A 135,436-nucleotide genomic window follows, 5' to 3' on the forward strand; every position below is an offset into this window, starting at 1 on the left:
ACCAGACATAAAAGGATGGTTCGGGGCAGAGCCGTCAGAGAATTATAGCCCAAAATGGCCTAAATTTGTTGTTTTAATGAAAACACAAATAAGTCAGTGTTTTGAGGCTCAAACTCACTCTCTTCCACTGCTTATACCACTAGGCCAAACGAACTTTCTATAAAATAGGACCGAATATAAACCTATATAATTTGCGGTCGCAAGCTGATGTTTCATCAACTTGTGTCTTGGGCCGGCTTTGGATAGGGGCGTATTTGATAATATGGGAGATACTTTGAGGTTAAATGAATGAAAAGGAACATGTTTAGGTAACATGCATGGATGACCTAGAAACGGTTTTTGGGTGTGACAACTGACAAGAATATGATTGTAAGTATGAACGAAAAATAGATGAGCAATCTCTAATTAAAGAGTAGAGGAAGAGTGTTTGCTCTCTCTAGGGTGAGTGGCTAATGCTAGAAGTAAAAATAAGTAACAGTTCTGATCCCTCCCTCGTTGAAAGAATGTAATATCCCTACTATATCGGATAAAAAGTGGGGGTTTGGAACGGATCCGGGTCTATGTATAGGTTTGAACCGATACAATGCGCTCGAGTGTTTTTCACTTACCACTTTTGTTTTCTTGTGTCTGTAAACAAACGTAATCATATACATAAAAGTAAGGTTTTGGTCTCTCCTTAGTGGTTGATTTTTATTTAATGCTTTCTATTTTTTTTATTAACTTTTTAATTTTTGATTATTTTAAACAATATTTAAGACCAATTAATACAATACATTTACCTCACACATTAAAATAAAATTATAACTGAAAATAAAATCTCCTCCTCTCCCACCAATATCAAATGTTGTTATATCTCATATGTGTTGTAAGAGTTTGATTATATATTTTAATTTAGAAAGTATTATATATATTTAACATGGTTTACAATTTTTATTTTATTTATATAAAAAATAAAATGTTTCTTTTATATTTCTTGCTTTTCTAATCTATTCGTATTTATTTTTTAAATTTCCATAGTTAAATTTAAATGCACATATGTTGGTTTTAACAAATACAAGTCAAGTTTATTTGAGAATTAGATATTCCTATTCATTTTATTAGCCCATTTGACATTTAATTTTAAAAATTTAATATTTATTTTTAATTAAACAACACATTTTATTATATACATTAATGCATACTTTAAATTCATTTTTTACTACTAAATTATAACTGAAATTACATAAATTGTGAATTGACTTTTTCTCCTCCATTCATTTTCATTTAAACACTCTATTAATTATAATTGTAACTTCTCTAATTTAATTATTTTAGAAATGTAACTTCCATCACTTTTTATCCTATAAATAACTATTCTCACATCCTCCTCCACCATATCCCAAATCCTAAATATTTTCTTTGTTTTTTAGAATGTTCTTGCATACCCAAATAAGAGTTTGATTATATTTTTTGTTTACTATATATTTTACATTGTTTTGAATTTTATTGTTTCTTTGTTTTATATACTTCTCATTTTCTTCTTTGTTTTCTTATATTATTTTGATTTAGAATACATATGTATTCTTATATGTATAATAAATTTTTGATGACCATAATAATATTTTGGTTATAACCATCTCATAATAAGGGAATCAAGCTAAAGAAAACATCTTAAGTCTTTACTTTAGATGTTTGATTAGTTCTTACACATTCATGTATATTTATTTTATTCTTAAAATTTGAAATGTTCTCATGAAGGAAATTTTTGTAATATAATTCTCAAATCAATTTTCTTTTACCTCTCTCTTACCTCCAACAAAATTGTAATATATATATATATATATATATATATATTAGAATACTCATCATTATATTTCGTATGTGATTCAACATATAATTATATAAAATTCATAATTTTGAAATTTAATTCAAATATGCACTTTGAAGGTTTTGCTATATAAAAAAGCAATTTGATATTTATTTTCTTTCTAGCTTTTACTACAAGGATGAAAAATTGAAACTAAGCCTAGCAATATAACTTAAATTAAGGGGAATACAAAAAAATTGTAATATAATTATCAAATCAAGTTTTCTTAACTCTCACTTACATCCAACAAAATTGTAATACATTTATTTTAGAATAATAATCATTATATTCAGTTTGTGATTCTACATATAATGATATAAAAATCACTATGTTTTTATTTAATTCAAATATAAATATTTTTCTATATAAAAAACAAATTGATTTTTTATTTTCTATCTAGCTTTTAATTACAACAATTAAAAATTATAACTAAACCTAGCAATATATCTTAATTTAAGATTCTTAAGGGGAATATAAAAAAGATTTTTTTTTATCTTATTTTAAAACTTTGAATGCACTTCATATGATTTTATAGGAAAATATGTATTTTTTACTTTCAAAATAGTTTAGCTTTTAATTATTAAATACTTTAGGTTATGTGTTAGTTTATATGAAAATCTTAAATTATATATTTAAGTCACATAGTAAAATTTCGTTTTTATTATTAATAATATTTTATTACCTCAAATGCTTAAAAATACTAATGAAAATTATTATCAAAGTTGAACAATAAAAAATAAATAACTTTAAGAGATATGTATAATGTATGTATGATTATATTTAAATAAGTTATATATTTTGATATTGTATGATTTGAATAAATAAAAGTGTCAAAAAATGTTAATAACATTTAAATTAATTTGTTAAGTTTTTTATATGATTATTAAATAAATTTAAATTAATTAATACATTCTATTATACAATAATCCGCGCATTTGCGCGGGATATTATCTAGTTTTCATACTATTTGTAGCCTAAGATGTGTCGGACTAGACGTCTGAGTTGTTTCCTCAATATAAGCTCTTGTAGTTGTAGCTTTAATCCCTAAGTAAATCAGAGATATGAGTCGTTTCACCTATTATATTTGTAGAGTTAATAATTTTCACTATTTTGACTCGGAAAGATGTTGAATAAGTTTGAACTTTTGAATATGCCGCGTAAAATCTAAAATTAAAAAAATTACAAAGAGTTATCAAAAACATTCATATAAAACATTTTCTAGATTGTTATTATTATATAACTTTTATAAAAAGACAGACCAATTTTGCTTCGTTTGCTAAACGAATAAAACAAAGCTGTACTTAAAACGAAGTGTTTGTACAAATGTCTGAATCCTTAAAGAACAACATAAAAACATAACATCAGCTACTAAACTTATTCACTACAACAATATCATTACCTTGTTCTTTTTGAATCAAGAATCTGATCCTTATTTACCCAAAGTGGCCAAACCTCCAACGAATGTCCGGCCAAGGGACATCGAAAGATTAAAAAGACACATAAACCACTAAGAGGATTATGTGAGCACTGAAGAAGTAATGAAGTTCTACAAGAGACTTACGAGGAAAAGATGAATTGTTTAAACATCGGCGCCAAATCCACCACCGCCCGGGGTAAGAATCTGTAGGATGTCACCGGCTTCCACGTGTACGGTATTCTTACCACCAAGGTAGATTCTCCGTTTGTCTCTAGTGATGAGATAGTTTGCTCCACGAACTCCGTTTTGGCCACCGTTCAATCCTCGTGGCGAGTGAACTCGTCTCTCTGAGAGGATACTAACCACCACAGGCTTTCTAAACTCTATCTCTCTCACTAATCCATCCCCTCCTTTATGCAACCCATTGCCTCCACTATTCTCTCTCAATCCAAATCTATGCAACAGAACAGGGTACCTGGTAAAACCCATGTCTTAGTAAAGTAAAAGTAGTTCTGACCATTCGGCTTTTCGCAGTCTTTTGTTTTGGATTTCGGAAAAACAAGTCTGGGCTAGAATTGAAGGCTAGAATTGAATCTTATTAAATCTATTTTTGTTTGCTTCTTATGTCCACTAGAATTGAATTGTAATTATCCTAATTGAGTTTGAAGTGGATTGTAGCTTTCTTAATAGCTTAGCATGTAGCTAGAAATCTAACAAGTTAATTGAGAGTTCAGTACCTTTGCTCGAAGATCTCGGGATCAGTCATCCGAGTGTTAGTCATATGGCATTGGACTCCGCTTGTCCCGTCCCATGTCGGTCCAGCTCCGCATCCTCCACCAATGGTCTCATAGTACCCAAATGTGTCGTCTCCAAATGTGAGATTATTCATGCATCCTTGGGAACAAGCACAAGCCTGGAAAGCCGTTAGAACAACATCTGTAACTCTCTGGGATGTTAGAACGTTGCCTCCAACAACAGCTGCTTTCTCGCTTGGAGACAGGAAAGAACCAGCGGGTATGCGAATTTCAACCGGAGCTAAGCAGCCTTGGTTTAGTGGAATGTCAACATTAACCAGACAGCGGAGGCAGTAAATAACTGCTGCAGATGTAACTGCTTCTGGGGCATTCCAGTTACCGTAGACTTCCGGGCTTGTGCCTGTAAAATCAAAGAAGGCTTCTCCTTTTTCAGCATCGATTGTGAGTTTTAAGTGAATCACGGATCCATCATCCATGTAATCCTCTTCTTCTATGGTCACGGAATTACCAACCCTTGATTTAGGCGTTTCCGATGAGACTCTATTAGCAACAGACTTCAGCATTTCTCTCACTGCTTCTTCTGCGTTAAGCTGCACGTATTTCATGTAAGCCTGAACAGTTCCAAGTCCATATTGCTCAATCAGCTCTTTAATTAGAGCAATTCCTCTTTGGTTTGCAGCTATCTGAGCTTGAAGATCCGATAGATTGTCCTGAATCCTTCTGGTTCCCGGAATCTTAATTGTTGTCTCATCAGAAGAAGGGAATTGAAGAAGTTTAACGATTCCTTCTTCCTGGAAAACACCTTTTTCAACAACTTTAAATGATTTTATAGCAGCACCTTCTTCCCAAATAGCCTTTGAGAACGGGGGCATGCTTCCTGGAGTTATGCCTCCAACTTCTGCATGGTGACCTCTACTAGCCACGAAGAACACAAGCTTCCCGTTGTCAAAAACAGGCGTGATAACGGTTATATCAGGCAAATGGCTACCACCGGCGCAAGGATGATTAGTTACTAAAACATCTCCTTCGTTCAGATTTTCACCCCAATGTTTGAGCTGCCAGCGAACTGTACTCGACATGGCACCCAGATGAACTGGAACATGTGGCGCATTAGCAACTAAGCCGCCATCAGGACTAAACAAGGCGCAAGAAAAATCCAACCTTTCCTTGATATTTGTTGATATGGAAGTACGTTGCAAGGTTCTTCCCATTTGCTCAGCTATACCCATGAATCTGTGATTGAAGATGGACAGCTGAACAACATCTGCAACATTCTCTGCAAGCTTTACACTGCTAGTTGCAGACTCTATCTCGATTTTAATGTTCCCATATTTTGTGATGATGGCTTTGCACTGAGGTTCTACAATAACTGTACTATTCCCGTTCATGATGATCGCAGGGCCAGGAATCTCATGGCCAAAACCTAAGTTCTCCAACTTGAACAACGGTGTGTCATGCCATCCACCTTCAAAGTAAACCTTGTAGTGCCTCTCAACCTTAGGAGTACCAGGGGCAGCTTCAACTGCCCGTGGTTTTAATATACTAGTCACTCCAATTCCCCTAACCCGAACATCACATATGAGGAGATCTCTGTTTTGAAGTTTAAATCCATACTCTTGCTCGAAAAGCTTGAGAAACTCTGCAGCATAATCAAATGCCGAGCCATCTCCAGTTTTTTTACCCTTTACCATGATCGCTGTATCTGTGCCGTCATATCTTATATTCAAATACGTCTCAGTGGAGATATTTTCATCCTCAAAACCCTGCTCCTGGAGCTTCTTTCTCACTTCTCCTAGTAATAGATTTTCCCTTCTATAGGCCTCTGAAAGAGTTTCAGGGCCATAAACAGCTGAATATGGCTCCTGAGCATCTTCAATAACATCTGCCAAACCCATTCCATAAGCACTCAAAATTCCGCAGTATCTGTGAACAAGAACTTCTTTCATGCCCAAAGACCTAGCAATTGCACAAGCATGTTGCGGTCCAGCACCTCCAAAGCATGCAAGTGCATGATTCTTTGTTTCATGACCCTTCATCTCTGTCAGTTGCCGTATGGGACGACACATCGTCTCATTAGCAACACTAATAAATCCCATTGCTGTTTCCTCCACTGTCATGTCCTTTGCAGATGGATCCTGGCTCTTTCTATATGAATTAATCTGTCCTGCAAGCTTTTCAAATGCTACTCGTGTTGCTGCTACATCTAAGGGTTGATCTTCGTTAGGCCCAAAGATGGATGGAAAATAATCAGGAATAACAAACCCCAAAACGAGGTTTGCATCAGTAACTGCTAAGTCCCCTCCTTTCCGGTAGCAAACTGGACCTGGGTGCGCACCCACAGAATCAGGTCCTACCCGGAAAGCACCAAACTGAAACTTTAGTTTCGACCCACCACCAGCAGCAACAGTGTTTATGTCAAGTTGTGGCGCTTGTATGATTGTCCCAGCAATCTGAGTTTCTATGACTTGCTCATAACTTCCATCATAACGGCTAACATCTGTTGATGTACCACCCATATCAAATCCAATCAGCGGTTTCTCAGTTTCAAGACCAAAAAGTGTCTGTGAGTAACCAACAACTCCTCCTGCTGGACCTGATAACACAGCTTTGTGCCCTGAAAACCTACTTTCCGGTGCCAAGCCTCCATCAGATTGCATAAATAGAACATTCACTTTCCCAAGATCATCATCAAACTTGGAAATGAAACCGGATAAATACTCTTTAATCACCGGTGTCAGGTAAGCATCCACAGTGGCTGTTAGACCCCGAGGAACAGCCCGAACCATGGGTGTCAACGCAGAAGACAAGGACACATGTCTAAAACCCAACTCTAAAGCCAACTTCTCAACAGCCATCTCATGCTTTGGAAAAGTATACGAGTGCATCAAAACAACAGCCAAACAACTTATCCCTTTATCAAGCAAACCCTTCAACAACGGTTTCAAACCTTCTTCATCAAACGGCTTCACAACTCTAAGAAGCTCACCAGAAACTCCTTTAATCAAAGACCCTGAATCATCATCATCATCACCATCAAGCGCAAGCTCAACTCTTTCATCAACCTCAATCACCTCTTCATAAAGATTCGACGGTTTCGCCACAGTAAGATCAAAGATATCAGGCCGAGCTTGATTACCAATCTGCAACAAATCTTTAAACCCTTTAGTAACACATAAAGCTATCCTTTCCCCTTTCCTCTCCAACAACGCATTAGTTGCCACAGTTGTACCCATCCTGATCCACTGAATCTTATCAGTAGGTATCTTAGACGTTCTTGGTATCTTCTTCCCTGTGTACTCCTCAAGTATCCTCCTGATTCCTTCAACTGGAGCATCATCGTAGTTCGATGGATCCACTGATAAAAGCTTCAACACACGTCCATCAGAATGCCCTGGAATCTCAGCATACACATCAGTGAATGTACCTCCCCTGTCTATACAAAACCTCAGCTTCCCTTCAATTACAGTCCCCATCTCACACCTATCTGCATCAATCACAACTCAAACCACATATATAAAGCTTAATCAAATCAACCCAACAACTAAACTTCGCTAATCACCATGACACAACACAACAACAACGATGTTAAGAGATCAATTAAAATGAAACGAGGAGAGTCAAGCATATGTATCAAAATCAAGATAGCCATGGAAATACCTTGAAGATCGCTGAAGGGTCGAGTTGTTAGAAGAGAGCGTCAACACTGAAGTGGGAGGATGATGATGAAGATGGATCAGGTGATGATGATTGATGATGAGATTGAGATATGAAGGATCTCCCCATTAACGCCAGCTTCTTTTGGTTTTCAGGTTTGACTAACTAAACCATTTCGGTTTTTCGTTGGTTAAATGTTAACCGGATAATTTTATGTAGATTTTGTAAAATCGTTTAGTTGAGCATGTTTTTAATTACACTACTGATTTGCCGACAATAAAATAATGAGCCTAATAATAATAAAATCATACAGGTTTGGACCATTTTGTGTAAGGATCTTTTGCTTTTCCGGTTTGATTACCAATTGGTTAGAAGTTCAACTTAGAACTTAATCAAGTATGTTTTATCAAAGGTTTTAATTACGCTAACAAATCATACTTGATCTATGTTCTTTATTAATCCTTTTTTTTTTTTTTGAATTTTCACACAGATTAAGAAATGTTTTAAAATGACATTTTAAATTTTGTTTTTAATGAATGTTATACAAGTTTTTTTTTAAAGTAAGAAATAGCATGAATATGAAATGAGAATAAAGAACAAGTAATCTTTTGAAACCTTTTCTTTCAAAACATGGATCAATTAGGAACAAAGGAATACATTTGGGATTAGATAGCTTTGCATATCTTTTTAAAGATAATTATTGGTGGACCGTGGATGCATGTTAAACATGGAGTTATATATATATATATTTTTTTTGTCGGCCACATAGAGTTATATATCACTCTTCATAAACTTTTGAGAGTTTTTCACACGTGTGTTAGTGGTGTTACAGAAAAAATATATATAATAATAACAACCCAACATTGAAAACAAAAATAATGAGTGCTACCAATGTACAAAATACGTTTAATAAGGAAAAAAAGTTTACGGAGAATAATTGATGGCTCATCTTTTTTCTTTTTTTTTTTGCAACTTCGGAGTTTTGAGCCGAAACTCATAAATCTTTGTAACCAAGATACACTATGGAAAACACTGAATCGTGCGATGTATTATAAAACAACGATCTCTGCTCTCCCTCCTTTCTCTGCGAAACTTACGTGCTTCTGCATATTATTTGACACAGCAAAATTTAATTTAGTTTCCGTTTTTGTTAATCAATGTTATTAATTACGCACAACTAAATGCAATTTGTTTGTTGACCCCAAGTATAGTAATTTGACAAGAGGTCATTTTGATGAGATATACAGTACGTCTTGGAGAAATATAACCTTTACATAGATAAAGAAGCACACATTATAAGGAATATTAATATTACTACTTTAAGATGTGAATCAATCATGTGATCAAGATTTAAACCAAGTTAACGTAATTGTTTCAAAGTATGAAGTTGGATCCGATTTAGTCATTTAGAGTTTAAAGCCAACGTCTGAATTCCGTACTTGTTTGCGTTTACATGTACATATACTGTTAATCTTATACATGCTATGTTAGTGCATGTGTGTTATAAATTTAAAATGCATGGTTTCTAAATTTGATATTAAGATATATTTAACATATTGTGATAACTTCTCGTCGTTATTTACCTCTTGTGCTTTGTAATGGTTCTTTTTCTCAAAGATTCCAATTTTCCGACGTAAGCCATCGTTATCTCCGGCTTGTATCTCACCGGAGCTCTCCAAATGAACTCTTGCAATCCTGGCCGCGACTTCGGAAGCATCTTGGCAGTCTCCCATTAACTTCGTGATGTGAGACCTAGGTAGCCTTAGTGTCACCCTCGTCCGCCCAGGTCCAGGCCCATCTCCACATTCTAAACTACCGACACCGATGTCGGAAACCGTTCTCCTAGAAAGCATTAACATCTCTAGACGCTCCTTGGCGCCAACATGTATATTACCAGACATAACTCTCCGGTAGGGAAGCTTATTCCTCTTATCTACCAACAGAAGGTCCACCAGAAAATACGTTTTATTCGGCCTTAAGATCTTATTTGGCTCTAGCGGTTTGGCGCGAACTCCTAACCATTTCACGGTCTCCGGGTCTAGCAGCACATGTCCGGGATACTCCTTCGTGGCGTCACTCGCTGTTACCGGAGTTTTGAGCCGGAAAATATCACCGTCGATCTTCATAACTTTCACCTTGTTTCTTCTCACCATTATAGTGTTTCCCATTTTTTGTTTCCTTTATTGTTTTAAATGTATAGATCTCACAAAGCATGAGCTATCTTTTTATATGTTGAGGAGGTTTGGTTGAAGTTTTTGATTGGTGTGTGAAGCTTTGAAATTCTCTGGAGATTCCTATTTTTTTTTTAAATAAAGTCTTAACGTTGAAATTTAATTAACTAATTATGTGAAAAAGTCGGTCCATCTCGATACATTTGCTCATAGCTTTTTTACTTGCTAATTTAAAAAGCAAGCAATCAGTAGTCGCCAAGATGATCTTAATATTAATGACTAGGTACGTATGTTATATATTAATTTCTGTTAGGCGGTTATCCAAATTATACTCGGCCGCCATATCCACAAGAAATTTTATTCTAGCTTTCGTCCTATCCCAAATTTCCATCGTATATGCATTAATACAACTTTTTATAAAAACCTAGATTAGGACCCGTCCATCCCATGCGCGGATTTAGAGTTTTTAAAATAAAATTAAATTTAATAAAGAATATAAAATAAATATTATTAATAAATAAAAACTATCTACAAAAATAAATTGATACACGGAGTTATCCAATATGATATTTAGTATAAAAGATGAGATTCTACGATTGAGACTATTAATTATGTTTTCTTTGAATGCCCTCGCTCGTGTGAAGTTTGGGATATATCTCCGACTTTGGTCTTGTCAGATGGTTATCCAATGTGAACCTGATCAACTTATTCAATTACCATGGATTTTATGGGCAATCTGGAAGGCCATAAATAAAAAATGTTTTCAAGGTTTAGAGATCGAGGCGAATGATATAATTGCTCAGACTTTGGGCGATAAGTTAGCCTGGGAAGAGGCACTCTCTTTTACGGCGGTCATGTCAATTCCATCTCCGTATTTGGATGTCCAGGTTTCTTTACCTGGTTATCAGATTGATGGTTCTTGGAAAGTAACCAATGTGCATTAAATATTGGGCTGGTGGTGTTGCGTTGGTGAGGAGCGAACCTTGTTGTTGGGGGCTAAGTGTCTAAGACGGAGCCCCTCCCCCTACATTCAGAGTTAGAAGCATTGTTGTGGGCCATGGAGCGGATACGTGCTGCAGGGATTGCTTGTCAACATTTCGAGACTGATTGTGCTGAGTTACTCACTATTGTGCAGTGCCTAAAGATTGGTCGTCCTTCTCCAACCTGCTCGATGAGTTTAACTCACTAGAGTCCTTCCCACTATTCTATATCTCTTGGATCCTGCGTGCGTCAAATACGAAGGCAGATTGTCTTGCTCGTTCTTCGCGTTCTCTTATCTCTGAAGTTTCTTTTGTAAACCCCTTCTCTCCAGCTTGGACAACTAATCGAAGAATTTCCTATTAATTGATTGTTTGGTTGAAAAAAAAAAGTAAATAGATACACTTTTAGTTAAAGAAAATAGTTGTAGATGAGTTCAAAATTATTAAAATAAAATTAAATTTAATAAAAAATATATATTTAATTCTTTTCATAAGTAAAAATAGTGTATAAAAGTAAAGAGATAAACTTTTAGTTATAAAATATATACATTACCACTAAAAGTATATTTGTACACAAAAATATATTTTACTGTTTAAATATACTCTTTAGTCTTTACTACTACTACCAATAAATTGTCTTTATGAACACATTAAATAACCTATTATATGTTTCTTCACTTTAATATTTTTATAGTTAAAAAAACACATACGTTAATATTACATACTCCTATCTTATATATTACAACAACAATCTTTTTGAATAAATTATTTGATTGGTGAAAAAAATATGAGACGATCTTTTTTTTTTTTTACTTCAACCATCTTTTTCTTTATGTAAAGGTGAGTATTTACATTTTTTTAGAAACAGTAATTAATTGTATATTTTCAAAATCATTTTTTATTTTATATAAAAAGTAATCATTTTTCTTGTAAAATTAGAAACTTAAAATTAAAATAAATAAAATATATTATAATTTCAAATTTTATGATATATATATATAATTTCCTTATAATGATCTTTTTAAAATTTTAAAGCTGTTTAAATTTAATAATTTTCTTATAATTGCCTTTTAATATTTTTAAATCTGTTAATAGTTTTGTTTTATATTTGGAAGTTTACAAAGGTTTTTTTTTCTTTAAAATATTTTAAATAAAATTAAGTTTTCTTTTCTCTACTTTACTTTTATATAAAGCCTTTTAATTGTAGGTTTTGAATTTTTACATTTTTATTTTTTAAAATTTTAATAAATTTAGAATTAACATTTTTAATATATACAACGATAAGAACGCTTTCTGCTTAGTTGATGTAGTGTTATATAATCTCTACTGTTATCTTGAATTTGTGTATTCATTTTTTTTATGCTACTTGTCCTGTAAATTAATTGAAATAACAATAACACAGCGAGAAATTTGTTAATCGCAAAAACCTTAGTTATTATGCATAAGAAACTTTGTTAACACTTCAAAGTCAAAGATTGTGTAGTATTCATTATGAAATTGAGAAACGAAACAACATTCAAAGAAACGACTATGAAAACATGTGGTAATATCTAGGAATCTTTTTATATAGTTGCTTTGATTAGACAACCAAAAAATTGCTTTAAAGACTTATTCAAGAACAATGATGTGTCAAAAAAAAGGTTAATAAAAAACAAAGAAGAAAATTTTACCAAGAAAAACAAAGCTAGTAGAAATTACTTTTTTTTTATGTAAAATATGTCATTATCTATTTGCTTATATAGAGGGCTGTATTTACAATCCTTTTCCTTTTAGGATTAACAAAAAAATTTTAATATAATAAAATTACAATTATCTTATGCTTCGTTTTACCAAACTTGAAAATTGTGATTTCTGATCGTTAAAATTGACATGTGTCACGATATGATGAGTTACTAACTTGGATATTTAATCGTTAAAACTGACACGTGTCACGATTTGGTGAGTTTTTAACTTTGATCTCTCATCGTTAAAACTAACATGTGTCACGATCTGGTGAGTTACTAACTTTGAGAATCAAGCTTTATATAATAAGATATGCATTCATGGTTCTTACAAAAAGAAAACAAAACAATATGCATTTGTGGCTTTGATTGGTAACTAAAGATGTATTGGTTTGTCTAAAGTAGTGTCTGTGTAAGAAAAAACGTGATACATGATTGCTGATGTTTTATGTGCTTGAGAAGTTTTTAGAAGGGTTGAGAAGGCAATATTGAAGGTTGGTTTAAGGATGTATTGAAGAGGAAAATTAATATTTTCTTGGTTGATTAAATTGGAGTTTTACATGGAATAGTAAAATAGCAAAAAGAAAAAATAAAAATTCATATGACATTTGGAAATCTTTTCCTATGGTGATTAGGAAGTCTTGATGGATAATATATAAAGAGGTGTTGGAATAAAGAGGTGTTGGGCAGGTCTTAGAGAGGCAAGAGAGCTGAGGCATAACGGATAAAAATCGTAGAGAGCTTTCTCATTGTGTGCGGCTTAGTTTCGCGGTTTTTAGTGCTTGTGTGATCAAGCTTCTTTGTTCGTCTGTGTGATGTGTGCGTGAAGGTTGCTTTAGAGAATTGCAGATTTGAAGACTAGACTTGTAAGAATATGTGCATTGGGGGTTTCTCAACCTGATTCTCAACAATATAAAAAATAAAAATAATAAAAAGTTAGAGAGTAAAGAAAAACGATTCTCATATGAGAAACTATAAGAAACTTGGTGAGAGACTTCTCTCATACATGTCACCATTCTATTAGTTTTGTTTTATTTTTTATTTTTTTAAATTTAAATTAAAAATTAAATTTTATAAAATCTATTAAAATAATAAAATAATGTATCTGAGAAACTTACACTTGTTGTACGAATGCATATACTCTAACATCCCGATTTTAATAGTTGGGCCAGTTTATTCTGTTACTAAGATCAGTCCATTAAAAGGCCCAAATGGAGCAGAATGGTTAAAACGACAAAAGGAATGTCGTGTGTTGTATATGTATATCCTTCTCCATTTTGCCGTCAAAGAGAAACGCAAACCTAACCCTAAAAACACACTAGCAGCTTAATCTTGATTCTTGGAGATCTGAAGTCGTGATCTTGTTGTTGGTGATGTTATTACTAAGAAGAAAGTTATCGAGAGGCCTTGTTGTTGTCGTGAGTCTCGTGAAGAAGAAGCGTTGCTAAGAAGAACGTGAGCCTTCACCACCGTCGGTCACCACCGCTGGTTATTCCGCCACCGTGTGTCACCGGAGATATCACCCGGTGACACTGGAGCAGCCGTAGCCCATCGTCCAGGCCATTATAGGTAAGGAAACCTAGATTTGTTTTATAGCTTGGGCTGGAAGTTACTGATTGTTGTAGACCCCTAATCCTTGATTTGTTTCTTGCTTGTGATGTATGTTGCTGATTTGTTTCTTGCTTGTGATGTATGTTGCTGATTTGTTTCTTGCTTGTGATGTATGTTGTTGATTTGTTTCAAAATGCCAGAAAAGTTTGTTTTTCCAAAAATACCACAAACTCCAAAAAATATTAATTTTTGATAATGTAAATTTTTGTTTTTTAGGTTTGGGTTGACAATTTTAGATTTAGGGTATTGTTTTTAGAAGAAGAGTTTAGTGTTTAGAATTCAAGGTTTAGGTTTGAATATTAAAGTTTGAGTTTAATTTTTTTGTGGTATTTTGAAAAAGGACTCATTTTAGTGGTATTTTTGAAAAATGAAATTAAAAGTGGTATTTTTAGAAAAAAAATAATTTAGTGGTTTTTTTTTTGGTAAAAAAAATTTTAGTGGTATTTATGAGAATTGCTTGTATAATATATCAATATTTGTATTTCCTTATTATCATATCCCTCCTATAAAACGAAAAGACACTTTTCAAACAAACATCAATTTTGTTAAAAACTAGATTTTAACCCGCGGTACACCGCATGATTATATTATTTTTTAAAAATATTTAATATAACTTACACCAAAATATTATGTTGGATCAAATATATATTTTTAAAAGTTGATAAAATATATATATATATATAGATATATTTAAAAAAAAATTATAATAATATTGAGATGTTTGTAATTTATTTGCTTTATCTATCTACCTATATTATTTTCGTTTGGAATTTAATTAATTTCAATTCATTTATTTTGGAATTTAATCAATCAAAATTAGTTGTTGTGAAAATAAAAATATATAAGTGTATTTTGCTTGTATTTTTTTAACCAACCTGCAAAAATATATAAGTGTACTAATATTAACCCTAATTCCCATCACATACTTATGATTATTTTTAGTCTAGGTTTGGACCCGTGGATAAATAAAAATTTCCATAAAATGTTGTTGCTTTTTTAGTATTGTGCATATTTTAAATTGCTAAAATCTGTATTTACACAAATTTAATTTTATTATCACAAAGTTAGTAACATTGTTGATATTACTCATATAGGACTAAATTTGATTTACTCGATAATATTTATATTGTGTAACAGGATATATTTGTATTTGATACCGAGTTAACCAAAGTAGATGAGCATCTCTTTCAATTGACTTACCGACTCTCCCGCTGCTGCTACTGCTCAGAAGAGAAGGACAAAGGACAGAAGAAAGAGACAGAGGAGTACGCGAAAGTAAAGAGGGAGAAGAGAGTTATTCGTTCTCTTTTTAGTCAAAAAAACATTTTTTTTTGTCAGTAAAAAAACATTTATAATTCTGAGATTAACTCTATAAATGACACATCTAGCAGGATTTGTAAGTTATATGATATATTTATAATTCATATAAAGTTTAAATATTTATAAATCTTATAAAGTTTAAATATTTATAATTTGTAAAAATTATTATTATATTTTAACCCACGGTGTAAAACATTTCTTTTTTGGAATTCACATTTTTTGGAATTTACAGATTTTGTTGGAGTTTATTAATAATTATTAAGATTACATAATACCAATTTTTATTAAATTAGTTTAATTGTGCATGCCCTATATTGGTGTTGTTAAAATAATAGTAATATGATGATTTTATCCATGTTGAAATATGAGATTAATGATATTTTAATTTTTTTAGTAATATTGTTTCAAACTCGTATTGTATTACACTCTCTCGGGTTGTTGACTTTGTTTTCTCCAATAGATCTTATGGTTTATAAGGTAACTGTTTTTTGTATGTTCTAAGGTAAAATATGAAGGAAAAAAAAGTTAAACAGACTTGTTAAATCTGCTTGAGGAATTGTTTTTCAAATAGACTTGTGTAATTTGTTATGAGTTGTATTTACAAATTGCTTAAAGTTTTCGTCTTCTTTTTATATATTTCATCACTTAATCCCCTATATTCAAATCAGACACTAATCACGTTGATGATCCACACACAAGAATATGTATATATTGCCAAAATTAATTAGTTACATCATCACAATCCACTGAAAAAAAGGATAATGACATTTAGAAGCGAAACATATATATTGCTCTAACAAAAAAATATACTTATAAGGAACAAAAAAGTGAAATATTTAGCAGTATGAATACTTTTGCATCATCACAAATTGACAATCGATCTTATCATATAAAATGGTTTGAATCTGTTCAGATTCAGAGGTTCTCTACGACACTTCTCTGAGATTTCTTTTTCACAAAAAAAAGCTCTTATCGGAAAATAACGAAGCAGACTGAGGATCACCAGATTTGTTTCGTACTCACGTTGGTATTGGAAGGAAGAGACTGATGATTGATGTTGTTGGTGGTGCTAACTTGGGATTAAGGACCAATTATTTATAGGCAATTAATTAGGTTTATTTTTTCACCACTTAACACACAACATATTTAATTGATTACCACGTAATTAGGGATTAAATATTGCATAATATTTATTTTTAGGGAATATGCCAAGTTTATGTGATTTGATATTTTTCCTAGCCATTAATTTGTTTCTGTATTCGAATTTGTTTATATATTAAAATTAAATGTGGTGAGTAATTAAGGACATACAAAATCGAATATAGCTGATTTATAGGCTTTCCATAACTTTATATCTTGAAATCGATTATTGCATAGATATGGTAGAGATTCTTGGGATGATTTTGGGATGATTGACTCGATTTTTTGTTGCTAAATAAGTGAAAAAATAATAAATGCCAATGACATAGGATTGTAAATAATTCTCAACTTCAAGTCGTATTTACTAAAGTTGCTGTGAAAATGTTAATATAGATTACATTAGAGTGCCATAAGAAGCCAGCCAAAATAAAGAATATGTGATAGGGATAAAACTGTCTTTTAATCATTTTTCTAATCGGATAAACGTGCAGATCTTTTTTTACCCGCTTATGTTATTTTTGGATCTTCTTATTTAATCTTATTGCCTTAGTGATTGTAAAAATTTTGTTCGTAAAATTACTTTGTTTAACTTAAAAAGAAGATATGAAAGTTTTGTTTCTGATGTTTAGGAACTGGAAGAGTTAGGTCGAAAACTTTATCCCAAACGAAAAGCGGGTCTTCTACTAATGTTTTTGATGAAGTTTGGAATCAATGGCGAGATTCGGATCTGTTGATGATGAAACTCAATTAGTGATGTGAATTTCTTTATGTTAATCAAATCAATAGTTATTATCATAATCACTTAAGATATTCCCCCACATTCTCACTATATTTGATGTTTTGCTCGTTTGAGTAGGAAAAGCATGTGTTTTAAGAACTCAGTTTCGGATATGTTCATTTGGAGGTGATAGCTATACAACAGGTCAAGAGTACAATTAAAGAGAAGTGTTGACATTGTTGTTAGAATCCTTGGTCGTATAAAGGTACGTCCCTCTCTCTTTCTCTTCTTATGCAAACATAAAAAATTGTAATTTAAATTTTTAAAATTTTGGTTGCCCATGGATTTGAACTCTTTATTATATTCTCCACCGAACGTCTTATAAGTTATATATGCATTGTTATCATACAATGTAATCTCAAAATTAATCACATAAAAGATTGGAAAGTGTGCTCCTTTACAACCACTTACGAAACATACACATATAAGACGTCGTTTCATGGGCAAAATACAGAGATGAAATTGAGTTTAGATTTATTAACTTCTGACGGTCTTAATGGTAACAATGGATTTGGTTGTGCGGGACAAATCATTTGATAATACAGTACGGTTGAACTATGGTACGTGTGGGTCAAATGTATTTGCGGAACAAGTGCGGTTAATACAAAATAAGCGGTACAAAACAATGTTTGATTGGTGAAAAACTATTTGCAGTGCAGATTTCATATTATTTTATTAATAACTAGTGTATTTATATATATTAGTTTGTTTTGTCTTAATAAATGAAATATTTTTATATTTTTATATATTTAACATAAATTATAAGTGTCATATATTTTCATAGATTTTGTAAATACATTTTTTGTAGAAAATTTATTTAACATAATTATGAATAAATTAGTAAAAATAATTGTATAAATGAATTAGTAAAAAATATAAATAATTAATATAATTGTAAATTATTATCTGCGTTGTGTTGATAAAAATTATTTTGAAACTTAAATATCCAAATTATTTAAATAAAAAATTTAACTTCTTATGTAATTATTTTATCCACAACTAAATTATTATTTATAAATTATTAAATTTTTGTAGTTATTTCCTACATATGTTAATTATGTATTATTTATTTTGTTATACATAATTTATTAGAGAAAAGACAAAGGTATTTGAAGTAATGTATGTTTTTGTTTTTGCATGTATTAAAAAATATTAAAATAATACTATAGTACTTTTTACATCAAAACCGCTGGATAATAACCATAGTCAGATAGAAAAACGCTCCAAGGCATAAACCTTTGGACAAAACCGCAAATCATTATTATTATTATTTTTTTAAAATAACGCAGATGAACAACTTTTTGTGTGATTGGTAACTTTAGTGTGGTTTTGACAAAAATGTATTGCAAAACGCCTTTTGAATGATTCCATTCACAACCTGATTCTACTATTTTTGCTTTGAGTGGTTCTCTTTCTAACAACTAATTGTTGAAACATGGATGTACCTCGAAGTTTGAGGTCAATTAATAATCCAATTCTAAGGTAGATAAAATACTATTACTAAGTCAAGGTTCTCTTTTTTACTTGCTGATGGCTGTAGTTGATGCTTCAAATTCATGGGGCAACCAGTTACATGAGATCCATTGGACATGATAAATACAAAGATGCAATGAAGAAGGATGTAAAACAGCTGGTGTCAATGTAAGTTGATTCTCTGGTGTTTTTTTTTATATTATTTGAGTCTATGTACAGCAGGTTGGTGGTTGGTTTCTCTATGAGGATAGTATAAATTTATTGGTTATAGTAAAAATTTGTAATAATGATAAATTAAGATGACATGTGGTTTTGTATCATGTTCACCATCGTGAAGATGAGTTGTCAATTTGTCATCAACCGGAACTTGCGGTATTTATGTTGTTAATAGAAAAAAATATTTTTAATGGTCTTGGAAAACCATCAGCAAAATTGAAATGATGTACTACGCCAAGTGAGTTTATTTTTGGCATTTTTAAGAGTTATTGTAAGTTTAAAGCAAGAATAGGTTGTTTGGTCTTAACGCTAAGCTTAGATAGTAGCTATATTGTAGTAGGTGAAAACGTGGGTGCTGCTTCTGGACACGTTGTGTAGTAGGGTCAATATGAAGATGGAACTGATGTACAAAGTACATATAGGGTCTCTGCTATGAGAATGCTAAGCTAATAAAAGTGTTCCTGAGGTAGTGAGGTCTTTGTATGAATTTGATGTGAACACACTATTCGCAACTGGTATCGCAATGGAACCAATCCGAAGGGCAGGTACCATGTTTTTTTCTTTGCAAAAAAAAAAAGGAACAATTCTTGGGTTCACTCATCATTCATCCCCTCTTAATTAATGAAACAAATTATTATTTAAAGAAACAAAATCTTTTTATAATTTAATTTTAATTATAAACATTATATAATAGTTTTTAATTATAACATCTAAATCCAAATTACATTTTTATAAACCCAAATCGAGATATAATTTTGTTTAATTGTGTAATTTAAATTCTAACCACTCTTTTATAAAAACCCAAATTAAAATACAATATTGTTTAATTGTAAAATCTAAACCCTAACCATTCTTTTATAAACCCAAACCGACATATAATTTTCTTTAATTGTAAAATCTAAACCCTAACAACTATTATATAAACCCAAACCGACATATAAATTTCTTTGATTGTAAAATCTAAACCCTAAACCCCAATCACTCTTTTGTAAACCCAAACTGACATATAATTTCGTTTAATTATAAAATATAAACCCTAAATCTTAACTACTATTTTGTAAACCCAAACCGACATATAATTTCGTTTAATTATAAATCTAAACCCTAAACACTAACCACTCTTTTGTAAACTCAAACCAGCATATAATTTCGTTTAATTATAAAATCTAAACCCTAACCACTATTTTGTAAACCCAAACCGACATATAATTTCGTTTAATTGTAAATTCTAAACCTAATCACTATTTTATAAACCGAAACCGACATATAATTTTGTTTAATTGTAAAAACTATACTCTAATCATTCTTTTATAAACCAAAACGACATAATTTCCTTATTAAAAATTTACATAATTTGTTTCCTTAATTTGTTTTGTATTTTTTATTTTAATTTTGATTTATTTTATAAATATGATATGCCATGGCGTTTTGTTGTATTTTGATTGGTTAATTAATAGGGGGTGAATAAAATAGGGCGTGAATAAAAGGGATGAATCCAAAAATTTTTCAAAAAAGGATAGTAATAGGATTTTTCGTAATATCATATGTAACTAGGTTAGTACTCGCGTTACGCCGCGGGATTGTTTCTCATTTAAAAAAAAAAAAATTATTTTGTGTTTTTTGAAAGACTATTTTTGTATGTTGTTTGTAATCTAAAATCATTATTAATATAGTTTATGACAATGATCATTGCTAATATTGTTGTTTTCAGTTTTTTTGTTATTATTTGTTACTGCATATTTTTGTTTATTATCATCACTTTCAAAACTATTAAATATGTCTTACCGAGTTAAACATTTCATTATGTAAACATCGACTATGTAAAATTTCGATTACTATGATCACTTTGCTATCAAAATAAAATTAACGCATCCTAATATAGAATTATTTATATCTCATTTTATACCCCACCGGATCAATTCCATTTAACTTAATCTATAATTTTTAAATTGTAGTTTACATTAATTTCATTTAATCATATATATGAAAAGAAGCCAACTCTCTCCTGAAAATGGACACATCAGCAAAAGAGAGTGTGCCAGATGTTAAATATTCAATTAGATTATGTAAGAGACCGTGTTTAATGATTTCGGTTTCAGTTTTGTAACCCCCCTCTTCATCTTCCTTTCTATGGTTTAATGACAAGTTTTGTCTCTTGTGTATGTTAAAGATGAAAATCAATGTACAAGTGAATTTCAAGGGTCAACCGATTGCAAAGGTCTTTATTCTCACTTACAATCTCCTCTCAACATATCTGATATATCTCATATTCGATTTCTTTTTGAAAGTGTTGTGTCGTTCAGTCAACTGTCGCAAAATGATTTACAGCCGCTCCATACAATTTTGATGATACGAGATTTGACAAATCTTCTTTATCACTTCCAAGTTCCAACTCTCTTTTTCCCTATTTCTCTCCTTATGCCCAAATCCAACAATGGAGACGGTCGCAAAAATAGTCTTTAGATAAAAATCATTTATAAGAATGTTGGGGCTATAAGTACTTTTCTTTTGTTGCATGGAATACTAAAGGTATTGCGGACTTTTATTGTCTGTGTAAAAAGTGATACTTTCCCCAAATGTATGCAAAGCATTTGAAGAATATGCTTGTGGTCTAGGTTTTGATTGGTGGCTGGTGAGGTTTTTTTTTTGGTTAAAAGTTTCATACATTATTGTTCTAATTAAACATCTGCACTTGTCAGTCAAATTTGAGATAGTGGTAATATATTTGCATCTTAGATCACTCTAGGCTAGAGTCTCTAGCCAAGTGGTGTGAAAGAAGGTTTATCTAACACATATATAAATTGTCACTTCAAGATAAGTACAGAGAACTAATTAAATAATAAAGCACATATTCCAAATAAGTAACTCGTAAGTTATTTAACAAAATTCTTACATTTATCTAGGTACGAGTACGACAATGTCAGTGCCATGGTTACCTTGAATGGAATGGGAAGAGATCCATGGACCATGGTACAGATGTAACTCCTTACAAAAAAGCGCATGCGTCTCGTGTTTTTGTTTTCTCTTTCCCCTAAAAAATGAACCGAGAACTTAAAAACAAGAATAGCCGAGAGGGGATCTATCATCTATGCATGAAGAACAGGTAGCCTCTGATGACTTTGATGAACATGATTTCTAAATTGTTTTCATTACCCTTTAATAGTAGAATATGTCTAATCGAAATGGGAATGAGGAAGAAAGGTTGAGGGCGTAGACAATGAAGCAAAATTTGAAATCTAAATCTCTCTCTACTACAGCGTGAAAGATTAGGTACATATGCCATTCGTTTTGTCTTTAATCTAATGTTCTTTATTACGTGAAGTTTAGTTTATTTGTACGTTTTGATTAATCTGTTGGTAAGATCTTCGTATATTATTCCTTTTAAAGATACATTGAAGGTAATTAAAAAATAAAAATAAAGTTGACATCTTACCTCTACTGCTTTGTGTTGTTCAGCTCTCCTCTTCTTTTTACAATCGAAGGATTAAGAAGAAACAGATTAATAGGCTTCGTTGCATATATACAATGAATCTATAAAGTTCTGAAAATGACATGCAGTGTTAGAAAATCAGTGTTGCAAAATGATCGGTGCAGTGTTGAAGGTAAAGTTCTAAAGACTTTTAAGTTCTCTTTTCTCCATGGTTTACCTTTTTAAGATGTGGAAGACTAGAATGTCAACAATGGAGAAAGAAGAACTTAAAAACAAGCATAATCAAAATATATTCTTTGAAGAAACCACTAACGACACCTGAGCTTGACAATGTAGAAGAGCAAATTAGAGAGAGCAGAGCTATGGAATTACTAGAGAAAAAAAAATTGACTTGATTCCAACTGATAGAAAAAAACATAAGAACTGTTAAGAAATAGTCTAAAAAGGAGCTGACTTATATGTTTATAGCTGATGGGTATAAATTGTGGCTTTTTAGGCTTCTCATGACTCTTTAACCACACATGAATCAATTATGATGGCTATAACTAGTTTGTATAAAACATAGACTTTGTATCTACAATATATTTTATGAAAACTACTCTATGTTTTTTTCTCTTTTTCTAAATTAACTCTTTTTAAAAAAAAAAAAATACAGTCCTATCTTTGCTATTAAATTGATATACATATTTACTCTTTTAAAAAAATGGTATACCCCTAAGCAAGAATTGGTCACATGTCCTATGAAACAACATAAGTGAGCTATATAAACGTGATCCTAGGTTCTAGAAATTGAAAACATCTCTCAAACCACCAAACAATACTAATGACTCTTTTATCTACGGATTAACCAAACTCTAGATGACTTTTAGATTAAATCAGAGCTCGACGTGCTTGAAGTGATACTCATCGATTGTCGAGTACTATATTAGACCATCTCCTTCCAGTGATTAGATAACGCCCCTATACATACACCAGAAACAAAACAAAGCAAACTCATGAACTCAACAACTTTGACAGTAAAGAGAGATAGAGGTTATAAGGAGAAAGGAGAAAAGAACATACTTTAGCTTGTTCTTTGGGATCTTCAATTGCTAGGCAATTTCATCAATGTGTATCCCCGGTTGTTGAAAGTTACTTCTTTGCCACCAGGTTCTTCAGGTGGAAACGAAGGAAGCTTTCCGTTAATATCAAAACACAAACAAGCGTACAACTCGCAGAACGTCGAGTGCAGTATAGCATTCTCAAAAATCAGTTGTATCACTCCTTGCAATCAAAGGTAAAGAGCAAATCAATACCATGAAGAGAGAGAGAATCACAATAGCAGAGATCAGGAAATTAAAAAAAAATAACCTTTAGGATATCAGCAGAAGTGATGCCAAAATCAATCAATTGACCTTTAAGAAGCTCGTACTTCTCCGTTTAAGAAGCTCATACTTCTCCGGGGTAAGCTTGTTCAGAATACAGCAGAGAAATCATAACAATCAGAAGATATACATCACAATCAACTTCAAGCACAAAAGCTGAAAAGAAAAGACTAATATTAGTTTGTTGACAAAACCCTTTCACAGTTTTGAGGACTCGGTCTTTATCTGAAAGAGCTCCTCTTTTAGCTGACCATGGGACTTCTGCTTTCACCAGCACGGGGGCAGGACCAGACTGTTTCACAAGATCATCATCATGTTAGCAAGAAGAGGAAATTAGTAAAAACAGCATGCCAACAACAAGTAACAAGTGACACGGAAAAACTTACCCATTGAGATGTATTTTTAGGTTCATGAGAGTCGTCTCTTAACCATTTTTTACCAGAGGTTGGAACCGGAGGACGACTATGCCAGTCACGGGTATTAGGCTGGGAATAACTAATCTAAGGCTGGTTTGTTGGCTGATAAGACCAAAAACAAGAATGTGGTTTAGAGAAAACAAGATTCGTCTGAAAAAACACAAAACAAAGAAAGATCACACAAAAACTCACTTTACTCTCGGCTGCACGATTCCTCCAACTCTGATCTTCGGCAAAAAGCTCAACTGCGATTTCCTTACAGCGCCTCAGGATATCATCAGAGAGTTGAACCGACTGCTATTGAGAAAAACATAACGATGAGTGAGTTGTTTCATAAGCAATAGAAAACAAAGCCAAGTTCAACATAAGAAATATAGTTAAAATTCAATACCTGTTTGACCTGAAGCAACTGGTCTCGGCTAAACTGCACACGTTCACCAGAGAATTTTCTCTCTACGAAAAACAAAACAAAAAGGGGATTGCTTTTCGTATTAGCTATGAATACTTCAAAGGGTTAAGAGGATTGCGCCAAGGGGATCCACTATCGCCCTATCTCTTTGTATTAGCTATGAACTGTCTTTCTGTCTGTTTGGATAAAGCAGCCGAAGAAAGGAAAATACACTATCATCAACGATGTAAAGAGATAAAATTGACTCACTTGTGTTTTGCGGATGACTTACTGATATTCATTGATGGATCGGCCTCTTCACTGCAGAAAGTCCTCCAAGTCCTCAAAGATGTTGTTTCAGGACTAGCGATAAGTCTTCCTAAGACTAGCTTCTTCACATCAGGACTATCTCAGCCTGAAATTGATCACATTGTCACTACTACAGGAATTAACCATGAGTCAGCTTCCAATAAGATACCTAGGGCTACCTTTATGCACTAAGAAGCTCACCCTTCTCGATTGTGCTCCAGTGTTACAGAAGGTTAAAAGTCACTTCAATGCCTGGTCTACGAAATCTCTCTCATTTGCTGGAAGACTCCAAATGTTACACTCAGTTATTGCTGGCATATCCAATTTTTGGAGCTCAGGTTTGGTCCTGCCAAAGAAGTGCATCAAAGAGTTAAACTCTTTGTCTAGTGCATTTTTATGGAAAGGGTAGATAGAGGGTCATCATTCAGCTCATGTGGCATGGGAAACAGTCATCCGTGATAAGAAAGAAGGAGGTTTGGGAATAAGAGATTTGTTTACTTGGAATAAAGTGTGTATGGTCAAGCTCATCTGGTTGCTCTTCTTTAGATCTGGTTCGGTATGTGTGGCCTGGTATCGAAGGGTAGTGCTATCAAATGACATGAGCTCCTTCTGGACCTGTAAGCCAAGCAACAGATTCTCCTGGTTTACAAATAAGTTGCTAAAGATTAGAGATGCTGCTTACCCTTGGATTAAAGTTAAACTAGGTAATGGTAAATCTACACAATTCTGGACAGAAAACTGGAGTAAGCTGGGTAAAATGATGACTTATCTTCAAGGTGACAGGCTCTACCAGATTGGCATTCGAAGGGGTACTCGTCTAGCTGACCTTTGGAGGCGAGAGAATTGGAATCTTCCTCCTGCATGATCTGAGGCACAGGTTAATTTCCACATTGAACTCTCAACACTCACTTTAAATGAAGAAGTTGATTCTTACCAGTGGTGGATTGATGACCATCGCAAGAATCGCCATAACACAGGTAGTATCTATTCTGCGCTTAGAGAGACTTTCACTATCGTTCCCTGGAATAGTATTGTTTGGTTCTCAGGAGGAATTCCAAAACACAAATTCCTATCTTGGCTGTTTGTGTTGAATCGTTGCCCGACAAGGGATCGTCTGTTGAACTGGGGATTAACAGTCGACCCTCACTGCCTCCTATGTGCTTCCATGCCTGAGTCTCGAGATCATATGTTCTTCTAGTGCACGTTCAGCTGGTCAGTTTGGTTGGTCGTTGCTCGAAGATGTGCCTTCTCTCCTTCAAACTCTTGGTCTCAGACAATTGACTCCCTCGTACATTATAGAGGACCTCGTGTGGCCAAAAAACTGTTACTGATCGCCTGGCAGACTTTTATCTACGTGATCTGGGCTGAGCTGAACCATCAACTTCACCGAAACTCTTTCAAATCTGCTGATCTCCTTCTTCGTCAAATTGGCTCCACTATTCGAAACAGAGCCTCGAGCTTCCGTGAAAGCAACCCTGATCTCTCCTTATCTCTACTTCATCTCTGGTTCTCTGGAGCATCTACTGTGGCGACACTAGGGTAACGATAACTAATCTCAAATGCGATCTCTTTCACTTCGATTTATCTCTCGATGACGTTTCATATGCAATTATTGAAGCTGGATGAAGATGGGTAAAGGCGGTTAAATGCTCAACCGTAATTTTGGTTCATTTCTAACTATTGGTTCAATCCTAAGTACTTGGTTCGTTTCTGTTTCTTAAACTTTATGGGTTTTATTTGGGCTATGTTTGGGCTTATAGCCTTGGAAACATTTTATTTCTTTCCTAACTTTAATTGAATGCATTTTAACAAAAAAAAAACAAAAAAAAAAATTTCAACTTACACAACATAAAGTATCAATCTTTGTCCCACATTAAAATTTCAACAATCGTAAGAAAAAAAAACCCCAAAAAGATCAAATTTTTTTTCATAATTTGATTCATAATCACATAAACAAATCCATGAAATCAAAATTGAAGAGAAATAAGGAGAAAAAACATAGGATTTTGATTTGGTGAAGAAGCTGAAATCACGCCGAAGAAGAAGATTGGTATCACAACGAGCATTCAAGCTTGGTATCACGACGAAAAAGAAAATAAATCTAGCAATTGATTAAATGCAGTGTTTAACAAAGCGTTTTCCATTTGCTTTGTCCATCTAAGTAAAAAAAAAGCTTACCTGTATTAATTATTTTAATTTGATAGGCTCTTGATTTTTTCTGAGGTGTCAACACCAATTTCATTGTTGAAGGCTGATAGTGGTGTGTGTTGGTTTTGCATTGCAGACAAACGTTAGCGAAGGGACTAGAGCCATTTGTGAGTTTTCTAGAACAGGCCGGCTACCGAAGAGGAGTGAGTGAACGCCTTGCTAATAAAACTACCACAATATTTGCTTTTCTAACGGCAAATTCAGATGACTTAAATGGAGTATATTTTTTGTACTTCATTATTGTTTACTTATTAACTCTATTTAAATAGTATATTTTTGTTTGTTTTTAACATTTCTTTCAAATCTAAATTATATATCTGTTTCACAACATTGATAAATTGGTATTGAATGGTGTGAAAGATATTCGGTCTTTCTTTTATTTTTTAAAAACTTCAAAGTTAGCAAAACTCTTTGTTTGTATTCGAAAATCTCTCATATACTATTCAAGTTTTGTTAATAAACATAACCGATTTTTCATTTCAAAATATTTAGTTTTGGATTTTATATAATTCAGTTGAACTTGATATAACTTAAACAATTAAAGTTTTACGACCTAAAAGGATTTATTATTTGACTGGATATACATTTTACAAGTGTTTTTGAAGTAATTTAATTTACTGATTAAGTACATATACTTAAAGAAACAATAATTGAATTTTGAGATAAATTCCAGCCATTTATGGTATTAAGACAAGAAAATAGTAACGGGTAATTTGAGTAATAAAAAAAATATATTGAACAATTTTTTTTAGAAAGGGACATAAATTTTAGATAAAAGTACGAAATCAAAAAATATAGGTAGAAAAATTCTTTGCTAAACGCTTTGTTTCTTACCACATCACATCCAAAAATAACCAAAACAACGTGTTTTGGGTAAATCCATGTGCCATATGAATGCCACATGTCGTCTAACTCAATATCATTAGACCCTGACTTAACATCATTCGAGCAGATGTTGAAATTGACAATATTTCATATAATTCAGGTAGTAAATTTGAATTTTAATACGGTTCAGGTTGTTATTTGCAGGGTATTGAAGTCTAGGTATGAAAAAGCGTTTAACAAATAGTTGGGGTTGATTTTAGCCATTTTCCCTAAAGATTGACTATGCGACATGTAAGCAAAAATGGTCAAAATCAACCTCAACTATTTGCCGAACGCTTTTTCATACATAAACTTCAATACCCTTCAAATAACAACCTAAACTGTGTTAAAATTCAAATTTACTATCTGAACTATATCAAATTTTGTTAATTTCAACATCCATTTGAACAATGTTAAGTCGGAGTTTGACGGAACTGACTTAGACGACCTGTAACGTCAACGTCGCACTGAAACTAACTAAAACAACATCATTTTGATCATTTCGTAGCAACCACAACACACCAAAAATGACCAAAACGACGTCGTTTTAATCAATCTCATTGCAACGTGGACGCCACGAGTCGTCTGACTCAGCACCGTTAAAATCCGACTTAACACTGTTTGAACATATGTTGTAATTGACAACATTTCATATAGTTCAGGTAGCAAATTTGAATTTTTATACGGTTGAGGTTGTTATTTGCATGGTAGTAAAGTTTAGGTATGAAAAAGCGTTTGATAAATAGTTGGGGTTGATTTCAGCCGTTTACCCGCGACATGTAATTAACCACTTTGGAACGGGCATTTTGCAAATTTTAGTAATTTTGAAAACAATTATATAGCTTTTTAAAATTAATTTTTTGGATAATTTCAAATAACTAATAAAAATATTCAACAGAGAACTCTGGTATCCCGTCTAAATTTCTTATCCAATCTCTTTTAATAAGCATTGGCTCATACTGGTAACCATTAGAAAAACAAAAAGAAAAAGAATAAAAAGAACAATGCGGAATGGAATAAACAGTTTTTGAGGAATGAAAAGAAAATCTGTAGAGAAGGAACACAATAGTAAATGGTAACCAAACATTAAAAATATTTTTAAAATATATTAAATATTAAATAATTTAAATTTCAATGATGATACTAATATTATTTTTAACGTATTTATAATTAATTTTACGTTTGATTTTAAAATAAAATTTATAAATAAAATTTTATATATATCATATTAAATATTAATAATTAATATTAACATACAATAAAATTTTTAAGAGTTATTTAAATTTATTTTACTATTTATACCGTTTTCTAATAGAGCCTTAAGATTATTTTAATATAAAATTTCTATCAAAAATATTTTTCTGTCAATACATTGTGAAAATATGAAAGTTTTTATATTACAAAATTGAAATTTTATTAATAATCACATTTTTTATTTATTTTAAAATAAAAAACGAATTTTAATATTTGTTCCTTTTTTTTGTTCCATTTGTTCCTCATCAATTTTGGGGAGGAACATTTTTGTTCTATTGTTTCTTATTTTTGAAGAATATAGAGGAATGTAGGGGAAAAAATTACTTTTAAATGGTAAAAAATTGTAGAATAGAAAGCAATGTGATATTTCTGCTCATTTTTTTCCTAACTTTTAGTCACTAGTTGAAGCCATTGTCTAACGAATAATTATTTAAAAGAGAATGGACATAAGACAAAAAAATCCGGATAGATACAGGACAAGACGAGATGAGATGATATATGACAAGAGGAGAAGATTGGAACGTGAGGGGTTGGGACGTGATGGGACGTGCTTCCCATTTCAAAGTAAATACGTTTAGGTTTAAATTTTATTAATTTACATGAAAATAACGTACATGTGCTATAACACCCAATTAATATAATTTTTAGTTATTTTACAAATTTAAAATTTATTTGAAAATATTTTGTTTTGTGTGGTATATATATATTAAAACTAAAAAAACAAATAGAGATATTGACTATTTAACGAAAAAAAAACCTATCCCTATTGATATCCAGAACCAGAAGTCATCAACTTCGTTAATTAATTTATTCTCTCGCCGCCGCTTTTATTAGAACCTTATTCTCAGGTCCGGTTTACTGTGAGAAACCGAACCGAACCGTCCTCAATCTCACCGTCGAACTGGTTTCGGTCCGGTTATTAAAACAGTGGAGTTGCACACTTAAAAAAGTCTTATGGGTCAAACAAAGGCTAATCTAAAGGTCAGCTCCTGATGCCATTCTCCCTCCCGACAACAACAACCACTTCTCTTCGTCGATCTCTGAATCATCACTTCAACCTTAATCGAAATCTCCGGTTTTGCTCAAACCTTGAATCAAATTATAAATTTAATCCTGGTTGTGTTTATTTAAATTCGATATATTTATATTTGTGTTTTTTTTTTTGATTGATGATTTGGTAAAAAAAAGATCGAGAAATTGGAGAATGACGACACCTCCTGTTCTATCTCTCGCTCTTCCTTCAGATACTGGTCGTGTTCTTAGTATCCAATCCCAAACTGTTCAGGTTCTTCAATATCTGACTCTTTAAGATTACTTTATCTTATCATTAGAAACTTTGTTTAAAAATTTTAATCTTTGATTTGTTGGTTTCAACAAGAAAGAATAGAGCTTTATGCAATTGAATCTGAATTTTGGTATAAATATGTAAGCTTTTGAATATATTAGTGATAAAAAGATTCTGCTTTATCACTTTTGCTGAATTTTTTACATAAAGGTTTAGACTTTATTGAATTGAAGGATAATTATACTCGGTTCCTTAATTTACCAATTTTTGAGGATAGTCTTGTGTGGTATTGGTTCTATTCTATGAGAGTACAATGATTGTGTTGAGAATGAAACACCTGTTCCTGTACTTGAGAGTTGTACTATTTTTTTTGTTAACTTTGTGTTGGCCAATATTGTGATGCCGTTTACATTTTAGGGATATGTTGGTAACAAATCAGCTGTCTTTCCTCTTCAATTGTTGGGGTATGATGTGGATCCAATTAACTCTGTTCAATTCTCGAATCATACGGGTAAGATTCATTCACAGTAATGTAGAGTAGAGCCTAATGTTCTTGAAACAAGTGTTTATAGTGTTTTCAGGATTGGAGTATGCAATACTACTGATGTGGCTTCTGTACTAAATTATTTATTTTCCAGGGTATCCTACATTCAAAGGACAGGTTTTGAATGGTGAACAATTGTGGGATTTGATTGAAGGTCTTGAAGCAAACGATTTGTTGTTCTACACTCATGTATTAACAGGTTCTCACTTTGAACACTAAATGCCTCTCTTATTGGTTAATTGATATGTCCTTGAGGAAATTTCTATGAGAAGACTACAAAGGATGTGGCTTTCCTTTCACTTTCCCACTAAGTTTAAGTGGTTGAGACCTTGGAACTTTATATTTAGCTTTTTATGTTTTCAAAATACAGGATACATTGGATCAGTGTCGTTCCTGGATACAATCTTGAAGGTTATCAATAAGCTTCGATCTATAAACCCAAATCTTACATATGGTGAGTGCACTGCTACGCCCACAAGAACTTTTTGATTTTCTCTATTTAGTCTCTGAATTTTTCTGTGTTTTTGATACCTTGGAAGTATTGAAAAAAAGATGTAGTTAGGCATCTCTGTAGTGAAGGCATGATCTGATATGTGACAAGTTTTGGATCTCAATGGTTACATTATGCTAATTTAAGTCTATTCTTATTAGTATGTGATCCGGTGATGGGTGATGAAGGAAAGCTGTATGTGCCTGAAGAAATGGTACATGTTTATCGTGAAAAGGTAAAAGAGAATAAAAGAAATATGTGATTGTATACTTTCAGTTGGATCAGTTTATAATATACTTTTCTCAGCTTAAAATATTCATTCACTGAGTTCAAAGATTTGTTTTTCCTAATCTGGCAATCATTGCCTATATTTGTAACAATTGTTGATGTGAAACCTCCTGATGATATTATTTTGTGGTTAGGTTGTTCCCCTGGCTTCTATGTTGACTCCTAACCAGTTTGAGGCAGAGAAATTAACAGGATTAAGGTACTTGATTATTAGCGAAACTTGCATTCTATTAGTCTATGAGGTGTCATGAATGGAATTGTGTTTGAAGTGGTTTTCCTAGATCCCTAGTTAGCCCCCTTCATCAGTTCATATCTTTTGCTCCTATGAACTTCATGCTTACATGAGAGTGAGATTTAGCTCTTTGTATGAGTTGGCTGATAGTTATATTATTAGTGAAAAATATGAACGCAAAACATCGGGAATTCCCAACATTTGATACATTCTCCTGTTATGGCTCCAAACATCACAGTCCTACATAAATATTACAGGATAAATTCTGAGGAAGATGGCAGGGAAGCTTGTGCTATTCTTCATGCAGCTGGTCCTTCAAAGGTTTGTTTCATTGAGCTTAACCCTAATTAGTTTGCTTATTATCTCCACCTTTAGATGGTTTAGGTTGAGAAGCCACATTGCATAGCATGCAGCCATGTAAGATTAGCTTTACTATTTCTAGAAAAAGCTCAATGATTTTTAATGTTTGGCAGGTGGTGATCACTAGCATTATTATAGGAGGCATTCTGTTGCTTATTGGAAGCCATCAAAAAGAAAAGGTAAGTTTTTGACAGCCTGAGTATGTTAAGTGGCTTACAATTGCTTTTCTAGTTCTTCTCCGAGTAAACTGATCTTAGTTTTTTCAACGTCAGGGTCTGAAGCCTGAGCAATTCAAGATTGAGATACACAAAATCCCTGCTTATTTTACGGTACACACTTCAGAACTTCCAGGCATTTAAATATTAGCATAAATGTAGCTTAAGTTTATGCAGATGAAGTACAGAGTGGGTTGCTAGTGCTTGGCAAGTAGGACATGTTAAGGCCAAGATGAAAGTTTCCTTGATGCAGGAATTTGGAACATGCTAATAAAATACCAAACATATGGTTTTCACTTCTGTTTCTACATTGTTTTTGTTAAATGTTGAAGTTTTAAGCTCTTTCGGAAACACCACTTGCAGGGAACAGGAGATCTCATGACTGCTCTTCTACTTGGTTGGAGTAATGTAATGCTTCTTGATTTCCTTATGAAAGCAAAATATTCTCTATCTGATCGTCCATATACGCTTTGACGTTTTTTGTTTAAATAATTGTTACATGTAGAAATACCCTGACAACCTTGACAAGGCAGCTGAGCTTGCAGTTTCAACGTTGCAGGTAAGTCTTTTACCTGTGTGTGCTAATTGTATTTGGAAGCCATGGAAACTAATGATTGAATAACTCTGTAATGGTATGCAGGCGCTTCTGCGAAGAACACTTGATGATTACAAAAGGGCGGGGTATGATCCCACCTCGAGCAGTTTGGAGATTAGATTAATACAAAGCCAGGATGAGATTCGTAACCCAAATGTTGAACTGAAAGCTGAGAGATACAGCTGAAGCAGGTGAAAATGTAACATATTTATCTCAAATAAGAAAACATATATGATTATGGGGCTACAATAATTATGTTGCACGATTATTTTATGCATATAAAACCGTTCAGACTTTAGAGTAAGAGGATGTGCAAGAGCTCTTATAAAGCATTTAAACAGTGGTTAGACAGATGGTTTTTGGCTGTTTTGTTTGGATACTTATAGTTCATCATTTTGTTAGTGTTAATACGTTAACAACAAAAGATGGAGTGAAGGTATGCATTCATCTCTTGCAAATCTTTAACAGCGCCTCTTCTTTATGGGCGTGCAACTAGAGGACCTAATGAAGATCTAATCATGTTTCATATTTGTTGGTATTTGCTCATATGCATGTTTCATATCAGGTCCTCTCTCTCTTTTCTTTTGGTTTCCTTTGTCTGCTTTGCTTGGTGCATCACCACCTATAAACAGTGCTCCAGCAGCTCCATTCGTGAGTCATTCCTTAGAATTCTTCTCTTTCGGTTTGTCTGTCTATCACGGAGTAGTCTTGTTTGCATATTCTTGCAACTCTTGTTTAGCGAATCCACTCTGTTCTTGTGCTTTTCCTGGCCTTTGAATCTGAATTCGAAAACATGCGTGTCTCAACATTTCCTCTAGACATCAGAGCACATAGGTTTAGGTGCATATCATCCTTCTCTCCAAGCTTCTCCTTTGTTCCGACAAATCATTGCTTGATTGGGGCATTACTTGTCACAACTTGTGGCAGCAAAAGAACTTGTTTTCAAGATTCACAGAAAATGAATCTAGTAAAACTGGCAAATCAGATATGCGATGCCAGAGAAGCTACGTTTGTACTAATTGATACCATAGCAACCCATCTAGTAGAGTTCTTGGTGTTCTAACTCAGCCACCGAACTGAATGAAACTCGAAGGCTATAACCATGGGATTGCAATACTGGTTTTACGAAGGAAATATGATGATATGTGGTACATACTACATCGCTTTATGCTGATCATTTAGCTTTAATATTGTTACCATTAAAGTATAGTTTGTAGTCTATGTAGAAACAGAGCTGTTCTTCCACGTTCTTGACAAACACTGAACCAAACATTAAAAGACTACTAATATGCTTGAAATGAACCCAAGGAGTGAAAACACACATATCTAGTTAAGCAAACTTCAAGCACTAACTTCTCCAATCAGTAGTAAAAGCCATGAAGTGGCCTTGAGCTGAGCTGTTCATGATACATAGACTGAAGTGGCCTTGAGCTGAACTGCTCATGATTCATAGACTGAAGTGGTCTTGAGCTGAACTGTTGTTCATGAGTCATTGACTGAGGAACAAGAGATGGACCGTTCATCATCTGCCCACGGAAAGCTCTCTCATTCATCATCATATTATTCACTCTTCCTCCACTCTGCATATTCATTGCTTCTGCTGCAGGGTATGCATTAGAATATCCAAGATCCATGTCCATCATCAGATTTGGTTTCACCTCTTCATAGCTGTTGTGTCTTTGTGGTATTTCTCCGAATAGCTCTTGGAAATCTTCAGGTGAATTGCTCAGATCAAAGTAATCAGCATCGTTCATCATCACAGGTTTCATGTTCATCATCATCATCTCTTCATCACTCTGATTATGACTCTGCCTTTCATAACTTGGGACATTGTTGAGATTTCTTCCGAAGTTGTATTGTGTGTTCCCCAATCTTCTGTTCTCTTCGTTAAGACCAGCTTGATGGTAAGGGGTCAAGAACATGGGCTGAGCATGTTTCCCTATTCTGCTCAACTTCTTGACCAAAATCTCTGGATCTAAGTTACCTCTAACAATCACTACTTGCTGATCTGTGTCTATATCAACAGAGTAAACACCTGAAACCAAGAACCATGGGAAAAAAACTCATAAAAAACATTACTTGGACCAACCTATAAGATTAAAGATCCTATGCTCTGTTTTTTCGCACCTTCAACTTTTCTCAGTGTTTTCTTCACTTTCCTCTTACATCCTTGGCAGTTGATGTTAACCTGGAGAAAATATGTCTGTCACAAAACCAAAAACGATGTTACAATGTTGGAAAGTAAAAAAAGAAGAATGTTTGTGTCTAAACCAAAGAGAGAAGTGATGTTTTTACAGTACCTTCATAGGTTCATAGATGTTTCTTGGCATTCTTGATTTCTGGACTTCACTTGTGTTTTTGGGACTCTAAACAAGACAATGTGGTTGTATATAAGTAGAGAAGTAATAATGAGAGATATAGATACATAGAATATATGGAGAGAGAGACAAAGATTCTGGTGGCCATTGAAATCTCGATCTTGTCAGCTTTTTGAGCAGGTAAGTCTCAGAGGACAACACACCAGTTTCTTGTGATGAAGATGGTTTGTGTTGGTCAACTATCACTGGCTCCTCTAAGTGTTAAATTTCATGTGAGAATTGTAAAAGATAATAAGAAAAAGTAAAAATAAATATGGGGAATAACCGAATAAGTATGGAGGAGGACCACTTGTAAGAAACTGGCACTGCAAAGTTGAAAATTTCAGAGCTTTTGAGTATTTATGTTGTTTTAGGTTATAACTTCTTTATCAAGCATAGGTCTGCGTTGTGGCTACACACTCTAGTCTCTGTCGACTCTCTTCAGAGCTTCTTCAGTTTTTAAATTTATTGAGAACGACTTTATTAATTCGAACTTTCTTATTCTTTTTCTTATTACAAAGAAAATTAACTAGTTATATATTCCGTAAGATAATTTTCAAAATTTATAGTATAGATTCCTTTAAATAATTTTATCAGCGCATGAACTAATTAAGCCTGAATATATATTAAAAAAAATCAGACAGAGTTGACAATTAGGTTTTAGTTTGGATTCATTTTTCAAAACCCCAATAAATTGAAATATCTGCTGAACTTAACCATAGCAAATAGAAAAGAAAGTGCCAAAGGCTAAACCAAGCCAAAAATTTATGTCAATTTTGGTCCATATATTTCGCACTAAATAACCTGACAACCATTTTTTTTACAGCAATAATTTGACAACCAATAAACCTAAAATGTTAGTGTTTATATTTTATTAAAAAGCTATACAGTACCGTAATCATAAATAAGGGCTGTATATTTGGGTATCTCAACAATACAATATTAATTTTTTTAATTTTATTGAGTATGTATAGTTTTATTTTTGTAAACCAAACTGATAAATAGAAATATGACATGTGTGCTCATAGTTTCTAATGGGGTTCTCGCAATATGTAGTTTGAGAAACGTTGTTTCACGTTTTTCTTCCTCACTCCTACTTTCTGATATTTTTATTATTTTATTGGTTTATATACGCTGTGAACAAACTCCGGATGAAGTTTGTCTTACTCTTATGTGTGATTTAAACGAGTACTGTACTAATATCATTTAAACTTTTAAAAAAAAATCTTAGAAGATAGATTGAATGACTATAAAATGAAGTGTAACAACACAAAGACGCAACATCACTAAATTAATAACAATGACATTAAAGGATGTATGTGTGTTATGATGATACACGACCTATAGGGGCAATCTGAAGAAAGTTGCAGGAGAGATGAAATTTCTTGGGTGGTAAGGGAGATATGTGAGCTCAAAAGTTATGCTTTAGAGGTAAAACGTATCTGCCCATTTACACTATATGCTGCTTTTGAATTTTTGAATCAGTCACCTGATTATTGTATTACTCGTCCTTATTAATTACAAGGGATTTCATAAGTCTTCATTACAAAATTTTGCCCACAAAAACCTACGCAACTACACATTAGGAATATATATTCATTACAATCTATTATCCGACTATAGTTCAAGACTACAAATATTACAAATTTACACTGGTGTTTGTTCAATTTTATAATAATTAATTTCGTTACATTAACTGTCCAAATAAAAAGTGTACAACTGTTGACAGAACCATCAAAACCGTAAAATTTAGAGAACCTTTTAACACTTGCTAGTGTTGAGTCCACAAACGAATATTTGATAAGAAAACGAAGAAAAATCAAAGTCAGAAAATTGTGCCAAATTAATCTAATTACACTGCAAGCATGTTGATTCTTTTGTATGAGTTAATGGTATATTATTTTATTAAAATATTTTACATGTATTTACAATATCTTTTCATGTATTGTTTTGTTTAATTTCTAACTTCCTCTTTTATTTTTTTGTTATGCTTTTTGTTTTTAATATCGTATTTCACTTTAGATATATATCCATTATTGTGATCCTTACAATGTCACATCTCTTCTACACAAAAAAAAAACGACTGAAAATAAGGTTAGATGAACAAAATTTAAAATTTTGAAACAAATGTTTATATACACTTTAGGTGACTAAAAGTTGTTTATACAATTTAATTGTAAAGAAAAAGTGCTCATATATTATATCTCTTAAGTCTTAAGGTTCAGAAGTATATCTCTCTTATAAATTCATTCCTCACATTTTATTGCATGACGAAGAATTGGAGATGAAGATTTCGTCTAGAAATTGACCAAAAATAGAAGGGAGAAGTGTATAGAAGGTCATTTTAATATGTTTTTACATTTCTGTTGAGAACGTCTAACTGGTGTCATCAAAAAAAAAAAAAAAATTATGTCTTAAAAATAAGAGAGAAGCTCTTTAAGATGAGTGTCTTAAAAATAAGAGAGAAGCTCTTTAAGAGTCTTCACTAAGACTTCCTATAAAAAACAATATCTATAATAATAATTAACTTAAATTTTTTTTATGGAACACTCTTTTATGGATGTTAGTGAGCATATCTATCACCATCTTTGTTTTTTTAACCCTTTTGTCGTTATTACTATATATAAGCTTTGACCTGATAAAATAACTTCCCCTAAGATATATCTAGTTTATAAACTCAAAGTTATATGTATATATAAACTCAAAATTTTAGAAATATTAAATAAATATAATAAATAGTGTTATGATTCATCAAAATATTTTCTATAAGATGCTGTTAGAATTTATTTTATCATCTATTTCCTTGCAACCAATTGTTTTTATAATCAAAATTTATAATGTTATATAACAAAAAAAATATTTCTTACGTTCTTGTATAGTATGAGATTAAGGCCCCAATTGGTAACGACTGTTACTTGTGTCTGTAGAGACTTTGACTGCAAAAATTTGGTTGTAAAGAATTTGGCTGCAGAAACTTTAGCTGTAAATACTTTGACTGTTAAAATCTGATTGTTAAAAAAAAAAATTTTAAGCTATGACTATAATTTTTTATAATTATATATCATTTTATATATATATATATCATGATAAATATTAATCTGTATGTCACATAGTGACAAAATAATAATTTTATTAATAACAAAATTGTATAGAAATACAATGGTGATGTTATAAATAATAAATTTGTGAAGAGAACTGTATGTCAAAAGAAAGGAAAAAATGCTGATAATTAATCTAAAAAAAAAAAGAGATTTGTACATAAGTATATGTAAATTTATAAAGAGTTTTTAATTCTGATAGGGAAAGAAAAAAATAGTTTTTTAAATTTTGTTGGTTTTACAATGTCATTTTAAGGCTTAAAAAAAAGAAGAGAAGTAAAGAAAGAATATATTAAAGCGACTGTCAAAACTTAAAAATAAAACTAAAAAGTCATAAAAGTCTGATTGGCAAATAATTTTTTTTTAAGATTTTTAAATGTTTTTAAAGCTTGAAAAGCCTTCGGACCTAAATACTGATTTGACATTTGGACGAGATATTTTTACGTTTCATTTTCATTATAATTATTCAATAGTTATAGTAATGATACTAATATTCATGAGCTAGGCCGAAGAAGGGGCAGGTTGTGGCACCCCATAAGTGTTGATGTCACAATCGTGTATTATTGTCGATTTGGTGCCCCTCAAGACCCCCTCTATGCTCACGCTGGTAGACAATTGTACCATGATTGTTTTAGTATTGGCTAATCGAGACACGCAAGCTGGATGAAGGACAAACCAATATACTGACGGCTCAATTTCAGCGAGAAATAGAGCTCCTAGACTCGAAGTTTCTAGGGATGCAATGTAACTGCAAGTTCGGACCTTGTCTCGAGTAAAGAAAGCTAACAATTTTGCTATGAGAAAACTTCTATTAGGAGATTTGTGGCTTAACACCACTGGAGTACCTTACCAATCAGTACTTTGACTATATTACCGTCATGTGATGTTAATGAACATAAATATAATTTTTAATACCAAACCTAAACTACTATAATTTTTTCGTAATTATTTAATAGATGTTTCTCGGTTCAAAAAGTTAAGGTTGAAAAACGTAAGGGACCATTCCTATTATAACTGAAATAAAAACGTTTAAAACATCACATATAACTGATTAAATAAAGTACTAAACTCTCCTTTGATCAACACATCATCATTAGAGGGCATCAATTTTTTACAAATGTTCAGATTATAAAATCATATTTAAATAGGTTAAGTTAAAACTAAAATAATTTAAAAATCATAAAGACATAAAAATCAATAAAAATTGTATTTAACTATACTTTTAAACACATATAAGTCTAAGAAGAAAATAAAAGGGACTCTAAACCTATAATCACTTTAAACAAAATTATTTTGAGTTTACGTAACATTCTATTGTTAGAAAAGTAAACTGACAAAAATGAGCAAAACATATGTAAATTATAAGCAAAACATATGCAGAGTATAAGCAGAAAAGTAAGGTTTATTCTTAAGTGTATTTTTAGTGGCATGACATAGCTCTTCCATTTCCATGTAACCAATTTGTTAGTTTATGAAAGTATTAGTATTTTAGAAAAAAAAATTGGTAAAAATTTACAATTCTTTTTTGAAAAAATTTCATTTGGGTTTTCATCTTCCCTTATGGGTTTTTTTTTTTGTTAGTAAAATTCATTAGTTATTGTAAGTGTAGTTTTAGAAACCCAAAACTGAAATACATCTTAAGAAATTATACTAGTCATGGAACAAGAAATAGTTTTTAATTCTTTTATGTTCATTAGAATTTTGGAATAATCTTTATGTGTTATAAAGTATACACAAATATAAAAAGTAAAGTATTATATTGATAATACAAAACACGTTTACACATATAAATAACCATGTCTAAGTAAATTATAAATCAAGCTTAATGAAACGGTCTAAACTAAATTTCCAAATAATTCCCTCATATGGTGAAAATTTGATGGAATTTCTGATCGCTCAAAGTTTTTTATAGTATCTTGATTTCTCCTAAAGTAAAATCCGTTTATATGTGTGTTCATTCTCTAATGGACTGTGGTTTCTCTGATTCTTACGAGGCATCATGGATCCAGACCAATAGTATTAGTCTAAACAGAAACGAAAATACGAAACTTTTATGAGATATCATGACTTAAAGAATAGAATGCGTGTCTAGCGGCTATTGCACCCACTAGGCATTTATAGGCTCTTATTAGGATAAAGAGAGTTTTAGATAATGATTTAGACTTCTCTATTTAGGACGAAAATATGCCTAGGTATAGGTTACAAAAGAGGTTTCGTCATATTAAAGAACTTCAGGCATTGATAAACATTCTTTTGAAAAAACATAACTGCCTTAGAGAGTGCGAATCCATTGACGTTTGGATTGGCAAAGGAAAATAAAGAAGTTGCAACTGGTGCTGAAAAGTACAAATATAACCTAACCATTGCGTTTCAATATTTCTTTATCATGTATGGCAGTCCGCCTGTGAAAGATGCATGGTACAATTATTTTCAAACATAGTATAAGTGTATTCATGAAAATATTATTCGAATCTACAAAGAGAAGCATGTACATGAAAAGTCTTCTACAAGTATTTAGGTATATAGATTTATATGATTGCAGAGTTGATGAGAACAAAAACAAAAATTGAAGAGGAATTCAACAAATATGGCGTGGACACATATACATGTAAACACATAAGTACTTATATTATTTTAATCAAAGTGAAATGTCATTACAATTTTTCTACTAATTCATCAAATCTTAGAAGAATCCAAAAGAATATCCGGAAAAATGTCAAAAAAATCCCCAACTTTCAAATTGTGGCCAAAAAATCATCAACTTCTGAAATGTCATTTGAATCACCAAGTTTTTGTTGATTTTTCTTAAAAATAGCTAATTTTCATTGATTAGGCCATTTAAGGCACGACGTTAAATTTTCAGTTACACAACGATGACGGAGTTAAATTCCGTCAAAAATAATTTGAGTCCAACAAGGATCGAACTACCTACCTTTAAAACACAAAACAAGCTCTCTACCATTAAGCCACAATTACATTTCTATATATCTTTACAAACAAAAATATATTTATACGTAAACAATCGGTTATATGTAATGTATCCATAATATATATGTAATCATATCATAAATTTATATATATATATATATATTTATATATTAACGTTTTAGAATATAATAGATATAAAATATAAAGAGCAAAAACTAATATAAAATTTTTCTTTGCTATATATATATATTTTTTATTAAATAGTAAATAAAATTTATAATTCATAGTGTGCATATATTTAAATTAATATCTTATTCATCAGGATAAAGAGTGTAAATTTTAAATATGGCCTTTTGCATATATATACCAAAGAAGACGTATTGATCATACATTTTATTTGGTATTTGTAAAATATTTATTTTTTACTCTTTATATTATATATAGATTATACACTAAAATTTAATATATATATATATGTAAAGAGTAATGATATAATAACATATATTTTATAAATATATTACATACATATAACATTATTTTTGGTTTTGCTATTTTTAATTGATTGTCTACATATATATATATATATATACATCTCTGATTGGTGTAATATTAGAATGTTATTGTGGCTCAATGGTAGAGAGCTTGTTATGAGTCTTAAAGGTATGCAGTTCAATTCTTGTTGGGCTCATTTTTTTTTGTCTTATTCTTCTAATGAAAACGACGTCGTTTTGGTTTCTGACGGAGTTAACTTCTGTCATCGTTGTTTAATGCCGTGTCTTAAATGGCCTAGTCAACGAAAGTTAGCTATTTTAAAAAAAAAACCAACAAAAACTTGGTGATTTAAATGACATTTGAGAAGTTGATGATTTTTTTGGCCACAATTTGAAAGTTGTGGATTTGTTTGACATTTTTCCCGTATCAGTCCGTTTCTTATATGGTTAAATGGAGGGCCTGGATGCTCTTGTCTCGGAGGTCTTCTTTTTAAGAATGGTAAATCTATACTGCTTTTTCTTTCCCTAAGCACTATTATTATCAATGACTTGTTGTATAAAGTGGTTAAAAAAAAATAGGGAGTTTGAGGTTCGATGTTTACAATGGAAGTGTTCCTTCTTTGGTCTCTATTACTTATTCATGGAAAAAGGTAGCCGAAAGCATGTTCCTATATAGGTCTATCACAAAACCAATGATATATTCTTCTTTATTATTTTCCAGATTTTGTATCAACTTCTCAGATGGCAAACATAATATTTCTTGGATCAGCCTACTGGATCTGGCTTCTCCTACTCAAGAACTCCAATTGATAAAACTAGTGATACAAGTGAACTTAATTAAGAGGAGCCCAGAGTTTCTATTAGTTAAAATAACTTGTGTTTTTTATAATCATTTTTCTTTGTGCCGGTAATGCTCTTGGTCTAAAGTTATTGACTAATACTATACTTCCGATACCCATTCCAGCATTACGTAGTAATAACCATATTTGTTAGCTACACTCCTTCAAACCCTCCCATCTAATTTACTTTCCAAGTGATATAATCTTTACACGTACTAATTTTTTATTCGAACCAAGTATAAATGAAACGGTTTAGGTTTTTATTGGGCCCAAATCCTGAGAGGGGGAGGAGTGTTTTAGCACATTCCTAAGTCTCACACATTTGGTTATAATAAGTTGAGAATGATTTTGCTACAGAAAGAGAAACCATTTTCAAGGGTTATAGTACCACTTAAGTCAACATGGAAAGAAAAAGGGGTAACTGTTGTTTCAGATGGTTGGGGTGATCTTACTAGAAAACCTATCATTAATTTCATTAGTATTTTTAGAAATGATTCTTTGTTTGTCAGGGCTATAGAATTTTTTAGCAAAGTAAAAGATAAATTCTTTATTTATAATTTGATGAAAGAAATTATAAATGAAGTTGATCGTCAAAATTGTATGCAAATCATCGATGGCAGAGCAACAATTTGTAAGGCGACTAACGAGATTATTAAGTGCTTATTCTCACATCTATCGAACATCTTGTGTTGTTCACATTGTTTTGAACAATATATATGTAGCAATGAATAAGGAAGCAAATGAAGAGTGCAATTGGATAACAATAGTTCATGACATGCTCTCGCAATCAAAAATTTTACAGTGGTTGATATTCGTTTTGCTTCCATTATTGTGATGCTTAAAGACTGAAACTTATCAAAACCAGCCTCCAATCAATTACTTATAGAGATGACGGCGTAGGGAAAGCAAACTTTGTTAAGGAGAAGATTTTGTATGATGATCGGTGGGATAATGTGTTTTATATTATTGATTTCACAAGACCTATATATATGATATGATTAGAATATGTTACACTTATAAGCAATGCCTTAACTTGGTATAAGAGATGTGGGATTCCATGATTGAGATGATCAATTGCCTAAATTTAGCATTTGCTATGATGTTGTTTATGATATTATAGTGGCTCGTTGAGCAAAAAATAATACTCCCCTACATTCTTTGTTACCTTTGGGAATTTTTATTCTTTATCCAACAAGCCGGTAGGATACCATAAACAACGTCATAAAAGACGTTAAATTCAGACACTTAACGTTTCTATTTTTTTGTATATCACTTCACCCTTTCAATCATGGGATCATCTCATATACCAAGTGAAAGACATGGCTTATCAGTGCTATAATATCTAATCATATCCTATATAGGTCTTGTGAAATTAATATAAGATATGTTATCTCACCAATCATCATCCTAGATCTTCTCCTTAACAAAGCTTTCTTTCCCTACATCATCATCTCTATATGTATACCACTTCTAACTTATTACGAAGGATTGGAGGATGGTTTTGATAAGTTTCGTTTTGATAAGTTCCTTCTTTTAATCATCACAATAATAAAAGCAAAACGACTATCAACCATTGAAAGCAATTTAAAAGGAGAAACTTACTAAAGATTCCTAGTCTAATGTTGTGGTGCATTAAAAAAATTTTGGATTGCAAGAACATCCCCATGAACTGTTGTTTCCAACTGTCGTTCAACGTTTTCATTCACTCGTACTTTCTTTGGTCCCCTCCCAAGCAAAGAGAGAGGTGTATATTACCTTTTATTCCAAGCAAAGTGAGCTTTAACAGTAGAATACGAACTTCATCGACACTACACTAAATTTTTTTTTTTTTTTTTTTTTTTTTTTTTTTTTTTTTTTTTTTTGAAAATGTACACTAAAAAAATTACACTTGTATTTCCAAGTTTCTCATGTTATTCCTAGTTTCTCTACTTTAGTCACATAATTCCACAGTCGAACTTCATAACTTTAATTTGAAGAATTAGTAGATTCATTACTAGCGGTACTACCAAAATTATCTTTCCTTGAGAATTCATCAGATCAAACAACATAACATTAACTTAAAATTGAGCAAAAACGAAAAAGAACGATAAGTAAACAAACGATCACATGACCATCGACAACGATGAGTATCTATGGACTATGGGGTTGTTATATATTAATTTATTAATCTTAATCTACGCTACACTAAAACAATAATCAAAAGTGAAAAGAGAAAAGAGAAAAGAGAAAAAGAGCGATTAGAATTTATAGGCACGTACTTGTTCTGGTTAGTGGTGAGTCACGTCTAAGAAGAGATGAAATCGTGAACGAAAGTGGAGGCGTCAATGACACATACGTGAAGAGAAGAGGTCGGTGAAGAATAGAAGGCAATGAGTTGATTATATATAAAAACCCTAGAACATGCCCTTTAATTCCTTTTTCGTTTGAGTTTTTTAATAGAAATATATAGTCAAATTGCATATATTCTAAAACTGATCAGACACTTTTATTTATCTTCAAAACGTCTCAGAAACGTCCCCGTATCTCGTTTCCTCTGTTTCCATTTTTTGCTTTTTCTGAAACGTCTGGGAAACGTTTCTGAGACGAATCCAGGACATGAGACGGCTGCCAAAAGACGTAACCTCGTGCTTCATAGCTCTCCATTGCTCTGCAACCAATGCCTAATATATAGAGCCATAATAAATGTCTAACTTTTGACCTTTACAAACCTCACGCCTCGACTTAGTTTTAGGTTTGGTTCCATACAATACAATCTCTGGTCACTTGGTTTTAGAATGTTTTGCACTCTATCGGCTAGTAACTGAATTTCACCGTATACTTCCTAGGTATCGAGATCTTTTTGAAAAACTTAAAGTTAGTGTTTTGTTGGTCAATTCCAAATGCAAAACCAAACGAGTTACAATTAAAACTGTAATGAAGTTACAATCGTCATCAAGACCCAACAAAAATCTAGTCTAAAATTAACTAAAAACTGATCTTAGTTCATCAGGTCAAAACTTATATGTTAAATAAAACTGACCAACATGATAGAGTTTCCATAGGAATATAAAAAACAAAAAAATAAAAGGTCTCCATCTATGTCACCACCCCCAACCTTATTACTCTTGCTACCACTCCTTGATAAAAAGCTTCATCTCCAACATTTCACCACGCAATAAACTGTTAGGGATCAACATGGAATTATCTAGAGAGGTTTCAAAATTCACTTCATGAACCCTCTTCACCTCAGGTGATTTGTAAATCACAGCGTGTCCATCCACAGTGTAAGAGAGATGATACGAGAACCGTCCTATTTCTGGAACAGATGGCGCAATGCAGCTTAGAGTCACATACACACCGTATGGCTCCTTAAAACACTGCAACGCAAACATAAGACTCTTCGCGTACTCTGTCCTAATCAACATTTTTTCGCTGATGTTCATCCGAACAATAAAGGAAACGTTACAGCTGAACTTACTACTCTGGTATATTTCCATATCCATGTGGGTGATAATATAATGAAGGTATAGATCCTTGTATGAGCTAGTGTAATCGCAATCCAATGCAGGGCATGAGCATCGAGAGAAGACGCATTTCTTCTCATGATTTGATTCTTTCCCGTAAAATACATTCTTGGTGCAACCCAACTTAGCGTTCTGACATGGGATCAAGATCGATTCAAGAACCGTCTCCATTGCTCTGCAGCGGTTGTGACCAACAGGCAAAGCACATACAGGACATTTATTTCTCAGTTTGGGACAGCAAGAAGCACAAGCCAAATGTCCATTATCACACTGAAAATGCAATACCAACACATTACACGTATATAAACATTTTTTCAAGAACTATAAAAGTCAGTTTCTTTAACAAAATTTCACAAAAATACTCAAATCATCACTAAAAAGGAATTTTTTTAAAGTTATAATTCAGATATAGAGACAACACCTGGAAGATAGGAGTTGTGAAGGCTTCGCAGCAAATGGGACAATCGAGAATCTCAAGATCCATTAGCATCGTCAAGCGTTTCTTACCCTCTCTGTCCGTTCTGTCACTGGGAGATAAAGAAGAAAGCTGTCTCTTTTGCGGGAGAATGGTGTGAGATCCATTTCCTTGGCCGGAAGCTTTTGAAATCGAGGCTCCAACCATGTCAGAGAGATGCCTAAAACCCTGATTTCCTAAAGATTTTTTAGTTCATTGTTGTTAATTCATGATCACATAGCAAGCGTAATTGACAAATACAATGACACAAACTGTAAAATAGGCGATATAGATGATATGGGCTTAATTGTTCATTGTTCTTCGATTCCCATTAAAGGCCCAAGGTACAAGTACCTAGAGAAACAATAATCTAATTGTTATCTTAAAATTTGTTATAAGTAACAATTTTTTTTTGACCATTGGGCCACAACTGGCCGGTCCATTAACCAAATTTTTACATTTGTAGGAACCGGGATCAAATCCCGGATGTGATGGTGCTTTCTACAAATGGACTTACCTCCTGCCACTACACTAAGGTCACTTCACATAAGTAGTAATTTTTATCAACTAAAAATATATAATTGTCTATTAAATTTTATTTTAGTTAATTAATATTTAGTGTTAATAGTTTTTTTTAAACACATTAGTTTATTAACTTGAATCAAAGATTACACATAGTTATCAAGTAACATACAAAAATACAAGAGCTAACGATCTATTTTCCCTCGGAACTATCGAATCAAGCCAACTGGAGTCCAAACTATGACTTTGATTTATATATCCCTGAAAATAAAATTTGAAACATATTTCCCTCCAAATCAAAAGTTGGAAACCTATATAATGAAAATTTTTAAGAAGTAAACTAGATAATATTTTTTTAATGTAAAGGAGTCTTTCACCGATATAGGTGCTTTAAGATTTAAGTCATTCATCATGCATGTTATTAAAAGTTAAAACCTAAAGAAAGCCTATTTTTTATGGTCTTTCAGCTAAATGTTGAAAAATAACATTTCTTTATTACCTAAAAATAGCTAGGCTTTCTTTAGGTTTTAACTAAAAAGAGGGAAAAGTTGTTTTTCCTTTTTTGACTGAACAAAACCAAACCAAATCAGTGCATGCAAAGTTCTATAGATCCAAAGGATTCGATGGTCCCTCTGGAATATTACTCTATCTCTAGATTTGAGAATGTATGTTTCTAATAAAAAGATGCGTCAAACTTTCATTTTTTGTCTTAAGATAACTTTTTGTCGACTTGTCTGCCCCAGTTGCTTTCATAGCTTATAAGGCGGCTCTTTTTTTCTATCAACCTTATCTCTATGAATCAATGGTTTTGCTTGTAGCATAAGTGGACTTATCATTGACTTTGAGCTGAGAAAAAAGTTCCATTCCTTTTTTCTTGTGGGTTATATGAGATTTGTATCATATTGTTAGTTCTGTTTTCTACTAAACAAAAACGATGGAGGTTGCTTCATTCGACCGTGCCAGTGAGCTTAAGGCTTTCGATGAAACAAATACGGGTGTGAAAGGACTCGTAGACGCAAGAATCACACATATTCCACGCATCTTCCATCACTCATCTGCCAACCTAGCAAGCCCTAAATCCCTTCCCTTAGACTTGCTACATCTCAAGACGATCCCAACGATCAATCTCGGAGGACGGATCTTTGAAACCTTGATCGAACGCAAGAACGCGATTGAAGGGATTAAAGAAGCAGCAAAGAAGTGGGGTTTCTTCCAGGTGATCAACCATGGAGTTTCACTCGATCTTCTTGAGAAGATGAAAGATGGAGTTCGTGGGTTTCGAGAGCAATCTCCACAAGTGAGGAAAGAGCACTACTGTCGCGATTTGACAAGAAAGTTTCACTATTCAAGTAATTTTGATCTCTACACTTCTCAAGCAGCAAATTGGAGAGACACAGTTACTTGTAACATGGCTCCAGATCCGCCGAATCCACAAGACCTTCCAGAAATTTTAAGGTATATTTATATGACTCCATATCTTTAACTTAATGTGTAAGTCAGTAAGTGTAATCCCTCTATTTATGTATATATGGTGAATTGTTTTAGGGATGTCATGATAGAATATTCGGAGGAAGTGATGAATTTGGGTGAATTTCTCTTTATGCTACTATCAGAAGCTTTAGGGTTGAACCCTAATCACCTCAATGACATGGAATGCTCTAAGGGTTTGGTGATGGTTGGCCATTACTACCCACCTTGTCCATAACCTGACCTAACTTTAGGCACAAGTCAGTGAAGATATATTGGTGTTGTTACTGGTTATAAGACTCAAGAGATATGATCAAGAAGCAATGGGTAAACCTGATACAACCGAAAGTACAGACACAGATGCAGTGAACGTTGTAGTGAACAAGTCTGACACAAACATATGTTTAGACACATAAGCAGTGATCAAGCTGGAGCATGTGTAACCAACTACAGACACAGACGCAATGGTTCCTCAGATAGAGAATCAGAGAATCTACCACATCCAAGACCGCTCAATGTAAAGTCACATGGAATGAAGTGACGTGTTGAACCTTGGAGTCTTATTGAGAAGATCCAAAAAGTGAGAGCTCAACCAATCTTGTTTATGCTCATAAGAATAAGTCATCCATTCGCAGCTGAGCAAATCTCAAAGCACAACATAGCAGAAAGGAGGTAGCAGCTTCATAATACAATATAGCAGAAACATGTTTTAGCATCTGAGTTTACTTGAAGCGCAACGCAGAAGAAAACATAACAGACAACATGGAGTGACTGTCTAGTGCAACAGAGCAGACATTGTGTAGTGACTGTGTAGTGCAACAGGGCGGAAAAGCTTCAAGTTGCAGCAAACAGTGGAGCGGCTGTGTCAGAGGAAAGACATGCATATGTTAGGTGCAACAATACAAAGACATGGGTCAAGTTGACAAAAAGAGAACAAGCTTTTACCCAGAAGACAAGAGGAAGAAGCTTGTGGAACCTAAGGTTTGTGGAGAATTATAAGAGGTATAAAAGGAAGAGGTGGTAACAAGAAGCAGCTTAAGCACCCTAGACCTAAAATTGAGAGAAGCACACATGTTGTGTGTGGTGTTGTCCCACCAGTAAGATAGAGAATCTGCTGGTGTTTTTTGTAGAGGTTCACAATCGTCGGAAAAGACAAAGAGTGATGGTTCCTTTACTTCATGTAGATTAGAGTGGTAGGCACAAGTGTGTGCTAGATACCATTGGCAAATGTGACTTTTGCGTTCTAATTCTAGTGAATGATTCTGGACTTGGTCCCGGGGATGTAGGTTCTCCGAACCCCGTTAACAAATCTCTTGTGTCGTCTCTTCACTATCCTTTCGTCTCTCTGTTAAGCATCGCACATAGAAATCTGTCATACAAGTCTGTAGATCTAGCATACAAGTCAGTCAGCACGCCGACAACTCTTTTTTTACCGTCCTTCTTCCAGATCAGATCGAAGGCCTTCAGGTACTTCGTGAAGGGTACTGGTTCGATGTTCCTCATGTTCCCGGAGCTCTAATCATCAACGTCGGAGATCTCCTACAGGCAAGTTTGCTCAACCAAAAAATTGTTCCTCAATCATGCACAAGTATCCATATAATGCTAGATTTGCTTAAGTGATCGTCCTCTTGGTTCAAAGGTTTTTTAATTTTTCGGGTTTTAATGCAGCTTATAACAAACGACAACTTCATTAGTTTAGAGCATAGAGTACTGGCGAACAGAGCAAGTAGAGCTCGGGTCTCTGTAGCATGTTTCTTCACCACCGCCTTGAAACCGAATCCTACAGTATACGGACCCATTAGAGAGCTTGTGTCTGAAGAAAACCCTACCAAGTACAGAGAGACCACCATTACATACTACACTGCTTACTTCATTTCCAAAGGACTTGACGGAACCTCTGCTTTACTCCACTTTAAAATATGAAACATTGTGAGCTACTACTTTCATACATATACGAATCATGATATTTTAAGATGTTGGAACTTGGAGTGTGAACCACATGTAGAATTAATAAATTAATATTGTTTTTTCGGTTTGGTTTAAATAAAGGTGTAAAGTTTTAAACGATATGTTTCATTATAGTCTATAGAAATGATATATTAAACCATTACATTTACACTGTGTGCAAAGGATTAAAATTTCAATGGTATCTCAAGATCTTGAGAATATCATTCAGTTTGTCTAATAAAGAAGAAAGTTGTCTATTATGCGGAAGAATGGTGTGAGATCCATTTCCTTGGCCGGAAGCTTCTGGAATGGAGGCTCCAACCATGTTGGAGCGATGCATAAACCCTAATTTCCTAAGATTTTTAGTTCATTGTTCATTCATGATCACAGAGTAAGCACAATTACACAAACTGTAAATAGACGATATAGATGATATGGGCTTAAAAAATTATTCGATTCCCAATAAAGGCCGAAGGTATAAGTACCTGAATAAACAGTAATCTAATTGTTATGATGTTATCTTAAAATTTGTTATTACTAGCAATTTTTATGAACAAAAATTATATAACTGCGGAGATTTTGATATAAAAAAAATGGCAAACTTTGTTTCTTTATTTGATGAATTGAATTGAATTGAAGGTGGCAAGTCTTATTCGGGTGCATATCGGTTTCGGCAAATCTGAAGAGGTGGGCATTGCTTGTGATTCAGTTTGTGTTAGATGTGGTGCTGACGAGGAAACAGTTAATCATGCTATCTTTCGATGTCCGCCAGCTCGACATGCTTGGGCTTTAACTCAGGTGCCGGTGGACCCACTCTCCTGTCCTACGGACTCCCTATATGCTAACGTGGATCATTTCCTGGGTTTTGTCTAATTCGGGTTCTCAAGTTGTGTTTTTCCCTTGGATCATGTGGTATATATGGAAGGCGAGGAATGCTCGTGTATTTGAGAATGTTATAGACAAGCCAGAGGATGTTGTTAGGTTAGCGGTGGGGGAGGCGTTCACATGGTTACAAGCTCAGGCAGATGATGGGGATGAGGTTTTCTCCCAACTTCCCAGTGCCTCTGGTGCTTGGGAACTGGGATGCGGGGGTTACATGTCTACGGTCTTCTCAGGTTATCGGTGTTTTGTCGATGGCTCGTGGAAAGAGGGTGATGTTTTTGCGGGTGCAGGATGGGTTTGTTCCTTTTTTCAGGATGTTTCGCCGACGAGGGGTGCCGCCAATTTCCGCCGTAGTCTTTTCCCATTGCATGCTGAAGTAGAAGCTTTTGTTTGGTCTTTGCGGTGCATGATTGGTCATGACTATCGAGATGTGGCTTTTTATACAGATTGCTCAGACTTGGTGAAGATGGTGTCTTCTCCTCAAGACTGGCCGGCTTTCAAGACATACCTTGACGATATGAAGATGGATAGGAAGGAGTTTTCGTCTTTATCTTTATCTCTAATCTCAAGAAATACTAATGTCAGTGTGGATTCTTTGGCACGCCAAGCGCGTACATCTCCGCATTCTGTTTTGTTTGTAAACGATTTTCCTTCTCATTGGCTCTTAAGAGCTGATCTTTTTGTTGTAAAAAAAAAATTGAATGAATAATTTCAGATAAAAGTGTGAGATTTTGAAGAAAAAGGAAAAGACTTTGGTTTGGTTGGTCCCATAGAGAGAGAGTGAGAGACTAGTTGAAGCAAAGTGTGAAAATACATATACAGTAGAGTGATTCGAGTGTATGATTTGTGTAAAAATTAATGTAAAAAATTAAAAAATAGAGTATATGATTTGTATAAAAATCAATGTTGAGTGACTCTGAGTCTTTAAAATAAAATAAAATTAAATTGATAATGTAGTTTTTGTATGTATTTTACCAAGGATCTTAAGACCATCTCCAGTGAGAGGTATTATCAGTGGTTCTCTTCAAATTGGGCTCCAATATTTTTTTTTAAAAATCCATATTTCCGTCTGACAATATGAGAATCGAATCTTCGGGAAGCATTTTGAGCAACCCATGAGAAATGCTACGTCGTGTTTTGCGATTGGATGATGGGTAAATATAAAGCCAATTTTTTTTTATTTCCCCATTTTCTTTTTCCTTTCTTCCCTGACTCTCTCTCTCTTCTCTCTTGACCTAAACGGGGACTCGAGGGCGATTAAGATCTAAACCGGAAAATCAGTGGGTTCACCTCGAATCCTTTGATTTTTCCGGCTAAAACTGGTGGGTTTTTGGTTGAGGTAGGCGATGGCCACTGCGATCGGCTTGACACTAGTGGATTTGAGACAAGTATGCCTGTGATTGGCTTTGGATCAAACAATGAGATGTTTGATGGGGTTTCGTCTGTACCTTCGTTTGATCGTCCTCGAACAACTGATGTGAGTTTTAGTTTTCGAAATTCAAATTTTGTTACTATGATTTTGGTTTTTATTCTGATTGTGGGATTTTGCTTTGTTTGTGTTGGTTTCTTTTTTTAGTTCGATGGGTTTCAGAAGAAATCTGTAGAGATGGTGAAGCCTGCAAAGGGTACAACTACACTTGCGTTTATCTTTAAAGAAGGTGTTATGGTAGCTGCTGATTCTCGAGCTAGCATGGGAGGATACATCTGTATGTTTCTCTTTGAATATGCTTTTATGTTTATTTCAGATTTCTATATGTGTTTTAGTTGTGACTTGTGACCTCTCTAAAGATTGAATTAGATTCTTGCTGGCTTTCTTTCTCTAAAGATTGAAGTTCTAATCTTTATTATGTTAGCCAGTGATATTGTACCTAGAAGAAACTATGCATTTGTGTCATTGCTGATGTTTTGCGTGTGTGTTTTACTTTTTCCAATCCAGCGTCCCCGTCTATGAAGATTATTGAAATTAATCCTTATATGCTTGGTACAATGGCTGGTGGAGCTGCTGATTGCCAATTCTGGCATAGAAACTTGGGAATTAAGGTACCTAAAGAGTATTTTTTTGTTAGCTTTCTGAATTGATGACTGCGTCTATCAGTTGTCTTCATTGCAAGGGCATACATATGGTTTCTTTGATTTCTTGTATCTAAAAGCTTGTCCCAGTTTATGCTAATGTAGTTTGTTAACTTGTCTACCAAATCTGGAATCTATATCTCTAATAGAGAGTGTGGTTTGTTTCTTTGTCCTAGTGTCGTCTACATGAGCTGGCAAACAAAAGGAGAATCTCTGTTTCGGGAGCTTCAAAGCTTCTTGCTAACATGCTCTACTCATACCGTGGAATGAGACTTTCTGTTGGCACAATGATTGCTGGATGGGATGAAACAGTCAGTACCTCAATCTTTATATCCTAACCGTTATTTCCTTTCCGGTCTATAGTTTCACACAGCAAAGCGAAATGTTGAGATGCTTATGGTGGAAGACTTAAGGAAGACAGATTCTCTGTTGGTTCCGGTTCACCATACGCTTACAGTGTTCTCGATAGCGGGTATTTCTCTGTTTCTAACCTACTTCTCTTTTAGTCACAATCCCAAACCAAAATCTGATTTTTATTTAGTATTATTGTAACCACTCAATCTTATGATCGTTTTGTCAACAGATACAAATTCAATATGTCGATTGAAGAAGCCTCAGAGTTAGCAAGGAGATCAATCTACCATGCTACAGTTCCCTTTGGAGAACCTGTCACAGATCTTGGTCTTGTAGTTGCTCCAAGGATGTGGTTTCCCTTCAGAAACACCAATCTCTGTTGCAAACACTTGGTCAAACTTTCTGACACTTTAGCTAGCTCCAATCTGCTTAGAATGCACTATAGGTCACTTGGTCGGGACTATTGTTGAGCATTGAAAATTTGGTCTCAACGCCTTGAGTTGACATACGTGTTTATATTAATCATACCGCCAATCAAGCAATTCCAGTATGTTGACTGGTCACAAAGGCTATTGGCTTATGTTTAAATGGTGGATTGGCCAGTTATATTAGTAGAATTCATCAAGATTTTTGGACAGAGTAATTCTCCCTCCAGGAGCCGGGTTATACAACGCTCAACACAAAAGCACTAAAGCAGTATATCGGAGAGGCTGAAAAAATTAGAAGTAATGTCTACTAAATTTTCATTTAATCCTACCATATCAATTGAGAAATACAAATATGAAACTAACCTTCAAAGTGTAAAAATTTACATTCAAATACCATTAAAAATACTTAATAAAAATTAATTTAATAATTTAATAAAGATAATTAATTAAAGATTATTAATTAATTATTGTTTTGAATAAAATCTAATGGAATAAAATACTTTGACCAAATAAACATTATATCAGAATTTTCTAATAAAATCTTTTAAATAATTTTTAATGTTCAAAAAAAAATATTTTCTCTCTAATTAATTATATACGAAAATTATTATTATTTTTTAAAATATGTAACCAATTATAATTTTAAAAATTAAGATTTTATATCCAAGTAGACAATATGATTATTTTTAATAATTAGATTTGGAAGATTTTATTAAGATTTTAAATTATGATTCTACTATCATTTTTCTTTTATTTTATTTACAAATTGTTTAGAATTATCATATAATACTTATGATTAATAAATATGCAGAATTTTTCTATGAAGTGTTTTGTATTGTTTTGAATTTTTAAAATCAAAGATACATTACTTAATCTATGAAAAAAAAAATATGTGTTTTAATTTTTCACATTGGCGGATTGGTAAAAATAAATTATCCTTTAAGTTTATGTGGTTGATAAATAAATAAATTTCATTTGCTCAATATCATAATTACTACTTCAAATATTTTACAAAATAATGATGCAAATATAACAAACATGCAATATAAATCAAACAAATTAAAATACTATAATATTTTAAAATAATTAGTATTCAATAAGATATATATAGATATACCGAACAATTATAATATTAAAAATACATACTATCTCAGACAAAATATTTTTTTTTAAAATAATAACAATAACTGTATTATTATTATATTATAATTTTTAGAAAAATATTGACCGTGCTATACGACACGGGATATCTCCTAGTAGACTATTATTTGGTGTTAATAGTTTTTAACACCTTAATCTATTAACTTAAATCAAAGATTACATTATCAAGTAACATACATATACAACCAATATTTAAATATAATTAAAAATAAAAAAGTAAAATTACATGATGCATTATGTCTGACGTAAGATTTACACACTAATCATTACTATAAAAATCCATTCGAGTAAGCAATTTTTCCTATTATTATTTTATTTTCCTATTATTATTTAATAATTTAAGTTTTATTTACGATTACTTACCTAAAAATAAGAAAAAAATTATCTTGAAAACATTTGTAAATAAAAAATAGTCTTGATTTCGTATCTCATATAATCATATTTTTCTTAAAATAAACCATAAATTCAATTAATATATTCATTATAACTAATAAAATATAAATTATACAAAAATGTAAGTATTCTAAAAACATATTATTTAATTGTTATACTTATTAATTTTAAAATTTCATTGTTTCAATTTGTATAGATACTTTTATAAAATTAAGAAAAGTGAATTTAAATTAGTTTATAAATATGTACAATTAACAAGTTATATATTGGTTTGTATATGCAATGGTGAGTTAATGCATGCTTAAATATTTAACTTATCCAAAAAATGTGGTACGCTGATGTGTAATCACCTAGAGAGCTACTTTTCAGTTTTACATGTATAGGATGTTTTGGTTGGAAAAAAAAAACACATATAAGCCTTTTAATGCCTTTTCACATGTTCTTTTATACAGCTAATTTACGGTTTTTACATATAAAAGAATATAAAAACTGTTATATTTTGGTTTAGTGTATCGTAAGGTGGAAAAGTTTATATAGAAGGGAAGAGAAGAAAGGAAAAAATAGTGACTTCGCTTCGCTTTTATTTGGTCTAAGGCTCTAAGCCTAATATAATGACACTTTCCCCCATAAGATATACTTCAATTTTCTCGACACTTATCAGTTGGTAGGAAAAAAACTCGAATATGCAAAGTCAGCAGACCATAAACCATTCACTAATCATCTTCTTGTAAGATGACTTTAATAACTAAGTCGTATCGTACGTGATACGTTTAATAATGGTTGGGTGAAGATTTAACTAAAAAAAAAATCATTTTGTTCCTCATTTTTCTCTCTCTTTCATAAATCTCTCCGCAGAGGAAGGGATTTGTTTCAAAATTGGAACACGTATCGGAGGAGAACGAATTGATATTGAGACCGAGACCATCATGATGAAACCCTAACAATTCGATGGTCACCATCTCTGAATTTAGTGAATCAAATTTAGAATAATTTTCAGGTTTGTCTCCATTCATTCTTTTCTTAATTGTTGAATTGAGTTTTATACTTTGTTGGTGTTTGATATGCTCAAATTTACCTTAGAGATATTCTCTCAAATTAAGAATTGTAGTACTTAGGCATCGAATCCACAAAGACTTTAGATTCACACAATAGATTTAATAATTTTTTAATTATGCTAAACAGAAATATTGTAATTAAATTGCAAGATTAAAAAGAAAATAAAAGAGTTGTAAAATTCAGAAGGATTAAACGCTAGGCCTAGGAAAATTCTAAGGAAATCATGAAAAATCAGATAAATTAATTAAGCAAGCAGGATTTAACAATTAAGCTCCGTTCTTGAACTAAACACAATTGTAAAATAAATCAGTTCTCACTGCAAATATTATCTAAGTTTTAAAACCCAAAAATCTAAATCTCTTTGCTAAATTCAAGTTAAAAACCAGCAATAAAATCAAGTTTAGATAAGTTCATAAAATCATTAATTCAAATCTCTTTGCAAAAAGTAATTTTGCTCACCAAAGGTTTTTGTCAGGAAAATCAATTATATTCTCATATCAATTAGTAATCCTAAGATCTAAATCCAGATGACTAATCAAAGATCTAGCATTAAGAACAACCTATGGTGAAAAACAAGAAAGATAATAAATCCAAACAATTAATCAATCTAACAATCCATGAAATCCCTAATGAGAAACCCTAAACCTAACAAGCAGATCTACTCAGACATAATTGTAAGAACACAAATCATGAATAAAATAGATAGCATTAAGAGATTAAAGTAGAAAAAAGGAGTTATGAATCTTCTCTGAAGGAGTCTTGGTTCTTCTCTCCAAAAACTCTCTAAAATCTCTCAGGGTTTTTCTCTCAAAAGTTGCAGGAAAAGATAAAACTTAGGTCTAAACAATGACCATAAAAATCCTATATATACTAATTTACATGAATGGGGCCTTAATTGCAAATAAGGAAAGCTTGGGCAATTTTTGTAAATCTTCTAAAACTCGTGGGAAAAACTTTCGATTCGGCTTGTGGGAACTGCATCGATCGATGCTTGACTGCATCGGTCGATGCATACTCTTGAACTCGTCTCCCAACTTCGTAGCTCAGCCTCAATGCTTGATTATGCTTCAAATCTTCCTATTTAGCTCCATTATTTCCATCCGTGTCAATGAATACCTAATCCTATAAAGACTCAAAAACAACCTAGAAGACAATTAAGAAGACTCAAAAAGCACACTTATATCATGGTTAAAAACTATAAAAACCATGATATATCAACTCCCCCAGACTTAACATTTGCTTGCCCTCAAGCAAAACAGCAGCATCACATGTGAAAGAGGTTTGAAAACGCAGAAACTCATTTTCTTCTTAAAGTAATGCCATGATCATCCAAACCATAATCCATATATTTAGCAGATAAATCCAAATCGAACCACCATGTACTTCTCCGTTGACATTCATAGCATTCCAAATTCAAACCAAATTCCACTACTTCCACCATTAAGCCTTCATCGATGGGTCTCATCAATTTGATCAATATCAAGAACCTTCTAGACTCATTCCCATACTATACCATAACAAGCAAGATATAACTTTTACCACATGTGGTACTCTTTCTCTCTCCCAGACTTATTCTATTTTTATTTTCCTTTGAGCTTTGCTTTGTTGTTTTTTTTTACTATCTTCTTCTTTTTTTAATCAAAGTTGTAGGCGAATAACGGGGTCATCGGTAATTTACCTACCCCTCGCTTCCAAGCTTTGTGTGATCATTTGACTCAAGAGTAGAATAATGAGATCACATGTAATTTACGTACCCCTCTAAACTGATCAAAAGCATCTCATCATTATTCTTTTTTTTTTTTAAACAAATTTCTCAGGAATAATCTTTTAAACTTAAGGGAGAGGAGTACCAATTTCTTTTGAAATCTTACTTGTTATGTAAGAACAAGGAGTCAAGCTCTATGAACATCAATCTCCTTGATGAGGTAAAAAGAAAAGCGCATAAATTATCTCAGGCTTTTGTGGATTCTGTTGGAAATTTGGATGTTTTTGGTTCACTCGTCAGCCTTTGGATTTTTTATTAGTCGGATTTTGGACTCAATCTGCAACATTAATCAACCAAGGTAGTACACTAAAAAGAAAAATCATAGTTCCCAACAAAAATTTTGACTCAATAAAACTTTTTTTTTCGACTGACTCTCAAAAACAAAAACGCAATTAGTAGCTGCCTTCCCCAGACTTAAACAACACTGTCCCCAGTGTTATCAAGTAAGATATTGGCCAATAAAATAAAATAAAAATAAAAATAATTCAAAAAAAAAAGAAAAAGAAAAATCTACCAGTGGGTTGCCTCGCATTAATCGCTTGTTTTCAGTCATTAGCTTGATTGTGTCGGATTTCAGGCATCCGGTGTATCGGAACATGGCAGTGAATGCTTCCGAGAGAATGGCCTTTTCATCCAAGATAGTGTGTAGGCAGTAGGTACATGAGATCTACCAAGGATGTGAGGATCATGACTAGGGCGGGACTGAGGTATGGGTGCCTTTCTTTTATGTCCTGCAAAATCATCAATAGAAGAAACAAGCGCTCTACGATAATCTCGTGGCTTGGTTAACTGCAAAACCGTGTTTGTACCTTTGAAATTCTTATTGATGAATGGAGAAGGTTTGGGTGAAGAAGATGCATACCTTAGCCTTACCTGTGTGTTTTTGACTATGGAATGGTGAGATTTCAGCTTTACAACTGGTCTAGGACTTGCAACTAAGGAATCAACTTGAGAATCATCAGTTTTAGACAAGTCTGGACGTTCTCGTGTAGGTGTGTCGATTGATGCAACAGCTGCATCGATCGATGTTGAGCCTGCAACTCGGGTTTCTTCAACGATTCTGCAACTAACCTCATCAATTCCTGTTTCCAATACAAAAACGTCATCTACCAGCGAATTTTCATGGATCAGAACCTCATCATGGTCTCTAGTACTGATTAGATGATCTCCACTCCAATCTTCGATCTTCTCTGCAATCCTACTTTGAATCACTGCACTCACTTTCTCAGATACAACCAATTTCTCTCTCCTCTCCTTCTTCCTTTGTGGGGGCTGATTCAACAGGATTGAGCTGACATCCTTGGTTAGCAAAGCTCCTTCCTCAGGGCTCAAACCATTAGTGACCATCCTCTTCGCATACCGCTTGATCCCAGGAGAAAACTTGACTGCATCAATCAAAGGTATCTCAATCATTACCTTGTCCATCATAGCCTTGCATCTAGCTACCTCAAGCTCCTGCTTAGACCTCCTAGGCTTAGGAAAAGAAACCTTAGGCTTGTAGGCTTTTTCTGAATCAGATAGTGGAACTTGAGGAGAAATCGAAGCGGTTTGTGGGGGGTGTCGATCGACACTGGTGGTGCATCGATCGACGCTAGATGGTGGTTGCATCGATCGATGCATCTGTGAATCGGTTGATGCAACATCCACTACCGTATCATCATCTCCTTCCTTCACCAAAATCGCATTACAAGCATGTTTGGGGTTCGACTCAGTTCTTCTAGAAAGAAGTTCTTCTTGTCTTTTAACAGACCCAACAGTCTGAATAACTTGATTCTCTAGCTTCTTGACATGAGTATTTAATGCATCGAACTTCCCAGTCAGCTCAGTGTATACAGAATCAATCTTCCCATTGACGTCCACTGTCAACTGCTCTTGACCTTGAAGAATCTGCTCAAGCATGGCCTCCATCCTACTCTCAATTGTTTGTGGAGGCAGAGACTGGTAAGAGGAGTTGCCATAGGTCCTTGTAAAACCACTACTCTACTGCTGCTTCTGGTAATCCGGCTTGGGAGTGTTGCCTGAAGAGTTCCCCCTGTAAGGCCTGTTGCCTTGCTGATTGCCAAATTTTTGTGCCTGATACCCAACTCCATACACATAGTTGACATCTTCTTCTATAGTCTCCGGCTTTGGCTCAAAAAGCTCAACATCTTCAGCAAAATGGACTGATTTCTTTCCAACAAGAAGGTTATGCACTGTATCCAACTTAGCATTCACTGTAGCAAACTGATTTGAATCATGGGCTTCATGTGCTCTTTTCCGCTGTAGGTCAGCATTCTTAGTGCAGTTTCTTAATGCTAACCTTTCAATCAACTGTTCAGCTTCATCTGGATATCTTGTCTTGAAGTTCTCATCACTAGCAGCATCCAAAGCCATCTGATACCTCTAGTCAATACCACTGAAGAAGATACTAATCAACTGCACCTTTTAGAACCCATGATGCGAACAATCTCTCTGGAATGCTTTGAACCTCACCCAAGCAGCTTTGTAAGATTCAGCTGGGCCTTGTCTAAAGGTGGAAAGCTTAATCCTCAGCTCATCGAACATCGCATCATCATAGAAGTAGTTGAGGAAAGCCACCTTGATGTCATGCCAGGTCTTCAGAGATCCTGGTTTCAGTTGCCTTAGCCAATGAGATGCTTCCCCATCTAGAGAATAGGGGAAGAGCTTGTAGTAGAGATAGTCCTCAATGACTCCATTCGCCTTGATGCTTGTGACTATATTCTCAAAGTGCTCAATGTGGTCTAGAGGCTTCTCATGAGGCAAGTTCTGGAATGGTCTTTGTCCAACAAGAGCAAAGTAGGCAGGCTTCAACTCAAAATCATTCCTTGGAAATGGAGGAGGGACAATTATGGATCGGTTCTCATAGAACAAATCTGGTATGTTGAAGTCCACAAGAGTCTTGACAAGCTCTACATTGTTGTCCCATCTGCCCTGAAGGTTCTGCTGGTCGTTACCATCCAAATCCGCACCATGTGCACCTACTCTAGCATTGCGTCGATCGATGCCATCGTTGCGTCGGTCGACGCAACGTGCATTCTCATCGACCATGACGAGTTCTTCCTGAATAACCCATCCTTCAACATCAAGTTTTTGGCCTTGTTCGTTGCGCACATGACCCTCTTGATCCCTCAATACTCCATCCTCATTTGGTCTCAATATGATTAGGTTGACCATCTTTGCTGATTTGGCTGCTTTCTTGTTGTCACGCTCTAGATTTCCTAACTCTTGGTTTGTGAGATTCAAGGTAGGACCTGTTTGATTTTTCATGGTGTTGGGCTTAGGCATATACCTGAAACACAAAAGAGAAAAGAAACAAAAACTTGTGAGTAAAATAAGAAAAGAAAAATTTAGACAAAATCAAAGACTTTAATCTAATGGTGGATAAAATTGACTAATTAAAAATGTAGAGTTCGCCCTAGCAATATCCTCTCTAGCACGACCATCGAGGAAGCTCCCTCCGGCGGTGCCGAGACCGATTGGCGTCGCTGGGATCTGGTTCAGTAAGATCCGCCTCCTCCTCTGCTCTCTAAGCTTTGTTACGGTTCTTGTTCTCTTCACCGTAGTCCCCCTGAGATTTCAGATCTCAACTCCGTAGTCCCCAAGTATTTTACTTGGATGCAGATGGACGGGAGCTCTGTTTGGATACCGAAGCCATGGAAGATCTTGACATCGAATACAAAGCTCCGACGCTCTCTGTTTCCCCGTTTGTTACCTCTTGTTCCCAGGTTTGCTATCCATTCATATCTCATTATCCTGGTAGATAGTTTACATAGGTTAAACTATGGCACATCCCTGAACTGGTACCTAATCCGACCCCATTTCGATATCGTTGTATCACAATCAGACCTGTGAGTATCAATGTTTTCTGCTTGGTCAAGACGAGGTAACCTCGATAGCAGAATACTTGATCTCTCTAGTATGGTTGAGAACGCTTTGTGTCGAGACCAGTGTGTATCCGGGTTCGATCTGAATTCTACTCTTCCCCACCCTTTGCAATACTTGTTTAGTTTACTGGTTTCCTTAGTACGAAGACTACTCTTGAACCTTAAACCACCTGTGTTGCTAGAATGGCATAGGAGTCTTTTGAAAACCAGTTTAATCGGTTACCTTAGGGATGATCCCGCTTATGGAGTTTGCTTGGTGACGCTTGGCATTATGATCCCACCTCTTTGGAGTGGGGGTTGCCGATGTTTCACCAACTCCCTACCTACACTTTACCAAATTTCAATGATCCTCAAAACGAAAATCAAATACTTCTTGAAGTCCCTGCACCTAAGCTTGAAGACTAGTGGCATTATGACCCTCTCTCCAAGGAGGAAAGCTTACCACAACCTCTACAAGCCCTGTTTTATCAACCTTGGACCAACTACTACCGTTGTAGTTGCTGGTTATCAGAGCCTCAGCTCCCCTGCTCGAAACTTTGGCATCACAGCTATGCCATTCTCACCAACGCCAAGTCTTCGAAGATTCAAGACAATGGCTCTATACTCCTTTGACTTGGTCATGGAGTCTGCATCGATTTGCCTTGACCTCACAGGTTCCATGCTGCTTCTTAGCATGTGGTTCATAGCTCTCAAGCTCTTCACATCGATTGCTCCTATCTATCCTTGCACTTTTATTGATCTATGCTTTGGTTTTTATTATCCTTTGATGTACATTAAACAATCCTTGTCTTGTATGTTACTTTCTATTTAATGGAATGGTAACACCTCTTTAATCAAAATAATAAAAAAAAAAAATCTAATTGTGAATTAAAAGAGTTTCCGACAACGGCGCTAAAATTTGATATGCTCAAATTTACCCTAAAACTACTCACTCAAATTAAGAGGGGGCTATTGAACTTGAGATTTTAAAAGATTTGGTATGATTTTAATGTTTTAGAATTTTGAATGATTTGAGTGAGTTTTTAGAAGATTTGATTATTTTTTAAAGTTTTTATATTTTTTAAAAGAAAATGCAATGGGATTGTGTGAGATTGTATTATTAAACTTTGAATGATTTTAGAATATTGTATCACACAAATTAAAAAAGGAAAATTTGAGAAGGAAGGGACCTTGGTTCAGCTACCTTCGTAACACTAGAACGAGCTACAAAAACAATGCTTTAACTTTCAATACTTAGCAATAACAATAACAATGCATTCAACAAATCGTTGTTCTCAACAATTCTTTATACTCAAAAGTCAAAACAGTCGAACTCAACCATTTCTTTAAATAGGAAAATATAGTAATACATGCAAGTACTGTATATAACAAACATAGACATTGAACATATAAAATAAGTCACTTCGTCAAATCAAACAACAACTCCGGATCCGAACCAGCAGTTATTATTATAGGTTCAAATCTTTCATGGTTAATTGTTAGCAGCCTAGGCCTAGGGACCGGAAAAGACCAGCTGCTTCTTGAATCCGAGAAAACTCAATGCAGAAAGCTTGAACTTTTATGAATAGATCCTTCACTGTTACACTTACCACCCAAAAAAAAAAACATATATGTTACCCAATTGTGTAAAGCATAATGATAGACTACCAATTCCTCTGTGGATATTTCTATCTGTTGATCTTTCTTTGTGTTATTAGCAAAGCAAAATCCCAAAATTTGATAACAATCAGTCAAAAACAGAGAATGCATATCGTTGATGATGTTGTTACGAATTAAGCTTTGTAAGAAGACGCAAACAAGCCGTACAAGCCTATTCTGCATGTATTTGTCTTGCTGCTACAGATCGAAAACAATATATCACTATACCATTTACAAAACATCTCTAGTAAATGGTGGAAGTGGAACCGATAACATGGATGAATTACTCAACAATCTCTCGGGAGTTAATCAACTTGGCCAGAAACTCAACAGCTATTTGAGGATTGTGCTATACTAATTGCTGAAAAGAAGAAACTAGATCACATAACAGGCGAGATGATAAGGACAAAAAAAATAAAGCACCTGCCAGAAAATGAAATCACATACCGGCAGCTTCCGTGCAGTTATTCCACAATGAATCAATGATAGACAAGCTTTGGGTCATTTGTCAATTCTGTATGGATTTTCTGGCGAGTAAAACTTGTTTAAGTAAGAACATTAAGTAGAATCGTTGATCCTATTGCTAATCCAGCAAGCTCTCCGATCTTAATACAGACCAAGACCGAATTCACCAGTGGTGAGACTGGAGCGAAGGAGCGGGGAAGTGCGAGAAGACGTGTCTAGGTGAGAGCAGAAATCGATTTTCGGTTTCAATTTTGATTTTCCAGTAAATACAGTTTTCTTCTTCTTTTGAAATCGCTTAAAAAACTACCTCAAAGGATATGATTTTGCTAGACATATTTTTCAACTAAAAAACAAGAAATTTTTTTCTAGAATCATTCAAAGTAGCATTTTTAAAAAAAGTTGTGTATGTTGAATAACAATAGATTTCAAGTAAGTTTTGTAAATCATTGATTGAATAACAAGAGATTGTATATTATTTTAAATGACTTTACATAAATTCCAAGTTGAATAACATAAGATGTTAAAAGATTTTTTAACATCATCAATTGAATAACAAGTGATTTTTAAAAATACTCTAAAATCTTTTAAAATACAAGTTCAATACCCCCTCTAAGAGATCAATTGTAGTACTTAGGGATCGAATCCACAAAGACTCTAGATTCACACAATAGATTTAATAATCTTTTAATTATACTAAACAGAAATATTGTAATTAAATTACAAGATTAAACAGAAATATTCAGAAGGATTACACGCTAGACCTAGGAAAATTCTCAGGAAATCATGGAAAATTAGATCAATTAATTAAGCAAGCAGGATTTAACAATTAAGATCCGTTCTTGAACTCTAAACACAATTGTAAAATAAATCATTTCTCACTACAAATATTATCTAAGTTTTAAAACCCAAAAATCCAAATCTCTTTGCTAAATTCAAGTTAAAAACCAGCAATCAAATCAAGTTTAGATAAGTTCACAAAAAATCACTAATTCAAATCTCTTTGCAAAAAGTAATTTTGCTCACCAAAGGTTTGTGTTAGGAAAATCAATTATATTCTCATATCAATCAGTAATCCTAAGATCTAAATACAGATGACTAATCAAAGATCTAGCATTAAGAACAACCTATGGTGAAGAACACGAAAGATAATAAATCCAAACAATTAATCAATCTAACAATCCATGAAATCCCTAATGAGAAACCCTAAACCTAACAAGCAGATCTACTCAGATATAATTGTAAGAACACAAATCATGAATAAAATAGATAGCATTAAGAGATTAAAGAAAAAAAAAGGAGTTCTGAATCTTCTCTGAAGGAGTCTTGATTCTTCTCTCCAAAAACTCTCTAAAATCTCTCAGGATTTTTCTCTCAAAAGTTGCAGAAAAAGATAAAGCTTAGGTCTAAACAATGACCATAAAAATCCTATATATACTAATTTACACGAATGAATCCTTAATTGCAAATAAGGAAAGCTTGGGCAATTTTTGTAAATCTTCTAAAACTCGTGGGAAAAACTTCCGATTCGGCTTGTGGGAACTGCATCGGTCGATGCATACTCTTGAACTCATCTCCCAACTTCGTAGCTCAGCCTCAATGCTTGATTATGCTCCAAATCTTCCTATTTAGCTCCATTATGTTTCATTCGTGCCAATGAGTACTTAATCCTATAAAGACTCAAAAACAACCTAGAAGACAACTCAAAGATTCAAAAAACACACTTATATCATGGTTAAAAACTATAAAAACCATGATATATCAGTGTTTCTGTATGTAATTGACTCTGTTTTTGTTTTGTTTTTTTTTTTAATTAGAAATAGAGAGATTTCAAAAACTTTTTTGAGTATCTCATGAATCTGGATTTGCATTTGTTGCAGTATGTTGATTACTGAGTTGTTTGGTGTTTTGTTATTATTGATTTCAGATTTTTCAAGTATTCGAGTGTGGAAGAGCGAGAGCTTGCTTAGTTGTTGATGGAGTATCAGGTCTTTGATGAAGTCTATGTAATTGGTTGAAGTTTTTTTTTCTGCTTGTTCATTCTCTCAAACACAGAGCATGATCGATGAGGTGAACTTGCGAATGGAGGGTTTAATGAAGGCGTTTGCACAATCGGAGAAGATAATGAAGTCTCGATTCGTGTAGATGTTGACAGTGGTGAGACATAACCATGTATAACCTCCTTTCTCTGAACCAAGCCGTAGTGATAGGGTTTACAGGTTATATCCATAATGATAGTCTTGTTACCGAGGCTGAGAGAGATGCTAGTGTGTGAAGGATTTTCATCCTTATGGTGGTAGGATTTATCGTGGGGAGAGGTATCTTTGTATGAGCTTTAATAATCACTTTTATGTAATCGGTTTCTCTTGTATGAGTTTTAATAATCACTTTGATGTAATCGGTTGACTGTTTAAATTTTCATGAGTTTTATGTAATCAGTTTCTCTTGTATGAGTTTGTGTAATGACTTTTATGTAATCGGTTGACTGTTTGAATTTTCATGAGTTTTATGTAATCAGTTTCTCTTATTGAGTTTGTGTTCTCTTGATTGAGTTTGAATGAGTGTATGTTTTTGTTTGATTGAGTTTCAATGTTTCTTCTTCCTGTTTAAGATGCCTCATGACAAGTAACAGCAAAAACTATGTTGGTACTTGTATGCTAATATCAGTTGGATTCTAGATTGTTAGAGATGAGAAGAAAGGTTGGTGCTTATACGCTGATCAGCTTATCAAACAAGGCCAGTTCATCTGCGAATATGCAGGTTACAATTACATTTTCGATTACAGAATAGTTTAGTGATTTTTTAAAACTTTTAAAGTTGATTGATTTTGGATGGTTTGTCTTTGGAAGTTGAATATTCTTCTTATCAATAGAACCTCACTTATAGTTTTACCATTAGATAGAGATAATTTTATTTAACCATAGAAAAGTTCTTATTTTTTAAAACTACAAAAATCAATATAATAAAACTTCACCAGGACATGACACCTCAACTTTTGTATTGAAGCAGAAATTGACACATCAATTAAAATGAATATCTAATCAAATTAAAACAATAAATACATATCAGATTTTTTTGTCCCAGGACAACCAAAAAGAGGAACATGGTCGATTTCTTCCTCTTAAATAATGTTTTCTTATATAAAAAAAAAAGTAATTATGAAACAGGAATGTGTAGTCCGTCCAATGATTTTGGATGTTTTAATTAAATAAGTTTACTTATGTGTAAAGATTCTGAAAAGGAATAGAAATTATAGAATACACATTGACATTTCCACATAGTCCATAAGCTAATTAACTAATTGAATGATCAAATCGCATAAACAATAATGTTTTCTTTTGTTTAAGAATTTGGTTCAAAGAATAAAAATAATGTTTTCTTTTGTTTCATAATCAAAAGAAATTCCAAGCTCTACTTTGGTACGATTTGGTTACAGTAATATGTTCAAATTCAAAAAATGAAACCAAAATGAATTATTTCCAATTGTAGTCGTGATCAGTCTGTCCGGATTAGAGATTCTTCATAGTTCATATTACTTAATTACTCGAGACTAAATTTAGATTTAACATTGTAGGTTGAATTTCCGGTGGATGCTTTGGTCAAGGATGACGATTATTTCAAACGATGGACATATGAGACATACAATTTCACTATCGCCGTATTTTGGACATCGTACTTGGTAAAGTCCATAGAACCCGGCTAGATCCATCCCAAGATTACTGATATTTTTTACCTATACCTCGATGAGGCGGACGAGAGTTGGACAGCAGATCTAGGAGACTTTGACTATGTGATCATCTCCTCTGGCCATTGGCATTACCGTCCATCGGTCTACTACGAAAACCAGACAATCATCATTTGCCATTATTGTCAAATACCGAATATAACCGATTTCACAATGTTTTACAGGAATAGAAAAGCGTTTAGAACCGCATTTAAAGCGATCTTGGACTCGAAGACCTTCAAAGGTGTTATGTACTTACAGACTTTTGCACCATCATATTTTGAAGGCGGGTTATGGAACGAAGGAGGAGATTGTTTGAGGAAATAACCTTATAAGAGCAACGACCATGCTCAAGATGATACGACAAGGAAACTACCCAAGATTCAGCTGGAAGAGTTTTGGAGGGCTGAAGAAGAAGCGAAGAATAAAGGGAAGAGGTTAAGACTACTAGATATGACTCAAGCGATGTGGCTAAGACCTGATGGTCACCCAAGCTGCTACGACCATATGCGAGAGGCCAATGTCACGTTGTACAACGACTGTGTTTGATATATCATGGTTTTTAGGTGTTTTTAGCCATGATATGTCTTATTTATAGAATCTTTTTGATATTTTTAGAGTCTTTTGAGTCTTTATAGGATTTAGCATGGATGAGAGCTAAATAGGAGGATTTGGAGCACATTCAAGCATTGAGGCTAAGCTGTGAAGTTGGGAGACAAATTCAGAATGCAAGTCTCGGTGTCGATCGATGCATCATCCAGCAGAATTGAAAGTTTTCTCACAAGTTTTGAAGATTTACAAAGTTGCCCCAAAGTCTTCCATATTTGCATCATTAGTTCCTGGACGTTTTTAGGAATATAAATAGGATTTTTGGGTCATTTTTTAGACCTAAGTTATTTTTTTCTGTCACCTTTTGAGAGAGAGACCTTGAGAGCTTTTTTTGGAGAGACAAGAACTCAACCCTGTTGAGAGAAACTTTTCTAAACTCCTTTGTTCTTCTCTTTTGAATTTAATTATACCTATTTTATCCATGGTTTATGTTTCATTAATCATGTCTGAGTAGATCTCTTGTTAGGTTCAGAGTTTTTCATAGGGTTTTTATGATTTATTAGATATGTTATTTTTAGGATTCTTTATCTTTCTAGATCTTCATCTTAGGTTTTTCTTCATATTAATTCTTGATTGATCACCTAGAATTAATACCTAGGAAAATAAATTGATATGAGAATATAATTGATTTTTCTGATACAACCTTTTGATGAGCAAACTTATTTCCTACAAAGAGATTTGATTTAATAATTTTGTGAACAATCTAAACTTGTTTTTAAAACTGATTTTTAACCTAGAATTTTGTAAAGAGATTTGGATTTTCTGGTTTTAAATTTAGATAATATTTGGAGTGAAAAATGATTTATTTTACAAAAGAATTTAGAGTTATAGATCTGATCTTAATTGCTTAAATCCTAATTTATTGATTGATTTAATATTTCATAAATTCCTGAGAATTTCCCTAGGCCTAGCTTTTTAATTCCTGAATTTACAACACTTTTTAATTCTGTTTCTGTATTGTTTTTAAATTAATATTTTGATTTAGCATAATTAATAGATTAATAAGTCTATTGTGTGATCTAGAGTCCTTGTGGATATGATCCTTAAATACTACAGTGATCTCTTAATTTAAGAGAGTAGCTCTAGGGTAAATTTGAGCATATCAAATTTTGGCACCGTTGTCGGGGACTCTTTTGATTCACCATTAGATTAAAGTCTTTGATTTTGTCTAGATTTTTTATTTTTCTGTTTTACTCAAACGCTTTTGTTTCTTTTCTCTTGTGTGTTTCAGGTATATACCTAAGCCCAACACCAGGAAAAATCAAATAGGTCCTACCTTGAATCTTACAAACCAAGAGTTAGGAAGACTAGAGCGTGACAACAAGAAAGCAGCCAAATCAACAAAGATGGTCAAGCCAATCAAACTAAGACCAGATGAGGCTGGAGTTTTGAGGGATCAAGAGGGTCATGTGCGTAATGAGCAAGGCCAGAAACTTGATGCTGAAGGACGAGTTATTCAAGAAGAACTCGTCGTGGTTGAGGATGATGCACGTGGCGTCAAGCGACACAACGACGACATCTATCGACGCAACCAGGAAGGCATCGACCGACGCAACCTTGGCATCGATCGATGCAATGCCAGAGCCGATGGGGAGAATTTTCAGAGGCGACAGGATGACAATGGAGAGCTTGTCAAGACTCTTGCGGACTTCAACAGACCAGACTTGTTCTATGAGAACCGCTCCGCAATTGTCCCTCCTCCATTCCCCAGGAATGATTTAGAGCTGAAGCCTGCCTACTTCGCCCTTGTTGGCCAAAGGCCATTCCAGAACTTGCCGCATGAGAAGCCTCTAGACCATATTGAGCACTTTGAGGATATAGTCACCAGCATCAAGGCTAATGGAGTCACAGAGGACTATCTCTATTGCAAGCTCTTCTCCTACTCTCTTACTGGGGAAGCTTCTCATTGGCTAAGACAACTCAAACCGGGATCTCAGACAACCTGGCATGACATCAAGGTGGTGTTCTTGAACTACTTCTATGATGATGCGATGTCTGATGAGCTGAGGATTAAGTTCTCCACCTTTAGACAAGGACCTGGTGAATCTTACAAAGCTGCTTGGGTGAGGTTCAAAGCATACCAGAGAGACTGTCCGCATCATGGGTTCTCAGAGGTGCAGTTGATTAGTATCTTCTTCAGCGGTATTGACTGGAGGTATCAGATGGCTTTGGATGCTGATAGTGATGGGAACTTCAAGACAAGGTACCCAGATGAGGCTGAAAAGTTGATAGAGAGGCTAGCATCAAGCAACAGTACCAAGAATGCAGACTTAGAGCGGAAAAGAGCACATGAAGGCCATGGTTCAAATCAGTTTGTTGTGGTGAATGCTAAGTTGGATACAGTCTACAATCTTCTTGTGGGAAAGAAGTCTGTCCATTTTTCTGAAGATGTTGAGACTTTTGAGCCAAAACCAGAGATTACAGAAGAAGATGTCAACTATGTGTATGGAGCTGGGTATCAAAATCAGAGATTTGGTCAGAAGAATTCATTCTCAGGAAATCCAAACAGCAACTTCACAAGGACCTATGGATCTCCTTCTTACCAACCCCTCACTCCACCCAATTCAGAGAGCAAGATGGAATCAATGATTGAGCAGATTCTTCAAGGTCAACAGAAGTTAACAGTAGACTTCAATGGGAAGATTGATTCTGTTTACACTGAGCTGACTGGAAAATTTGAAGCATTAAACACTCATGTTAAGAAGATGGAGAATCAAGTGATTCAAACTGTTGGGTCTGTTAAAAGACAAGAGGAACTTCTTTCTAGAAGAACAGAGACGAATCCAAGGCATGCTTGCAATGCAATTCTGGTCAATGAAGGAGAAAACCGTGATACGATAAAACTAGAACCAGCATCGATCGACGCCATCACAATGCATCGATCGATGCAGTCACCACCCATCGAGGCAAACTCACTCTAGAACGAGAGCATCGATCGATGCACCACCAGTGTCGATCGACACCCCATGCGAAGAGCTCCGGTTTCTCCTCAACACCATCTGATTCAGAGAAAGCTTATAAGCCTAAGGTTCCTTTTCCTAAGCCAAGAAGGTCCAAACAGGAGATTGAAGAAGCTAAATGCAAGGCTATGATGTACAAGGTAATGATAGAGATGCCTTTAATTGATGTTTTTAAATTTTCTCCTAGGATTAAGCGGTATGTCAAGAGGTCACCAATGGTTTGAGTCCTGAGGAAGGAGCTTTGCTAACCAAGGATGTCAGCTCAATTCTGTTAAATCAGCCTCCACTGAAGAAGAAGGAAAGGAAGCAGGAAGTTGTTGTATCTAAGAAAGTGAGTGCAGTGATTCAGAGTAGGATTGCAGAGAAGTTACCAGATCCTAGAAGTTTTGTGTTAGATTGCTCTATCTCTTCAGCACGGTTTGCTCACTCTCTTTGCGATCTCGGTTCTAGTATAAACTTGATGCCACATTCTGTTGCTGTGAGACTTGGGATGACAGATTTCAAGCCAACTATGATCTCTCTTATCTTAGCTGATCGGTCCAGAAGGATTCCTGAAGGTTTCTTAGAAGATATTCCAATCAAGATTGGAGATTGCATGATTTCCACTGATTTTGTGGTGCTGAAATATGACCAAGAGCCTAATGATCCTCTCATCTTAGGACGCTCTTTCTTGGCTTCAGCTGGTGTCATCATTGATGTTAAGAAGGGACACATAGCCTTGAATATAGAAGATTTGGTTATGAACTTTGACATGGACAAGCTGAGAAGTGTTCCCACTATTGATGGTCAGACATTTTCTGTGGAGGTTATTTCTGATGACAATCCGATCATAGAGCTTCATAGAGACATTACTGCTGGGTATGTCAAAGAGATGAAGACTGTTGAGAAAGTGAGTAAGCAAGTTGTTAAGCTTGAAGATTGGAGTGGAGATCATCTAATCAATACTAGAGACCATGATGAGGTTCTGATCCATGACAAGTCGTTGGTAGATGACATTTTTGTAATGGAAACACGGATTGTTGAGGAAAGTTACAGAATTGTTGAAGAAACACGAGTTGCAGGCTCAGCATCGATCGATGCAGCTGTTGCATTGATCGACACACCTCCACGAGAACCTCCAGACTTGTCCAAAACCGAAGATTCTCGAGTTGATTCTTTAGCTGCAAGTCCTAGACCGGTTGTAAAGCTAAAATCTCACCATTCCACAGTCCAGAAGCCACAGGTAAGGCCAAGGTATGCATCTCCTTCACCCAAACCATATCCTATCATCCATAAGACTTTCAAAGGTAAAAAAACTGTTTTGCAGTTAACCAAGCCACGAGATTATTGTAGAACGCTTGTTTCTTCTGTTGATGATTTTGCAGGACATAAAAGAAAGCCACCCATACCTCATTCCCGTCCTGGTCCTGTTCCTCACATCCTTGGCAGATCTCATGCACCTAATGCCTACACACCACCTTGGATAAGGAGGACATTCTCTCAGAAGCATTCAATGTCACATTCTGATCCACCGGATGTTTGAGATCCGACACAGTCAAGCTAATGACTGAAAACAAGCGCTTAGTGGGAGGCAACCCACTCTTAGGTTTTTTTTTCCAATTTGAGTCATTTTTATTCTTGCTTTGAGTCAGTTTGAATTTGTATTGAATTATAAACTTCTATCTATCATGTTGCGTTTAATCGTGTGTTTGAATGATTCTTAGCAGTGCTAACATCCAAGGAATGAGAAAAACACAAATTAATCGTAGCTAACTCAGGAGTAATGTTTGAACTCTCTGCATCTGCAGAGTGCATCGACCGACATACCATCAGCATCGGTCGACACAGAACATCCGGTTTGGTAACACGATTTTGTTCACAATTTCAATACTTATTCGTTTTTGTTTATTTTTCTTCGCTAATCTCTTACTTGATAACACTGGTGACAATGTTGTTTAAGTCTGGGGGAGGCAGTTACTAACTACGTTTTTGTCAAAAATAAAAAAATAAAAAAAAATTGTTTTCTTGAGTCAAAATTTTTGTTGGGAACTATGATTTTTCTTTTTAGTGTACTGCCTTGGTTGATTAATGCTGCAGATTGAATCCAGAATCCGACTAATGAAAAATCCAAAGGCTGACTAGTAATCCACAAAAGCCTGAGAAAATTTCTGCGCTTTTCTTTTTATCTCATCAAGGAGATTGATAGAGCTTGACTCCTTGTTCATACCTGACAAGTGAGATTTTTAAAAAATTGGTACTCCTCTCCCTTATCTAAAGTTTGAAATATTTTTCCTAAGAGCTTTGTTGAAAAAAAAAAGAGTAAATAAAAGATGAAATGATTTTGATCATTTTAGAGGGGTAGGTAAATTACCTGTGACCTCATTATTCTACTCTTGAGTCAAATGATCACACAAAGCTTGGAAGCGAGGGGTAGGTAAATTACCGATGACCCCATTATTTGCCTACAACTTTGAGAAAAAAAGAAGATAAAAAAAAATAAAAAATAAAACAAAGCAAAACTCTAAGAAAGATAAAATAGAATAAGTCTGAGGGAGAGAAAGAGTACCACATGTGGTAAAAGATATGTCTTGCTTGTTATGCTATTGTACGGGAATGAGTCTAGAAGGTTCTTGACATTGATCAAATTGATGAGACTCACCAATAAAGGCTTAATGGAGAAAGTAATGGAATTTGGTTTGAATTTGGGATGCTATGAAAGTCAACAGAGAAGTACATGGTGGTTCGATTTGGAATTATCTGCTAAGCATATGGATTATGGTTTGGATGATCATGGCAATACTCTTGAAAAAGAAGATGAGTTTCTGCGTTTTCAAACCTCTTTCACAGGTCTAAGTTTATGTTTTGCTTGAGGGCAAGCAAAGGCTAAGTCTGGGGGAGTTGATATATCATGGGTTTTAGGTGTTTTTAGCCATGATATAAGTCTTATTTATAGTGTCTTTTTGGTATTTTTAGAGTCTTTTGAGTCTTTATAGGATTGAGCATGGATGGGAGCATAATGAAGCTAAATAGGAAGATTTGGAGCACATTCAAGCATTGAGGCTAAGCTGTGAAGCTGGGAGACAAGTTCAGAGACTTGCATCGGTCGATGCAAGTGATGGTGTCGATCGATGCATCATCCAGCAGAAGAATCGGAAGTTTTCTCACAAGTTTTGAAGATTTATAAAGTTGTCCCAACGTCTTCCATATTTGCATCATTAGTCCCTGGACGTTTTTAGGAATATAAATAGGATTTTTGGGTCATTGTTTAGACCTAAGTTATTTTCAAGTTTTATTTTTTTTCTGCCACCTTTTGAGAGAGAGACCCTGAGAGCTTTTTTTGGAGAGACAAGAACTCAGCCCTGTTGAGAGAAGCTTTTCTAAACTCCTTTGTTCTTCTCTTTTGAATTTAATGATATCTATTTTATCAATGGTTTCTGTTTCATTAATCATGTCTGAGTAGATATCTAGGTTGAGGGTTTTTCATAGGTTTTTATGATTTATTAGATCTGTTATTTTTAGGATTCTTTATCTTTCTAGATTTTCATATTAGGTTGTTCTTCATATTAATTCTTGATTGATCCCCTAGAATTAATACATAGGAAAATAAATTGATATGAGAATATAATTGATTTTCCTGATAAAACCTTTTGATGAGCAAAATTATTTCCTTCAAAGAGATTTGATTTAATAATTTTGTGAACAATCTAAACTTGTTTTTAAAGCTGATTTGGATTTTCTGGTTTTAAATTTAGATAATATTTGCAGTGAGAACTGATTTATTTTACAGAAGAGTTTAGAGTTGTAGATCTGATCTTAATTGCTTGAATCCTAATTTATTGATTGATTTAATATTTCATAAATTCCTGAGAATTTCCCTAGGCCTAGCTTTTTAATTCCTGAATTTACAACACTTTTTAATTCTGTTTCTGCATTGTTTTTAAATTAATATTTTGATTTAGCATAATTAAAAGATTAATAAGTCTATTGTGTGATCTAGAGTCCTTGTGGATATGATCACTAAATACTACAGTGATCTCTTAGTTTAAGAGAGTAACTCTAGGGTAAATTTGAGCATATCAGTGTTCACTGGTGCTTGCCCGGTCCTATTGATAACCTCCATGACTTCTTGCTTGATATGCTAAAGAGGTTGATTAACTCGAATAATCTGAAAATTTTCTCAAGTATATTTGGTTCAGCAAGTTACGTTTGAGGTTATCACCTTAGAAATACTATGATAGTATGATCTATGTAATTTTTGTTTCCATCTTGTGTGTATATATACTTATATGGTTTCTTTTATGTGTCTCTGATTTGATTTGATGGTTTTAGAATTTTTGAAGAGTTGATGGAACTTGATATTTTCTTGATTAAGGGACATAGAGTTCTTTAAACATATTGGTTACGTATTATTTGTAATCTAACATCATTTTAGCAGTTTATTTTATTCTAAATAACAATCACACTATGTGCAGAGTAAAATAATTATTAAATAATTTTACTATAATTTATATATACAAAATCTATAATATTTATCTCTAAAATTATTATTTGGGATCTAAATTTTATCCGTATAGTATATATTTTCAGTTTTATTTGAATGTATAAAATTCTTGTATAATAATTAAGATTTTACATATGGAAATTATTATAATTTCAATTTTATATTATCTCACCATATGAATCAAGAGTTCTTAAAGTATTATGAAAATGTAAGTAAGTAATACAATTAAGTTATAAAAAAAAGAAAAGAATTAAATTTTGGATGTCAGTTTAAAAAAAACACAATGATATGTAAATATAAATACTAATGAAAAATTGAGAACAAATAAAGAAATCATTTCTCGAGCTTTACACCTTACTATTTTTTTTTGTTTTTGTGAGAAAGCTTATAGATATAATGGATATGAACCAAACTAGAAGTTTAGAGTAATCTCTCAAACGTGATTGGAGGATAAACTCTCTTTGTGAAGCACTGAAGCATACATAAACTAGAGTAAATCAGTTACATATTATCAAAAAAGAATTCTCATATGTCTTTCTTATTGCTTATGCATTTACTATGTGATTCTTTTTTACAGTGATGATTGCAGTGTTTAATTTTTGGCGTGTGATAACAAAAGTTCCTTGTCTCTCAAGATTTACATATAAGAACACCAATAATAAATTAAACAATGTTCAAGATCGAAGACCAAATTTTTTAAATTCAAGAAAACTAAATCATCTTTAACTTTTAAAATAACTTTGACAATTAACATAATCCTTACAAACGTTGTATACAGTTTAACATAAGTATAGCATTTATATAATAACACAAAACCAAACTAAAGTAAAAGTATGTCTATTTACTTTGACATACGTGTGGACTTGTTATAAAAAAAGAAGGTAATTTACAAAAGGAAACAAACAAATAATAATGTAAGAACAACACAAACTATATAAACTTAGATGATTAAATTTGTAAACTACAAAAAATATACCACAAAATAAAACTACACTAATATATCTCCCATAACAAGTAATAAGAGAAAAAAACATAGCATAGAGTAGAGTTAAACCAATTATAAAATTAAATTTATCCTACTTAATTTTAAATGATTATAATAACAAATACTACTGACTTACAAACCATTGTAGGGTTTTTTTCAGTCCATTTCTATATCTTAGCATTGTGTAAACCATAATTTTCATGACTAATATCATTCCAAAAAATTAAAAATTAAAAATCATATTTTTAACATCAAATGTATTTCAAAATGTATAGAATAACATCCCGCGGCATCTCGCAGGTTTAACCTAGTTATTGTTAAAAAATTATAACAAATGAAGATGGTCTATGATTCTTTAGAACAAATGAATTCTTAAGGTGTAAACTCCTAATAAGTGGTACCGGATTCTCCAACTAAACTATATATATATATATATATATATATATATATTTATTTATTGATTTTGGCCTTTGTTGGACCAATTCTTTTAAATTATGGCTTATTGTCCAAACTCTCAAATATAAGTATTTTTGGTTTAGATAAAATTTCAGTTTTGCCCCTCTGTATCTTCTCCTTCCTTCTCTTCACGACACAACAACAACAATTTTTTTTTTCTGCCGCCGATCAACACCAATTATTTGGCCTCCAAAACACAAAACCTCTTTCAACCAAAACTATGGCTTCTGTGATCCAATAAATCCAAAACCATACCTTCTCTAATCCATTAAACACAAAACCTCTCTCAATCTCTATTTTGTTTTGCATGAAGAAATCTAAATCCTAAGGGGATACTATCTAGTGAACCCAAGGATTTCAAATCATAAACACTAGACCAATCAAAATTCCCTTCGATTTTCATGAACCAAATGAAAAAACTACCGAGAAGAGGAGATATTCGGATCTGACCATTCACGGCGGTTGGTAGGCAAGAGAGAAAGAGTCGTGAAATAGAGAGAATTGTTTACAAGAGAAATTTCTTCTTTTTATAAATATGAAAATGCTTAATTTCATGAGTCCGGACGATTAGTCGTAAATCCATAAGAATTTAAGAAAAACCCCCAATTCTGTAATTGATCCATATATATATATATATATATATATATATATATATATATATGTTTGCATGTTTAAATGTTTTCATGATTCTGTGATGTGTTCGTAGTTCACTGTATTAGTGGATTTGAGGTTTTGGGGTTTTATCAATATTTGTATTGGGGTGAGCACAATACTAATAAATAAGATTTTGCGGGCAAAGAATAGAGCAAGTCCTTTATTAACAAAATGAAGTCGTTAATTACAAAGAGTAAGAAAGTTCGTCAGCTTACAGGCAAGCTGACGACCAGAAAAATGACTAGCTCAAAGGTGGAAACAAGTTACATAAAAGCCAATAGACTCCGTTTTCGATGCAAAGTATTGCTTTCTGGATAATGTCCGAGATTCAGAATGAGGTTCCCAATAAATGTCTTGAGCTATTTATAGGTAAATGTGGAGTTAGGACACTCTAAGATTTCTGCACGAAATCCCAAAATTAACCTATTTTTTGTTGGATCAAAAATCTAGTCTGCTATCTCTGGTGAATCTTTGTTGGGCCGAGTTGGCATACGGGGCAAAACCCATATCCAACAATCAACGTTAAAACAAAATAACGGAAAAGCTGGAGAGAGATTGAGAAACGTTTGTGGTAATCTGATAGACTTTTCTAACATGATCATTTATATATTTTTTAGAAACATAAAAGAGTTTCTAACCAACGTGGGTGGTCGAGCACTTCAAATGCAAGGATCTTGAAGAGTACCTAACAAAATTAAATTAATGAAAAAAAGTAAAACTGAAGAGAGAACTTGTATCTAAATGAAAAGCGACTAGGGTTCTATGAAACTAATTAATGAACACATGTCACATATCTAATAATTCAGTTAATATAAAATAAAAAAAAATTATAACAAAAATAATATACGTACATACTTTTTTCTTTATAAACGGTACCGTTTTGAGGTGCTCTAAGGTTTTTAAACCCGATTTGAAAAACAAACCGGACAACCTTCCGGTTTGTCGTGCATGATTTCTTCTTTATATATGTGTCTAAGTTAAATTTGACCCAGACCGCCGGTTAAACCGTTGGTTAGCGGATTTTTCCGGTTTTATCCGAGTTTCTTAATATCTGGTTTTTAAGTAATATCTGGACCGGAATAGTTTCCGGTTCACAGTTAAACCTGTTCGACCAGCCGGTCCGGTCCAAGTTTCAAAACATTGGTTTTAAGTCATTTATCATGCATGTTTTTAATTAAAATCTTAAGAGTCCAATGACATTTCCTTAATTAACTAAAAATAGTTAGGCCTAGTATAAAACAGACAAAATTTGGGTTTTTTTTTTGTCTGAACAAAACTAACCCAATATAGAGACACAAACCACCATTTCAGAGCATGCAAATTAATTTCTACAGATCCAAAGGATTCGATGGTAGCTCTGGATTACTCTATCTCAAGATTTGAGAATGTATCATTTTTCTAATGAAAAGATGCGTCAAACTTTGAATTTTTGTCTTAAATAACTTCTTGTTGACTTGTCTGCACCAGTTGCTGTCAACCATGTCTATGAATAAATGGTTTTGCTAGCTTGTAGCATAACTGGTCCTATCGTTGACTTTGAGCTTAAGAAGAAAGTTTCATTCCTTTTTTCTTGTGGTCATGACTTTCTCTTTACGCTGCTATCAGAAGCTTTAGGGTTGAACCCTAATCACCTCAATGACATGGACTGCTCTAAGGGTTTGGTCATGCTGGGCCATTACTACCCACCGTGTCCAGAACCTGACCTAACTTTAGGCACAAGCAGCACGCCGACAACTCTTTTATTACCGTCCTTCTTCCAGATCCGATCGGAGGCCTTCAGGTACTTCGTGAAGGGTACTGGTTTGATGTTCCTGGAGCTCTAATTATCAACGTCGGAGATCTCCTACAGGCAAGTTTGCTCAACCAAAACATTGTTCCTAAATTATGCAAAAGTATATATAATGTTAGATTTGCTGACGTGATCTTTCTCTTGTTTCAAAGTTGTTTTTAATGCAGCTTATAACAAACGAAAACTTTATTAGTTTAGAGCATAGAGTATTGGCGAACAGAGCAACTAGGGGCCTAGGGCTCGGATCTCTGTAGCATGTTTCTTCACCAGCTCCGTGGGACTGAATCCTACATATACGGACCCATTAGAGAGCTTGTGTCTGAAGAAAACCTTTCGAAGTACAGAGAGACCACCATTAGAGACTACACTGCTCACTTCACTGCCAAAGGACTTGACGGAACCTCTGCTTTGCTCCACTTTGAAATTTTAATTTATGAAACATGGCGAGCTAGGTAATACTTTCTTACACAGTTACGTCATGATATGTAAATATGTCGGAGATGTGTGAACCACATGTAGAATTTAACTACATTTAACATGGCTCCAGATCCTCCGAAGCCACAAGATCCGAACCCACAGGATCTTCTAGAAATTTTGAGGTATATATACGACTCCATATCTTTAACTTGATGTGTAAGTCAGTAAGTGTAATCTCTCTATTCATTTATATATGGTGAATTGTTTTAGGGATGTTATGATAAAAGAGACAAAATTTGGTTTTTTTTTTTTATCTAAACAAAACTAACCCAATATAGAGACATAAACCACTATTTCAGAGCATGCAAATTAAGTTATACAGATCCAAAGGATTCGATGGTAGCTCTGGATTACTCTATCTCAAGATTTGAGAATGTATCATTTTTCTAATGAAAAGATGCGTCAAACTTTGAATTTTTGTCTTAAATAACTTTTTGTTGACTTGTCTGCCCCAGTTGCTATCAACCTTATCTATGGATAAATGGTTTTGCTAGCTTGTAGCATAACTGGTCCTATCGTTGACTTTGAGCATAAGAAAAAAAGTTTCATTCTTTTTTTCTTGTGATTATACTGAGCATAACTGATCCTATCGTTAATTTGTACCATAATATTGTTCTGTTTTCTGCGAAACAAAAACGATGGAGGTTGCTTCATTCGATCGTACCCGTGAGCTTAAGGCTTTCGATGAAACCAATACGGGTGTGAAAGGACTCGTCGAGGCAGGAATCTCACAGATTCCACGCATCTTCCATCACTCATCTGCCAACCTAGCAAACCCTAAATCCCTTCCCTTGGACTTGCTACATCTCAAGACGATCCCAACGATCGATCTGGGAGGACGGATCTTTGAAACCTTGATCGAACGCAAGAACGCGATTGAAGGGATTAAAGAAGCAGCAAAGAAGTGGGGTTTCTTCCAGGTGATCAACCATGGAGTTTCACTCGATCTTCTTACGAAGATGAAAGATGGAGTTCGTGGGTTTCACGAGCAATCTCCACAAGTGAGGAAAGAGCTCTACTGTCGCGATTTGACAAGAAAGTTTCACTATTCAAGTAATTTCGATCTCTACTCTTCTCCAGCAGCAAATTGGAGAGACACTGTTACTTGTAACATGGCTCCAGATCCTCCGAATCCACAAGATCTTCCAGAAATTTTAAGGTATATATATATAACTCCATATCTTTAACTTGATGTGTAAGTCAGTAAGTGTAATCTCTCTATTCATTTATATATGGTGAATTGTTTTAGGGATGTCATGATAGAGTATTCGGAGGAAGTGATGAATTTGGGTGAATTTCTCTTTACGCTACTATCAGAAGCTTTAGGGTTGAACCCTAATCACCTTAATGACATGGATTGCTCTAAGGGTATGGTCATGCTTGGCCATTACTACCCACCGTGTCCAGAACCTGACCTAACTTTAGGCACAAGTCAGCACGCCGACAACTCTTTTCTTACCGTCCTTCTTCCAGATCAGATCGGAGGCCTTCAGGTACTTCGTGAAGGGTACTGGTTCGATGTTCCTCATGTTCCCGGAGCTCTAATCATCAACGTCGGAGATCTCCTACAGGCAAGTTTTGCTCAACCAAAACATTGTTCCTCAATTATGCACAAGTATCCATATAATGCTAGATTTGCTTAAGTGATCGTCCTCTTGGTTCAAAGGTTATTTTTGGGTATTAATATTGCAGCTTATAACAAACGACAACTTCATAAGTTTGGAGCATAGAGTACTGGCGAACAGCGCAACTACGGCTCGGATCTCTGTGGCATGTTTCTTCACCAGCTCCATGGGACCGAACCCTACACTATACGGACCCGTTAGAGAGCTTGTGTCCGAAGAAAACCCTCCGAAGTACAGAGAGACCACCATTAGAGACTACAATGCTTACTTCAATGCCAAAGGACTTGACGGAACCTCTGCTTTGGTCCACTTTAAAATATGAAACATGGCGAGCTAGGTACTACTTTCTTACACATTTACGTCATGATATGTAAAGATGTTGAGATGTGTGACAGTGTGAACCACATGTAGAACTTATGAATTAATATTGTTATTTCTGTTTGGAGGTCCAAATGAAGGTGTGATCTGATATGGTTAAACGATATGTTTTTTTGTGGAAAATAAAACCATTACAATTTATGCAAATTTCTACAAATCCAAAGGACTCAATGGTATCTCAAGATCTCAGAATGTCATTTAGTTTCTCTAGTAAAGGTTCTTAGGATTTTGATGTTCTCTGAAAATCCGACAAATCCATCATGTCCTGTTTCCGTAACACCTCGCTTTGAAGATCGGTCCAAAAATGTCTTTTCCAATTGAGAAAATAAATGAATCAGCGAGTACATCTATCTCTAAGAATAACTAAATGTGGAATAAATTATTGATGTACGGATCGGTATTTTTCTCATCATGTATCTAGTCAGAAGCATCAATCAATAAGTATACACTATAATCAGCCTTAAACAATAATGACACCAAACCAAACAAAAACAATCATGTAGTTTTTCTAACTCTTTTGATGATTGTTGTTAGTTTGTTTTGGTTTTTATGATTTGTTGTATGATTCCTTTTTATAAGTCGTTTAATAATGTCTAAGGCTGATTAAAGTGCATGCTTAATGATTGATGGCAGGTTCTTAATGACTGATCTCACTCCAACACATACTTTTACCTAGGATCTACTCTCTCCGTTTCACAGAGAGGGTCTTTTTGACACATTTTACAAAAATTAAAAAAAACTTTGATATTTGTATATTTTTATTTAATAAATTATTTAGATTCAATGAAAAAAAATTATAGACTAAGGATGGATCATGAAGCTATATTATAAAAAAATACACTGGCAATGTAGAATGACATTGTTTTGTGAAACAAATATAGTATTATTTTATCAAAATGGAAACTCAAAAGAATGTTAATTATTTAAGAGCAAATAAAATTGTATAATATAAATTTCAATATATTTTTAATTTTTTTCTTAGAATTTATTTTTATCATTAGTTGTTTTTATTATTACAACCAGTTATATTTTATAATTGAAATTTAAAATGTCATTTAAGAAAAAAGAAAAAAAAACTCACCTCGTACCACTACAAGAAACACATTATACAAGTTGGATTAATGACACAATCAATAAAGACCTTATTAAACCAGTCAGCATGGAGGAAATCAAGACTTCGGTTTTTGCTGTAGGACCACATAAATCTCTAGGTCCAGATGGTTTCAGTAGAGCTTTCTATCAAAATTTTTGGGAGGATATCCACCTTGACATCATCCAAGAGGTACAAAGCTTCTTTAATACTGGAGTATTGGACCAAACACTAAATCATACCAACCTCTGTCTCATCCCAAAAGTCTGAGTCACCAAACACAATGGTTGAATTTCGACCAATTGCAATCTGCAATGTGGCTTATAAAATAGTTTCAAAAATCCTAGTGCACCGATTGAAGAAGCATCTCTCAGGACAAGTAATAGAGAACCAAGCGGCTTTCATTCCGGGGCCCCTAATCACAGATAACATCATCATTGTCCATGAAGTCTTCCACAGTCTCAATACAAAAACAAGACATGCGACCTCCTATATGGCCATCAAAACTGACATTTCTAAAGCTTATGACTGACTTGAATGATCATTCTTGGAAGAAACAATGAAGAGACTGGGATTCCACCCACAATGGATAACCTGGATTATGAATTGCTTCTGTACAGTGATTCCACCCACTCAGTATTGATAAATGGATCACCAAGAGGAAACATAATTCCAGAAAGGGGAATCAGACAAGGAGATTCGCTCTCTCCTTATCTTTTCATCATGTGTGCTGAAGTCCTCTCCCACCTGATGAATAGAAACATGGCTGAAAGGAAACTGCAAGGAATCAAGATTAGTAACAAAAGCCCTGAGGTTAGTCATCTCCTCTTTGCTGATGATTCTCTCTTTTTTACATTAGCCAATGTAAGATCAGCAAAGAAGATAAATGATATTCTGCAACAATATGAGAGAATATTGGGACATGCAATCAACCTAAGTAAGTCCTCCATAACCTTTGGAAAGAAGGTTCGACAAGAAAACAAGACGAGACTACGACATATTCTCAATATTCATAATGATGGTGGCGGAGGAAAATACTTATTAGGCATACAAGAACAATATGGACGACGAAAAGGTGAAATGCTTCAATATATCATAGAGAAAGTAAAAACAAAACAACAAGGTTGGAACAAGAAATTCTTATCACTCAGAGGGAAAGAAGTGCTTACCAAATCCATAGCCCTTGCCACTGTATATTCTATGAATGTATTCAATTTTCCTAAAGAAACTTGTCAAGAAATTAACTCATTCTTGGGTAACTTCTGGTGGAGTTCGGATGAACAAACTCAAGGAATGCATTGGTTATCATGGGAGAGAATGGGAATCTCCAAAAATTCAGGGGGAATAGGCTTCAGAGATTCGGAACTTTTCAATGATGCTTTGCTGGGTAAACAAGCATGGAGATTATTACATCAGCCACAGTGTCTAATGGCGAGGGTAATCAAAGGTAAATATTACCCAAAGTCAACTGTTCTCAATGCAACAAGAAAACGAAAGCAATCATATTTTTGGAGGTCTCTAATTCATGGAAGAGATTTAATGAAGCAAGGAGTGGGACCCTTAGTAGGAAATGGACAGTCAATTGATGCATGGAATGATCCTTGGCTCCCAACAAACCCACCAAGAGCTCCTGTGCCAAGAGGTAACCCAATACCAACGATCCTTAGTAGTTGGATTATGTCTGCACAAACATCATGGGATGAAGAAAAATTAACAGAGGTGGTCCACCAGGATGATATTGAGAAAATAAAAAAAAATAAAGCTATATTCACAACAGGGACTAGATTTATGGGGTTGGCACTACACGAAGAATGACATCTATTCGGTTAAGTCGGCCTATTATCTTGCAACACAACTACAGGTTCATCAACAAAAACCAATACCATGAAACATTGAGATGAAGAAAAACATATGGAAACTGAAGACTGCTCCAAAAATCAAGCATTTCCTATGGAGAATGTTTTCATGTATATTACCAACAGGTGAAAATCTACGAAGGAGACATATAACTCGACAAAGTGTTTGTACAAGATGCTGTCAAGAAGAAGAAACAACCATTTGTTCTTCACTTGTTGCCATGCACAATCAGTATGGAGGGCTTCGGGACATCCCATTGCTGGGATGATCAACTCAACTTCTTCCTTAGAGGAAAATCTAGGCAAAGTTCTGAACTGCAGTCTGGATAACAATACTTCTTACACAAATCAACTGCCAGATTGGATACTATGGAGGATCTGGAAAAGTTGCAATTTACTAACTTTTCAGCAACGACATCAACCATGGTCCCAAACTATCAAGCTAGCCAGACATGATACTAAAGAATGGATCAACGCAGAGGCATATCTAGCAACACTGAATGCTGTACACACAACACCAACAACACAAAGCATCCAAGGCTGGACCAAACCAGAGACTTCGTGGATTAAATGTAATCATGATGCATCCTTTGTCAATACAAACAGAGAACCACAAGCTGGCTGGATTATAAGAGATGATACTGGAACTTATATGGATGCAAGCCAAGCAAAAGGAGCAAAAGTCCAGAATGCTTTAGAGAGTGAATGTCAAAGTCTACTACAAGCGATGCAATATTGTTGGATGAAAGGATTCCGCAAATTTTTTTTTGTGGGCGATTTGGAGCTAACAAAATTACTACGCGAACATATCATCAGCTTTGGAATGCTTAATTGGATAAGAGAAGTCATATACTGGAAAGGAAAATTTGAGGATGCTAAATTCTCATGGATTGAAAGAAATACCAATAAAGCAGCTGACTTTCTAGCCAAAACTCCATTACCTGAAGATAACTTTTTCATATTTCATTTCTATGTTCCGAATGGATTAAGTTGTTTCCTCCATGAGGATTATTATATTGCAAACTATTAATGATCAATAAAATCAGATGTTACAAAAAAAAAGATCGGTATATTAAAGTAATTTAGTAAACCAACTTAAACCTTTCAATTAGAAAGGTATTTTGCGTCGTTTTAGAAACCGACTTAAACCGATAGTTGTTTTGCGTCAATTTTTTTTTTGGGAAATTTTGTCATTTATCTAAAAACTATATGAGTTTCCGATTACACTTCAAATCTCTTCCATTTACGAGTTCTTAGCTTCTCGTTGCTGTGGAGTTCCGATCTCTTTGATTTCAATCTCTTTTCCGATTCAAGCTCAGAGGCGGAGAAGCATATCAAAATCGATGATCTGTGTAAAGGATCGAGACGAACGAGCATCCTAACTCATCGAATCCACCAACTCAGGTATTGATTACAACTTGGAACATGATCGGAGATATTCGCTGTTAGAATATCTGAAATTTAGATGGAGAATCGTGATAGTTTGATACGGGAAATTCAAATCTCAGTGTTTGAAGGTATCAATCCTTTTAGTTGATAGATTTTTCAAAATTGATCAATAAGAGAAATTATGATTGGTTTAATTGAGTTTCAAAGTAAAAGAACTGGTATAAAGGAACTGGAAACAATGAAAATTCATGAATTTACCTGAGTTTTAAAAAAGATTAATTGGTTACTTGATTTGCTCTTGATTAGACAATGTCAATTCAGAAAAAAGATGTTTGTGCAAACCATTAATTTCAAATGTTAGTTAAACCGATTCTGGTACAACAGTTTTGAAGGCATGCTTAGCTAAGTATCGGCTTCCCGATTACAACCACGAGAGACAAAAGAAAAACTAATGCGATGAAACGAAGAAGATAGATTTAGGATATTAAAGATGATCCCATGGAGCTCCTTAGGTTGATTCTCCGACGTGATGGCTTCAACCAATTGTTTATAATCAGAAGCGACTCAGAGGTTTCGTAAGCCCAGGTTATGGGCGTCTTGAAGGGCATGGAACATAGCTAATGCTTTTGTGAGGAGTGAGGATTATATGCAAAAAGGGTTGCCGATCCTTTGAAATGTTGTCAGATGGTTTCATTGCTGAAGATCCATCTGCATGCTGCAGTATTTGCCTGCTTTTGCCAAGCCGCATCAACGTGAAAGCTAACTACATCAAATCCCTTTGAGAGAAGGGGATCTCAGGTTCGTTTAGGTGACAAGATCGGTTGTGCCTCCTGGGCTTCGCACCATTCTCGTCCCAATTTTAGGGCATCAGTTAAGGTTTTCATTGGGGACGATCTCTTATCGTTAAAAAGTAGCTGATTCCGGGAGATCCAGATCGCCCACAGTATCTATGGGAACAAGGGTCCACATCCCACACCACACGGGTAAGCAGGTTAGATGTTTGGATTTCTCGATTAGTTCTCTGATCGTCTGGATGGAGTTGGGGGCCAGAGGTGATTTGAAAGGGGCCATAGTCCATATTTGGGATGCGAAGGTACACGTGAAGAACAAATTGAAGCTTGTTTCATCCTGCCCACAAAAGGGGCATTTAGCCTCAGAATTGATGGTTCTTGCTCTCAGATTTTCTCTTGTTGGTAAGGCACCTTTGATTGCTTTCCAGAGAAGGAGCTTGTTCTTTGGTGAATTTTTTTTATGCCAGATATTTTCTGATCAGTTAAAGCTTCTCAATGTACGAGGTGGCTGTGGGGCATTCGATTCACTCACATTGATACTCTCATAGTAACCCGATTTTGCAGAGTAGAGGCCATTCTTTGTTGGTACACATAAGCATCAGTATCTTCTCTTCTACTTAGTTTAATGTTGAGAATTTCATGTTCAAGATCTGGTAGAAGAGCTCTAATTTTCTCTCTATCCCAATCTTCAGTCACCGATGAGATAAAGTGAGCAACTATGAGGTTTTGAGTCTCCTTCGTTGGTGGTCCCACTCCAATGAAATCCACGTCTCGCCAGAGTGAAGTTCCCTGGCCATTTCCATCACTTTTCAAAGACACAGCTTTAAAGTGGCAGTATCTCCCTACCAGGATCTTGGCTAACAGGCAGTTTGGTGAGTAAGTAATCTCCAACTTACCTTTGCCAATAATGCATCATTAAAGCTTTGTAGATCTCGAAAGCCTAGGCCACCTACACGTTTTTATTTTATGAGTCCATCCCAAGAGACCGAACACATTTTCTTGTTGTCCAGTGAGCAATCCCACCGAAATCTTGTCATCACTGATTGAATTCGTTTACATAGGGATCCAGGGAGCTTGAAGCACAACATTGTGTATGTAGGTATTGCAGCTAAAACAAATTTAAGCCATATCATCTTCCATACAGTTGATAAGAATCTTGAGGATGAATTTTTTTCTCTTTGTCGGATCCTATCCACTAAACTGGTAAAGATATCCTCCTTTTCCGTCCAAATATTTTAGACAAATCCAAGTATTTACCCAAACCTTCTTCTTTGGATATACCCAGAAAGGTTTTTGTTTGTTCTCTGATCGATTTGGGTGTTTTTGCAGAGAACATGATGGCGGATTTCTGTGGGTTGATCATCTGGCCAGAGGCTTGCTCGTACATCAAGATCTTGAGAAGCAATATGATATCATGAGTTTGTCACATAATCTCATCAACAAATGTTGTCATCATTTATTGGAAGGTACAAAGCTAGCTACTTGATCAGTATTTAACTCTGTTATATGTCTCAAGCTTTTATCAAAGGTTTTATCTTGTGTCATAGTAACACACATGAATCAATGATGTACAATTACCAACATGGCTTTTCAGGCTTTGCTTACCGAGTCACAATTCAAGAAAACTGCTGGTACATACTTACAAGCTCACTTTATGTATAATCTAACACTAAGGGATTGACATGGAACACACTATACGTAAAGTAGTGCAGGTACTTTGAAATTATCTCTTGTTAAGGTCTATTTATTTATATGATCTCATACATCCAATCTGATAATCCTATGTTTCTTTGTATAGAGTGGCCACTTTTTGTATGGAGGGAGAAGACAAATTTGTTCAACCCTCTCTGTCCAAGATTTCTCTAGCTCCCAGAATCTAAGGTACATTCTTATTGTCTTTTTTATTTCATTGTGTGTGATTCTCTAAGCACAGTTAGATATATGTACGCTTAATGTGTGCTCTAGTTTAAAGCAATTATTGTAGGATGCACGAAGACTAACTACAAAGATCTATGATGATTATGTTAGGCCTTCTACGCACACTTCTCTGGTCATTGCTGAAAGGATGTATATTCTACAGGAGGAGCCTTTTAAAAGTTTTGATTTTGAAGATACTTAGGGGTAGCAAAAAGATTTGAAGATATAGATAAAATTGTGGATAATATGTTTACATGAGACATTTAAAAGTTTATGTGTAAAATTTATACGTTTGATAATTGATTAATAGATATTTAATATGGTCCAATATGGTATTACTTTCAAGATATTCGTTGACTACTAATTTAATAGATAATAGTCAGAAAATTTATCAATAAATAACTTAAATGAGCAAATTACGACAGTTTATAAAAACGACGTTAGCATTAACATCAACGAATCACCGACGTTAATTCTTCTAAAACTGACGGTAAATTTTTGACGTTAAACCTAGCGTCACTTGCTAAACCGAAGCAAAAAAAAAATTAACGTCGAAGCTTGTTAAGTCGGTTTGAAAATCGACGTTATATTATTCAAGTCAGTCATTAACCGACCCGGATGGCGGAGTTGCGTCCCATCAGCTTGTGCAAGGTAGGATATAAGGTCTTGTCTAAAGTCTTGTATAACCGGTTTAAGTTGATCCTATCTGATCTAATTTCGGAAACTCAATCAGTGTTTGTCCCTGGACGTTTGATCTCGGACAACATCCTCATTGCTCAAGAGATGTTTTATGGTTTGCGAACTAATAATTCCTGTAAAGGGAAGTTTATGGCAATTAAGACGAATATGAGTAAGTCATATGATATGGTTGAGTGGAATTTTGTGGCGGAGTTACTACGGAAGATGGGGTTTGCGGAGATATGGATTTCATGGATCATGTATCATGTCTCATCAGTGGAGTACAAGGTCCTTATTAACGGGCAACCTAATGGTCAGATTGTCCCAGCGAGGGGTTTACGGCAGGGGGATCCGCTTTCCCCTTACTTGTTTATTTTATGTACGAAGGTTCTGATTGCTAATATTCGGAAGGCGAAGGCCGATAAGCGGATAACAGGTATTAAGGTGGCAAATAAGTGCCCACCAATAACACATTTGTTGTTTGCGGATGATAGTCTATTCTATTGTAAGGCGGATAAGGAGCAATGTGGTGTGGTTTTGGATATCCTAAAGCAATATAGAGGCTGTCTCGGGGCAACAGATCAATTTTACGAAATCTTCGATTCAGTTTGGTCATACTGTTGATGACCGGGTCCAGTCGGAGATGCAGGGGGTTCTTGGGATAACAAACTTGGGTGGTATGGGATCATATTTAGGGATTCCTGAGAGTTTGGGAGGGTCCAAAAAGAAGGTTTTTTCTTATGTTAGAGACCGGCTACAGATCCGGACAATGGGTTGGTCGGCCAAATTGTTGTCTAAAGGGGGTAAGGAGGTGATGATTAAGTCTGTTGCGACGGCTGTCCCAACATTTGTGAAGTCTTGTTATCGTTTGCCAAAAACAATTACATCTAAGCTTACTAGTGCAGTGGCGAAGTTTTGGTGGAGCTCTAATGGTCAGTCTGGGGGTATGCATTGGATCGCCTGGGAGAAGCTTTGTTGTGGCAAGCAGATGGATGGTTTGGATTTCAGGAATGTTGATGATTTTAACACAGCTCTGTTGGCTAAACAATTATGGCGACTAATTGAGGTTCTAGACTCACTGTTTGCCAGGGTTTTCAAAAGTAGATATTACCGGAATTCCAATCCCTTGGAACTAATACGGTCCTACTCTAAGTATCGTATCTGCTCGATCTTTGGTAAACAAAGGGCTTATTAAATGAGTTGGCTCAGGAGACACCATTTCTATATGGACTGACCCCCGGATTCCAGCTCAATTCCCAAGACCAGCTTTAAGTAACAGTCCTTCTAAGGACACAACTCTCCGTTTGACTCAGTTCATGGATTCTCAGTCGAATACTTGGCGTAGAGATCGGCTCGTTGAGCATTTCGATCCTGTGGATGTCGCCTTGATAGAGGTTATTCCCTTCAGTAGCCTCCCGATGACAAATTCTTTAGGGTGGCATTTTACAAAATCTGGTAAATATACGCTTAAGTCAGGGTATGAAACGGCACGTATGGGCCTAATACCTTTCAGGCTTTTGGGTGTGGCCCAGAGATTACCCCTCTTCTTGCTAGGATTTGGCAAGTTCACTGTCCACCAAAAATAAAATATTTCATGTGGCAAGTTTTATCGTACAATATTTCGGTTTCTGCTAATTTGAGTAGGCAGGGTATAGACTGTGATGTTGGATGTATGAGGTGTGGGGTGGATGTGGAGACTATTAATCATGCTATTTTTGTGTGTCCGCCAGCCCGTCAGGTCTGGGCTTTGGCTCATGTACCTGTGGGGCCTCTTCACTTTCCAACGGAATCCATTTATGTTAATGTAGATCACTTTATGGGTTCTACGAATCCGGGTTCCCAAGTAGCGATTTTTCCTTGGCTTATGTGGTATATCTGGAAAGCGCGGAATGCTCGTGTGTTTGAGAATCAGACGGAACGACCATATGACATTGTGCGAGTGGCGCAAGGGGAAGCGTCCTCCTGGCTGCAAGCCCAGGTGGAAGATGAGGTTGAGGAGGTTCCCTCCTCCCCTGTGGTTCCTTCTCTTCGGTTGCGAGGGCGTATCCCTCCCCTTCCTCTGGTTTATTCCGGCTATTGGTGTTTTGTTGATGGCTCTTGGAAAGAGACTGATGCTTTTGCAGGTGCAGGATGGTTTTGTACTTCTTTACAAGGATCTTCAACTCTTCTTGAAGCTACCAATTACCGGCACAGTCTATCTCCGTTACACACAGAAGTGGAAGCTTTCATCTGGGCGATGTGGTGCATGAATGGCCACGATTTCCGAGATGTGGCTTTCTTTACAGATATTTCATATTTGGTGAAGATGGTGTCTTCCCCTCATGACTAGCCGGCCTTTGCAACATATTTGGATGGAATCCAGACTGGTCGAGAGGAGTTTTTTTTCTTTCTCTTTATTTCATATTTTTCGTAATACAAATGTTAAAGCAGATTCTTTGACACGCCAAGCGCGCTTATCTCCACATCATGTTTTGAATGTAAACAACTTTCCTTCAAATTGGCTCAATTGAGCTGATTCTTTTGTTGACAAAAAAAATAATAATACAGAAAAGTTGCAAAAAAAATTATAATACATGTTTTCCAGTTTCATTTGGTTGTTTATGTTCCTTACGTTTATTTTGTTATTAAATGCATTAGTTATTATAATTAAGTTTAATTCTAAAAATCCAAAAAAATGACAAAAGAAATTATATTAGCCATGGGACAAGAAATACTAACAGTTTTTATTAATATTTTTTATGTTCATCAGAAATTTGCCGAACCATAGTACCTAATAAGCTTGTTTTTCTATAATAACCATCCAATAAAATAAGAAGATAGATAAAAATGTATTTATTAGATTTTGGGACATTGTTTGCATTTTAGTATTTTGATATTTCGATTTTTTATTGCCTTAATTTCATAAATTTTCGTTATCTAAATAAATATGGAGATAAAATATTACTGTTCATGCTATGCACATAAATTTTGTAACTAAGTTTACATTTTGACTTCAATTTCATCTCAATTAGTTTTTTTTTCGAATAGAAATAGGACACATACAATATTTTATATTAATTTTTTCTTTTCATCGCGTTTAAAGTTTTGATTTACCTCGATCTGTATACTACACAATTTTTACCACGAAAAGTCAAAAGACAAAAACACTACCTGAACAACCGGGAATTTCAATTAGTGTCCAAATTTAAATACTAAACTGAATACTAAAAATGAAATAAAGAAACAAATACAACCTTACTAACTAGAGCCTAGAACATAACAATTAAGCTATACCTTATCTTAAACTCATAAGATGTTATTTTCTCTGTAGTCTTAACGTTTACAAGTATATATTTAAAAGTTTAATATATTTGATTTGTCAAAAAAAAAAAAAAATGTTAAATGTTTTGTTTGGTTGACGCACAGCCTGTTCATACTATATGAAACTTAAATAAAATGAAGAAGCTACATCGATTCTTCAGTAGATATGGAAAACAAAGTGACAGAGTACCAAACCAAAATAGATAACTTCTGATCTTAGTTAGTTAGTGTGTTACTTGCATAAAGCAACTTCTGATTTAAACACATTAATCATTAATGACAAGAAGTGGGTTAAATTAAACAGACAATATAGATAGAGTTTCCACAAAAAATGTAAAAAGGTCACCTTCTAATTCTATATCACCCCAACCTTCTTACTTTCTGAATGAGCTTCTTGATGCTAAGCTTCATGTCGAACATTTCACCATGCAGAAAACTGTAAGAACCCGCTTCACCTCTAGTGATTCGTAAGTCATAGTGTATCCATCCACAGTGTAAGAGAGATGAGAGCCTTTTTATTCAACTTCTTGATGCAAAGCTTCATCTCCAATGAGTCACCACGCAATAAACTGTGACGGATCAACATGAAGCTCTCTTCAGGTCTTTGGGAGCTCAATTTAAGAATTCTCTTCATCTCTGATGATTCGTAAGTCATAGTGTTCACATCCACAGTGTATATTAGATGATATGGGAACTGTCCTACTTTTGGAGCAGAGGGTGCAATGCAACTAACAGTTACATACACACCACAAGGCTCCCCAAAACACTGCAGTGAAAACAATAGGACCTCCTGAGATTTCCTTAAAAATCCGTCACAACTGAAGGTAACATGCGGGTACCTCTCCTTGTGGGTCATTAAATAGTGAAGGTAGAGATCCTAATATGAGCAAGTGTGATTACAGTCCTGTATAGGGCAAGAGCATTGAGAAAATAAAATGCATTCCTTTTCATGAGTTGATTCTCTCCCATAAGAGGATCCTTCGGTTCAACCGAACTTGGCATTTGGGCATGGAATAGCGATTGCTTTAAGAACACTCTCCATTGCTCTGCAGCGAATGTGGCCAATAGGCAAATCACAAGCAGGGCATTTATTACTCAGTTTGGGACAGCAAGAAGAACAAGCCAAATGAGTTGTTGATTCTTCCAATATACTCTGTTTTTATAGTTCATGACATACAACTGCAAACATGAACATATCTTCCAAAAGTTTACTAGAATCCTCAAATCATCAAATGCTAGGAGGAGGGATGCTATTAGAAGTTCCAACTCCTTTTTTTTTTCTTTTTTTCTAGAAATGGAAACAGAATCTGAATCTCTCTGAAATACGGAATTGGAGAAGCTACCTGGAAGATAGGAATCGTCAATGCTTCGGTTCTCATTGGGATGATCTTTTGTTTCTACTGATCCCGTGAAGACCATTACAATAATTGAAAACAGAACTGCTAGAGCAATGTACATCTTCATTCGAAGGAGAGAAAGCTTGGGGCTGAACAATTATAGCTCTGCTCATGAGCCTACAAAGTACAAAATCCAGTCTAAACTAAAACCTTGTTAACTAAAAAGCCGTAAAGCAACTTCTGATCTTAGCTAAGTCACTCTGTTACTTACATAAAAGCAGCTTCTGATCTTAGTTCATCAGATAAAAATTTACATGTTAACAACAATAAGTGGGTGTCGACAGCACAAAAAAAGGCCCTCCTTCTAATTATATATCACCCGGCCAAGGCCAACCTTCTTACATTTCGATTCCACTTCTTGATGCAAATCTTCATGTTCAACGTTTCACCACGCAATAAATTGTCAGGGAACCTTCATGTTCAAAACTCACTTCAAGAACCTTCTTCACCTCTGGTGATACAAAAGTCGTAGTGTAGCCATCCACAGTGTAGGAGAGGTGATACGAGAATTCTCCTACTTTTGGAGCAGAGGGGGCAATGCAGCTTACAGTTACATACACACCACAAGGCTCCCTAAAACACTGCACCGCAAACAACAGACCCAACTCATATTCCTTTAAAACTCTGATCTTATCACTGATGTTCAGCAGGGCAGCAACGAAAGTCTCAATCCTAAACGTAACAGGCTGGTGTATTCCCTTGACCACGTGGGTAATAATATAGTGAAGGAAGAGATCCTCGTACGAGCAAGTGTGGTCGCAACCAAATGCAGGGCAAGAGCATCCATAGAAGATACATTCCTTCTCATGAGTTGATTCTTTCCCGTAAGAGACATTCTTGGTGCAACCGAACTTGGCGTTTGGGCACGGGTTAAAGATCGATTCAAGAACACTCTCCATTGCTCTGCAACGACTGTGGCCGATAGGTAAAGCACAGATAGAGCATTTGTTTCTCAGTTTTGGACAGCAAGAAGAGCAAGCCAAGTGTCCATTATCACACTACAATTTCAAAAAAAAAAAAAAACCAATAAACAACAAGAACCCAAAAGCTAGTGAATAGTGATACTCTTAAAAAAATCTAGCGGTTAAGCTTTCACAATATGTTTCTCAGATATGGTGATCGAATACCCATATAAAAATTATATATAACAAAAAAATATATAACGATAAATACTTATTTATATATTCAAAAAAATAATCTATAATTATTAACATAATTGTACTGATTTTTTGTTATATAATAATAAAATATATTTTATATATATAAAGTTTGGTTTGAAATTTAGCTTCTATTTTAAACATCCAAAATTTTAAACTCTCACACTATAAAGTATAAACCATCAAGTGACAATTTTGCTACTTAAAACTTTAATAGTGGCTTTTATATTCATGGGCCCACAAAAAATTAACAGCTATTCCATCAACAAAACCCTTCATTTTCCGTTGTTAATAATAAAATGGCTTTAATCATTATTTTTATTTTAATAAAATTCTATATTCTAAGATTGATAAAGAGATATTTAATTAAAAAACTAATTATAATTAAAATATTAATTAAAATGATGTCATTATTTATAACAAAAAAAAGCTTTGTTTGTCTATTGATGATATCATTTTGTCCATTAATTTTTGTAGGTCACGCGAACACAGTAACCACTTTTAAGGTTTTAAGTAACAAAATTGTCACATTGATGGTTTATTATTGTAGAAGTTCTAAACCTTTAAGATTTAAAAAGGAAGTGGTCGCCACCATAATTTTTTATGGGAACTTTCTGATATTTTTTTTTTCTCATTTTTCATCCAAAATTTTTTTATGAATAAATAATTTAGTGGTTAAATAAATTATGTCACAAAACAATTGAAGTGGTTAAATGAACTATATCAAAATAAAAGTTAAGGGTTATAAAATTGATTTAATTTTTCCACAAAGACATTTTATAAGTGGTGATAAATAGTATTTTTTAACAATAAAATATTTTTTGATATAAAAACATATTTTTAGTGATGAAAATAGAGTAAAATTTTACGTGAATGCTAATAATTGGATACTAATAAGATGACGCTTTCATGAATTGTTGGAATGTAAAACATTTTGTAAATAAGTTATGAAACGTTTCAGAAATTTGATAATAATAATATTTGTATGATGAATGTTTGCCTAAAAACGTAATTTGGATGTTGAGTTAACATTACTACAAAGTTTAGGTTGAAAATCTATCCTCAAGAAATAAGCTATTTTGTATATTTTTATTATGTGTTAGATGTTTTAATTGTAGTAAGCGGTAAATAAATCAATATAAATGGTGTACTCACGTTATTAGAAAAAAAAATACTGATTCCAATTTTCCACATCAATATTCAAGAAATTTTGTTTTACTCAATGAATTAACTAATATAAATAGGGTTTTGAGGTCTTTGTAAATTTTTATTTGCTTCCTACATATGTAGTTTATGACATCATGTTTTATTTTCTCGAAAGTCACTACAAAAAACACGGCATCTAACATCGATTCTTTATAGATCTAACATCGGTAATAAAGTGATGACTTTACTATATTCAAGTCAGTTTTCAAAGTGACGTAACTTTGTACGACGTAAACTTTTTTTTACGTCAGTTTCAAAACCAAAGTTATGTTTAAAGTCAAAATATTAACATCGCTTGTTAAAAGAATTAACGTTGATTATAACTGACATCATGTTCATCTGTTTATTATCTATTATTATTTTTCTGCTAAAAAATAAAAAATAAAAAAAATATTATTAACTTTTTTCGTCAAAAAGTAGTTATATTGATGACAAATTGTAATCATTACATAAAGCGGCTGATAACCAAACAGAAGGTTGAAAACATTTCGAATAAAAAAAGTTTGTTGTGCATCCTAATTTTGCTAGAAGATGAGCTACGTTATTACAAATCCTTGGAGTATAAACAAATTGAATTTGCTGAAAAATTTGTGACCAGTGTAGTATATCCTGGTAGACTCCTTCAATTGATGCAATATATACACACTTGTTCAGCATTTTAGTTACTGTTTCACAGTCTCCTTCAAAAACAACATTGATAACTTCTTGTTTCCATGTTTGTTGCATAGCAGTTCGAAGAGTTTTCCCTTAGGGTGATGAAGCATGCCCCATATTTGTTACTCTTGTCCAATGTGTTGGTTTTGATTGGTGAACTGGTAATGTGACTCGTTGTGTATCATTCTCAATCTGACACCATTCTTGCACGTCTGATTTGGCCCGCATGACTATATGTGAAGGGTTTTCCTGGACTCCATCAAAGATAAACCTATTTCGCGTTTTCCAAATATGCCAAAGTATCCAAAACGGAAAGAGTTTTGTGTGTATTAGGATATCACGATCATTTTGAAATGTAAAAATAGCCTCTAGAAAAGATTCACAAGTAATAGATGAAGAGTAAATGACATGGGTAGGGATGTTTGCCAGTTGCCATACTGATGCAGCGTAGAGACAAAAAAATAGTATTTGTTCAATTGTTTCATCATTCTGGAAACATCGTGGGCGAACAGGGTCTAAGTTCATAGCCCTAGATATTAAGCGAGTAATAGTGGGTATAGACCTTGAAAGGACCCGCCATAGGAAATATTTTATTTTAGGGAGAATGTTAAGTTTCCATATTTGCCTTTTTAAACTTACAAACCCATATTATTCTATCCGGCGATTGTTTCCTGGGAAGGGAAGTATTGAAAATCGAACTATGATCTTTAGGGGTGATTTGCTGATTAATCTTTTCACTGTCCTAGAACTGGTATGCATCATTTAAGGAGATGAGGTTTGATAGCGGAAAAGTTTCAGTCGGTGAGATGCTGCAGACTGGTTTTGGAGGGTGAGTTGGTGTGATATTATCCAAATTTACACGCACTCTCTCCCCATTACCAATGTTGTATCGCAATCCCATTTTAATTATTTTCAAACCTGCTAAGATGGATGCCTAGCCATATGATTGATTAGCTCTCTGTTTTGCATCTAAGATACTGAAACGACCCAACCCGTTTTTTTAAAAAAAAATAAAAAAAAAATATGAAATAATAAATAAACACTAGTGGTCCCATATCCACTAGTCACCTAACACAATCACAACCAAACAGCGGAATAACAAATACCAATATCCAAAACAATAACCAATAATAAACCAATATTATAACATAAGCAATATCAAATAACCAAACAACAATAATCATAGAACCAGCAACCTAGCAATGTTCTAATGACCCAACTCTAGCAACCTAGCAATGCCAGACAACATCCAATCAAGTCCCTAGAAAATCCTCCTCTTCATTGCCTTGATTCCACGATCACAATTTGCCTTTACCTGCACCACAAACACATATTGCAATACATGAGTATTTTATAAACACTCAGTAAGGCAATCCTCCCATCTACTGGGCTATACACACAAGCAATAGAGACATCTCTAACTATCAATAAATAATCAACAATCAACAATAACAAACCAGGACTCAGCATCGACCGACACCAGTTGGAGGTTGCGTCGACCGACGCAAGATCTGCATCGACCGATGCAAGGCTAACTTGCATCGACCGATGCTCCCATTGCATCGACCGACGCATTCTCGACACAGCACGAAAACCCTAGAGTTTACGCGCCGTCCTTGCATTTGCATCGACCTACGCACAGAGTGCATCGACCGATGCAATCTCGAGCATCGTTTTCCCCCAAAGCTTCTCGCCGGATCTTTGTTCCTACAACCACAAAACTCGATCCCAAGTCACAAGAAAGCTTCCCAACGTCCCAAATAACAATCTAACATGTCTAACAACACATAACAAGCAAATCAGAGAAAGCTCCTACAACGTTCTAAGCCTTCAATCTCACCAGAAAACGCCACAAACGCACAGAAATCACCAAGAACACTCTTTCTCTTCTTTGTTTCTCTCAAAAACGGCCAAAGTTGACTAATGAGATAAAAAAATCGACTTAAGGGTTTTCCTCTTCCCTTTGCTCATAACGCAGCGTTTCACTTAAGTCAAAACGCAGAAAACTGAACCTGCATCGACCGATGCACCTTCTGCATCGACCGATGCAATCCCCAAACCGGGATTTCGGTTCGCGGGTGTTACAATTCTCCCCCACCAAACTAGATTTGTCCTCGAATCTCGAACAACCATCAGCCAAGGACTCCCATGCAACCGTCTCCACGGCCCGCACTCCTCTGACCGAACTACGAAAGGTCACCTCTAGGCGATAGACTCACGCTCCAGGCATTATTTGCTCTCGACTTTTGGACTTTCCTTTACTCAGAGGCCTAAACCTTGAGTTTTTATTGGCTCCTCATCAGGCCGAAACCTGCATGCCATAATATTGGCTCCTCATCGGGCCTAAGCCCGCATGCCATAATATATAAGGAAGTCCAATATTCATCTCTCGGGTTGCAACCCTACAGCGTGCCCCAGATCGTCATCCGAAGTCGATATACCAACCATACCCCCAAGCCACAAAGTCTCAGAATATGGCAGGACTAGGAGAACCTAAGTCCCCCAAGAGTCGCGAGCAAACAATTTTGAACACGTCTGAGTCCTATCCCTATCCAGGTTTCCTTCCCGTGGCTCGTGTAAGACATTTCAATGTCTTACCAACCACATATCCCCTCACTAGGATACCTCATGAACACACATGGATCATCTCACTGCCACAAGGGCCACCAAAAAGGCCAATCAAATGTCCTAAATAGGACCGCCACCAAGGCCAAACAAATGTCCTAAACAGGACCGCCACCAAGGCCAAACAAATTTCCTAAACAGGACCACCACCAAGGTCAAACAAATGTCCTAAACAGGACCGTCACAAAGACCATCTGTTCCGAAGGACCATCACAAAGACTATCTGTCCCGAAGGACCGCTTAAACAGGCACTCTGGCTAAACAGCCCGCATCAAAGGCCACACATTTGGAAACTTCTATTTCAGGAAACTTTCCTCCAAAACCCCCGCCTCACGGAAACTTTGTACCCCGAGCACCACCTCATCTTGTTACTTAGTCGCACAACCAACCATCCCAAGCGACCAAGTAAACAAGAGAGATGGGCTGGAATAGTCCATTCCCGCTCCAGCCACATATAACAGATGGGACCAGGCTAGACAAGCTCAAGTCGCTGCTTGCTTCTCATACCACTTCTTAAACCTTGCCTTCATCCTCGCCTCAGGCTCCCAAGTCTGCTCCTCACCACCATCACAGTCCCAAAGGACTCTCATCAAAGGAATATTCTTCTTCCGAAGTTCCTTGATCCTCCTCTCGAGAACCCTCACTGGCTCGCCTCCAAAGTCATGTTAGGCTGAAGATCCTCAGGAATCTTAGCTAACAACTGATCATCCTCACGGAGACACTTTCTCAACATAGAAACATGGAAAACCTTATGGAATGCACGCATAACCTCAGGTAACTCCAGTCTATATGCCACTAGTCCAACACGCTCAATCACTCTGAACGGACCCATCTACCTTGGACTCAACTTAGTCTCAGTCAATGACATGTTCAGACCCCGTAACATAGCCATCTTGAGGTACACACTGTCTCCTACCTGAAACTCAAGATCTCTCCTCTTCCTATCGGCATAACTCCTCTGCCGATCCTGAGCCTCCTTCATGTTCAGCTTGAGAATCTGAATCTTCTCTGAGGTGTCCTGAACAAAATCTTCCCCGTAAATGCTCCTCTCCCCCACCTGAGTCCAGCATAACGGTGTACGACACGACCTCCCATACAAAGCCTCATAAGGAGTCATCTTAATACTTGCCTGATAACTGTTGTTGTAAGCAAACTTTACCAAACTCAGGTGATCTGCCCAATGGCCTCCCCAGTCCAACACACACATCCTCAGCAAATCCTCCAGCATCTGGATCGTCTATCTCTGCCTGAAACGCTCTCCAGAACACCGAAGTGAACTTAGAATCCCTATCAGACACAATGCTCGCTGACACCCCATGCAACCTGACTATCTCCTTCACATACTTCTTAGCCAAGACCGCTGCTCCATCAGTCTTCTTGATGGCCAGAAAATGTGCTGACTTAGTCAACTGGTCCACAATGACCCAAATAGCATCAAACGTCCTGGACACTGGCAAACCTACCACGAAGTCTATAGTAATCATATCCAACTTCCACTCTAGAATGGGAAGACTCTTCAGTAACCCTCCTGGAACCTGATGCTTAACCTTCACTAGTTTCACACATTGCACCTCGCGACCCAATTAGCTACATCCTTCTTCATCCCGACCCAATGATAGTACCTCTTGAGATCACGGGACATCTTAGTCGCTCCTAGATGAATAGAAAACTTGCTCCCATGAGCCTCTCTCAGGATCTCCTACCTCAACTCCTCATCCTTGGGCACACAAACCCGACCGTGCACCAAGATAGTACCATTATCTGAGACCTGATACTCTGAATCCACATCTTTTGAGGCATTCACCAGCCCCAAATCCTTCTCATGAGCCAACCGCACTCTGCTCAGAAGATCTGCTCTATCAACCGCCTCCAAACCCAATGGTTCCTGAGACACAGCACACAAACTCAACGCACTGATCTCTCCTACCAGAGACTCTATCTCCTGCTCCTGAGCCGAAGCTACCCTCTTCTGGCTCAGTGCATCTGCAACGGAGTTAGCCTTACCAGGATGATAGGCTATCTCCAAATCATAGTGTGCCACAAGCTCCATCCACCGCCTCTACCTCAAATTCAGCTCAGGCTGAGTGAATATATACTTCAGACTCTTATGATCTGTAAACACCTGTACCTTTGCACCATAAAGATAATATCTCCAAATCTTCAGGGCAAAAACTATAGCACCCATCTCTAAGTCATGAGTAGGATAGTTGTCCTCATGCTTCCGCAACTGCCGCGAAGCATAGGCAATCACCTTCCCATGCTGCATCAACACACATCCCAAACCAACTCTAGATGCCTCTGTATAAACCACATAGGGTTATCCCTGCTCAGGCAAAGCCACCACTGGCGCAGTAGTCAACATCTCCTTCAGGCTTGCAAAGCCCTCCTCACACTCCTGTGACCAAACAAAAGGAACATTCTTCCCTGTCAACTTAGTCATAGGACGTTCCCTGCTCGCAAATCCCTGCACAAATCTCCTGTATTAACCTGCCAAACCTAGAAAACTCCTGATCTCTGTGGCATTCTGCAGTCTAGGCCAATCCCTGATAGCCCGAATCTTCTCCGGATACAGAAACCCCATCTGCAGACACAATATGACCTAGAAAACCCATCTCACGCTGCCAAAAACTGCACTTGCTTAACTTAGCAAACAACTTCTACCCCCGCAGCTTCTCCAGAACTGCCCTCAAATGCACTGCATGCTCCTCAGGACTCTTAGAATAAACATGGATGTCGTCGATGAAAATGATGACAGATAAATCCAGAAACTCCTGAAACATACTGTTCGTCAATCTCATAAACGCTGCTGGTGCGTTAGTCAACCCGAAAGGCATCACCACAAACTCATAATGCCCATAACTCGTCCTGGATGCAGTCTTCCTCACATCTGTCTCATCTATCGGTATCTGATGATAACCCGACGCCAGATCTACCTTGGAGAACCAAGTAGCACCCCTCAACGTATCCAACAACTCATCGATCCTCAGAAGAGGGTACTTGTTCTTCACAGTGACCCGGTTCAAATCCCTGTAATCAATAGACAACCGGAAATTCCCATCCTTCTTCTTGACAAACAACACCGGTGCTCCCCACAGTGATACACTACGACGGATGAATCCCTTACTTAACAAATCCTCTAGCTGCTTCTTCAGCTCTGCCATCTCTGGTGGAGTCATTCTGTAAGGAGCCTTTGATAACGGCATCGTCCCTGGTTCCAGTTCAATCGTAAAAGGATCAGACCGAGATGGTGGTAACCCCTGCAACGACTGGAACCCATCCTCAAACTCCTCTACAACCGAGATACCGCTAACCGTAGACTTCCCCACTGACTCTGGCATAGATATGGTAACCAAATAAGCCTCACGGCCCGTCTTGATCATCTCCCCAGCCTGAATGGCCGAGATCACGAGACTTCCCGAAGTCAGTCTAATACCCATAAAAACCAACTTCCCTCCTGGACGCTCAAACTCCACTCTACCTCGATAGCAATCTAAATGCACGATGTGCCGATGCAACCAATCCATCCCTAGAATAACATCATACAACTCCACTGGACGGATAAGCAAATCCATTGGCCACGACTCCCCTGCGATCTGAATATCAATTCCTCAAGCTCGTCCAATAACCCTCAGGAACTTGTCTCCCGCAACTCTAACAACTCCTGTACGCTCCCCGGGATCCCCTCTGATTCCCGCGCTCTCTGCACACTCCGGAGTAATGAAGCTATGAGAAGCTCCAGAATCAAACATAACATGGGACTTAAACCCGCCCACCAACAAGGTCCCTACACAAACCTCATGTGTTGAGAACCTAACACATTATCACAGGAAAAACATAAAATCTGAACCTACTGAAATTCACAAAGTTTAAGTACCAGAAATTATACCTTTGATCGCCCCGGCATTGGGTCCACCAGTCTCTGTAGTCGTGTAAAACCGTGGCACATGCTCAATCCGTGCAACCTGCTGCCCTCTCGGCTGCACCTGCTGCAACTGCCCCCAGCTGCAACTTGGGACACAAGGGCCTGATATGCCCTGGCTCCCTACAATGAGAGCATACACGAGCCGCTGTCGTCGGAGCACTCCTCTTGGGACAGCTAGGAATCATGTGTTCCCTGCTCCCGCAACCGAAGCAACTCGCACCACTCAGCCTCTGTGTAGCCTCCCACCTCCTCTTGGTTCCCTATGCAGGCTTGCCGCCCTTGCTAGAACATGCATGATGCTGAGCCTTACTAGGCTGAACTGCTGGACTAACCGCCACTGATTGTGCCCGAATGTCCTCCTCGATCTCAGCCGCAGTCTCAACCAGCTCTGCACGCGTAGTGTTACTCCGTCCTCTACAATGGACCCTCAAGTCATCACGAAGAGCCCTCATAAACCTTCTGATCTGGGCCTCCTCAGACTCCATAGCCCGACCCCCATAACATAGAAATCGACTGAACTCTAAGTCCAGCTCCCGCACTAACCGCGTCCCCTGAGATAACTAAAGGAACCGCACGTCCAACCGGTCCAATGCCTCTCTCAGAAAATACTTGCAATTGAACTCCCCCACGAAGTTAGCCCAAGTCATCTCCCTCTGCACTCTCCTAGCAGCCACTGATCTCCACCACACCTCAGCATCACCAATCAAATGGTGGCCCCCAATGTCCACCCAAAACTCCTCAGGATATCTTAGAGTATTGAAGTTACGTTCCACACTCGTCCTCCACGCATCTGCAGCAGTAGGATCTGTACCACCCAAAAACTACGCTGTCACGAGACCCTTCATCTCCTTGAGCATGGACAAATAACGTCCATGTGCTCCTGCATCCGCAGCCACTGGCTGCCGCTCCTCCGCCACCACTGGTGACACAACCTGAGCCTGGGCCGGTACCACTGCTGGCAACCGCTCGAACAACTGTGCTAGCAAAGCCCTAAAGTCAGCACCAGGGACTCAACCCGCTGGGACTCCCACACCCGGGACCCTAGCATCACCGACCACTGGAGCATCAACATCGCCCCCTCCGGCCACATTCATGGAATCCTCCTGGACACCCTGGGACTCGCCAACACCCTCAGCTGTCACACTCTGGTCCTCGGTCTCACTAACCCCTGGGACTCTGCCCTACCACGACCACGTCCGCGTCCATGACCACGACCACGACTAGCAACAACATCCTCTCTAACCATCTGCACTACCATGAACAGAAGGCTAAGCACACAATTATACATCACACAAAAACATATACTCATCGTGGAATCACACTGTAAGCTCAAAGAGGATGTTCTAGGACTCCATGCCACACACAATTGACTAACACACATAATCAATCAAGACATGCAATCCCAAACATCACAACAGAAACCTAGTGAACCCAAACCTACAACCGTAAGGGCTCTGATACCAAACTGAAACGACCCGACCCGTTTTTTTTAATAATAAATAATATATAGTAAATAATAATAATAATAACAGTATACTACTACTAGTGGTCACACACCCACTAGCCACCTAACCACAACTACAATCAAACAGCGGAAATAACAAATATCAATAACCAATAATATTCCAATAATAAAATATCTAATAATCAAATATAACCATAAACCAATATCCAAATCATCAGAAAACATGGAACCAGTAACCTAGCAATGTTTCTAATGACCCAACTCTAGCAACCTAGCAATGTCAGACATCATCCAATCGAGTCCCTAGAACATCCTCCTCTTCATTGCCTTGATTCCACGATCACACTTTGCCTTTACATGCACCACAAACACAAATTGTAATGCATGAGTATTTTATAAACACTCAGTAAGGCAATCCTCCAATCTACTAGTCTATACACACAAGCAATAGAGACATCTCTAACCATCAACCAATAATCAACAAACAACAAATAACAAACCAGGACTCTGCATCGACCGACACCACATGGGGATGCATCGACCGACCCTAAGGATGCATCGTCCGATGCAAGTTACACATGCATCGACCGACACTCGCACTGCATCAACCGACGCATGCTCAACATAACACGAAAACCCTAGGTTTTACGCGTCGTCCTCGCACTTGCATCGGCCGATGCAACATGCCGAGCATCGTGTTCCCCGAAGCTTCTCGCTGGATCTTTGTTCCTGCAACCACAAAACTCGATCCCAAGCCATAAGAAAGCTTCCTAACGTCCCAAATAACCATCTAATAAGCCTAACAACACATAAACAAGCAGATCAGAGAAGCTCTAGCTTAGATAAGCCATGGTCCTGCACTTACCTTTGCCAAGACGAATCTGAACCTTAAACCAACAAAAAAACACTTCAAGGAAGCTCCTACAACGATCCAAACTACAGATCTCTACAGGAACAACTTCCAATCTCCAGAAATCACCAAGAACACTCAAGAACACTTAGGGGAACTTTTCTCTCTTTTTTTCTTCTCAAAAGCGGCCAAAACCCGACTAATGAGTCAAAACTCGTGTTAAGGGTTTTCCCTAACCCAAAACATAGCGTTTAACTTAAGTCAAAACGCAGAAAACTGAACCTGCATCGACCGATGCAATCCCCAAACCGGGATTTCGGTTCCCAGGTGTTACAATTCTCCCCCACCAAACTAGATTCGTCCTCGAATCTCGAACAACCATCAGCCCAGGACTCCCGTGCAACCGTCTCCACCGCCCGCACTCCTCCGACCGAACTACGAAAGGTCACCTCTAGGCGATAGACTCACGCTCCAAACATTATTTGCTCTCGAATTTTGGACTTTCCTTTACTCAGAGGCCTAGACCTTGAGTTTTTATTGGCTCCTCATCAGAACTAAGTCTGCATGCCATAATGTTGGCTCCTCATCGGACCTAAGCCCGCATGCCATAATATATAAGGAAAAATCCAATACTCGTATCTCGGGTTGCCACCCTACAGCGCACCCCCGAATCGTCATCCGAAATCGATATACCAACCATACTCCCAAGCCACAAAGTCTCAGAATATGGTAGTACTAGGAGAACCTAAGTTCCCCAAGAGTCGCGAGCAAACAATTCTGAACACGTCTGAGTCCTATCCCTATCCAGGTTTCCTTCCCGTGGCTCCCGTAAAGACATCTCAATGTCCTACCAACCACATATCCCCTCACTGGGATACCTCATGACCACACATGGATCATCTCACTGCTACAAGGGCCGCCACAAAGGCCAAACAAATGTCCTAAACAGGACCGTCACAAAGACCATCTGTCCCAAAGGACCGCCTAAACAGGCACTCTGGCTAAACAGCCCGCCACAAAGCCCACACATCTGGCTAAACAGCCCGCCACAAAGGCCACACATCTGGCTAAACAGCCCGCCACAAAGGCCACACATCTGGGTAAACAACCCACCACAAAGGCCACACAATATCTCAAAAAACCGCCACTAAGGCCACACAATGACTAAAAAGTCCGCAACTAAGGCCTCACAAGCCCCTCCAAGGCTCTCTCCACTAAAATGGACAAATTTTAACTTACATAAAACTTTCCATTTTTAACACTTTCCACTTTTGGAACTCCTAATTCAGGAAACTTTCCTCCAAAAACCCCGCCTCACAGAAACTTTGTACCCCGTGCACCACCTCATCTTGTTACTTAGTCGCACAACCAACCACCCCAAGCGACCAAGTAAACAAGAGAGATGGGCTGGAATACTCCATTCCCGCTCCAGCCATGGATTACAGATGGGACCAGGCTAGACAAGCTCAAGTCGCAGCTTGCTTCTCATACCACTTCTTAAACCTTGCCTTTATCCTCGCTTCAAGCTCCCAAGTCTGCTCCTCAACACCATCACAGTCCCAAAGGACTCTCATTAAAGGAATCTTCTTCTTCCGAAGTTCCTTGATCCTCCTCTCGAGAACCCTCACTGGTCTCGCCTCCAAAGTCATGTTAGGCTGAAGATCCTCAGGAATCTTAGCTAACAACTGATCATCCTCACGGAGGAACTTGCTCAACATAGAAACATGGAAAACCTTATGGAATGCACGCATAACCTCAGGTAACTCCAGTCTATATGCCACTGGTCCAACACGCTCAATCACTCTGAACGGACCCATATACCTCAGACTCAACTTAGTCTCAGTCAATGACCTTTTTAGACCCCACAACATAGCCATTTTGAGGTACACACTGTCTCCTACCTGAAACTCAAGATCTCTCCTCCCCCTATCGGCATAACTCCTCTGCCGATCCTGAGTCTCCTTCATGTTCAGCTTGAGAATCTGAATCTTCTCTGAGGTCTCCTGAACAAAATCTTCCCCGTAAATGCTTCTCTCCCCCACCTGAGTCCAGCATAACGGTGTACGACAGGACCTCCCATACAAAGCCTCATAAGGAGCCATCTTAATACTTGCCTGATAACTGTTGTTGTAAGCAAACTCTACCAAGCTCAAGTGATCTGCCCAATGGCCTCCCCAATCTAACACACACATTCTCAGAAAATTCTCCAGCGTCTGGATCTTCCTCTTTGACTGTCCATCTGTCTGGGGATGATAAGTTGTACTCATATGCACCTTAGTGCCCATCTCTGCCTGAAACGCTCTCCAGTACACCGAAGTGAACTTGGAATCCCTATCAGACATAATGCTCGCTGACACCCCATGCAACCTGACTATCTCCTTCACATACTTCTTAGCCAAGACCGCTGCTCCATCAGTCTTCTTAATGGCCAGAAAATGTGCTGACTTAGTCAACCGGTCCATAATGACCCAAATAGCATCAAACGTCCTGGACACTGGCAAACCTACCACGAAGTCCATAGTAATCATATCCCACTTCCACTCTGGAATGGGAAGACTCTTCAGTAACCCTCCTAGAACCTGATGCTCAGCCTTCACTAGCTGACACACGTCGTACCTCGCGACCCAACTAGCTACATCCTTCTTCATCCCCACCCAACCGTCATTGTAGTACCGAGCCTTGAAGAGTCGAACAAATAAGGTATTTGGATGTTGAATCAGTCTCCAAGCTTGTTTAGCAAGTAAATCATTATTGAAGTTTTCCAAATTTTTAAAACCCAAACTGCCATCCGCCTTTTAATACTGTAAGCGTTTCCAAGCTATCTAAGATATTTCTCTATGTTGGTTACTCTTCTCCTACCAAAATTTTTGAATGACTGACTCTATCTCTGAGATGACTCCTAGTGGAAGTTTAAAACATGACATTAAGTATGCATGCATGGATAGAGTTATAGACTTTATTAGTATCTCTTTTCCTGCAGGTGAAAGGTAGCGTCCACGCCAAGAAGAAGTTCATTATTTTACCTTATCAACGATGTAATGGAACATTTCATTTTTCTTTCTTTTTCCAAACTGTTCCGGTAATCTGAGGTAGTTTCCACCATCACCATGATTTGGTATTGCCAAAATTCGTTTCATTCTATTTTGAAGTTGGCCATTTACCCGTGAGCCAAAGGTGATCAAAGATTTGCTTGTATTTATTTGATGCCCTGAGTAACACTCGTAAACTTCAAAAGCTTCCTTGATTGCCTTACAGTTTCGAGCATTGGCTTGGCAGAAGAATAGTGAGTGACTAGAGGAACCCCATTTCCTATGCGAACACCGCGGATATCTCCAGAAGTGACCCTGGTTTTGATTTGGTGGCTCATACTGTCCGCACATAATATGAAGAGATATTGTAATAATGGATCATATTGACGGATACCGCGTTGAGGGACATAAATCACTTAGAAACAACTGATCATTTATTCAAAAATTTTAAAAAAACTAAATAAATCATTCTACATAAAACATAAATTTTTTAGAATATACACAATCTCATTAATTTTTTTTATTTTTTTTATTCTTTTTTTTTTGGTAAAAATTGTGATTTGTTTAAAAGAAATTTAAAATATCCAATAAGATTGAAAGTCACAAAGCCACAAACATTCTAAAGATACAAGTTCATTCAAAGTCAGCCTCAAATGAATATAATCTTGTCATTAGGCCAAGCTACAGTGGTTCCTACAACATCAGCTATGAATTCAACTTCAGAATTTGCTCTCCATACTCTAGCACCATCAACCTTTGAATCCTCTACCCATACTTTGCTAGCATTGGGACCTAAAGGGACGAAATGAACCTTCACTGCTGGATCAGTTGAAGATAAACGACCGGTTGCAACTCTCTGCCCAGAGTTATCAATATCCAACAGAATACACTTCTGTTTAGCATATTTGCTGCTACTACCAGTACTGGGACTAGCACTCTAAAAGCAAAAATTATAACACATCATCAGAACAACAATTGCAATTAAATTTTCAACCAATCAAACATTCAAAAAACTAGTTGCAAAAACTTACCTGACTTGATTTCCGGGTTGATTCATCTGTTGGAAGTGTTTCAGTTAGGTTTATCTTATCAATAGGCCATGCTATGGTCTCATTTAGTGCATCACCCATGATTGAGTATTCACGCATTGGTCTCCATAAATAAGCATCAGAGTTTACCACTAGCTGGACCTTAACAATTGCAGCATTTGGTCCCAATGCAATATCATTCACCAAATGTTTAGGATCAGTTGACAACAACAGACCCTCAGCAATCAAATCACTTTTGCATTCCAATAATCAAAGATGTGAACTCTTCCTAGTGATGCATCCGGTTGATAACAAGTCGCAAAAAATATACAATCAAATATTAGTAATCTAATTCACATTATTCTAGAGAGAAAAACAGCAGTCGTAATTTACCTCTTCACTAGTAGTGTTAGGAGGTTGGGATAGGGAATCGTCCAATATTATCTTGTCAGTGGGCCATGCGATTTTACCTCCTACAACTTGACTAAGTGAGACAATGGTTGGAGTAGGTCTCCAGATATATGCTTCTAGGATTGATGCAGACTTCACAATTACAGCTGCTGCATTAGGACCCAATGTAATGCGACCAATCTTATATGTAGGTTCACTTGAACAGTATTCTCCTTCACCAACAACCACATCAATAGTGTCTTCATGTATCTACATGTACATAAGAAAACTTGTTATGATGTATATAGTTACACGTACGTTAACATCTTAAATATATAGAACATAAAAATTACCTCTCAAAAGGGTACATCCATCTGAAGTGTACAGGGCCACCCAATTGTGCTTCTCTTGCCAGGTGTATTGGCAGGTGAAACATAATGTCAAAAAGTGAAGGTGGAATGTATCTCTCCAACTGACACATTGTTTCCACGAACTCTAACTCTAGTGTAATTATCTTCTCTGAATCAATTACACATTGGCACAACCTGTTGAAGTAATTGCATACACGATTCATTGATATACGAGGTCCTTTAGGCAGTAAACCTCTCAATACCACCGGAAACAGGTTCTGCATTATGACATGAAGGTCATGTGACTTCAGACCACCAATGCTAGGAGAATCTACTAACACACAATTGGAGATGTTGGCACAATATCCATCAGGACCTCTGAATTTGGATAACCTTCTGCACAATTTACGTTTCTCTTCCTTAGAAAGCCAATACGCAGCTGAAGGTAAGTAGGTTCTCTTCCCACGTATCTCCGTATGTAAGTTGCTTTGAATACCAATGTCTTCTAAGTCTTTCCTTGCTTTCAACCCATCCTTGGATTTTCCACTATGCATTAGAATAGATAATAGTGCATCAGACACATTCTTTTTCCACGTGCATGACATCAATATTATGCCTCAGAGGCAGATACTGCAACATTCAACAAGTGAAAATCAGAAACACACTATTGTAGTTAAAATTCAGAACCAAATTCAATTTTCATTATGATATCTACTAACCTTCCAATAAGGTAAGTCAAAGAAGATTGATCTTTTTTTCCATAGCCATTGATCATAGCCTTCTTCATATTCATCAGCTGAACTCACATCATCATCATCTGCTTCAACTCTTTTTCTTTTGCCTTTCTTATCTAAAGGTCTACCAAATTCATTCCTAAAATCTTTAAGGCTCTCAGGTATTTCTGCTCCACTCTGAATTCTACTTGCAGTACCAACCTCCACCGTGTTGTCAAACCACCCTTTTCTACGCCTGTAAGGATGCCCAGGTCTCAAACGCTTCCTGTTACCCATATATACATGTTTGCAACTGAACTTTAACCACCTATGAGGTGTATCCTTCCCACAGACAATACACGCTTGCTTCCCTTTCACTTTACATCCAGCTAATGTACCTAATGCTGGATAGTCAGTGATACTCCACAACAATATAGCTCTTAGAGTGAAACTCTCCTGCTTAAACGAGTCATAAACCTCCATACCATCATTCCATAAGTCTTTTAGGTCATCTATCAACGGTTGTAGATATACATCAATATTGTTGCTTGGTGCGGTTGGTCCAGGTATCAACATTGCAACATGATGTTCTCTTCTTTCATACACTCCGTGGGAGCCATATTGTAATTGACTAAGAACACCGGCCATGTGCTGTACTTGGTGTTTTAGATAGCGAACGGATTCATCCCATCAGTAGAAATTCCTAGTCTAAGGTTTCTAGCATCCCAGCAAACTCTCGCCATTTATCGTTTACCTGGATCCAAGTCAAGGAGTCCACTGGATGCCGCATTGTACCATCTTCACTAGCATTAGTGAAGTGCCAACGCAAATCCTCAGCCAACTGTTTTGATCTAAACATCCTTCTAAATCTATCTTTTATTGGAAAGTACCGTAGCACCTTTGTTGGAGTGATAACTCTCTAATTTACATGTTTTTAGCATCCTTTTTTGTCCATATTTTGCATTGTTCATACCCTTAACTTAGCATTTTTAGGTCATTAACTGTAGGAATTCACTTTTAGACCATTTAGGGTGTTGCATTTTTGCATTTGCATGTTTTGGATGAAAACAGGTGCTAAAGAGCCTAAAATAGGAAAAACAAGGAAAAACTCGAACATGTACCCGAAAGAGCCATCGAGCTGGAAGAACAAGTCCGAACCCCAACACGATCGAGGAGGATCCAAGAGCATGAAGAAAAACCCAAAGATCCACCCGAGGAGTAACACGACTTCATCCTCGTGTACCCCATCGAGTAGACCATCGGGCAGGTCTCGGAAGCTAGGTCAAAAGGGTTTCCATATATAAACCCCCTCCTCTCCTAGCTCGCAAACGAGCACGCCGCAGACCCTCAAACCAGAGAGCGAGAGCCTCTGTGAGAGAACTGAGCGACTCAAACATTTTCCTTCTCGTTTTTTGCATTTTTATTTCATAGTTTTTATAGTTTTCTTAGATTTCTATCTTGTACTCTTTCTACTCTACTCTATATTTTAATACAATGCAATTTTCATTCATTTTCGTTATTATGTTCCTTGTTGTCATGTCCAAGTAGTGTAGTAAAATTTCTAGGGATGGGATAGATGATTTTGTGTTCTTGATCGGTTAGGATGCTTTAGTTTGATTGTAAATGATTGATAGATTTCCTTCTAGGTTGGTGTTCTTAATTCTGTCAACAGACCGAGAGGTTGAGATTAGATCTAGGGCGTTTCAGCGACCGAGAGGTGTAGATAAGATGCGTAAATTAGCCAATGCTAGAGGTTTACTTGACTCTGAGTAAGAAATTAGATGAGTTTGAGTTTACTGACAATAATGAATCATTCTTAATGCATGCTTGTTCATATTGCTAGTGCAAGAGTGTGGTAAGTGATCAAGGTTGATTGTTGCTAGTGCGAGAGTGTGGTGACAAGGTTTTAGAGATTCATTGTCTAGGAAATAATTGCTTGAGGCATGTAAGGCATCCGTACTGGTCTAGAATACTTAGGATTCGATTACCCCATCCTTAGGAGCTTTCGTATTTTATTTGTTTACATTTTCTTTACTTGCTCGACCACCTACCCGATCAGGTACACGATAACCTGCATCGAGTAATACCTCGAGTTGTTCATATCTCATTTGCTTACTCGATTACCCCACTCGATCCTGTACTCGATTGCTTGCTTCGAGTGCTTAGGTCGTGTGGTTTCTTTGTTTACATTCCTTTCTTTTATTTATTTTAGGCCTGTTAGGATAAAAACCCTATCTGCTTGGCTTGACTTGTATTGTTCTGATCATATCCTTCCTGCTAGCAATAGACAACCATTTGGATTGATAACCCTTTCTACTACAACTGCATAGGGAATTGATACCCTAGGTGAAAACTTGCTTATCATGGAGTCCCTTTCCTCTCCTCACCGGTGAGATTATCTGTTTTCCATCTTGATTCATTACATCTTGGACAACTTGTTGATTCTGCATATTGATTCCGATAAAGGATACAATCATTTATGCAGGCGTGAATGGACTCATAACCAAAACCAAAAAGCTTTAAGAATCTCTTCATCTCATTTGTAGACTTAGGCAGCACATTGTATCCAGGTAGCATGTCATGAACTAATTTCAGTAGCTGATCAAAAAAAATCTCTGACATCCCACTCTTGACCTTTATCCGGTAAAGTCCCATGATTGCAGAAACCTTTGTGTAGTTCGCACACGTCAAGTATAAGGGAGTTTCTGCATCCTCTAACTTCTTCCTAAACTCGGTTTCCTCTTTACTGTCAATACCCTCCGACTCTTCTACATTGTGATTCTGAGATAATTTCTTGACTTCACTCGACTTGAAAGCTGTCCTAATCAACTCATAAGCCTCGTACTCAGACGTATCAACATCTGCTGTCTTTTCAATCCTTATATCCCCATGTTTACTCCAACATTTACTTCTCTTGTACTTTAGATCCATCCCTCTAATAACCAGAAGCTCCAACACTGTCTCATTTGACTGATGAACCACATTGCGACAGTCAATGCAACGACATAACATATCTGATAGATTACCCAAACATCTTGCTGAATCAAACACAAATTTAGTTGCTCCTAGCTCATACTCAAGATTATTCCTGTAAGTAATAAAGGTAGACAAATAAAAACTAAGAAACCCGAATCTGAATGATATGGATGAAGAACATTCAAGTTAATACCTTGGTAACCAGACCCAACTTTTATCCATGTTACAACAGCTCCGACCAAATGTGCACACAAGTAATCAAATACACTCACGTTAAGTCACAACACAAAAGAACAAGATATGTTAGAAGAATCAAGTTGGAGTGAGATACCTTCTAGATTGTCTTCACTTTTCCTTAAATTGACTGACAAAAAAAACGAAAATAATCAATTAGAAACAGATCAGAAGAATCAGACGAATAAAACCCTAGATCGAAAGAATGAACAAGAGTGAGATTTACCAGAAGAATAAAACCACAATTGAGCGAGGAGAAGCTGGAAAGACTCGGGAGACAATCCGATTTCGCAAAGACTATGACTAAGACCTGTTTCGGAGAGTTAAATTTTAGGTAATGTGACAAAGATCTATTTGGGAGAGTAAAATTTGTGTGGGACACAGTCGGATTTCGCAAAAAGACAGTGAAAATCGAGCAAAAAAAGAGAGAGGGAAGAAATGAAATTTTAGGGTTCCTGGGCAATTGGGGATTTTTGCCGAGAAGTGAAAAGTTTTAGCCTCCAAATTTTTCTAAGTGTCGCGGGATCTAATTTTTAGTTTACCGCCTAACACTATTATAGCGTTTACTATTTGGTGTTGCTATTAAACATAGCCCAAAAATACGGAATTTTTTTTTAATTTTTAATACAATATAACATAGCGTTTACATATACACAAACACTATCTAAAAAGTAAAGGTCTAATAACGATAGCGTTATTGCCATAAACACTATACTGCTGTGATATTAAAACTCCAAATTTTTGTAGTGTTTGCAACTATAAATACAATGTTATCGTTTGCTTTCACCATAACTCAATAAAGAAAAAAAGAAAAAAAAAACTCTCTTCTCTTGAATTTCAATAATTCTTTATTCATGTTCTCAAATTTATATTTATATTCCGATCTTGCTGTTTTTTATGATTCATCGACTGTTCCTATATATTTTCCTGTTCGTATATTGGTTTCTTGGAAAGCAAGATCCACAAATCATAAAGCTTTGGTTGTTGTTGGTTCACCTTACAAAAAAGGTATAGTATTGTGCTTTTTTGTTGAGGTTTAACGTTTAAATCTTTAATAATGTTCTCAAATTTTTAATTGTATTCCGATATTCTGTTTTTTATGATTAATCGACTGATTCTTTTTATTTTCCTGTTCGTATAGTGGTTTTTTGGGAATCCAGATCCATAAAAGATATAATAATATATTATTATATATTCTTCTATTTATCTTCCATCTTTTAAAGAAATATATTGCATATGGATCTTATTATTCTTTTATTTTCCTGTTAATATATTATATTAGATAATAAGTATTTGACGTAGGTATCACGGACCAGATGAATCGATCAATAAATTTGTTTCTAATTAATATTAGGTATTAATTTATATAATCAGAATGATTAACGTGTTAAATTATTTCTAGTCTTTATAATTTATTTTTCATAATTTGATTATACTTGGATCGCCTATTTTGCAGGAAAACTATGATCGTTAATAGCTATGCATATTTTCGGGTATGTAGAAATGAAATTTTTTTATTTTTATCTTTAGCTTGAAATTCATTTTAGATTACTTAAATAATCATGTTATATAATTATTTGAAAATTGATAATAACTTCCATCTTTTAATTATTACTTAAAAAAAATACATATTGAGTAGGTTATACCTAAAGAATACTACAACGAGGATGGTCCTGAGGATGATGTTATGATTCCTTCGACGACTACAACAATTAAATTCTCTGTTTGGTGTCATAAAGAGATGATGTGGAAGCCAACATCAAAGAGAAGACAATTTTTGTCATCCTACAATATTCCTATAATATTTGTTCGTTTAATTTAATCTAAATTTATTTAACTGTAACATTAAATCTTATTTAAATTATTAATAAAAAATATTTAAATTATGACTTTTGTATAGTAGATTCTTTTTTAATAAAGCTTGGAATTATGAAAATATTTATTCAAAAAGGTTTCGGATAAAGTACTAATTAATTTTATAATAGATTAATAAATTATACATATTTGAATGATGGAATGATCGTGTATATCTTCAAATTTTTGAAATTTCGTAAATTTTAAACGATAAATATGTAAGAAATTTTTATAATACGAAAACTTACTCTTCGTTTTCGAATTCGAAAAAAGTTCAGTGTGCACATTGTTAGCCAAAAGATATCCAGAGCTTTCAACACGCTTTCAACACGCAGGAGACGTCCAATTAATTCTAAAGATTATAATAAATATAATTTGGCCAGTTACACAGATTTAATAGAAAATATACATGTAAAACAACTCAAATAATTGTTATATACCTTTATTTGTAAAAGTCGTACTGGCAAAGGATAAAATTTACGATTCATATAAAATTGACAAATTTGTAATGATAAAGATGGAAATAACTATTGTTGAAAAAAGAAAATAAACATATCTCGACGAATATATATATAAATATGTTATATATAATTGCTTAAATGGATGATTATCTATATGAGTATATTTATTATAAACTTAAAGTGATAAAGATGGAAATAAATATTTTTTTGGTTATCTTTAAAAATAAAATAAAATATATTTATTAGATTTTACATAATCGATAGATTAGGATGTAAGTAAGTATTGTTTAAAATAGTAAATTAACATATACAAGAGATATATATGTTAGAAATTTACACATATCTATTATTATAAATACACAAATTTTATAATATTAAATAATTTTTAGGAATCTCTAAGGTTATATATATAGACGTCAATCAGAGCTTATGATTGATATCCAAATCCCGAATATATTCCAAGTTTCTTAAAAAATTTCTTCATTCAATGCCTTTATTATGTTTGAAACTCTAAATTTGATTATAATTACTGGTTTCGCTTAGTGTAGGTTATATTATGGCCATGTATTCTCCGACTGATCGTGTTTTGCGTTTGAATCCTTTAAAATACGAATGAAAAATACAGGTTAGAATCTTGTGTTTATGGGAAGAAAAATCTCTCCAACTTGGTTTAACCCTAGAGATGGTTTTAACTGAAAACCAGGTTTGTTAGATGTTTTAATTCTGAATTAATTACTGAATCTATTAAACATGCCACTTATCCATATTTTATAGTAATATGATTAAATTTATTTTATTGAATAGGGTAAGAATATCCAGTGTAGTTTTCGTGGTGATGTTTATGACAAATTTGTGTCCAAATTTCGTGTTGGCGATTCGATTGAACTTGAAAATTTTAAAGTTGTCGATCAATATGGGTCATGCAAAGCTACCACTCATCGATACAAGATTGTTATTTTGTTTAAGACCAAGATTACTGATATTCCGATTGTTGGAGGTGAAAAATACTTTGAATTTATCGATAATAATTGAATAAAAAATGGCTCTTACTGTGATGATTATTTGGTCAGTAAGTAACTTTTGCTCCGTAATTTAAAATATCCTGTAATTAACTTCTAATGTACTATGCATTATTTTGAGATATGTTTACGTCTTAAATTTTAAGATGTCATTAGAGAAGTAACCAATGTTGGAAAATTCAATACTTGGGATCATATAAAAGACTTGATGGTTCCGACTAACGATAATAAGTATGAGCTTAGATCACAAAGTGATCATGTTCGTCAGTTGCTAATGATGTGTTGCCAAAATTATTTGGCCAATGAGGTGAGTAAATCTTTTGATACTGACTCGGATGATATTGAATCTGGTGGATCTGGAAACGAAGACGATGATGGAGACCATTCTTATGGGGATGATTACTAAGAAGAAGAAGATGAAGGCTTTTATAAAATAATGGATGAAGAAGATGATGACAGTGAAGGCGATGAAGAGGAGGACACTAATGATACTGAAGACGACGAATATGAAACTGAATCATGTGAAGATTCTAAGACTGAATGAAACGACCCGACCTTTTTTTTTTTAAATAAATAAATACTAAATAATAAATAATAATAATAGCAATACTAATAATAAATAAATAAATAAACTACAACTAGTGGTCTCATACCCACTAGCCACCTAACCACAATCACAACCAACAGCGGAAATAACCAACAGCAAATATTAAATAATAATCCAATAATTATAACATAAACAATATTTAAGAATCATCCAACAGGAATCATAGAACCAACAACCTAGCAATGTTTCTAATAACCCAACTCTAGCAACCTAGCAATGCCAGACAACAACCAATCGACATCCTCTTCTGCATTGCCTTGATTCCACGATCACACTTTGCCTTTACCTGCACCACAAACACAAATTGCAATGCATGAGTATTTTATAAACACTCAGTAAGACAATCCTCCCATCTACTGGGCTACACACACAAGCAATAGAGACATCTCTAACCATCAACCAACAATCAAGAACCTGGAATCTGCATCGACCGATACCAAGCATGCATCGACCGACACCAGTTGGGGTTGCGTCGACCAACGCATGATATACATCGACCGATGCAAGGTTCACTTGCATTGACCGATACTCCCATTACATCGACCGACGCATGCACGACATAGCACATAACCCTAAGGTTGTACGCGCCGTCCTCGCACTTGCATCGACCGATGCACATGCCGAGCATCATTTTCTCCCAAAGCTTCTCGCCGGATCTTCGTTCCTATAACCACAAAACTCGATCTCAAGCCACAAGAAAGCTTCCCAACGTCCCAAATAACATTCTAACAGGCCAAACAACACAAAGAACAAGCAGATCAGAGAAATCTCCAGCTTAGATAAGCCGTGGTCATGCACTTACCTTTGCCAAGAAGATTTTGAACCTTAGACAAGCAAACAACGCTCCTAGGACGCTCCTACAACGATCCCAGCTACAGATCTCTACTGGAACAGCCTCAAATCGCCCAAAATCCTCAAGAACACTCAAGAACCTTTTCTCTCTTTTCTTTTCTCTCAATAACGGCCAAACTCGCCGAATGAGACAAAACTCGAGTTTAAGAGTTTTCCCTAAACCCAAAACGCAGCGTTTAACTTAACTCGAACCGCACAAAACCGACCATGCATTGACCGATGCATCTCCAGCATCGACCGATGCATATCCCAAACCGAGATTCTGGTTCGCGGATGTTACAGTTCTCCCCCACCAACCTAGATTTGTCCTCGAATCTCGAACAACCATCAGCCAAGGAATCCCGTGCAACCGTCTCCACGGCCCGCACTCCTCCTACCGATCTACGAAAGGTCACCTCTAGGCGATAGACTCACGTTCCAGACATTATTTGCTCTCGACTTTTGGACTTTCCTTTACCCATAGGCCTAAACCTTGAGTTTTATTGGCTCCTCATCAGACCTACGTCTGCATGCCATAATGTATATAAGGAAGTCCAATACTTGTCTCTCGGGTTGCCACCCTACAACGGCCCCCGGATCGTCATCCAAAGTTGATATACCAACCATACTCTCCAGCCACAAAGTCTTAGAATATGACAGTACTAGGAGAACCTAAGTCCCCCAAGAGTTGCGAGCAAACAATTCTGAACACGTCTGAGTCCTATCACTATCCAGGTTTCCTTCCCGTGGCTCGCGTAAGACAACGCAATGTCCTACCAACCACATATCCCGTCACTAGAATACCTCATGACCACACAAGGATCATCTCACTGCCCCATGGGCCGCCACAAAGGGCAAACAAATGTCCAAAACAGAACCGCCACAAAGGCCAAACAAATGTCCTAAACAGGACCGCCACCAAGGCCAAACAAATGTCCTAGACAGGACCGCCACCAAGACCAAACAAATGTCCTAAACAGGACCGCCACCAATGCCACTTGTCTCGAAGGACCGTTACGATGACCACTTGTCCCGAAGGACCGTCACGAAGACCACTTGTCTCGAAGGACCGCCTAAACAGGCAACTATGGCTAAACTGCCCGCCACAAAGGCCACTCAATGGCTAAAACGCCCGCCACAAAGGCCACACATTTGGCTAAACAGCCCGCCACAAAGGCCACAAAATTGGCTAAACAGCCCGCCAAAAAGGCCACACAATGTCTCAAAAGACCGCCACACACTGGCACCATGACTCTAAAGTCCGCCACAAAGGCCACACAAGCCCCTCCAAGGCTCACAACCACTAAAAATGGATAAATTCTAACTCACATAAAACTTTCCATTTTTAGACTTTCCACTTTTAGAAACCTCTATTTTAGTAAATTTTTCCTCAAACCACCGCCTTACAGAAATTTCATACCCCGAACACCACCTCATATTGTTACTTAGTCGCACAACCAACCACCCCTAAGCGACCAAGTAAACAAGAGAGATGGGCTGGGATACTCCATTCCCGCTCCAGCCACGGACTACAACTGGGACGAGGCTAGATAAGTTCAAGTCGCGACCTGCTTCTCGAACAACTTCTTGAACCTTGCCTTCATCCTCGCCTCTGGCTCCCAAGTCTGCTCCTCAACACCCTCACAGTCCCATAGGACTCTCATCAAAGGAATCTTCTTCTTCGGAAGTTCCTTGATCCTCCTCTCGAGAACCCTCACTGGTCTCGCCTCAAACGTCATGTTAGGCTGAAGATCCTTAGGAATCTTAGCCAACAACCGATCATCCTCACGGAGACACTTCCACAACATAGACACATGGAAAACTTTGTGGAATGCACGCATAACCTCAGGTAACTCCAGTCTATATGCCACAAGTCCCACCCGCTCAATCACTCTGAACGGACCCATATACCTTGGACTCAACTTAGTCTCTGTCAATGACCTGTTCGGACCCCGCAACATGGCCATATTGAGGTACACTCTATCTACCACCTGAGACTCAAGATCTCTCCTCCTCCTATCGGTGTAACTCCTCTGTCGATCCTAAGCTTCCTTCATGTTCAGCTTGAGAACCCGAATCTTCTCGAAGGTCTCCTGAACAAAATCTGCCCCGTACATGCTCCTCTCCCCCACCTGAGTCCAGAATAACGGTGTACGACACGGCCTCCCATACAAAGCCTCACAAGGAGCCATCCTAATACTCGACTAGTAATTGTTGTTGTAAACAAAATCTACCAAGCTCAAGTGATCTGCCTAATGGCTACCCCAATCCAACACACACATCCTCAACAAATCCTCCAGTGTTTGGATCATCCTCTCTGACTGTCCATGTAACGCCCCCAAACCGCACCCCGCCCCTCGGCCGGACAAACCGCGGGACGCAGCCCGGGTGAGCGTCACATAGGTCAACCGCCCACAACCCAGCCCGAGGTTCCAGCAACGAATTAGGATCCCCAGCCAGACCACCGGCAGCCGCCCATCCGCTGCGTGCACCCCTTAGGCTATGACCCTTGGAAACGCACGGGGCGTTGTGCTGGTCCGGACTAGACCATACCATTCCACTTGTCCGATTATATGGAAAATAACTCGATTTAATACATGTATACTTGCAAGATTCGCAATCAATAAATCATTCAAAAAACAGTTGGATCGATTCAAGAAAACATCATGATCATGAAACACGGATTTGCAACACATCACGAAAACACCCTATCTGGTTCCTAATCCAACTCTACCCACTTACTTTCCCTGCAAGAAAAACAATGGAGGAGGGGAGTGAGTAATCTAGATTACTCACTGAGTTGGGAAACTATCTAACATGATAATACCACTAACATGCTATCACATCTCATCCAACTACCCCAAGCTACCTTAAACAAAGCACACAATGCGGAAGCGTAACAAGCAAGCAAACAAACAATCAAGCAAGCAAACAAGCAATCAATCAATCAAGCAAGCAAACAAACAATCTATCTAGACCACAATCAAGACACTTGACTCTTCAAGATCTACCCATACTAACTTGGCCTTCACGCCACTTCACCCGCAATCACTGCCAGGTGGAACTGCTAGCGGTGCATCAACTCACTTGATCACTCTAGACTTCTCATGCAATAGGACCATCAAGCCGATCCCATCAACGCTTGAGTCCTACCATGATCTAACACACTTCTTAAGTAAATCACTTCCTAGGAACAACAACACATCCTAGGGCCCATCGATCCTCTGTCCCATCCCATCCACACTCCACGTTGAAATCACACAGGTAACCAACCGGACTCACAAAGGTCTTCGCGTTGAAACCACACAGGTAACCAACCGGAAAACCAAACTTCCGCGTTGAAACCACACAGGTAACCAACCGGACTCACACAACCCGCATCATCATGCGGTTCGGGCTAGTAGCTAGCTAGACACCAAAAAATTGTCCCTACATGAGATCCCTCTGGATTAGCTCACCGGACAATTTACCACTCAACTCATGATGGGAACAGAGATCGACTTCTAGCTACGAACTGAGACTCCGACTCAGACTCTAGCTAGAACACATACTCAACTCTATGTCTAACCACACTAGAATTAAGCATACAATCACACAAAGCAAGCAAGAAACCAGCATACAAGCAAGTAAACAAGCAAGCTGTCAATCACGCAAATCACTCAAAGCTTAAGATGCAAGGTAAATGCACATGCAACTTAGTTACTACACATGCATGCAAACCTAACATGCACCCCACCCCAAATTTTTAAGCTTTAGATTTAAATAAATTTTCTTCAGTTAATTTTTAACACTTCTTCCAATTTCACACATGCATGTGGCTCTCTCCTCCCAGGAGATTCTCACATGACTTCACCAAAAATGATTCACCATGTCCGATCTCACATCAAGACCATGGGAACATTTTCCTCAGGTTTTGGGGCCCTCATGCGGCTCTTTCCTCCCAGGAGATTCTCGCATGGCGGCCTCACCAAAACAGCCCATACCGTAGACTGGTCTCACATCCAAACTCATGAGGAATTATCTCAATTTTGGGGCTTTCATGGGGCTCTTTCCTCCCAGGAAATTCTCACATGGTCTTACCAAAAGTTTTCCGCTCATGATTCGATTTCTTACCCAGTCTACGAGGGATTACCACCACAACCACTCAAGCAAAAATTAAAATAATTAATTTTAATTATGCTCGACTCTTCTTTAATCCTCAAACTAGACATGCAATGCATTTCACACTTGCAGTTAGTTTTTAAAATTATTCCTCAATCTTAAAAATTTCTTAAACCCCAAAAATTAAGCATACAAGACATTTCACACTTGCAGCTAATTTTTAAAAATGTCATTCTTCCCCAAGAATGCATAAACCCCTTCAAATCTAGCATGCAAGGCGTTTCACACTTGCAACTAGTTTGAGAAAATGCAATTCTACCCCAAGAATGCATAAACCCTTTCAAATCTAGCATGCAAGGCGTTTCACACTTGCAACTAGTTTGAAAAAAAGCAATTCTACCCCAAGAATGCATAAACAAAAACTCCTAACCCCTCTTGTCTACATGCAATCAACTAGATCTACATGCAACAAGAAAATCGACCACTTAAAAAGGCCGATGCAAGAGCTAGAGAGCTAATGCACCTCCTTAAGCAAGATCCCCAACTTGCTCTTCACAAATTAAACCACAACACACAACACATCTACAACCAAAGCTTCAACTCACTTTAGCTTGTAGATCTTGGCCGATTGAGCTTCACCACACCACACCACGCAGATCTGACAGCACCTTCACTAGCTCTTAGCTGCTCCTTCCTCTAGATCTCTTCCTTCTTCTTCTCTTTGGTCGAAAATCAAGAGATTTCTTCTTCAAAAGTTTGAGAGAAAAATTTGGCAAAGTTTCTTTGTTTAGAGAGAGTTTTGGTCGCAAATGAGAGAGTGAGGGAGGGTATTTATAGCCCTCTCTCTCGTTCTGTTGGCTGGGCAGGTGGCGAAAGACAAGTGACAAATGTCCAAAATTTTGCATGTAACTAATGCATACTCTCACTCACCGAGCGTGTATATCACTCTCTGGCAGAGACCACTTAATCGCGTGACACATGGCGTTTCTCTCGCATGCAGAGAGACCTTTCCACTTCCTCGTCCATCCGCGTCTCTCTTGCATCCCAAGCTCCCGCGCTTGACCGCAAAAATTCAAAACCGTGTGCTTGCGGCTTATTTCCTCTTCCACCCTCGACCTTCCCGACCGTGGCTTCCGACTTTCCTTGTCCAACTCCGGACTTCTCGTCCGTGACTCTGACTTTCCTCGTCCAACTCCGGAATTCTCGTCTGTGGCTTCCGACTACTCCGGCCTGTCTCGGAATCTTCCGTCTGTGACTCCGACCACTCCGGTCTTACGGTGGTTTTACGTCCGTCTCACCATTTTCACGTCCATTTCCTTCTTGGTCCATCATTTTAGACTTGGTAACTTTTCCTGCAAGTTACTCATTCAATCTGCGTGATTTCTTTTCTATGTCTCCCTGTGGTATCTCCTCATCCTTCGAACACATCTTCTCTGTCCGGTCCGTACTTCTTAATATGGATCATTACAGTCCCTCTCTCTGGGGATGATCAGTTGTACTCATATGCACTTTAGTGCCCATCTCTGCCTGAAATACCCTCCAGAACACCGAAGTGAACTTGGAATTCCTATCATACACAATGCTCGCTGGCACCCCATGCAACCTGACTATCTCCCTCACATACTTCTTAGCCAAGACCGCTGCTCCATTAGTCTTCTTAATGGCCAGGAAATGTGCCAACTTAGTCAACCGGTCCACAATGACTCAAATAGCATCAAACGTCCTGGACACTGGCTAGCCCATCACGAAGTCCATAGAAACCATATCCCACTTCCACTCTGGAATGGGAAGACTCTTAAAGAATCCACCTGGTACCTGATGCTCAGCCTTCACCAGCTGACACACATCGCACCTCGCAACCCAACTAGCCACGTCCTTCTTCATCCCAACCCAGTGATAGTACCTCTTGAGATCATGGTACATCTTAGTCGCTCCTGGATGAATAGATAACATAGTCGCATGAGCCTCTCTCAGGATCTCCTGCCTCAACTTCTCATCCTTAGTCACACAAATCCGCCCATGCACCAATATAGTACCATTAGCTGAAACCTGATACTCTAAATCAACATCCTTTGAGGCATTCACCAAGGTGATAGGCTGTCGCCAAATCATAATCCGCCACCAGCTCCATCTATCGCCTCTGCCTCAAGTTCAGCTCGGGCTGAGTGAATATATACTTCAGGCTCTTATGATCTGTAAACACTTGTACCTTTGCACCATAAAGATAAGATCTCCAAATCTTCAGGGTAAAAACTACAACACCCATCTCCAAGTCATGAGTAGGATAGTTGTCCTCATGCTTCCGCAACTGCCACGAAGTGTAGGCAATCACCTTCCCATGCTGCATCAACACACACCCCAAATCAACTCTGGATGCATCTGTACAAACCACATAAGGCTCTCCCTGCTCAGGCAAAGCCAATACTAGAGTAGAGTCAACATCTCCTTCAGGCTTGCAAAGCCCTCCTCGCACCCCTGTGACCAAAAAAAAGGAACATCCTTCCCTGTCGACCTAGTCAACGGACGTGCTTTGCTCGCATACCCCTGCACAAACCTCATGTAGTATCCCGCCAACCCAAGAAAACTCTTGATCTCTGTGGCATTCTGCGGTCTAGGCCAAACTCGGATAGCCTAAAACTTCTCTGGATCTACAGAAACCCCATCTGCGGACACAATGTGACCCAGAAAACCGATCTCACGCTGCCAGAAACTACACTTGCTCAACTTAGCAAACAACTTCTACTCACGCAGCTTTACCAGAACTGCTCTCAAATGCACTGCATGCTCCTCAGGACTCTTAGATAAAATCAGGATGTCGTCGATGAAAATGATGACAGACACGTCCAGAAACCTCCTGAAACACGCTGCTCATCAATCTCATAAACGCTGCTGGCACGTTAGTCAACCCGAAGGCATTGCCTCGAACCCATAAACCCATACCTCGTCCTTCTACTTGACAAACAACATCGATGCTCCCCACGGTGAAGTGATAAGACGAATGAATCTCCCATTTACTTCCTCAGCTCTACTAGACTAGTAATCAAGTACACTGATATCAACTCACCACCACCCGAATATCAACACCTCTTGTCCATCCAAGAACTTCTAGTAACTTGTCTCTTAGGGAAACTTTCACAAGGTAGCTTAATCCAAAAATAGCTTTCCACTTAGCAATTCTCCACAGCAAATCATCAATACGAGCGTAATAGAACAAACAAGTACCATACGTTCGAATATTCTGATTCACCGTATCAAATGCTTTGTAGGCCGCCATCTTAACCCACTTGACTTATTTCCCCCAGCAAGCTTACCAAAACCATGAATCTAGCAACCTTGTCCATCTCCAATGAACTTCATCCAACATCGTCGCAACGTTTAGTTTATCCTGCCATGAAGGCTTCTCGTGAACTTATGTACCTAGCAACCATGTCTTTCCCGGCTCACACCTGCTGCAACTCCCCTTCCCGGGACTCCAGCACCACCGGCCGCACAATCCTGGTGCAACAGCCACACATTCATTACCGCTCCGGTCATAAAACCCTGACCCACTGGTCAACACATCCAATGCCCGAGATTAAACAACCATCAATCTCTCGAGGTCTATATTCAGTCGTTATGTTTATACTCACGTCCTAGGCATTGCTTGCTCCCAACTCTTCCACCCTTAGGTCGCAACCTTCGAGCAATACCGATCTCACTCTCAGACCATCGTCTTCGAGTTATACTGTCTCACTCTTGGACCATAATCCTCAAGATCTCGATATCAGGGTAACTAATCATCCCCTCAGGGGAACATCATCCCCTCTGCCACTCTCGGAGCCCACAGCCCCTCGAGCTATCTGTATTCAAGGGAATCATCATCCGCTCAGGAGCAACAATCTTTAACGACTATAAACATCTCCCGACCAAAAGTACACCCGTGGTCCGAGTATAACATTGCAATGTTACACCTGCCCACTCAACTTCTAATATTCGACTGGATTACCCACCAAACAGAGAAATATCTGCTCCAACTGCATATGTCCACCTATCTGCCTCTCTAGGCTCGATACCTCTCGAGAAGAATCTCGTACCGGTCATCTACAACTGCTCCATCCTCCTAACATAGGATGGAAACTCCTCAACATCCGCAGCCCTCGGCTGCACCCCGCCACATGCGACACAACTGGAGCCTGCACTAGTACCCCTCTCAGTAACCGCTCCAACAGCACGTCAACAGATCCACCAAGCGATCATCTCGACCCTGGGCTTCACTTTCTGCAACCCCACACCTGGGTTCCAAGCACATCTGGCACCCTCACCGGCTAACCCCCTCTGGTCTTTCTTGATACGCTTGCGACCCTCCGACGTACCTCCTCGTGGAAACTCTGGACCACACACTCGCTGGCCTCGGGACCCGTCCGACCATGACCACGACCACTTGCCCGTCCACGACCAACAACTCAAACACCTTTAACCACTGCACTTCCAAGAACAGAGGCTAACAAGCAATCTTAACAAAACACAAAACACAAAAACCAAAACTCAACGTGGAATCACATTGTAGGCTCGAAGAGGACGTTCTAGGACTCCATGCCACACACAATTGACTAACTCACATAATCAATCAAGACATGCAATCCCAAAAATCTACAGAGCCTAATGAACCCAAACCTAGAACCGTAAGGGCTCTGATACCAAAATGAAACGACCCGACCCTTTTTTTTTAAATAAATAAATACTAAATAATAAATAAAAATAATAGCAATAATAATAATAATAAATAAACTACAACTAGTGGTTCCATACCCACTAGCCACCTAACCACAATCACAACCACCAGCGGAAATAACCAATAACAAATATCCAATAATAATTCAATAATTATAACATAAACAATATCCAAGAATCATCCAACAGGAATCATAGAACCAGCAACCTAGCAATGCCAGACAACAACCAATCGAGTCCCTAGAACATCCTCAACTTCATTGCCTTGATTCCACGATCACACTTTGCCTTTACCTGCACCACAAACACAAATTGCAATGCATGAGTATTTTATAAACACTCAGTAAGTCAATCCTCCCATCTACTGGACTATACACACAAGCAATACAGACATCTCTAACCATCAACCAACAATCAACAATCAACAATAACAAACCAGGACTTTGCATCGACCGACACCAAGTATGCATCGACCGACACCAGTTGGGGTTGCGTCGACCGATGCAATGGGAGTATCGGTCGATGCAAGTGAACGAAAACCCTAAGGTTGTACGCGCCGTCCTTGCACTTGCATCGACCGATGCACATGTCGAGCATCGTTTTCTCCCGAAGCTTCTTGCCGGATCTTCGTTCCTACAACCACAAAACATGATCCCAAGCCACAAGAAAGCTTCCCAACGTCCCAAATAACATTCTAACAAGCCAGACAACACAAAAAACAAGCAGATCAGAGAAATCTCCAGCTTAGATAAGCCATGGTCATGCACTTACCTTTGCCAAGAAGATTCTGAACCTTAGACAAGCAAACAACGCTCCCAGGAAGCTCCTACAACGATCCCAGCTACAGATCTCTATAGGAACAGCCTCATATCACCCAAAATCCTCAAGAACACTCAAGAACCTTTTCTCTCTTTTCTTTTCTCTCAAAAAAGGCCAAACTCGCCGAATGAGACAAAACTCGAGTTTAAGGGTTTTCCTTAAACCCAAAACGCAGCATTTAACTTAATTCGAACCGCACAAAACCGACCATGCATCGACTTATGCATCACCAGCATCGACCGATGCATCACCAGCATCGACCGATGCACATCCCAAATCGGGATTCTGGTTTTCGGATGTTACACTGAAGAAGAAAATAACGAAACACGAGAGTACTCCATGTACCATACAATTACTTTTGACCTTCGTGACTCGAGGTGTTTGGTTTTAAACATATATTGCTATTCATCGGAGCACACATCCTATGGAACCTATATACATATATATATATATATAAACGTTTCTTTGAAATTATTTGTTTTAGAGGCATGCTTTTGACGTGTGAGTTAACTAGAATAGCGGCTGTGAATTTCTACAAGAAATACAAAGCTTTCATTTCATAGGTGAAAGTCTCTTTTTTGTTATTCGATGGGGTGTAATTGATGTCTTCCAAGGTACATACTATATTCTTTGGCTTAGAATGTTTTAAATTTTATTTGATTATAGCTTCCTAATCTGAATTCTAAGTGTTTCAGTACCTAATCTGAATTCAAAGTGTTGTATTTTTGAATGTCTAAAAAATTCTGAATATTTGTACTAACCGCTACTTGAAATCCAAATATGGATTACTCTCATCTTTATTTTGTAACTGAGATAACACATTATAATATTATTTTTTTGGAATTTGCTTACGTTTAAGAAAATTTTAAATTTACTTATTGAATTATAATATCTATTTACTACAGTTTAATTGTTTATTTATAAGACTTAATTAATATTTTACATTATGGCAAAGATAGCTTTTACACCCGTCCTCCCAATCATCTTTCTTGTTATATTATGCAAATACAAAAAGTTCTTGACAATCTAATAAAACATTATAGACTTTTTTTAAAAGATAAAACATTAGATTTTAAAATGTCAATCATTACATATTAAATCAAAAAGCAGCATATCCTAAAATATCAAAATTATTTGTCTTAAAGCGCTTACTCGCGCGTACCTCCCTAGTAAATAGATAAATAATTACTCTTTTCTATTGTCTACATAGACACTTTTTCGTATCACCCTAATAATATTAGGGAAGTACATTTTTAAATAAACCTCATGAAATGTAAACATTTACATTAGAATACCATTATAAATATAGATTTTAAAGAACAAATTTATAATTGTCATTAAGAGTATATATGTCAAATATTATACACTACAATTTAATTACCCTTAATAAAAAAGGTATTAATAGTTTCAAAAAATGAATAAACAATACAATTAGAAAAAAAAAGATTTTGCATCTAACTTACCATATTAATTTGTTATTAATCATATTATACTTCACCTCTCATCTATATTTGATTCTACTTTTATGTAACAAAGAAGTTATCACATTATCCATATAACATAAAAATATAATTTGTTCACATATATATATATATATATATATGTCATGATTTAAACTTATAAAAATAAATATAAAGTGTTCAGTTCATGAATGAAAAATATTAATGGGTCAAAAATTCCATATCAAAATTGAAAATAACGGGTCAAAAACATTGAAGAGTACAAATATTTACTTAATATACGTCAAAATTTGTATATTTATATTCTGTTTCATACATTTTTTTACAGGTGGAAATGTCTAATTATATAAAGTAAGATGATTATTTAAAATAATATGAAAAATAATTACCATATCATAAATTATCACACACTAATTTGTTTTTTTTTAAATTAATATATTTAAAATATTTTACTTGATGAATTTTGTTTAATATTATGGCAATTTGGTTATATTATGGAATAAGTTATGCTAGTCGGCATGTTAAATATAAAGTGTTAAGATCATCTGGTGTGATTGTACAAATAAGGTTTGACGCATTTATATATTTGCAAATTTGATCTGACCGTTGATGTTCAGCAGGACAGCAAAGGAAACGTCACAACTGAAGGTAACATGCGGGTACGTTTCCTGGTGGGTCATTAAATAGTGAAGGTAGAGATCCTCATATGAGCTAGTGTGATCGCAATCCAAAGCAGGGCAAGAGCATTAAGAGAAGATGCATTCCTTTTCATGAGTTGATTCTTTTCCCATAAGAGGATCTTTCGGTGCAACCGAACGTGGTGTTTGGGCATGGAATAGCTATTGATTTAAGGGCACTCTCCATTGCTTTGCAACGAATGTGGCCAATAAGCAAAGCACAAGCAGGGCAGTTATTACTCAGTTTGGGACAGCAAGAAGAACAAGCCAAATGCCCATTATCACACTGTAACTAAGATGATGTTCTCTCCCTAAATAATTCTTCCAATATTTTCTGTTTTATAGTTCATGACATACAACTGCAAACATGAACATATCTTCCAAAACTTTACTAGAATACTCAAATCATCAAATGCTAGGAGGAATGCTATTAAAAGTTCCAAGTTCCAACTTCTTTCTTCTTTTCTATAAATGAAAATAGAATCTCTCTGATATACCGAATCGGATACCCATTCGGTTCGAGTTTGCTTCCGGTTCTTAGGGTATAGGAAGGGGTTGAGGATCCCTTGGGATATTTTGGTTATTCGGTTCCGACTAATACAAATACATTTATTTTATTGTGCTCAACATCATTATTCCATACTTAACCAATTACAACGATAAGAAGCATAATCAGACATATAGGCAAACAAAGATATTAGATAACCAAAATGCTCAAAATTTGATAGAAAGCAAAAACCGTGATAGAAATCAAACTTCACTTCGTTTTTTCCAACTCATGACTTAGGAATTAGTCATCTTATATTTGTGACATTGAAATGGAGTCCAAAACTTCGGTTCTCATTGGGATGATCTTTTGTTTCTACTGATCCCGTGAAGACCATTACAATAATTGAAAAAAGAACTGCTAGAGCAATGTACATCTTCATTCGAAGGAGAGAAAGCTTGGGGCTGAACAATTATAGCTCTGCTTATGAGCCTACAAAGTACAAAATCCAGTCTAAACTAAAACCTTGTTAACTAAAAAGCCGTAAAGCAACTTCTGATCTTAGCTAAGTCACTCTGTTACTTACATAAAGCAGCTTCTGATCTTAGTTCATCAGGTAAAAAAACTTACATATTAACAAGTAACAACAATAAGTGTGTTTCGACAGCACAAAAAAAAAGGCCCTCCTAGTAATTAATTATATATCACCCGGCCAAGGCCAACCTTCTTACATTTCGATTCGACTTACACTTGAAAATATGTATACTTATTAAAGTGTATATGCATCTGTACATATTTTAAAAATATGTACGGACACAAAATATGTATATAAAATATTTAAAAATTATTATACAAAATTCATATCAAATTGTAAAAAAAATATATATATATATATAATTTTTTGTATCTAATAAGTTTTCTAAAAAAGAATTATATTAACAATTATTTAAGAAATAAAAAAATAAGGAGAAACGGGAATATACAATGGCATGAAGTGTAATTAAAAAAATTGTTAAATGGCAAAAAAGACTGAGAAAATAGAATAACAGTGATCAATGTGGTTTTTTCTAATTATAAATAGTGAATGTATCATCTTTCTAATTATGTTTGAAAAATATATAATTTTACCAAATAACTCAAAAAAAATTTGGTTGAGTCGTTTCATATACACATGTCTGTATATATATACTATATAATATTTCTCCGATGGATTCTTTGAAATTTTTATGCTCTATATGTTTTTTTCTTCCACCGTAAAACCCATTTAATTTATCATGTATTTTAAATTCCATCCGCATCATTTCCATATGTGTCGTCTAGGGCAACTAAATTTCACATAATTTTTGTCACCATAGCAACATATGTATGATTTTGTACAAATTCATATAAATTTGAATAATAAATTTGAATTAATATAGTAGTATAGTACTTAAGTATCATTAGCCATTCCCAATCTTAACCACTCTCTTATTCAATCGTGGCTCGAAAGCCTATTCACATCTTGACTAGAAAGTCTATGCATTTTAGCTCAAAAGACTAACCATATCATGACATTTAAAAAGTTTAGTTAAACTGAAGACAAAATTCATAGATGTCTTACAAAAACCCTTTAAATCATCTATCTTATTAAATAAAAATTTGAATATCTCATGAGAATTTAATGTCTTATAATTATAACTAACTGTAGATGATATACAAAATTATCTAACTGGTGGTCCGGTGGAAGTGGAATAAGTTAGGAGCTAGTTAATGAATGGTAGTATTCTTTTCATATGGGTAAGATGACAGCTTAAATCTGTTTGTAAAGAAAATAAAATATTCCTAAACTATGTAAAATAGCGGAAAAGAAACATGTGTACTAGGATCAAAGATGTGCCAAAAAAGATCTTGCTTCCAGTGTCCAATAAAAAGATCTTAATACCACCAAACCGTTAACAAAAAAATCTCATAATACTATATATACATAAATGTGTGGTACGTAGTAGGTCACATGTGATTCTATCTTCAAAGTCTTAACCTATGGACCATCAAGTTTCTTTGCCAACATCTACCACCACCGGTCTCTCGTTCAAGGTACATCGCCGGCAGCCGGAGCTAGTCACTCCGGCTAAACCAACGCCACGAGAGCTCAAGCCTCTCTCCGATATCGATGACCAACAAGGACTAAGATTTCAAATTCCATTTATATTTTTCTATAGACCTAATCTTACAAATAATCTTGACCCGGTCCAAG

At 36.0% G+C, this 135,436-nt stretch overlaps 11 protein-coding genes, 4 long non-coding RNA genes, 1 other non-coding gene and 6 pseudogenes across 42 annotated transcripts in view; 12 read left to right on the forward strand and 10 right to left on the reverse strand.

The window, feature by feature from the left end:
• Window positions 1-3,108: 3,108 nt before the first annotated feature.
• Window positions 3,109-7,941, reverse strand: LOC104724144 (5-oxoprolinase 1). Of its 3 annotated transcripts, none has more exons than XM_010442590.3 (3): window positions 7,676-7,941; window positions 4,001-7,498; window positions 3,109-3,738 (listed from the first exon to the last, which is right to left on the reverse strand). In XM_010442590.3, the coding sequence occupies exons 2-3, from the start codon at window positions 7,489-7,491 to the stop codon at window positions 3,426-3,428; spliced, it is 3,804 nt and encodes a 1,267-aa protein (XP_010440892.2). In that variant the 5' UTR covers window positions 7,492-7,498; window positions 7,676-7,941; the 3' UTR covers window positions 3,109-3,425. The 3 variants fall into 3 exon arrangements, with proteins under 3 accessions (XP_010440892.2, XP_010440891.2, XP_087327874.1); XM_010442589.3 differs by having other exon boundaries at window positions 4,001-7,502; XM_087471748.1 differs by having other exon boundaries at window positions 4,001-7,517.
• A 780-nt stretch (window positions 7,942-8,721) lies between these two features.
• LOC104724145 (uncharacterized protein At1g66480-like) lies at window positions 8,722-9,840 on the reverse strand. Its single transcript, XM_010442592.1, has 2 exons — window positions 9,256-9,840; window positions 8,722-8,775 (listed from the first exon to the last, which is right to left on the reverse strand). The coding sequence occupies exons 1-2, from the start codon at window positions 9,838-9,840 to the stop codon at window positions 8,722-8,724; spliced, it is 639 nt and encodes a 212-aa protein (XP_010440894.1).
• A 3,989-nt stretch (window positions 9,841-13,829) lies between these two features.
• LOC147934426 (uncharacterized) lies at window positions 13,830-15,651 on the forward strand. The gene is made up of 2 exons (XR_015570640.1): window positions 13,830-14,113; window positions 15,293-15,651. It is a non-coding gene; the product is annotated as an uncharacterized LOC147934426 (long non-coding RNA).
• Window positions 15,652-21,862: 6,211 nt separating this feature from the next.
• On the reverse strand, window positions 21,863-26,647 carry LOC104724146 (uncharacterized). 14 transcript variants are annotated; one of them, XR_015571023.1, is made up of 14 exons: window positions 25,924-26,647; window positions 25,780-25,846; window positions 25,488-25,628; window positions 25,191-25,335; window positions 24,951-25,095; window positions 24,684-24,745; window positions 24,485-24,589; window positions 24,263-24,394; window positions 24,071-24,168; window positions 23,863-23,960; window positions 23,575-23,775; window positions 22,730-23,472; window positions 22,516-22,623; window positions 21,863-22,113 (listed from the first exon to the last, which is right to left on the reverse strand). It is a non-coding gene; the product is annotated as an uncharacterized LOC104724146 (long non-coding RNA). The 14 variants fall into 14 exon arrangements; XR_015571026.1 differs by having other exon boundaries at window positions 24,973-25,095; window positions 25,169-25,335; XR_015571018.1 differs by having other exon boundaries at window positions 24,485-24,586; window positions 24,684-24,877; window positions 24,973-25,095; window positions 25,169-25,335.
• Window positions 26,648-30,047: 3,400 nt separating this feature from the next.
• Window positions 30,048-33,628, forward strand: LOC104724147 (pyridoxal kinase). The gene is made up of 13 exons (XM_010442593.3): window positions 30,048-30,390; window positions 30,504-30,600; window positions 31,018-31,111; window positions 31,239-31,343; window positions 31,515-31,598; window positions 31,796-31,869; window positions 32,057-32,121; window positions 32,412-32,475; window positions 32,628-32,693; window positions 32,787-32,843; window positions 33,093-33,137; window positions 33,235-33,288; window positions 33,370-33,628. Exons 1-13 carry the CDS (start codon window positions 30,308-30,310, stop codon window positions 33,508-33,510), a joined length of 1,029 nt encoding a protein of 342 aa, XP_010440895.2. The 5' UTR covers window positions 30,048-30,307; the 3' UTR covers window positions 33,511-33,628.
• Window positions 33,629-33,641: 13 nt separating this feature from the next.
• LOC104724148 (uncharacterized) lies at window positions 33,642-35,932 on the reverse strand. 2 transcript variants are annotated; one of them, XM_087471750.1, is made up of 4 exons: window positions 35,625-35,663; window positions 35,452-35,527; window positions 34,801-35,359; window positions 34,686-34,716 (listed from the first exon to the last, which is right to left on the reverse strand). In XM_087471750.1, the coding sequence occupies exons 1-4, from the start codon at window positions 35,652-35,654 to the stop codon at window positions 34,686-34,688; spliced, it is 696 nt and encodes a 231-aa protein (XP_087327876.1). In that variant the 5' UTR covers window positions 35,655-35,663. The 2 variants fall into 2 exon arrangements, with proteins under 2 accessions (XP_087327875.1, XP_087327876.1); XM_087471749.1 differs by having other exon boundaries at window positions 33,642-35,359; window positions 35,625-35,932.
• Window positions 35,933-45,917: 9,985 nt separating this feature from the next.
• On the reverse strand, window positions 45,918-47,223 carry LOC104728268 (E3 ubiquitin-protein ligase SINA-like 7). The gene is made up of 2 exons (XM_010447273.3): window positions 46,962-47,223; window positions 45,918-46,810 (listed from the first exon to the last, which is right to left on the reverse strand). Exons 1-2 carry the CDS (start codon window positions 47,160-47,162, stop codon window positions 46,145-46,147), a joined length of 867 nt encoding a protein of 288 aa, XP_010445575.2. The 5' UTR covers window positions 47,163-47,223; the 3' UTR covers window positions 45,918-46,144.
• A 1,225-nt stretch (window positions 47,224-48,448) lies between these two features.
• Window positions 48,449-51,031, forward strand: LOC104724149 (1-aminocyclopropane-1-carboxylate oxidase homolog 3-like; annotated as a pseudogene). The gene is made up of 4 exons (XR_015570365.1): window positions 48,449-48,971; window positions 49,062-49,243; window positions 50,386-50,528; window positions 50,652-51,031. The product of XR_015570365.1 is annotated as a 1-aminocyclopropane-1-carboxylate oxidase homolog 3-like (transcript).
• Window positions 51,032-51,837: 806 nt separating this feature from the next.
• Window positions 51,838-52,547, forward strand: LOC147934427 (uncharacterized). The gene is made up of 2 exons (XM_087472628.1): window positions 51,838-52,423; window positions 52,528-52,547. The coding sequence occupies exons 1-2, from the start codon at window positions 51,838-51,840 to the stop codon at window positions 52,545-52,547; spliced, it is 606 nt and encodes a 201-aa protein (XP_087328754.1).
• A 336-nt stretch (window positions 52,548-52,883) lies between these two features.
• LOC104724150 (proteasome subunit beta type-5-B) lies at window positions 52,884-54,873 on the forward strand. The gene is made up of 5 exons (XM_010442596.3): window positions 52,884-53,289; window positions 53,389-53,518; window positions 53,749-53,852; window positions 54,059-54,354; window positions 54,466-54,873. Exons 1-4 carry the CDS (start codon window positions 53,203-53,205, stop codon window positions 54,218-54,220), a joined length of 483 nt encoding a protein of 160 aa, XP_010440898.3. The 5' UTR covers window positions 52,884-53,202; the 3' UTR covers window positions 54,221-54,354; window positions 54,466-54,873.
• Window positions 54,874-57,033: 2,160 nt separating this feature from the next.
• LOC147934428 (uncharacterized) lies at window positions 57,034-59,408 on the forward strand. Its single transcript, XR_015571149.1, has 2 exons — window positions 57,034-57,215; window positions 59,092-59,408. It is a non-coding gene; the product is annotated as an uncharacterized LOC147934428 (long non-coding RNA).
• A 3,489-nt stretch (window positions 59,409-62,897) lies between these two features.
• LOC109127330 (protein trichome birefringence-like 19) lies at window positions 62,898-76,505 on the forward strand (annotated as a pseudogene).
• LOC147934429 (small nucleolar RNA R71) lies at window positions 71,357-71,463 on the reverse strand. Its single transcript, XR_015573445.1, has one exon. It is a non-coding gene; the product is annotated as a small nucleolar RNA R71 (small nucleolar RNA).
• Window positions 76,506-80,291: 3,786 nt separating the features above from the next.
• Window positions 80,292-83,307, forward strand: LOC104724151 (1-aminocyclopropane-1-carboxylate oxidase homolog 3). 2 transcript variants are annotated; one of them, XM_087475980.1, is made up of 5 exons: window positions 80,292-80,740; window positions 80,833-81,132; window positions 81,228-82,316; window positions 82,407-82,728; window positions 82,850-83,307. In XM_087475980.1, exons 3-5 carry the CDS (start codon window positions 81,796-81,798, stop codon window positions 83,102-83,104), a joined length of 1,098 nt encoding a protein of 365 aa, XP_087332106.1. In that variant the 5' UTR covers window positions 80,292-80,740; window positions 80,833-81,132; window positions 81,228-81,795; the 3' UTR covers window positions 83,105-83,307. The 2 variants fall into 2 exon arrangements, with proteins under 2 accessions (XP_087332106.1, XP_087332107.1); XM_087475981.1 differs by having other exon boundaries at window positions 80,563-80,740; window positions 80,848-81,132.
• A 2,974-nt stretch (window positions 83,308-86,281) lies between these two features.
• On the forward strand, window positions 86,282-87,136 carry LOC147934430 (uncharacterized). Its single transcript, XM_087472629.1, has one exon. The coding sequence runs from the start codon at window positions 86,282-86,284 to the stop codon at window positions 87,134-87,136; it is 855 nt and encodes a 284-aa protein (XP_087328755.1).
• Window positions 87,137-87,906: 770 nt separating this feature from the next.
• On the forward strand, window positions 87,907-90,531 carry LOC104724152 (uncharacterized). Of its 8 annotated transcripts, none has more exons than XR_015571003.1 (8): window positions 87,921-88,688; window positions 88,791-88,871; window positions 88,979-89,162; window positions 89,356-89,489; window positions 89,616-89,752; window positions 89,881-89,998; window positions 90,085-90,167; window positions 90,315-90,531. It is a non-coding gene; the product is annotated as an uncharacterized LOC104724152 (long non-coding RNA). The 8 variants fall into 8 exon arrangements; XR_015571001.1 differs by having other exon boundaries at window positions 87,925-88,688; window positions 88,769-88,871; window positions 89,297-89,489; XR_015571002.1 differs by having other exon boundaries at window positions 87,925-88,688; window positions 88,979-89,158; window positions 89,297-89,489.
• Window positions 90,532-90,821: 290 nt separating this feature from the next.
• Window positions 90,822-93,210, forward strand: LOC147934431 (uncharacterized). Its single transcript, XM_087472630.1, has 4 exons — window positions 90,822-91,317; window positions 91,442-91,981; window positions 92,091-92,358; window positions 92,526-93,210. Exons 1-4 carry the CDS (start codon window positions 90,822-90,824, stop codon window positions 93,208-93,210), a joined length of 1,989 nt encoding a protein of 662 aa, XP_087328756.1.
• A 1,443-nt stretch (window positions 93,211-94,653) lies between these two features.
• LOC104728271 (E3 ubiquitin-protein ligase SINA-like 7 pseudogene) lies at window positions 94,654-95,600 on the reverse strand (annotated as a pseudogene).
• A 293-nt stretch (window positions 95,601-95,893) lies between these two features.
• LOC109127331 (putative E3 ubiquitin-protein ligase SINA-like 9 pseudogene) lies at window positions 95,894-110,837 on the reverse strand (annotated as a pseudogene).
• A 298-nt stretch (window positions 110,838-111,135) lies between these two features.
• LOC147934432 (uncharacterized) lies at window positions 111,136-112,150 on the reverse strand. The gene is made up of 3 exons (XM_087472255.1): window positions 111,904-112,150; window positions 111,518-111,818; window positions 111,136-111,423 (listed from the first exon to the last, which is right to left on the reverse strand). The coding sequence occupies exons 2-3, from the start codon at window positions 111,632-111,634 to the stop codon at window positions 111,136-111,138; spliced, it is 405 nt and encodes a 134-aa protein (XP_087328381.1). The 5' UTR covers window positions 111,635-111,818; window positions 111,904-112,150.
• Window positions 112,151-112,253: 103 nt separating this feature from the next.
• Window positions 112,254-116,165, reverse strand: LOC147934433 (uncharacterized; annotated as a pseudogene).
• Window positions 116,166-135,222: 19,057 nt separating this feature from the next.
• Window positions 135,223-135,436, forward strand: part of LOC104724153 ((Z)-3-hexen-1-ol acetyltransferase-like) — a 1,732-nt pseudogene continuing 1,518 nt past the window's right edge. The window contains exon 1 of the transcript XR_015570479.1: window positions 135,223-135,436. This exon is cut by the window's right edge and continues 255 nt beyond it. The product of XR_015570479.1 is annotated as a (Z)-3-hexen-1-ol acetyltransferase-like (transcript).

Source organism: Camelina sativa, chromosome 11 (assembly GCF_030686135.1).
Source record: "Camelina sativa cultivar CO46 ecotype springtype chromosome 11, ASM3068613v1".
NCBI lineage: Eukaryota > Viridiplantae > Streptophyta > Magnoliopsida > Brassicales > Brassicaceae > Camelina > Camelina sativa.

Coding starts and splice junctions, on each gene's coding strand:
- LOC104728268 (XM_010447273.3), bottom strand. CDS start 47,162: ATGGTTGGAGCCTCGATTTCAAAAGCTTCCGGCCAAGGAAATGGATCT. Junction 46,811..46,961: donor TCACAACTCCTATCTTCCAG/GTGTTGTCTCTA, acceptor TTGCATTTTCAG/TGTGATAATGGACATTTGGC.
- LOC104724144 (XM_010442590.3), bottom strand. CDS start 7,491: ATGGGGACTGTAATTGAAGGGAAGCTGAGGTTTTGTATAGACAGGGGA. Junction 3,739..4,000: donor CCCGAGATCTTCGAGCAAAG/GTACTGAACTCT, acceptor GGGTTTTACCAG/GTACCCTGTTCTGTTGCATA.
- LOC147934430 (XM_087472629.1), top strand. CDS start 86,282: ATGCTGTCAAGAAGAAGAAACAACCATTTGTTCTTCACTTGTTGCCAT.
- LOC104724148 (XM_087471749.1), bottom strand. CDS start 35,654: ATGCCAAGAAACATCTATGAACCTATGAAG. Junction 35,528..35,624: donor ACATCTATGAACCTATGAAG/GTACTGTAAAAA, acceptor GTTTTGTGACAG/ACATATTTTCTCCAGGTTAA. Junction 35,360..35,451: donor AACACTGAGAAAAGTTGAAG/GTGCGAAAAAAC, acceptor TCTTGGTTTCAG/GTGTTTACTCTGTTGATATA.
- LOC104724151 (XM_087475980.1), top strand. CDS start 81,796: ATGGAGGTTGCTTCATTCGATCGTACCCGTGAGCTTAAGGCTTTCGAT. Junction 82,317..82,406: donor GATCTTCCAGAAATTTTAAG/GTATATATATAT, acceptor GAATTGTTTTAG/GGATGTCATGATAGAGTATT. Junction 82,729..82,849: donor ACGTCGGAGATCTCCTACAG/GCAAGTTTTGCT, acceptor TTAATATTGCAG/CTTATAACAAACGACAACTT.
- LOC104724150 (XM_010442596.3), top strand. CDS start 53,203: ATGCCTGTGATTGGCTTTGGATCAAACAATGAGATGTTTGATGGGGTT. Junction 53,290..53,388: donor ATCGTCCTCGAACAACTGAT/GTGAGTTTTAGT, acceptor TTCTTTTTTTAG/TTCGATGGGTTTCAGAAGAA. Junction 53,519..53,748: donor TAGCATGGGAGGATACATCT/GTATGTTTCTCT, acceptor TTTCCAATCCAG/CGTCCCCGTCTATGAAGATT.
- LOC147934431 (XM_087472630.1), top strand. CDS start 90,822: ATGGCGGAGTTGCGTCCCATCAGCTTGTGCAAGGTAGGATATAAGGTC. Junction 91,318..91,441: donor GGCCGATAAGCGGATAACAG/GTATTAAGGTGG, acceptor AAAGCAATATAG/AGGCTGTCTCGGGGCAACAG. Junction 92,359..92,525: donor AAATATACGCTTAAGTCAGG/GTATGAAACGGC, acceptor TAATTTGAGTAG/GCAGGGTATAGACTGTGATG.
- LOC104724147 (XM_010442593.3), top strand. CDS start 30,308: ATGCCATTCTCCCTCCCGACAACAACAACCACTTCTCTTCGTCGATCT. Junction 30,601..31,017: donor TCCAATCCCAAACTGTTCAG/GTTCTTCAATAT, acceptor TTTACATTTTAG/GGATATGTTGGTAACAAATC. Junction 33,138..33,234: donor TTCTACTTGGTTGGAGTAAT/GTAATGCTTCTT, acceptor TGTTACATGTAG/AAATACCCTGACAACCTTGA.
- LOC147934432 (XM_087472255.1), bottom strand. CDS start 111,634: ATGCGTGAATACTCAATCATGGGTGATGCACTAAATGAGACCATAGCA. Junction 111,424..111,517: donor CAACCCGGAAATCAAGTCAG/GTAAGTTTTTGC, acceptor TTTTGCTTTTAG/AGTGCTAGTCCCAGTACTGG.
- LOC104724145 (XM_010442592.1), bottom strand. CDS start 9,840: ATGGGAAACACTATAATGGTGAGAAGAAACAAGGTGAAAGTTATGAAG. Junction 8,776..9,255: donor ACCATTACAAAGCACAAGAG/GTAAATAACGAC, acceptor AATAATATGCAG/AAGCACGTAAGTTTCGCAGA.
- LOC147934427 (XM_087472628.1), top strand. CDS start 51,838: ATGTGGTATATATGGAAGGCGAGGAATGCTCGTGTATTTGAGAATGTT. Junction 52,424..52,527: donor TTCTTTGGCACGCCAAGCGC/GTACATCTCCGC, acceptor GAATAATTTCAG/ATAAAAGTGTGAGATTTTGA.